The sequence below is a fragment of the Scleropages formosus genome, chromosome 25 (genome assembly GCF_900964775.1).
Source record: "Scleropages formosus chromosome 25, fSclFor1.1, whole genome shotgun sequence".
In the NCBI taxonomy this organism is placed as follows: domain Eukaryota; kingdom Metazoa; phylum Chordata; class Actinopteri; order Osteoglossiformes; family Osteoglossidae; genus Scleropages; species Scleropages formosus.
Window position 1 is genome coordinate 6,839,101 of NC_041830.1, and position 121,896 is coordinate 6,960,996.

Sequence of the window (121,896 nt, forward strand, 5' to 3'; positions counted from 1 at the left end):
GGTTGATCCTCCATAGAGCGACTGCCTTCGGACCCAAAGGTCGCAGGTTCGATTTCCACCTCCACCTGCAGTACCCTTGAGCAAGGTACTTACCCTAAATTCCTCCAATAAAATTACCCAGCTGTATAAATGGGTAAATAGATGTAAGTACCGTAATATTGTAAGTCGCTTTGGACAAAAGCATCAGATAAATGTAAATACGGAGTGAAAAACTTGCTTGAGTAAGATTCCGCCAGAGTGCGTCTCTCGTGATTGTGCAAGGGCGAAAAAATGCAAATATTGTGCCCGTATCACGGTTTACCAGCCGTAGGTGTGATGACACTTTCCAGTGGAATGTTCTAGATGGGCTGTTTTGCCTAAAGAGCCCAGATGGCCCTCTCTTTACTCATCTGTGTTTATGGATTTTGCTCTGAGGCGCTCTTCAGGTTGAAACACGTTGGGAACTCATCGTAACCAAGTTAAATGTAGTCTTCCTCTGACTATCTAGCTGTCGTCATCCTGGGGAAACCCAGAGGTTTCATGCCTTGCGCAGCAGAACCTCATCCCTTCTATGACATGTATGCATTGATATTCGGGCCGTTGTGTCACTATAGTTGTTCGGATCTGGTTAAACACACTCTTTCTGCACCCTCTTCTGCTTACTGTTCTCAAAAAGAAGGTGGGGGTTTTTTTTTCTGAGGTTGGTGAACAGTGTTTTGTTATGTCTTTGTGGTGGATTGCGTGATAAGCGTGTGTCTCGGAGGATGTGTGTGTGTGTGTGTGTGTGTGTGTGTGTGAGAGAGAGAGCCCATGCCCTCAGTATATCTGTGCGTGGCTTCATTTCTGGCCCAGGTGTTGACTCGTCTCGGTTTACTCTTCTGCCAGTGGTATTTCCACCCCCCAAATAACGCAGCGTGGCATTATGAACATTACTCCTCACATGGCGCTTTAAACACAAATTTGTGTCTCGAGGTCTCAGTGTTGGTGCCATAGAGTCATAAACCATCGACGTTCTCAAAATCATTATTAGTTGCTCGTTGGTTTTATTCCAGGCAACTTAAAATCTTTTATACACATGCTGCTTTTCCTTGGAGCAGGGCAGGTTGGGGACGTTACGCTGCTGGTGTTACAGCAGGGTTTCTCCTACAGCTTGAACCAGAAGCTTTTTGGGTAGAAGCTCAAGTCGCTACTCAGCCTCGCCTTGGCCTTGCGGTGTCTTGGTATAGAGCTCTTGCCATGCGTCGCTGAGAGCCCAAGCATGCCCTAGGGACTCCCTGCAATAGGTACGGTACTTGCATCCTGGCTTGTCTGCTCACATACCCAATGAGCGGTGACCGAAGAGCCCGTTTCCGAGACGCCTTGCTGTCCCACCACCGGTACTGTGTACTCTGCTAATGAGGCCGGGCCGCTCGCTCTTCGCATTAAATATTTAATTAAAAACATCTAGCGGTTGGATTCATGCTTGTGGATTGTCCCCATCCTTGTCCCTTCTTGTGTCCTAAAGAAAATATCCTGCAGGACACAATCAGTGAACGATTTTTAAATTCCACACTGATAAAGGGCATCAAACCGCCCGTCAGGGTTTGAAATAAATTTGAGCAAGGGAAAATGTGCCAGGTGAGCAGAAGGTAACATTTGTCGTTACGGACCCTCCCGAGATGTGAATTGATGGTGTTTTGCTCTCAAATCCATATCCTTAACAGTACGGTAGCTCCTGTCCAGTAGGTTGCATGCTTTAATTGGGAAGCATATGGAGACCTCCCATGTAGCAAGGAAGAATTCCCACTGCTGAATCCCAAGTTCTCAGTCTGGAGAAAGCATAACATACCGCTTGACTGTTGTATTATGCATCAGGTCTTTATAAAAATAACCGAAGGTGCATTTTTAGCACGATGCGTAATTACTACTATTACTGCTTTTACCGCGTAATTACTACCATTGCTGCTGCTTTCCCTTATTTGTTACCGTAAATGCAGCTCAGTTTTTATATTGATTTAAATCTACATTTATTTATTTAGCAGATGCTTTTCTCCAATGCGACTTCCAATGAACTCTATGTAGTGTTGTTTATGTAGTGATACATTTTCTGCATCCATCGTCACATATGGTGTTAGAGCTTCTGTCTAGATGGTTCAGTCTTAAGTTTCTCTTTATGACTCAAAATGACTTGCAAAACCTGAAAATCCCTTTTGTTTCAGTTTAACACAATGGTCTGATATTAAACCATCAACATAATTTGGTCTGGTACGACCACACCGTCTCCAACACGACTGTTGTCGTTCGAGCTGAAAGCCTTTGATTGTAGCTGTGATAAAAAGTTTGTCTTGCAGTGAAGTGGCCTTGTTCTTACCGAGTCACTGGTGACGTGTGTTTGCCATTCGTCATGCGAGTTCTCCTGTAAAAGCGTGTTCTCTGTCCCATTTCGAGTTCATGTGCGCTGCGCTGTCCTTTTCTCTCTCCGATACAGTGGCGTAAAGATCTTGGAATCTGTCGGGTCTGTGTTTTCTGTGACGCTTCGTACCATTTACCCCAACCCAAAGTAATCCCACAAGCGTAAATGCCTAAATAAATGTAGACGGGTAATCTCACATTTCACATTCGGCCCCTGAAACCTCAAAAGTTCGCCCTTCTTCAGCAGTAGTGCAGGGGGTAATTCTGTCTAGTTCTGCCCAGTGTGTAAACACATATTTCATATTAATCGTATTTCCATGGTTTAGCTTTCATCATGAGCGAAAAACTTATTTTTTTCCCTATCTTTTAATATTGTACTGGCCTGAACTAAGGGGGTGCGGTGGCGCAGTGGGTTGGTCCGCGTCCCTCTCTCCGGTGGGTCTGGGGTTCGAGTCCCGCTTGGGGTGCCTTGCGACGGACTGGCGTCCCGTCCTGGGTGTGTCCCCTCCCCTTCCGGCCTTATGCCCTGTGTTGCCAGGTAGGCTCCGGTTCCTCGTGACCCCATATGGGATGAGCGGTTCAGAAAATGTGTGCGTGTGCGTGTGTGTGTGGTCTGAACTCCGTATCGTGCTTATACACCGATCAGCCAAAACATTAAATCCGCTGACAGGTGAAGTGAATAAGATTGATTATCTGGTTACAATGGCACCTGTCAAGGGGTGGAATATATGAAGCAGCAAGTGAACAGTCAGTTCTTGAATTTCATGTGTTGGAAGCAGGAAAAATGGGCAAGCGTAAGGATCTGAGCGACTTTGACAAGGGCCAAATTGCGAGTATCTCCAAAGTGTGGGGTGTTCCTGGTATGCGGCGGTTAGTACCTACCAAAAGTGGTCCGAGGAAGGACAACCGGTGAACCGGCGACAGGGTCATGGGCGCCCAACGGTCATTGATGTGCTGGAAAAACGGGTCCAAACTTGCAGGACTCTTGTGGAGCCCATGCCTCGACCGGTCAGAGCTGTTTTGGCGGCGCGAGGGGGACCTACGCAATATTAGGCAGGTGGTTTTAATGTTTTGGCTGATCAGTGTGTGTGTTCGCTGTGTTCTGATGGGCTTTTACAGGTCATTGTTTCCAACAGTGAGCTGTGTCAGAAATGTTGATGCCGCCATCTTGTTTTTAAATCTTTATTTTTTTTTTTTTTTTTTTAATTTTTCCTTTAAATTTCCAGTTTGGCATCATTAATCTGTTCGCTGTTGATCAAACCTCTGCCACCGCTATGAAATGAACAAGAAGAAACTAGATGCGTAGAAAAGAGCCCTTTCACATCCTGCTTGCTCAGCCTCACAGCGACAGGCTGAGCGCCGTGAGAACACGTCAGGTACGCAGCAGCACATCTGAGGTAATTTTGAAACGCTGCCCTCTTGTTCAAGTTGCAGTGGCGATGCAAGAGCTGCGATTTTATGTTCTCCGGTGTTTGTAAGCAATCTGAAGCGATTCTAAGGGAGCAGTAATGGTGTGAACGTGGTAATGAGCGCCGGGCCGTACACTGTTAGCAGCAACGCGTCCACGGTCGGACGCTCTCGCTAGTTTCCTAATTCCCCCCAACGCTATGAATGGCTTTGCAGGAAATAACGTGGAACTGTTTGGGCTGGACACTAAAACACAAGATGAATTAAAGTAAGAGAAACTTTAAGGTTTTTTTTATTTTATTTTTTAAAAAACTCTTAAAGTAGCGTGAATACAGTTATCGGTACGTAGAAAACTTCTCAAAACGATGCTACTGAAATTCCGGGTGTTGAACGGCAGTTTTTTCCCCCCTTTTTGGTCAATATTTTAGTGTTTAGAAGTAACTAATATGAAGGCTGATCTTGATTTGATTGTGGTTTATTCATAAATGGAATGCCTGACTTTCTTGTAGTTGATGTCAAGCTAGCGACAGATTGTGTCTCTCCCGCCTGGTACGGATTACAGCTCTCTCTGTGGGTCGAGTGGGACTTTTTGCTCTGGATTTGGGTACGAATAACATTCCCTTTAATTCCCCGCTAAGTGGTTTGCAGGCTGCCGGCGCCGGCCGACTCTCATTCTTCCCCACCCGCTCGCCGTGACCGTCCCGTGGCCGTCACCGTCAGTCAGCCCCGTCTTCCCGCCGGCGCGATAAAGCCAGCGCCTCTTTGACAAACGCCCAAGGAGACGGAGACTGTCAGGAATTGCTGGCGGAACTGAAGCTTCGCGTTCTTCAGACTGACCGCGTGTCCATGGACTGTGAAGCGTTGGGAGGCGAACCACATGTTCCCTCATGGTTGTCCTTGTTAACAAACGCTTTTGTCAAGTAGACGAAAGCAAGTGACGGACAAAAGGCTCGAGTCCTCATTAAACATGAATTTGACATTGAAAACCCGAACGGATGGACACGAAACCGGGCAGAGTAGGACTGTCAGGCTTTCTTCTCTGTAACCACGGAGCGGAAAGGTCTGTCTCATTCCTTTTTTTCCCCCCCTAGGAAGCCTTTCAGCTTCCTACTTACATTTACTCATTTAGCAGATGCTTTTTATCCAAGGTGACTTACAGGGCTAGATACACTTCCTGCACTCACTCATCTATACGCCAGAGCAAAGTAACACTCTCACGAATAAATGGGCAATGCAGAGTCGCCCTTTCACCTGAAACACGTGTCTTTGGGCTGTGGGAGGAAACCAGAGCAGCCAGAGGAAACTCATGCGAACTCAACACAAACTGAACAAATTGAACCCACATCCTCTGGCACCACTGAGGCACTGAGACATGTTGCTTTTTGCTTCAACACCATTGTTTATGTTTTATCAGGCCAGTCACACACTGTTTAGATGGGTAACTCAGACCATACCATTATCTAGCAGGAAGTAGAATGCCAGCTAGTCTTCATGGGGACAGAATTCGAGTCAGTAGCAGAGGTTGTGGTAGAAGACCTTCATTGTTCTACGTTTACATGTATTCATTTAGCAAATGCTTTTCTCCAAAGCGATTACATCTCATAGAAAATACAATGTGTTTGTTACATTAACAGAAAGAGACACTTAGATGCAGACGTGTGATTCTTAAGTACAGTTAGTTTCTTTCCACCATATGAGCCAATGTACGTCACATGAGTAGCTGCATAAAACTTTATCAGAATACTGACAATTCCAGATCACCTTCCTAGAATTTTTCTTTTTTTTTTTTTTTTGAGATTCATGTAAACATTTTCGTTACATTGCAGGGTTAGCTACGTTAAGGTTTATCCGGGCATGATCTTTAAGTTATAGTGCATGAATATTTACACCTTACGTGAACTTCAGAGATCATGGGCAAAGTGAGTCTGGAAGAGGTGAGTTTTAAGACCCTTTTAAATGTGGACAGAGATTCAGCAGTTTCTGAGTGAGAGGGGGAGGTCGTTCCACCGCAACGGAGCCAAAACGTCCCGTGCACGAAAGGTAATCACAAAGGTTCTCGGTTCTCATGGAATTCACAACAGGTGTGCAGTAGCTGTGGTTCGAAACTGTGGGGACTGGAGAAGCTGGTCATACCTGGAATCAATCTGCTCTGTTGAAGATAGTGTCAGCTGAGCTGTTTGGGCTGGCTGTTGAATGAGTACCTCCTACAGGCCTGTTGACTGTCTGCAACTTTCTGGTTGACAACAGGGAGAGGTGCGTTGTTTCTTCAGTCTCAGCTTTCTTGTGAGATGCACTGCGACTTGTGGACTAAAAAAGTGCAACCAATAGGAGGGTGAATCGGATGAGTGGTGACCGGGATCCTTCTGCTTCATGGGACACACAGAGGTTTTGGGGTAACGTACAGTAACCAGTTTGGTTTGGGAAAATGGGTACAGAGTCAACCAACAGGTGTTGGGGTCTTTGAGATCATCTGTCATTCTGATCAGTTTGGAGAATGTAGATCCGGACTTGGCATATCCCATGCTTCATTTCTACAGAGGGATGAAGGTGCAGTGTGTCAACCCCCTTTTCGATCTTACCTGGAACCATAAGGAGGTTTGAGGACTCATTATTTGTGAAAGGCGTGTTTAGGACATAATATCAAACCCATGGTGCCCTTGGAACCCATAGCTCTTTAGTTAAGCAAGACCTGATGTATCTGGTTTCTGTGGATCATGATATTTACTCTGACGTGTTGGGCTTCTTTGAAATTCAATGTGTGTGATTGATGTAGATCCTCCGCACATTTATGTAATGGAAATCTGATATATTGTTAACAGATTTTGGATATAGACTATCGGGTCAGCATGACTTATTTGCGACATGTCCATTTACTCTGTGGAGCGGATTTGAGGAGAAGAACGCCTCATTAGAAATTAATGTGACTCAGAATTGATGTCACTTTCTTAAACCACCCGTCCCAATGAAGGAAGTAAAACTGCTGTACTGTGGCTTAGATCAGCATTTTTCTTCTCGTTGTCACTGTGTCTCTTCCCGTTCCCATGGTTTAGACTTACCTTCGGAGGACGGAAATGGGTTGTGGCTGAATATTGGCTGATGGGTGTGATTTCCAAAGGCAGCGCAAAATCTGTGCAAACGAAAGAGAGGAGTAAGTAGCTTCCATGCTGAAGGCTGTCAGACTGCGAAAAGCCACATCATCACGTGCGATAACTACCGTATGTTCAGTCGGAAGTTGCTGCGATCAAACCGTAAATGTCGTACTCGACGTGCGCTTTGATGAAATTCGCAGCGCAAAGAAAGAAGGGCTGGGATACTGGTTACTTATTTGTTATGTGGTTTCTTATATGTAATGCACTCCAAATTAGTGGCGTGATCTGCAATCAGTTACAGCTCTCTGCCTTGTAGACATTGTTTCTCATTGAACAGTCAATGCAGTTATTTTTACATGGCCTCCAGTAATGAAGTTGCACCGTCTTGCCAACATACTTCGCTCTCCAACACCTCCAGGAACTCGCACATCCTCCTCTCCCAAGATTAGCTCGGCGAAGGCCCTCCAGCATGTTTGTTTCCCTGCTGAATAAATGGGAGAGTTCTTTCACAGCATATTTTGAAACTGCTTGTTTTCTCACGTTTTTTTACCCATCTGTTTTATGCAGAGGAAAAGTCTTCAATTCCATTTATATGAAGGATTTTACTGTGGTGTCTTAATTTATTTCTCGGTAGGAGGCAATATCTGTTTCGTTAAAGGCTCACCCTGCAGATTTTTCTTTCTTTATTTGCTTACCAACCAGCCAGTTTGTTTCTCTGCCCAGGCAGTTACTCACTTCTGTCTCCCTGTCAAAGCACGAGACCCACGCATTTACGTTTTGTTTAGCAGACGCTTTTCTCCAAAGTGACTTCCAATGAACTCTATGTAGTGTTATCAGCCCACACAACTTATTCACCACGGCGACTTACACTGCTAGGTACAGTACTTACACTGGGTCACTCATCCATACATCAGTGGAACACACTCTCTTTGTGAACAGCATGCCTTTGGAGTGTGGGAGGAAACCAGAGCTCCCGAAGACGTACACTGCTCGATACACTACTTAGAATGGGTCACTCATCCATATGTCAGTGGAACACACTCTCTCTCTCTGTCACTCACACACTAACATGTTTTTCAAAGTCTCACCTCTTCATGTTATTCCTTTTAGTATAATAACTATGAGCCAGGTGAAAACAGTTTTAATGTCGTTCGGCTGTGTCGCTTGTACGCACCAAGGATACATTATATTATCATGCATAATGCTCGTGTCCTCAGCACACCCCAGTCTGCTCTCTTCACAGTTTCTTTTTTCACCAATGTGGCTTTTTTTTTGACTTGGGAAAGTCCTGTCGCTGTTTCTCCGTCGCAGTTTCTCCGTCTGCCACGACCACTCCTCCCAGGTGCTCGGCTCCAAATTGAAGGTGTCCAACGGCCCGGTGCTGTCCGCCGAGGTGGTGGTCAGAGCTACAGGCGCCTTGCTAGTAGAAACTAACGCTAGAAGAGTTACATTAAACAGCCATTCTCGGTACGCGTCAGCGTTACAGTTACCGAAAGACGTTTTTTTTAGTACTCTGTAGCCCTTTCGTTACTATCGATGGTAGAAGATTAAACCCCAAGTGAGCTGCTAGACATGTGATATAAGAAACATTTTCTCACGCAACTCTCTTCGTCAAACAGAGCCATTTCGGGGGCGACGCTTCACAAAAAGACAAACGGTCGTCTCCGTATCCCTCATTGGCATCTTGATGTCCATCCACCTCGACTTCGCAAGAGCTTCAGGTGTTGGAATGGAGCTGCAGACACGGGAGACGGGGACCCGCATCTCTGCCAGCGTTATGTCGGCACCTGAGCTCTCGCTGAAGAAACTCAGCCGAAGCACTAAAGCGAGCTCTTCTTGTGCGCTTCCAAACAAAATGTGGGTTTCGTTCATTTTTGTGTCTGGGGTGGGCGCACATTAAGGGCTCATCTCCATTCCCATGCTGCGGGGTGTGTGCTGTACGTCCAGGAAGTGTTTCTTTTCGGCATGGCTGACATCAAGGAGAGCGTGAAGATCTCCTGTGTTCGGGAAGCCTTTTATTTCTCAAGGGAAAAATAGCAGACCAGCACTGCCAGAGCGGGGCCTCGTTTCAGGATCATCGGCTTCGTACGGCTGTGTTTCCGTTGTCGGCGTGATGTTTCGGGTCGGTTCTTCAGACGTGGACCGGAAGACACTGACCCACACCGACCGTTGTCTTGGCTATTTTTTGTTGCTACGTCCTTTAATAGTCATGGCGGGAGCAGCAATTAAACACTAATTATCCCCACACTTCCTTCTGTTGGGCATAAAACCAGATGAGCCTCGCGCTTGACATTAACTTCTCGCATAATGGGCAGCTGTCCTATTTGATTGCCCGTCATCGCGCGACAAATTTAATTGGCTCTTTTTAATATTTATAAGGAGCTCTGGTGCCACAGAAGCCCCCCACCGTCCCGACACCCATCTCCGAGCACCAGGTGATTGTGCTCTGTGTTTACGGCCCCTGACACCTCATTGCCCACGTGCCGGTGGAGGTAATGCAGGGAAGCGTAAGGGTTTATCTGGATGAGTCAGGCCCTTGGGTTCAGTGCTCTCCGGTGTCCCTGTCATTTCTGCTCACTTCTTTCTTAAAAATGTAGCCTTTTTTTTTCTGCGTCCCAGAATGTGATCGACGGCGACCGTCCTTTATTCCGCCAGCTCTTGCTGCGTGCGGTCCCAGGCTCGAGTGCGGAAATGAGGTTACGGGGAATGGCTTCCGAAGTGACTTGCGGAGCTGTCCAAGAGGCGCACGAGGAAACGAGGGCGCAGCTGAGTACGCCAGCGTAGTACACGTGGTGTTTGTCCTCAAGAGTAGGAAAAGGGTGAGAATTAAAAACCCAGATAATCACTCGTACCTTCCTAGCTATTCTGTGTTAGATAAATGACAAGATGGGTACTTTGGGAGGATTAGTTGATGACATTTATTTATTTAACACATGCTTTTCTCTAAAGCAGCTTCCAATGAACTCTGTGTAGTGTTATCAGCCCACACACCTTATTCACCGTGGTGACTTACACTGCTGGATACACTACTTACACTGGGTCACTCATCCATACATCAGTGGAACACACACACACTCTCTCTCTCTCTCTCTCTGTCACTCACGCAATATGGGGGAACCTGAACAGCATGTCTTTGGAGTGTGGGAGGAAACCAGAGCACATGCAGACTCCGCACAGACTGAGCGGGGATCGAACCCATGTTCAGCTAGTCGCTGTGCCACCGTGCTGCCCGAGCTTGATCGCAATGATGCCACCCTTGACTGGGGGTGAAATATCAACAGAGAGCATGTCTAGTTGGACAGTTGCTTAATAAATTATTTAACATGTTTTTTGCCATTTAGATAACCGCCGGTAATGTGCTCCTTGAAAACCAATCTTGACACACAGAAAATGTCAAAATAAGCATGTATAGTCGGTGGCGGGTAAGTGCTTGGTGTTGGGAGCTGGAGGCCCCTGCCTCCCTGGGCCCTGTCCAGCGGCCGATGAGTGTGAGGAGCAGGTGCGCCGCAGGGTCAGTCGCTGCAGGCCTTGCCAGTGGCTTTTAGTTACACCGCCTGGCCGCAGATGCCGAGGCCGTCCGTTGAGTGAGAACGTTCACCCGGCCCCAGGCTGCTCCATCGCACCACTTGACCCACAGTGTATTGCTACTTCTGGGAGCGGGAAATGGAGATGGTTGGAACAGCCATGCTTTCCTCTGCATGCCACAAACCACAAAGTGTTTCCCTCCGTTGCGGTCTGGATTCGGCAAGTATGTTAACACGGCCAAGAATCACATCCGCCTAACAACTCGGGGCCGGGCGGTTTCGCGGAAACTCTTTTCACACTTTTCACGTGTTTTCAATGCTGAAGTGTGAGCGTTCCTCTCGTGGGAAGGCGAAAGCTGTAAACGGTGGTTAGTACATGCTGTCGGTGTGCTCCCTGCACAGGCCTCCCCCACGCCACCCGGTGGTGGAATGGAGCAGTCATGAATGGCGACGCCCGCCCCAGCAGCCCAGACCTCTCCTCCTGCCCGCTGCCTGACTGGAAGGAGTTCTGCGAGCTGCATGCCCGCGCCTCCGCCTCCGACTTCGCCGACAAGTTCCGCCGCTTCGTGAGCGAGAATCCCAGCTACGACGCGCCGGGTGCCGACACGTCCTTCTCGCAGCACTTTGCGCAGCACTTCTTGGAGTGTTTCGCTGCCGAGCTGAGCCGGCCCCGCACTCCTGGCTCGCCCGGGGGCCCCCGCTACAGCATCGTGCCCTTCGCGGGGCTCCAGAGCTGCCCGCTGCACTACGGCCACGACCTGTACCTGCGGCGCAGAGACGCCGGCGCCTCCAGCGAGTCGCTTGACAGCATGGACAGCGGGCCCGGCAGCCGCAGTCCTCGTGCCCGGCCGACCCCCCAGCACAAAACGCCGACGCTGGGCCAGTCACGCAGCACCGAAGACGTGTCGGCGGGACACACCAAGGCCCGATTCAAGAAGGGCTTTTCCCTGCGTAACATGAGCCTGTGTGTGGTGGACGGCGTGAAGGAGATCTGGCACCGGCGGTCCTCTCCTGAGCCCGAGGGCGGCCGGCGTGCAAATGGTGACGCCGGCGATAAGTGGAGCCAGCGCCTGCGGCTCTCCAGGGCCTCCCATGCCCGCCGTGCGGAGCAGATGGACATCCAAAGGGAGGGCGCCTTGCGCTACATGGTGGCCGATGACACCAGCTGCATGGGCAGCTCGCAGTGGCAGAAGTGCCGGCTGCTGCTCCGGAAGGCGCCGCAGAGTGTTGAAGGAGAGCGCTTCCTGCTCGAGTTCTACGTCCCACCCAAGGTAGGTCCTGGGCGCATGCTACCAGAGTAAACTGAGGAATCTAAACTGCTCTTAGTGAGTGACTGTGTAGCTGAAGGTGGCGCTCGTGCTCGCTGGTGTCCTGTTCAGGATGCACACCGCAGTGCGACTTGTCCTTCCTCCCTCATGATCATCATCAGCTGGACACACACTTACTGACAGTCCATATGGACACGTGGAGGTATACAGGTGCTCCTCAACTTATGACAGGAGTCCATTCCTATGACTTTTGTTCTAAGTTGCAAACCCCTTTATAATGTGTAATATAAATCTAAGGATATATAAACCTAGATCAATGTTACATTGTGTAATAGGGCTTCATTATAGTTTTTCCCTCTAATTTCACCCATTTGTGTCAAAGTAATAATAATATAGATACAGTACAGTATTGTAACGACCCGCATTACTGCGAGTTTCGGTGAGAAACGGGTCTAATGTTAATAGTTGGATTATGGGTAAAATGTGAAATGTAAGTGTTCAACCACTGGGTGCACTTCGAGGGAAAATAATGGGGTGACGGTGTTTCCCGGTGAGAAACGGAGAAAGTCCGGGGGCGGTAAGCAGGCCGGAAAGGCTGGCGTGAGGTGCGGGTCGTTGAGGAAAAGGGGTCCTTGGACCGAGAGCGTTATTTGCCCGTGTGCTGATGTTCCAATAAAACGTTTGTTATGATCACTGCCTGTGCATCCTCCGCACCAAGAGTGCCGTGCGCCACAATATTATAGTTATGTTTTTATGCTGTGCTATTATTTTCATTTTCACTTCTAAATTTTTCTTCTGCTTTTTCTTTTCTGCCCCACCAGAACTCACATTTTCACCAGTGTTTCTATTAAAAAACTGGGATGGGAATCTCCACATTCTGTACACAATATAGCATTTTACATTTACATTTGTTCATTTTGCGGATACTTTTCTCCAAAGCGACGTAAATGTCAGAGAAAAATACAATGAGTAAATAAAAACACAGTTGCTGGTAGGCACTGAGTCAATAAAAAAAATATGGTGCCTTGCACCAGGGAGGCTGTACAGCAGATAGAGCGGACGATGTTAGACGTTACGACCAAACGGTGGGGCTCAGAAATAATGTGATGAAGTTACGAGACAGCCGACGTAAGTCCACGTTGCGGCGAGTCGCATGCGCCATAAGTCGAGGGCTGCCTGTAATAGGTTTTGCGCATGTGAAGACGAGTGAGGGGACAAGGCAGGTCACTGGTATCAAGCAGCGGTGCTGAGAAGTAGAAACGCGCTTTCCCGTGGTGCCAGTGGTCTCGGGTCCAGCTGGAAGCAGCAGAACCCCCTGGCCGGTAGCACCTCATGATCTGGGGGACACCTGAGCCCCACGGCATTTGGAAAGGCCATTAACATGGCTCTGTCCCCACTGACCTTCACTGAGGGCATGTTGTGTGCGTGTCCGTTCAGTGACTCCTGATGACGGGCTAAATGTGTAGGGAGAAAACGCATATTGGTACTGAAATAGTATATCGGGGTTGTGTTAATTCTATAACTTTGAGATCGTAAGTGTTGAACAATGGATAAACCTTCGCGCAGCTACTTGTGTGATGTAAATGTTTAAAAAAAAAAAAAAAAAAAATTACTAGAAAGGTGATCAGGAATCGTCGATTTTTGTTTTATGCAGCTACTCGTGTGATGAACATTGGTTCATATGGTGAAAAGAAACAAACTAACTGTACATAAGAATCACACGTCTGCATCTAGGTGTCTTTCTCTTAATGTAACAAACACATTGTATTTTCTATGAGATGTATGTCGCTTTGGAGAAAAGTGCTAAACTGCTAAATGAATACATGTAAATGTATAGTGACTGCAGAGTAAAAGTACAGGAATACTGCACTGCACAGGTCTGTTTTCTCTGGGAAAGTTTCCCAACAAACTCGGCCTTGTTTCAGTTTTTAAGCACTGCGATGTCACTCTGAGACTGAGAGCACTGGAAACTAAACTAAATATCGGAGGGTGAATTGATGGGATGTTGTGATGATGCTGCAGTTCAGTCTGGGAACGAGTGTGTGTGTGTGTGTGTGTGTGTGTGTGTGTGTGTGTGTGTGTGTGTGTGTGTGTATGTACACTGGCCAAGATGACTGAGTTGATGAGACACACAATGTTGGAAAGACCAACCCTTCCACCCCGTTTCCCCAACACTGGTACCCCAGTGCACTTCGCAAAGTCTGTTTCAGTTTGGGTGATCTGGATGAGGCCGTTTTTATTCTATCATTTTTTTTATTTTTTGGTCTCTCTGTGTTCCTCACTTAATTCAGGAATTTATTGTATTTTTTGCTCCCAGTTCATTAATATGAAATTTTGTTTCTTGTTCTGCCCGCAGCGGCCTTTCTGCCTCTCCAGGTATCTCCCTCCTCCGGTGTTATTTCTGACAGGCTGGATTACTGCAGCTGTCCTCACTTGTGCGTATCCGTGTTATGAAGTGGTGCGATCTTGAGCTGGATTAGACGCCGATAGAGAAATGGCAGCGTTGTCGAAAGGACGTGCAGAAGTCTCATCTTCTCTACGATCTGTACTTGATGTATGCCTTGGGTTCCGCTTGGGGAGCCTCTGCATTCCGGAAGCGCTCCAACTCAACCTGAGGGCTCTGGGTTTGTCACTGGCTATAGAAACCTTTATAAATCGGTAATTCCTTTTTTATGGCTGCAAAAAGAGTGAAATTGGCTAAATGAATTAACCGCTCGCATCCCTGTTCCGCCGTCCTCGGTACAGTCCTCCGATTCCTGCCCGCTCGCTGTGTGGTGGAGGAGAGGTGTGCGGAATACATGGCAAAGCATGGCCACCAACAGTGATGTAAAATATTTTCCACAGGAGGAAAGAGTTTCAAAATGTAGTTTCAGTCATCAAATAACGCAGCTCTCACCTACACCGTGGGCTTAAATAATATGAGGAATCCTGTGCTCAGAATAATAACCTTTCAGTGCTTTTTTTTTTCCCCCACATTTATTCACTTAGCAGGCGCTTTTCTCCAAAGCGACTTCCAATGAGCTCTATGTAGTGTCATGAGCCCACACACCTTATTCACCAGGGTGACTTACACTGGGTCACTCATCCATACATGAGTGGAACACACTCTCTCTGTCACTCACACACTATGGGGAACCTGAACAGCATGTCTTTGGATTGTGGGAGGAAACCAGAGCACCTGGTGGAAACCCACACAGACACGGGGAGAACATGCAAACTCCACACAGTTTATTTGCTAAGGCTCTTAACATGGATTTATACACAAGTCATGGGCTTCTGGTTGAGCCAAAATCTATATAGATCGAGTGTGGTTATTATCAATGGCACCTTTACACGAATTTGGGAAAGGTTCCTGGGACCGGTCACTGCTGGTCACTTCCATGGGCCTGGACTCCTGTGTGGTCCCTGTTTATGTGGTTTCAACATCTTCGAACCCATGTTTGCGAGGGTCTTCGCTCTCTCAGAACGGGAACGCTGGCAACTTAGTTTTTTGGTGCTGCTAAGCAGGGCTGTGGAGTCGGTACACAAAACCTTGGACTCCAACTCCAGTGACCCAATAATTGCTTCTGACTACACAGCCATGCTTCTAGGAAAACGGTGTGAGGCTGTGTTTGTACTGACAATCTCCGCATGGTCTCTTTGGGGCAATTGCCTCTAAGCCTTCTGTTCTACCTCGAGATTCACGGCGCAGCTCGGCACCATATCGTGGCGAGAACATCTTTGCGCTTCTCATGCTCCGTGCTATCTAAAGCATGCGGTGTGAATCCTCACGTCGCCCCTGTCTGTTACTGTCTGTCCCCCCGCAGTCCTCAAAGCCCAAGGTGAGCGTCCCCCTCTCGGCCATCGTGGAGGTGCGCACCACCATGCCGCTGGAGATGCCAGACAAGGACAACACTTTTGTTCTCAAGGTACAGCCCCATTCCAGCAGACTCACTGGGGTTCGCTCGCAACCCTCGTGTGTGTGCGTGCGCATGTGTGCGCGCGTGTGTTTATATAACACAAAATGAAAATTACATCATCAATGTGACACATTTCAAAATGTATTAGAGAATATATGCGACATACTTATATGCTTGACGTCATGTTTTTATCTCAACACCTATATCAGAATGGAACTATCTCGATGAGCAGTTACAGCAGGACTCCTCTTAGCCTTTGAGCCTTTAGTCTTAAGCTGCAAGTCGGTGTCTTTAAGAGGACCGTACCCCACTGTAAGGCACATGAGCGGGGCATCGATTTGCTTGATTTTTGCAGCACTTTGTAGACGTGGACCAACGGCAGGCTTTCCGGGACTCGTGGAGTCAAGGCAGGGAGGCAACAAGACTCGGTGCGTGCGTCAGACTTGTCCGAATACATTAATCCTGAGCCGCTGGGGCCGCGTGTAGCGCTCGCCGAGCCCCAGAAATGAATGACCTATCTAGCGGAAAGCAGGGCTCCCGCTGTCTCTGGCTGTTCTCCCATTGCTCTTCTACTTTCAGTGCCTTTTATTCCAGTAAGCCTCTTACCGATGCAAACTCCGGGAGGCTCTGCTGCACGCGTAGCTACGGCAGACAGGACCCCCAGCCAAGAAAATGGGGAGATGGAGAGAAGTGCGGAGAAAAGGGGGATGGACACTTGGCGCTTGCATGGCGCGTACCATTTGGACAGTACGGTCGCTTCCCTTGGCGTTCGTTCAGGAACTGCAGCATGAGTTTTTGTTCATAGTGAACGATGATCAGCTTAGAAAGATCCAGCAGAAACAGAAACAAGGCTGAACGTCCACATACACACGTTGTTATGTGGCCAGCGTGTGCTCAGCGGCACCTGCAAGTTATGAAGTTCATGCCCGTTTCTACCTTTTTTCCCAGGTGGAAAACGGTGAAGAATACATCTTGGAGACCATTGACTCGCTTCAGAAACATTCTTGGGTGGCAGATATTCAGGACTGCATCGACCCTGGGTAAAGAGCTTAGTTAACGCTGGCTGCCGAAGGAAAAATTGGCATTCGCCCTGATGTCCTTTGCGAAAATGTAATTAGCAAGTGTGGACACCGCTCTATGGATTGAGGCTGTTTGAAAACACACAGAAAGTCCCGAAGAAAGAAGAAAATGCACTTTTTTTTTTTCTGTAGATGCGCACACATAGTGGGACACAATGATTTGACTAATAACTACTAAATTACTAAAATTTACTAATAATGGGGCAGCTGGTAGCATAGTGGTTAGCGCTACTGCCTCTCATCCCAAAGGTTGCAGGTTTGACTCTCACCTCCAGCAGTTGTACCCTTGAGCAAGGTACTTGCCCTAAATTGCTCCAGTAAAATTACCCAGGTGTATAAATGTCTAAATTGTAACTAGCTTAATGTTGTAAGTTGCTTTGGAGAAAAGTGTCAGCTAAATGAATAAATGTAAATATAATTAGTGATCTTAACTGTGTATTGTAGCAATTACTATATTTCAGCTGCCAGGTTCTTGTTCATCAGTTTATTTCCTCTGCCTGCTTTTGTGTGTGTGTGTGCGTGTGCGTGTATGTGCGTGTGTGTGTGCGTGCGCATGTGTACCAGGGACAGTGGAGACGACATTGAGCTGGCATCCTGTCCACACGGTCAGCCACACCGCGAGTTCCCTATGGTGTCCTCCTGCAGCTGTGAGCTGCTCTCTGAAGGTGAGTGCCGAAGCACCGAGACCCCAAAGGCACAGGCCTCACAGAGCTCATCCTCACTGCCAGCTGCTCCTTTACGCTTCACCAGCACCTCTATAAGATGCATCACCTGCATAGTCCTTCCTCTTTGGCTAAAGAAGACCTCGTTGGATTCAACGGACCAATGAAATCATGGAAGCTGATGTGAAGGTGGGACTTATAGGAGGGGCTAATAGTTGGTCCGGTCCCCCTCCCAGGTGTGCACCGGGCCCCCGAGCGCCCTTGTGCAGCGGCGGCCGATCACCACGGTGCCCCTGCTGCCCGCTGCTTACAGTCGTCTTTCTCTGAGCACCCGTCGCACATCCCACTGGAGCGCTTCCTGCAGATGACTGAGGGGGCGGGACCAGCTTCAGGTAGGACGCAGACCCTGGGGTCCGTCCCCTTCACCATGGTGCTTACACAAGGATTACGGTCATTCAAGCACATCGATCTTCTTTCTTGACAGTGAGCTTCCGAAGGCGTCATGCTGTATGTTTGCTTTTCACGCAGCGCTTGCGGTTCTGTGTCTGGCGTGATGTGAAATCCACGCGTGCGACTGGACTTTGAGTACGAGTACTGCAGTCAAAGTGCTGTCATCAATGGCACAAAAACAGGAGAACTCGAGCTTGTGGGTGAAGTGTCTTAACCAATACTCCACGGAGCTAATCATGAGAGAGCATTGACTTAATGGCTCGGGGTTAGCGAACTGATGACTGATGAAGTCGATAAACAGGTAGGGAGATTGATGTCGGATCCGAGGGGCCGGAGCTGAGAATCGTGGGAACGGGAAGAATGCGAAGAGCGCGGCTCTTGGTTATTCCGCACGCGTTGAGGGGTATTGATCCGAACGGCCCCTGCTTTCATCCGGCAGGTCAGGGCGAGGGAACGCCAGCGGCGGAAGCTGATGCCAGCCTGACGAGATACCCGTGGTTCCACGGGACGCTGTCGCGCGTGCGAGCTGCCCAGCTGGTCCTGACGGGTGGAGCGCGCAGCCACGGCCTCTTTGTGATCCGGCAAAGCGAGACGCGCCCCGGGGAGTACGTGCTCACGTTCAACTTCCAGGGCAAAGCCAAGGTGAGAGCCCAGAGGTGTGGAATGTGCCCGTAAGCCAACATCGGCATGCCTCGTTGAACAGGGTGCGCTTTCTTTGTACCGGAGGAACTGGGAAAGTGGGACCTAGAGTTGATCTATAATGACACCTGTGCAGTGATCCGAGTGTAAGGCGATCTCCGCACCGCCGCTGGGCTCCGGCCGGAAAGTTCAGAATTCCTCCTGCCTCCGGTGTCGGTCTCGGCATCCGGTGGCTTCTCTCCAAGCCCACGCATGGCCGCATCTAAGTGGCCGTCTCCATTTATGTTTCGCCCCCCTGTGGAGGCAAAAATATATCGTGGAGTGCACTATAGATCCGGCCTCACACGCAGTGTGCGTTGAAACCAGCAATCACCATAGGAAAAAGGCGGTAAATCATAAAGTAAAGGCTGTAAGTCAGAATAAATCTTTCTATAATGTAACACTTGAGCACACATCCTCAGAATAAATCGTGTATAAAATCATCATGTATCCTATATAAAAAAAAGTTTATTTACTGGTTTAGCAGCGCAATTGACGTTAATTCGTGTTTTCAGCCTTTAAGCACTTTTATTGTTCAGCAATAACAAGTACGGTTCCTTCATTGCTGTGCCCCCTGCTGTCTCTTGCTGCACATCCTGTCCCCTGCAGCACCTGCGGCTGTCAGTGAATGACAACGGCCAGTGTCACGTGCACCACCTGTGGTTCCAGACGGTTTCAGACATGCTGCGGCACTTCCACGCTCACCCCATCCCCCTGGAGTCCGGAGGCTCTGCCGACATCACGCTGCGCTGCTATGTCCAGGCCCAGCGCAGCCCCTCTGGTACGTGAAGATGGAATAATAACCCATAACTATCGGCATCAAATGTAATAGGCTCTTTTCTCATGGTTGAACCGAAGGAAAATCCATAATAATAATTTGATTTATCATGTCAAAGCAATTCATTGGGCTGAGCGTGACACGCTTTCTGGAAAATCGTTGAACCGAAAAAGGGAAGCATACAGGAACAAACCCTAAAAAGGCAGCTCTCGATTTATTACGAAATAGGAAGACGTTTAATAATGACAGCGGCTGCCGAAAAGCAGTTCCAATAAGACACGTAGGCGTCGTCATACTGGGACGGTAATAAAGATCATTTCCCAGGGGGCCAGTGGGCCAGGACGGCTCAAGGTTACCTGTCGGCTCCATGGTCAGGTTAACGCTGCCTCCCGTGTGCTCGGTGCGCAGGGACACAGACTCGCTGTGGCTGAAATGGCGAGATGAGGTACGAGGAGCCCCTTCAGTCGTAAAAACACATGGTACTGGACAAACCACACTAAAATATTTCAGTTGTGCACAATTTAACATATTAAATATATTAATTGACTAGGTCTTTTTTAATTCCTTTTTTTCGGTTTTTTCCCCATGTACACTTAATTATATTATATATAATATATTATTATATTATATTACTCTTATGTCTGTTTTGGCACGTTAATGTCAGTCACAGGTGGCGCAAACTGTTCTCAAGTGAGCGTGTGTTTCTAGGAAACGGTGCATTCCGCTAGCGATAACGTCATCGCCTTACGTCACCCAAAAACCTTTACTGGACATGGTGTACTCCTTAATACAGTACATGAGGTATTCATAAAAAAAATGCACGCTGTAGTTTCTGTGCAATACATGCATGTGAGTCTCATCTGTGTCTCAGAGTTTGATCCATCGCTCCATACTCGATTATTGCTGGCCCAATGTCGGGTCGCAGTGCTTGGGAGCCTGTCCCAGAAGCATGGGGGGACACGACCAGTGCTGGACAGTCACACGCTCATTTTTCACACACGTACACTAAGGGCAATATAGAGTCAATTCACGTGAAACACATCTTTGGACTGTGGGAGGAAACCGGAGCACTCCAAGGGAGCATGCACATTCCATATGGGCTGAGCAGGATTCAGTTAGTCTCGCATCCAAACCTGGAGCTTATGTGCTATGCTACTGTGCCACCCCATCTCAGCATGTAATCTGGCATAATATTGCTGATGTCTCAGGTACCACAGCAAAGAAGCTTTATTTGCTTTTAAATTGTATATTTGGGTGAAATGCTCAGAAAAACCCACTAAAAACCCGAAACAGTCCAATAGGAAACCCGCCCCCCCCAACCCCCCGGTTTTAAAGAATGTAGTGTTAACGGATCAGATGAAGTTAACCTGCAACCGTCCTCGACCCCACGACCCTGGTGTGCCAGTCAGGGATTGGCTCTTGGGTGCTTTCTAATGAACGTTGCTTCCAGCGGTTCTGGACGATCGCGTTTGCTTGCAGTCCAACGGAAGTTGCCTGTGTTGAAACAACATACTGCCAGTGCTCACCTCCCTAAATCGGCAGCAGCTGTGTGACCAGGTGTGAACGGATGAGGTGTTTCACAATCCATCGCCGACATTGAGACATTCGCCATGGCAACGGTTCTCCTTGAGCTCCTGGGTAAAGCTGGTGCCAAGCGATCTAGTGGTTGTTGCAGGACCACTTGCACCGCCCCACAACTCACTCTGCTTGGCTCCTCTTTTCGTACCTTTAGCAACGCTGCATGTAGCCGGATCATCTCCACCTCGTACACTCTGAAATCACTCAGCGTTCTGAGAGACAAAATTGCTTTGATGCTTAAATGCTGAGGATTTTCCCTTAAATAACAGAAAAATTATATTAACAAAAAAATTAAATTTCAAAAAGGAAAAGGTTTGTTTAAAGTGCACGCGGAGAATGCTTGATTCTTATCTGTTGTCCCTGTTAATTTTTCAGTCAGAGGTTCTTAACCTTTTGTAGGCCATGGACGATTTTACTGAAAGCTAAGCTCTGCCTACAAAAAAATGTCCATCAATAAATTCGGAGAAAATATTGGACTCAAATTATTGCACTGGAACTTGTCATGGATAGTATCAGAATAGTAATATTTTAACTTCTGTTTAGTTAGTGTGAGTTTCGAAGGCAACCTGGGCATCACGGACCTCCTGAAGCCCATCCGCGGACCCCCATGGGGTCGACGACCCTCCCCCGCAGTTAATGGTGTGGCCTCATTAGGATGTTGTGCGGGACTCTGAATGTTTCCGCAGCAAAACCCAGCCGCTCTTTCTTTGTCTCCATCCTGTCACGTTTCAGTGTGTGTTGCTGTATGTCCAACTCGCTGCTCCCGTGTTGCTTTGCAGAGCCTGGAGCGGCTCACGCCCCGGTTGCCCCTAGAGAACCCGGGTGTCAGAGCGAGCCCCGCCATTCTCCGCCTGCAGACCCGGCCCATTCCTCCAGTCCTCCCTCCTCACCCACAGCCCCGCCCCCCCTCTCCCGGACTGAGCCGGCGGGGGCCGGAGGGCTGCGGAGCCGTAGCAACAGTTCGGAGCGCTTGCTGGAGCCCCCCAGTGGGTCCGCGGAGGACTACCACGAAAGTGACTCGACGAGGAGAGCGAGAGCCGTGGAGAACCAGTACTCCTTCTACTGAGGTGCTCTCCTGGCCCGTTGTGGCCGACAGGTGACGTAGGAGTAGCCCTCACTGACGCAGTCCAAAAAAATCAAACTTTTTCCTTTTTTTTTTTTATCATCTGTAACAACACATATCAACTTCTGAAGGTGATTTCCCCTCATGGTTTACCAAGGAATCTTTGGGTGTCATTGCTGTACGGCAGTCATAAATTCTGAATTTAGCATCCATCTGGTCTCCTACGGAAAGATCAGACTTCGAGATTGAAAGATCGAAAGTTCAGAGTTTACAGGAGAAGACGGCGGTTCAGTGGTGTCACATGGCATTCATCCACTCGGCCTTTGACGTTTTCCGTTCTGACTGATGGATCGAATACAATCGAAAGGCTGTTTCATGACTTTAATGAATTCTGTAGTGGATTCTGCTGTTTCTCCAATGCTGCACACAGTTGACTGCGGACAGTCCTCCACTCCTTTGTTTTCTCCTGTGAAGAGACCTGTAGCACACCGGGCTAGAGAGAACATCAACATTGCCTTCTGATAACACACTTTTACTGTTTACTCAGACCTTGATACGTTTCAGCCAGCATCTTATAAAGCAGTTTTCCAAATCGTCAGTCAAAAAAAAAAAAAAAAACCCAAACAAAAAATCCATAAATGTGCTCTGGTGCTCAGTTGCTTTTTTTTTCCTGAGCTACTCTATTAAATCAGGAGGTAACAAATAACCTGCCCACAACTTACCGTTTGAAACGTGTTCTAGAGAGAGGGATTATAAAATCAAGCATAGCGGTGTGGTTTCTAATAGCAGTAACTGGTGCTGTCCCTCTCGAGGAAAGCGACGCCAAGGTATGGACTGCAGAGATGTTTCAGGAGACCGATTTTCTTCCCTGTCTGATTCAGGACCTGCTGCTGAGCCAGTTCTTTGTGAATCGGCCGGTTAGAAGACATATGGTGAGAAAACGTAATTTACTTACAAACACTGGTTTGAACCATAGATATACATGTCAGTCATATGTGTCTCAGCAGCATGAATGTATGTGTCATATCTATGGTTGTGGCCTTGCAATAAATAAAATTTGGCACTGTATTTTTTCTATAGAGGCATACTGCTCCTCTCCCATTTACTTTCAAAATTGTAATTCAGCTGTTCGGAAATGGCCTATAATTAATGGAAGAAACACAAGAATAAATTGACGATAAATAGGTGGAAATAATACATTTCAAGAGCACAACTGTCAACCGCTGCAGTCTCCCCTAACCCACGGTGACGAAGGGAACATGTGAAACTTGTGGGTTCCGAGACGGTGTTTTTCTGGGAAATTTGCACTTCGTATCCTCTTGAAATTTCGTGCTAAACTCCAACGAGAAGCAGAAGATGAATTGGAATTGAGAGGACAACACAGCTACCTCACAATTCCTAGTTGGAGGTCACTTCTGCACTCCAGATGTCCACTGTAGCCAATGCAGCATTATCGAGAAATGAAATGTAGCTTTTTGTATCGCCATACTGTGTTGGGGCTTTGGGAGAGAAAAGGGTCTAGTACTGTACATGTGCCAATTTTGAACATTCTAGTATATTTTCAAATAGCCTATTTCTTAGCCGTTGTGTGTCGTCTTCTCGCTGCAATTTTCATTTATGATCATTTCATAAATCCTACAAAGTATATCCTTTGAACTAAAACCCCTCTCAAGAATCTAGTCTGTATGCACAAAGGAGAAAAGGTTGTGGATAACATTTTTTAGCCTTATTAAATTGCCTCCCTTTTCCATTCAGGTGTTATTTTGTTTACTTTTTTTATTGCTGAACTAATTTTTGTTGTCTGGCTAAGTTTTGATGAGTGTGTGTACTTTTGTACAAAGTGATGTTAAGCTGACATCTTTATATTTATGTGAAATAAAAATCGGGGAACAATGTGGTCGTGTTCCTTGTTACAGAAATGCTTAAGGATACGAGTTGTTAATTCAGAGTCTTTGTAACACTTTTACGTTTTAGTGCCACCTGGCAAACACAGACACAAGTAGCGTCGAGTCTCACTGAAAAAGCCCAGAACAGAAGGCAGCCTTAGCCATTGTAAGAGCGACAACTCTTTAAAAATTGGATTCAGCATCAATCTAAAAATTGCAAGGCAGAATAAAATGTGGGCTGTAAAAGTAATTTTAAACAATTCTTGGAAACATTTTCCCGGAAAGAGATTTAGTATTATACAGTTCATTTAATTTGCTTCACCATTAATAGTCTTATAGCTAGAGATTTTTAAATTGACATATATACACACGTTCTCATGCACACTCAAAAAACAGGCATTTATGCTAAAGCATCAAACCAACAAGGAAAAAAATACCACTTTAACTTTTATTTTCTTTGCACTGCTGGATTGGGTTAGTTTATCACTCAAATATACTGCTATAAATTACAATACAGCAGTTTTGTGACAAAATGACAATGATTCAACATCTGTAATTTCCAGTGTATCAGTACATGACGTTGAAAGTTTTACTTTACTGAATCCTTGTTCAAGTGATGCTTTTGTCCAAAGCAACTTAAATTTGGCTGTACAAGCAAGTTAAATCTGTTCAAGTCTGATTATTATTAATATTTTCATATATTCTAACTCAGGAAATAACAGAACTGTACATTAGAATGCTTTATATTCGGAAACCAGGCTAAGCAGGTACATATTTTCAAAATCTGACAGATACAGGTTTACCCATATTTACAGTACTAAAATGAAAATGTTTAGAAAATGGTTGGCATAGTGGTAAGAGCATCTGCTTGCAGTCAAAGGATATAAATTTGAATCACACCCCCAACTATAGCTCCTTTAATTATTGTATTTATTCTTAATTGCTCCAGTAAAAATTACCCAGGAGGATAAATCATACTAACATTCAAGTCGCTTTGGAGGAAAGCATCAGCTAAATAAATGTAAGTGGTACACAGAATGTGCAACAATGTATACAGTTTGGAAAAACAGTTCTCACTTCAAGTATCTCTTCCAAAATTCTGATAGGTCAGCCATTCCTGGTGGATTCTTTTAAGCTTATCTAGAGGAAATGACCTCTCTAGTGATGTGGCAGAACTACTTTTACTACATTATAATTCTTAACATTGATTGTCCATTTTTAAAGGATCAACTGTGAGCACATGGCACAAGTACTAAAATAAGATATCAGTCCTGAATCATCCATCAGCATTGTGCAAATAATAAAACGGCATGAGGAGTTCTGCTTTGGTTCGGCCTACTTCGACGACTTCATATTGAACAGAATAGCTACCCCCACCACCAACAGCAACCCTACAGAGATCTCAGTCATCCGTCCTAACTCCCTGTCTTTAAACGCCACCTGCTTCTTCTGCATTTGATCCTTTCGCCAGCGAAGCTCCTTCTCCCGCTGGAGTTGCTGACCGTAGTGAGCCTGATAGAACGCGTCAAAATCGAACGTGGACTTCCCATCCGCGCCCATCGAAGGCGAGTATCGGGATGTCGTCTGTCGGTCTGCCGCGGCCGAAGCTGGCGGCTCGTTTCTCGAGGGTCGACCGGCTCCCTGCACGTCAGCTTGGCTCAGGATGCCTCGGTCGTATTTCTTCTTGAGGCTTCTGTTGCCCAGTACCATGTACGCCTCGCTGATCTCAGAGAAGCGGAGCGTGGCCTCTTCGCTGCCTGCATTTCTATCTGGGTGATACATAAAGGATTGTTTGTAGTATGCGGTCTTTATCTGGGCGTGTGTGGCACTTGGCGAAACTTGGAGGATGTCATAATAGGCCGTCTTGCTTTTGTACAGAGACGCATCGGGGAAGCTGGTCTTGCTGTAGGCTCTTACGCACGACACCGCTTCAGCTGGAGAAAGCAGGGCATCGTGACGGCGTTCCCAGACGTTCGATGGTCTTCCGATCATCGCCACGGTGCAGAACGACCTCTTCCGGAGATGACTTATTCTGTGTCCATGATTGTTAGATGGTAGGAGATCCACTTTCTTCCCAGTTGACATGATGATGATGTGTACGTATGTAGCAGGCATCTCGGAGAAAGAAGGCATGTTAGATGTGTGAAGAAAGCTCGAGTTCTCCAGCTGTTTCTCTTCCACTTCCAGCTGCCGCTGTAGCCTCTCCAGTAGGTCAGAGTGACACCAGACACCATGATCATGATGACCGACCTTCACCTTGCTCATCATGCCTTCAGTCCGACCACCACCCCCGCCCATTTGCCCAATATAGGAAAACTCTGCGCACGTCGCACCCAGCGACACTGCTGGAAAAAGAACCGTATCGCTCCGACTCCGAGCACTTGTCTCCGGCAACGACAAAGCGCGGCTTGTTTCACAGCTTTGAGCTGCTGCTTCCCGCCGCAGTTTCTTCATCAGCGCAGCCGAAGCTCCAGAACTGTGCGGAAAATCCTCAAATTGTCGTCTATACATCTCAGTCCCGTCGCAGCCAGCAGCAGACGGGTCCGCTCCCTTCTCACGCCGAGCTTCCCTTCCTCGAAGTGAGCGTTTATACGGGATTTTCAGTATTCGAAACGCTTTTTCACCACATCGGTGACCGACCTTAGACATGTTCTAAAAAGTACTGGTACGTAGGCACCACTATGTCAACTTCCGGTAATTTTACAGTAGACCAATAGAAACAACATCGCGAGTACATCGGCTTGACAGACAGGCGTGTCATCCAATCAGAGCCGTCCTTGCAACTGTACCGGCTTTCTCCGCATCCTGTCTCGATATTACGTTTCATAAAGTTACATAATGTAAATGAATACAGTTTCGCACTACAGCTTATTTAGGCAGTAAATGTCAAGAGTCAGCGAATTTAGCTCAACATTGCAACTACGAGGGTGTAAATGTTTTTTTTTTTCCCTAAAGTAATGTGAATACAATGCCGTATAAACATTTCTATCTTGCGGTAAAGTCTTATGTCAGCCTTGCCACTCAAGAACATTTTAACACGGCCACTTTTATGTCCAAAGGTCACTTTAAAAGCGGCACAAAAGTGGCGAACAAGTAACTCGTCGGCGAGCGTGTCGCAGGGATATGACGTCACCTCACGCACACACGTGTTTGTGGTCCGACGAGCTGCTGCTTCTCCTCAGTTCAGCACCTCGGCAGGAGAGATATTGAAGGTAAAAATGTCGTCGAGCTGCAGGAGACCCGAACACATGGCACCGCCAGAAGTGGTAAGTAATGTTTCTCTACATCAGGCAGTATGGATTTAGTAAAGCCACTCACTCTGTAGTGAGCATTATGTACAGTAGTTTTTCCGACGACAAATTTAGTTACTCTCTGAGTCTCTGCAGCTGCCTGCAGCTCTCTCACACACGCAGACTGACTCTCATGCCATGGCCCACCCACTGACTATATTTTTTTATTACTATATACATTTTTTATATATATTTTTAAATCGCTAAATAAAGGACGTTTTTTATCCCCACATCACAAAAAGGAGACTGAAACGGACAATTAGTTAGGGGCCAACAATAGTGAATAGGGGCCAACAGACACGTTTAGTTTACTGTGTTACTGAGTGGTCAGAACTTAGTGGCCACAGTGGCACAGGTGGCTGAGTAAGAACTGTGTTTTTGCAATATTTTATTATTTCTCTCTAATAATAACCGGCACGTGTTTTGCTTTCACTGGATTTGAGCAATAATTTGTTTTCTTTCTGCAGTTCTACAATGAAGCGGAGGCCAAGAAGTACTCTCAGAAGTTGGTGAATGTTTTGTCTGTACGCTGCACAAACAAATCACCGTATTTCTTTGAATTACTTCATTTTGCTGCTCTTACTGCTGGGTGACAACTAGATACTAATCTCAGCATGACAGTGAATCAGAGACCTCAGTGTCAAGTCCAAGTGGCTTTATTTTCGTTTCAACCATATACAGCCGGTACAGTATACAGTGAAACGAAACAACGTTCCTCCAGGACCACGGTGCTACGTAAACAATATATTGCGATACATTATGTTACAATGATGCATTACAATATATACAATTAAAAAACAACATAATAATAAATGCTGTAAAATGTAAACATAAATGCAAAAAAATTGCAAAGGAAGTGGAATGGTGTTCAGTTGAGTGTAGGTGTGTGTGTGTGTGTGTGTGTGTGTGTGTGTGTGTGTGTGTGTGTGTGTGTCAGTCAGTCAGTCCAGTCCCTGGGTACTGAGGAGTGTGATGGCTTGAGGAGAAGAAGCTGTTACGCAGTCTGGCCGTGAGGCCCAAATGCTTTGTTACCTTTTGCCAGACAGTAGGAGGGTAAAGAGTTTGTGTGAGGGGTGTGTGGGGTCATCCGTAATGCTGGTGACTTTGCGGATGCAGCATGTGGTGTAAATATCTGTGACAGAGGGAAGAGAGACCCCGATGGTCTTCTCAGCTGTCCTCACTAGTCTAGTGTTTTGTTAAACTACATTTATGGGGACTCTCTGAACTGCATGCAGGTTAATCCCTTATAATGGGCCTGCTGTATTCTATGAAAATGTTAGAAGGGGGTAAAATTACCATTTTTAATGAGATAAAAATGGGTATCCAAGGACTGACAAAGTTGCATCTAAAAATCAGAAGACACCGGAAGACACTGCAAGCAGTGAAATGATCACCTTGACATATTTTCTACATATTTGTGACAAATGTAGCATATTACGCACTTATTTGTTTCACTACATCTTATACTCTGACCTTGATGTAGTATTGCATAGGTTATAAAGTCAGTGTTTTTGCAAGTTGTTTTTACATCTTTACATATTTACATCTTTAGAAATTATTGTTCTTGACATGAGGTTTTGTATTGAATTGTTGAATGTGTTCCATATAACAACAGGAAATGAGTCTTATTGTTAACATTATATTTTACACAATTCCAGTAATGTTCCTTTGCTTTCTGTCTTTTGGAAATATTTTGTTTACTTTTTGATTTATTAGCCAGTGCTCTGCTCTCTTCAAACCTTAATTCAAAGATGCTTGATTTAGCAGTTACAGTCAGTAGCATTGAAACAAGCAGTTTATTCAAAATGATTACAGTTATCTTTCAGTGTCAACACATTTGAGGTCAATGGAGTGTCACAGTAGGTGGTTTTAAGCCTGATAAGTGAACTCATCATTTAACCTATTAAACCATTTTCTTCAATGGTAAATGGTGCAAAATGAGTTTTAAAATGATATATTGTTTGCATGAAACCTTTACTTATAAGGCCTTGTTTGCTTTGGTGACAGCTCTCGTATGATAGAGATCCAGAGTCAGATGTCCGAGAGGGCCTTGGAGCTGCTCAGCCTGCCTGAGGGCCATCCCTGTTTCCTGCTGGATGTCGGGTAGGGCACGCTTTTTCTTCCTTCTGCTGCTTTACTCAAAATGAGGCACTCAGTTGAACAGTTCTTCACAATGCAAAGTTATTTTGTACTTATGTATTTCCCACCAGTTGTCTTATAAACACTAGGTAAGGCTCTTTTTTAAATATAATTTAAACAAAGGTTGGGAAGACTGGTTTTCATGCCACGTCTGTTTGGTACAAATAGTTTATTGGTTAAAATGTGTATCGATACCTAAGCGACTCTGGGACTCTGACTGGCAGTGTGAGCCTTCATTAAACAGTCTCCTCCAGTGCACAGGAGCTTCCTTCAAAAGATCTGGTGTTTGTTGCTCAGAACCGTTAAGGTTTCAGCACCACAGTGTACAGCTGAAACTAGTCCAGGTGAAACTCCCTCAAGCATGATGTGAAAGTGGATGTGTGCGTAGGTGTGGCTCCGGGTTGAGCGGCGACCACTTGACCGAGGAAGGCCACTGCTGGGTTGGGATTGACATCAGCACCGCCATGCTGGGTTCGTGCCATTCGTGGTATTTTAAAACATAGAATGTCTTCTATAAGGTCTGTTAGAATTCAACTGATAGCATAGTGGTTAAGGCCCAAAGGCAGCAGGTTCAGATCCTCCCTCCAGCTGTAATACCCTCGAGCAAGGTACGTACCCTAAATTGCTCCAGTAAAAAAAATTACCCAGCTGTAGAAATAGGTAAATAATAAGTATCTTAACGTTGTAAGTCACTTTGGAGAAAAGCTTCAGATAAATGACTAACGTCCTCCTCCATAGTGGACGGATCTCGGGAGGTTATACATACTCTGGATTCCTGTGCAATGTTTTTCTGCAGTGTGATTCTGTTTTTTACTTGTCATTATTATGCTTATTTGAACATAAGCAGTTAGACTCAAAGATTTGTTTGGCATGCATTAGCTTCATAAGCTGCATTTTTAATTACAGTAGATAAGAAATGGTAAGCTTGCTTTGCCCTTGGTGCTGAAGTCATCTCTCCTGTGCCAGATGTTGCATTGGACAGAGAGGTTGAAGGTGACCTTGTCTTGGGGGACATGGGCCAGGGGATGCCTTTCAGGCCTGGTACCTTTGATGGCTGTATCAGGTATTTGTCACCTTACCCCTTTGTGCTGGACTTCTGAGAATTTCCCTTTGATTGTTGTCCTTTGACCTTTTTGACTTGGTTGTTTTTTTTTTCCCCTTCAGCATCTCTGCCCTGCAGTGGCTTTGTAATGCAGACAAAAAGACCCACAGCCCCCCAAAGAGGCTGTACACCTTTTTCAGCACCCTATACTCATCACTGGTAATTCATCCATTAGTTGACAGTGGATAATCATTGGTCAGAATACCATAATAAGCTTTTCATCCTGATAAATCTGTAGGGCTAGAAAGGTTGTGCTGATGAATGCTTTAGTCACTTTTATCAAAAGAACAGTTTAGGCAAAGTGCATCATAAGCTTTACTTGAATGGCTTCTTATGCTATTTAGGGCAGCAAACCATGGTAAATGAAACATGAACAATATTTGCATGGGAACTGCAGAGGTGGTCCATTCAACTCTGAAAAGTGGCTTTGTGTGTGTTTTCTTTTTTTAAGACCAGGGGTGCCCGTGCAGTATTTCAGATCTACCCAGAGAACTCAGAACAGGTAAGTTAGTTGCTGAAGAATAGTGTTCTTTAAGTGTTGAAGCTTTCAGCATCTGCTTTAACATTTCTGTGAGAAATCAGCACTAAACAGATTTATCAGCCATTTATCCAGTGTTTTTGTCATTCTGTTTTTCATTTATAGATTTTTACAGCATCTTTAGAGTTTTTTGGATATGGTGCTCTGTTCTGTGTTGCTTTGTAGATCAGTAATCACCTTAATGAAGGTAGGAGTATGATATTTTAAAATGTAAATTATTTAGTACTTTCAGTTCCACATCTTACATGATAGATATTGGAGCCAGATATAAAGTAAGTTATATTTGTGAATGCAACTACTATGTTAACAGAACTGTAACCTTGCTGCCATTTCAGACGTTACTATGTCGGTAACTCCTTGAGAACTGCAAAAAGAATTACTTGTTAGATCATTTTGTCCTTGGATCTCACACCACAGCTAGAGCTGATCACAGCCCAGGCCATGAAGGCTGGCTTCACAGGGGGGATGGTGGTGGATTACCCTAACAGCACCAAAGCCAAGAAGTGAGTACCCTCCTGTTTACATCTGCAGCAAGGCACGGAGACTGCTTTATATAATTTCTGTAACCATTTTTTTTTAAATCAAAATCTGTGAAGAGTCTGGAAGTAGAATCCAAGTGTTCGTTAAGTGATGGAATTGCATTTTGATTCCAGATTCACTATGATTACACTTTCATTCTGTGTTTACCTTCCAGATTCTTCTTGTGCCTGTTTGCTGGTGTGTCAGGAGTCTTACCCAAGGTAGCTCTTTCCCTGACTTCCTGAGTCCCGTAGGACAGCACATGCTAAAGCACTGAACTAATGTACTAGTGTGGAAGAGACTGTCTGCTGTCACCAAGTGATTCTTTGTGTTGTTCACATTTTAGGGGCTGGATTCTGATACCGCAGACCGAGGTGTTCCAAACCAAGTTCAGTTCTCTGGACAGAGGTAATAATTTGAATTCATGTTCTTATGCTTATAATGATTTAATCATACTTACATTTACATTTATTCAGTTAGCAGATGCTTTTTTCCAAAGTAACGTACATCTCAAGAGAACCATACAGAAAGTGCATTTGATGCAGACACGTGATTCTTGAGTACAATCAACGTGTCACATTCCACCGCATGAACAAGTATACATCATACGAGTAACTGCGTAAAGGCTTTTCCATCATTAAACAAATGATTAAAAATGGTTAATATAAATACACGTTTGTCATGCATTTAGCAGATTAGGAGAGAAGTGAGCCTGATAGAGAAGGGTGCGATTTAGGGTAAATACTTTGCTCAGGAGTATTACAACAGGAGGTGAGATTCAGACCCGAGTCCTCTGAGCGCTAACCACTATGCTACCTGCTGCTCCTACGTGTTATTGTTATTTGTCCTCTTATTGTAGGTTGACTTGTTCAAAACAAAATGCACATTTGATGTAATTTCATATTTGAAACCTGAGTGAGCAAAACTGGTTCATATTTCTGAAGATTTTTATTATTTATTTCTTCCAGAGGTGGCAGCACCATGCTAACATCATAGATAACGAACAACTGGATCAGTTAAGCCAAAATACACAATGTAGTTTGACCCCTGTGTTGTAATATTTAATTTTTAACCTAACTGTTCAAAGGGGTATTGAACATGGCCTAAATTTTTTTTCATCAGAATGTTTTCCAACAGATGACCCCAACACTTGTGTTCTTCCCCGTGACAAAGAAGATGAGGCATGTAGTGCTACAGGATGTAAGAAGAATGAACCTGCTCTGCTCTAACAATAAAGCTTCTTTCTCCTCATTCCGTGAAGGTCTCGCTTCAAGAACATGAAGGGGAAATCGGTGAAGAAAACCAGGGACTGGATCCTTGAGAAAAAGGAGAGAAGACGAAGGCAGGGCCGGTGTGTATCTCAGTTGTACAATATTATACAGATGATGTGATCTGTTGCAACATGGCTGCTCCTTTCAGAACGGTGACCTCATAGTTGCAAAGTAATATGAGATTAATGGACCCGAAAGTAAAGGAAAAGGCAAAAACTGTCCATAATCAGGGAAAAGAGGCTACAGAAATGAAAGTTGAAGGCTCCTTCAAATCTTGGCCACTCCAAGCAGTGAGAGCCACAAATTATACGAGCGTTCACTGTGATCCATTTTTATTTTCTTTATTAAAATTATATTTTAGATATAAAGTCTTTTCATGTTTCAGGAAATTGAAATGTGTGTTTAAACCTGTTTATCTGTGCCTCTTGGGGACTGGACTCCTCAGGCCTTGTGCTGAATTGCTCATGGCGTAAAACTCATGTCTCCCGTTTTTCTCCTGTCCAGCGAGGTTCGTGCTGACACCAAGTACACCGGCCGGCAGAGGAAACCGCGATTCTAACTTTGACTGCAGCATTTTACAAAGTGAGGAACATTTTTACCTGCGTGTGCCTGGAGGTATCAAAAGACTATTGACACTTCACTGATGTCACAACAAGGTGGTGCTATTCAGAGGGACCCCCTTGTCATTCTCACCTTTGGACTGGCTCTTGATGGACAGTACTTTCATGGTGAAGGAAGGACTGCCCCTGTGTCCTGTCCACCTCAGGACATGGCTCTTTAGAAACCCTGTAAAAGTCAAATTCTTCAACAGGCAAAAGATCTGGAACTAAAGACTGTCCAAAAGTCAGTGTTTTTGTTGACTTCTTAATGAGCTGATGTGCCTTGTACAGCGAGACTGCAGTTTCTGGACATGATTCATTCCATAAAATGAATCCTTAAGGCAGTAGTGTGGATGACAAAGTCATAATTCCCGTTATTTCTTATGAGGAAAAATAAGTGATTGAAATCTTGGTATGCTTATACACAAAATATGTGCTCTTATGCTCCTTTATTTCAGCTTTCATTGACTTTTACAGTTTTCAACCAATTCACATATTTAAAAAAAAATTAGAAGAACACTGAAGTAAATGGAAATCGGAAGAGAGCAGTACACAACAGGATGTTACTGCCAAACAAATGACTAATATATCATCCTTTCCCATCATCCTCAGTGCTGTTAGGAAACGGCAGATGTCTCGTGCACAATTTAAAATGGTCCATAAGGACTTTGCGACACCGAGAAGTCCGGGAAATCAGGGACAGTGTCTAGATAGCAAGAGGTTGGGGTAGTAATTTTTTTTTGCATTGGTTAAGAATATGCTAATATAGTCAATATTCCTATTCACTATCATCTCCTTTTATAAAATATGCCACTAGGCCTACTGCATTTTCTCTGAATGCTTATTTATTCTTTTCGGTAAGTGGTGTCAGACTCTGGTTCTTGTAATCTGCGGTCCTGTGTATAGACTATATGAGATTTACAGTTGCAACACCAAGTGAATTCACCTACTCCTCAGATATTTACTTGTCAGTTTTGACTATGCTTAAAAGAATCAAACATGGTATTTCTTATTCATAATAAATGTGCATTATAAAATATGCATTCTTTGTACAGGATTTGAACTTGTGGTTTCCGTGTTTCAAAGTAGGTAAAGTAAGGTAAAGATACACGTGTATGCTATAGCAGTTAACCATTAAACAAACTGGACATTTCAAAAGGGGAGTTTGAAGGACAGGTGATTTTTCATGGTGACTAAGAGAATGAAAATAATTGGAGGGCTAATTTTGGGTCAGGTCGCGACCCTAAAATGTGTTATTCGGGCTCCTGCCAGCAGAGGGCACCTTTGCTCAATTTTAAGACGTCGTCACTTCGGTAATTAAGGTATTAAAATCTTAAGTGATTTTAAAACAAACTTTTAAGGTGTCGCCTATCCCTTTAGTCTACGTCATTTCCAGTATATACACTTAATTATTTCCCTCTCCATTTATGTAGGCGATGCTACTGTACTAATGCTGTTTCCATCAAGAACAGGTTACTGGCCTGATTTATGCCTTTTAATTGCGGAGCACGGAGATGTTTAAACTAAGATGAGTCGTTACTCGTCTCCACAGGCGTAGTTTAACACTTTAAAAAAATCCAGTTTTTTTTTTTTTACCTAGCGGAGCGCGGTGACGCGCGCTCCCGCTAGTAGAACATCCCGTGCGCGTCACCGCGCCTTACCGCTCTGTCTGTGGGGGAAAAAAAGGGAAATAAGGAGTGAAGGCGAGTGGAGATTACAGAGGCGTCGTCTCTCTCTCTCTGACACACACACACGCACAGAGGCACGCGAGACAGGAGGAGGCGAAGCGGTGTACGGCTCGCGCGCGCACGCACGCACACACACCCACCCACCATGAAGGACCGCACGCAGGAGCTCCGCAGTGTAAGTAGCGGCTCTTTGTTTGTTTGTTCCGTATTAAGCCTGAGGAGCGGAAGCAAACGGTGGTTTCGCTGCTCCAGTCCGGGCGCGAGCGGAACGCGCCGGAATCACCTGTGCCTCGTGCGAAGAAGGGCGAGGCTCGCGCCGCCGCCGCCGCGAGGTGTCCGCTCACTCAGCCGCTTCAGGAAAAGGGGGTGAAAAGGCGGGCTTTTCTGCCGCTGTTCGTCCGCGCGGAAAGACGCGGTTGTGGCCTCGCGCTGTCCCCTTCTCCTCGTCCTCACCACACTTCTCTCATCCTACTCGCAACGACGGCGCTCACTGCGCTTTTCTTTCTCCTCTACTTTCTCAAATGTCTTCACCTCCTCTCCTCCTGCCTTCCCAACTGTCCACAACACACCTTCCGGACCTTTGGCGCCTCTTCTCAAAGAAGTGCTCCTCTTCCCTACGCTCCTCACCTTTCTCTTCTTCATAATCCTCACCTTCCTCTTCTCGCTCTCCAACATGTCCTTACTTTCTCACTGTCTCCATATGCCTCATGTTCCTCTCAGTCCAAAATGTCCACACCTTTCTCATCCTCTCTGCAAATCCCTGCCATTTCCTCCGTCCCCCGTTGTTCTCGTCTTCCTCGCAGTCCAAAGTGTCCCCCCACCTTTCTCCCCGTCCCGCTGTCCTCACCTTCCATCTCGTCCTCATCCTCCTCACCATGTGAGGATGGAGTCGCCAAGTGTCTCCATGAGGCGGCGACTTCTTCCTGGTTTTGACAGAGACCGTCTGAGAGAGTCTCGCTGGGGACGCTGTTGAACCCCCCGTTCACGGACTGCTGTGCGACCGAGAGATGGATGGGCTGGTCTTTAAGGTGTTGCTCTTGTTGAGTGCTGTGGAGTCATGGTGCTTTAGAAGGTCTGAAGGAGCCTCTTCACCCATGAAATGAGCCCTTCGGTCCAATGGGGACCTTCTTCGCTGTCGGTGCGATTTCCGTTCAGCCTGCAGGCTTTGCCAGATGTGATTATGTGCCTTTTATTTGTTTTCATACAATATTGCTTAATAGATGCGCACATTAGTGGTGCTCAAGATCTCTTTATGACCTTTACTACTGATGCTTTTCTCCAAAGCAACTTACAGTGATTTACCCATTTAAACAGCTGGGTAATTTTTACTGAAGCAGTTTAGGGTAAGTACCTAGCTCAAGGGTACTGGGAGTCAAACCTGTTACCTTTGCGTCCAAAGGCAGCAGCACCAACCACTATGCCACCCGTTGGCCATGATGATGATGATGATAAGTAGAAAAATATCATTTCTCACACATTTTCAGAACCGCTTGTCCCATACGGGGTCACGGGGGAACCGGAGCCTACCCGGTAACACAGGGCGTAAGGCCAGAGGGGGAGGGGACACACCCAGGACGGGACGCCAGTCCATCGCAGGGCACCCCAAGCGGGACTTGAACCCCAGATCCACCGGAGAGCAGGACCGATCAAACTTTGTTATTGTCATTTCTTTATCTGATGCAAATAACTGGTGTCCTGCAGTGTTTGATCTGCAGCTTTACAATAATTTACCTTTTTGCACAGGATGGTGTTCTTACTCCTTCATTCAGGGTAAGTACCTTCATCAAGGGTACAACAGCAGGAGTGGGCTTCGAACCCAGTAACCTCAGAGTGTAAGGGCGCAGCGAAAGGAGCCAGTGCTGCTGTCACCGGCCTTCACCGATACAGTTTGCCCGGTGTTTGTTTCTCGGGATCACCGCAATGCACGCGTGCTGGGCATTTGTGGCCAGCGAGCAGCGGTCCTGCAGGCAAATCGCCGTTCTTCTTCCCTCTCCCCAACTGTGAAATCGTGACTCGTGTTTAATAATTACACTTTAAAAGGATGATATTTGAGTCCATTTGAGATAAATATGTTGGAAGTAGTGTACTTTTCAGCCTGTGGACCTTTTTTAGTCTTGTTCCTGATGCCTTTGGCCAAAGAACTACTCTGTTGTTGTCGCTACTGTTGGTTAAAAAAGAAAAAAGTAAAGCATCAGATTTATTGAGTTATTACTTTTTATACTTGTATTCATTTTCCTTTTTTAGTGCCCACTTGCTCCACGCTGCTGTACATTTTGTGCTCCACAATCTAATGACTGTTTGAAAGGGGCCTCTTAGTGCTCGGATGCCCTCGGATGGTGGGGGGCTACGCTGGGACCCCCCGTCGGGTGTTGAGCTCGTATGCTGTTCACACACACCAAGGTACTTTGTTGCTCCTCTGAGACCAGCCTCATCGGCACACACACTGGAGCTTACGCTTCAGGGCTTCAGTTGGATCAGTGAAGCCGGAATATTTCTCCAGCTTTATTGTTAACGTTGCTTCTTCTGTAAAGCACCATGATGGAATTAAATGCATTTGTAACACTTACGGCTGGAAGTAACTGGAGAGATGGAGAGATGATTGGTGGCAAACCAGCTTAGTTCAGTGTTTGTCTGGGAATAGGAGGTAAATCTTCTCCCTGAATAATTGCTTGCCAGAATTTTCAAAGTAATCAGAGTTGAGTTTGTGAGATCTGCGCTGTTACATTCTGTACAGAGTCCCGCTCTGATTTAGTGTGGAGACAGTGAACACATTTCAGAAACTCGACACAGGACTCTGTTACAAAACAGAAAGCAGCTCAGAGGCAGGAACATCAGCAACTTATTCCCTTTGGGTGTGTGGTGTAAAATCCGAGGACTTACCCTACTGTTATATCTCTAAATGAGTGTTTTCTGCAGAGTAAAATTTTGTTATGGCACAGCGAGTAGCGCTGCTGTCTCGCAGTGCCTGGGTGGTGCGAGAGGACGTGGGTTCGACCCCTACTTGGTCTGTGTGGAGTTTTCATGTTCTCCCGTGTCTGTGTGGGTTTCCTCCGGGTGCTCTGGTTTCCTCCCACACTCCAGACATGCTGTTCAGCTTGACCCAGTGTGTGTGTGTGTGTGTGTGTGTGTGTTCCCCTGATGTATGGATGAGTGACCCATTGTAAGTAGTGTATCTAGCAGTGTAAGTCACCTTGGTGAAAAAGGTGTGTGGGCTGATAACACCTTATTGGAAGTCTCTTTGAAGAAAAGCATCAGCTAAATAAATAAATTTATTATTTTTTGTGTGTGCAACTTCAGCCACAACTTGGAAGTGTGCCAAACAAGAGATAATATTAAGTAATCACTTTTAGACTCATACACTGTTTTTTGTTTTGACTGTTTATATAACTGCCAGAGAATATCCAAGTTGCTATTCAACACCACACCTGCGACTTAAACTGACAACCTTCTGGTTACAAATGCGCACCACTTTGCTGAATTCTTAAATACGTACGTCTGTCGTGTTTCAACTAAAAAGATGTAAATGAGGTTTAACTAGGCAAGTGGAAATACGGAGTGCCGAGTTGAATGATGCAGCTATGAGACATGTTTGTATTTCAGTGAAGAACTGAAGTACGGGAGGAGAAGCTAATTTAGTTAATACGTCAGCTAAATGTTGACACCTTTTGAAAGCTGAGTCGACACATGACGGGGCCTCCATCTTTTCCAAGTCTTTATTTCCCGTTCCGTTTCTTTGTCATTGTTGGACTTGCTACTCTTTACGGCTAAATTCAAAACCAACTGTGTCAGTGTTGTTTTGACCCTTTCTAAGTGTCTGTGAACAAATGGGTGCGAGATTTCAGAAGGGGAATGGAAAAAAATTTTGAGGAACTGAGTCATTTGTTGCCTGACCAGAATAAGACCGTGGATATTTTGACCCCCCCCCCCCGAAGAGCATCATTGTCAAAAGGCCCTGCGTTATGGTCACGCTACCTGCTGAATATGCATGTTGACCCAAAGGGTGACCTATCATGCTAATAAGTTTACATAAGAGGAGTCCCCTGCCGTGTGCCGACAGTCCTCTCCAGAACAATGGGCTGTTTGATTGTTGATCTTGCAGCAGTGTGGATTATAAATTGAAACCACAAAACACTCCAGGCATCTGTCTATAGAAGCTTTTTATTGAAACATTTATGTTGTGCCACAGACCTGTCAACTTGAAGGATTGAAAGCCCCCTAAAGAGCCGTTCCATATTTATTGCTTTTACATGGTGACTTGTCTGCTCTTGCTCACATTTACCCAGAATGCATTTGCTCCATCTCACACAGAGGTGTTTGTCTGTAACGGCGAATTTTAGGCATCCTAAAGGTAATGGACCATGCTGTACTCTTGTTTGGGGGAAAACACATTGCGTGTGTGGGTCTCCAGCTTTGACTACGTCAACTCCTTCCTCACTCTTCACCGTCAGAAGGGTCCATATAGCAGACAAACACTCGCAGGCCGAAGTCAAAGCTTTTACTCAAAGTGGTTGACAATTTATAGCCATTTATGCAGCTGGATATTGTAATGCTTAAGACTGCAGTGGTTGCTCCCCTACTGGGACTAGAGCTGTTGACCTTCATGTCCTTAACGCTGCTGTGTCTTCTGGTCCTGCATGCAGCGTTGACTAATAAGCCATATAATAAGCTGAGACCTTTGGTTTTCTATATATATAAAATATATGTATATATGTATATATATATGTAAAGGAACAGGTGTGCTTTTTCTCTTGCTCAGATAAGTCTAATTTCCCTGACGTTTCCTATTACAGAGAGAGGGTAGGGTTGCAGTTGCCGTTCACAGGAATCCCTCCGTGGCAAAGCTAACCCGATTGATTTGCCCCTTTGACACATACTGTGCCACTGAACTTTAAATACCTTACCTACAGTAGCTAGCGCAGGAGTATTGTGTATTGTGACACCTTTAAGGCACCGCTCACAATTTTCATCCTCTGTGCAAGTAAAATCATGTTGAGGAATATTGCTGCTGTGTTTTAGCAAAGAGGAAATAACTTCACTAAGTCCTTTTTTTTGGTAAAGTTTCAAAGGGGCAGAGAAGTGTGGTTTTTTTTTTTTTTAAAATGTGCATCTACATGTGTTCATTTAGCAGCTTTCTTTTCCCACCAAGCCTATGTAGAATTATTAACATTGAACTATTTTGTTGACACCTTTGTCTGGGGTTACTTATAATGCTAAATAAACTGCTCTAAACTTTTTACATCACAGCCATGTAACACACGAAGGGCAATTTAGAGTCACCGGTTCATCTGAAACACATCTTGCCCTTTGGGAGGAAACCAGGACACTTGGAAGAAATCCACTGAAACATGGAGAGAAGATGCAAACTCCATGCAGACTGAGCAGAGACGTCTTGGGCTACTGCTCTTAATTGCTACATGGAAGCTGTTACGTAAGGTAGTCATGTATTGTCTGAAACTTGCAAGGTCTCGGAGGACTGGAGTTGGGCACCCTTGGCAAACATCTTTGTTTTCTCAATGTAATTTATTCTGTATCATGGTTCTGACATGTAAAGGTTAAGGTGCAAGGCAACAGTAAGATAACTGCTGGCAATAACCTGAAACTGATCTGTTAAATCCCATCACTATTTGAACGGTCACATATATGCCAAGATGCCGTTCTTGTTTCTGTGCTGCAACATCCCATGTTTACCATGGAAATACTGTGGTAGCTAGCATCAGTGACATGATGTGCCAGCTTCTGCTGGGCTCTAATTCTGTCATAAATGTGAATATAAATTAATTTTGGACTTGAATGTTAGATAACCTTGGGTTTTATTACAGTCTTGGATCTTTATATAGATTTTGAAGTACTTATCTTGCATTTTTTTTCTTTTAAAGATACCACCTATGGGGGTCGGGGTGGCGCAGCAGGTTTGGCTGGGGCCTGCTCTGTGGTGGGTCTGGGGTTTGAGTCCTTCTTGGGGTGCCTTGCAATGGACTGGCGTCCTGTCCTGGGTGTGTCTCCTCCCCCTCCAGCCTTGCGCTCCGTGTTGCTGGGTTTGTCTCTGGTTTGCCACGACCTCACTTGGGATAAGCGGTTGAAGTGTGTGTGTGTGTGTGTGTGTGTGTGTGTGTGTGTGTGTGTGTGTGAGAGAGAGAGAGAGAGGTATCACCCATATTTGGAATGCCAGGTAGGTTAGTGAAAGACTACAGCTTTTATAAGAAAATAAATGCATTACATTACTAGTAGGAGTATAAAGGCAATCTCTGATTATTATTGCTGTGGGTTTATGCTCATATTCTTACAGGCATTATGAATGGAGGGATGGTGGTGGTGGTGATATATTGCCTTGGGTTTTGCCTGTTCACTCAGCAACAAGTTGGGGGACTGCTGTTCCGCTGGCTGCAGAGCGCTAATGAACACGAACATTCCCGTCCTCCTTCGCTCACACCTTCAGAACTGTCCCATAATAGATCGGAATTTTCTTTCCCACTTGCGTGAACAGGCAGACAAGGTGTCAAGACGGTAAATACCTCACAAACACAACCTATAGTTAGAAATGTCAAGTCAGGCATTTTAGCTGATCTTTTTGGACAAAAAGTGGCTGTGTGACAGATTAACATCTCCAGTAGGCGGTAACACTTTATGTGCGTTAACTGAACTTTTGTTATGCTTTCTGTAATGTTTTTTAATTTCTTGCTTGTAAGTGTTTTTACGCCAAATCAACTGGGAAAATGGTGTGAGCAATTTTGCCTGGTGTATCGGGGGGCAAGTAATTTCTTAACATTATTTGGAAAAAACCTTAAGGTTGCACTCGATGCGGTGTTCACCGTTTGGCGGCTCGGCCTCGCGTTTCTACCTCAGTATCAACAAAAAGAACAAAGTATTGTTAAGATTTCTCTTTCTGAGCTCTGAAAATAAATAGAATGGAGGGAAAATAGTTAATGTGAAGAAAAGTGGTATTCTGGCAGCATGTTTCTAAACGGTAGTCATACTGAGGGTTGGGTGTTTGTTTACTGGGTTTGTGAGGACATTTCTCTTGAGCTTCTGTCATTGAGCACCATTCTGTCACTGCAGTGGATTTTTCAGATGAACGGCTTGTGTTTTCCTAGGTGCTGAGCTGTACTCCTACCACAACTCGAGCAGCTTTCCACCTCGAACTTGTGTCCATACAGTCCAGAAAGTTGGCACCATCCTTTTGCTTTTTCTGCTTAACAAGGTGGCCAGGGGATTTTTTTTTTCCCCCCCTCGCTGTTAAGAGTAAAGATGGAAAATGCAGTGGAATTGTCATAAAATCAATTACACTGCATACATTTACATCTGTTCATTTAGCTGATGCTTTTCTGTAAAGCAACTTAGTGTTAAGGTTACAGTTATTTACCCATTTATAGAGCTGGGTAATTTTATTGTAGCAATTTAGGGTAAGTACCTTGCTCAAGGGTGCTACAGCCAGAGGTGGGGATTGAACCTGTGACTTTTGGATCCAAAGACAGTAGCTCTAACCACTACACTACCAGCTGTATAGTTGCAGGGGAAAGTATCAGACATCAGGTTTGTCCTAGTATGGTAGAGACGTCTTGCTGTTGGAGAAAGCATTAGAAGTGGCATGAGGTGTGATCTAAGTGATTTTTAATGTATTGCGATTGTGGGTGCCAGACGTGGTCCTTGAAGCATCTTGGAAAGTCCTGGGATTTTGGCGCGCTTCATAGCCTCGATTTTGCAGAGAATGGTGCTGTAATATGAAAACATGCACTGATGTGGACTAGTGTGGGTCAAAATGTCTTGTTGGTGAAAGAGGTCAGAGGAGAGGGAGAATTCTTCTTAAAGCTATCAGGAAGGCCAGAAGTGCAAGAATATTAGATTGGTAGTACAGTGACATTCAGGAAGGCATCTCTTAACACACAACTCTTTGAAACTTGAAGCAGATGGGCAACAGCTGCAGAAGACCATGCCAGGTTCATTCCTGTCCATTAAGAATAAGAAGCTGAGGCTACAGTGAACATGCAAAAATTGGACAAGAGAAGAGCAGAAATACTATACATCTTCTGGTCTGGCAAATCTAGATTTCTGTTGCAACATGCTGTTGGTAGGGTTAGAATTTGGTATCAGAAGCCTGACTCCAAGAATCAACCCTGCTTAGTGTCAAAGGTGAAGATGAGTGGTTTAATGGTAGGGAGATTTGGAGGGGGGAACAAATTAGGTCCTTTTATACCGATTTGAGAAATCGCAGCATCCCTACGCATCATTGCTGTCAATGTGCATTCCTTCATGGTCACAGTGTACCTTTTTTCTAGTGGATACCTCCAGTGGGATAATGTCCCATATCACAAGACATTCATCATTTTCAAGGTGATTCCATAAAATGGAGTCGTTTCACTTTACTCCCGTGGACTGCATAGTGGGCAGATCCCAACTCAGCCATGGATGAGGTACAGCAGCAGGTTTGTAGTGTGAATCTGTGGCTGAAAAATATACAGTAACTACATGATGCTCTACATTTGGCATGGATCCACAGGTTAATATCCATAAGTTACTTCTAGCACCTTGTTGTATTCATGTGTCAAAGATCTTGGGCAGTTCTGGAGGCCAGTGTGGGCCATACCCAGTACTAGGTGGGTGTACTTCATAAAGTGGCCACGGAGTGCGCTCAATATTAAAGTAGAAAAACAGAAATGCAACAGGGGAAGCTGTATGCATTGCTTTTCTGTAATTGGCGTGAGAACCAGCTACATTGTCACCCCTTGAAAAGTAAGGTTCCATAGCACTTTGCCTGGTACATTATCATCATGACTTTTGTTTCTCTTGCCGTACTATGTATATTTTTAACACTTCCATTTGAACTCTTTTATTTAGCTTACACCTTTGTCCAAGGTGATTTACAGTTTTGGTGCGCTAGCTAGTAGGGTTCCAACAGGGAACCTTCAGATCCGGATAACAGCCTTAAGCAAACGGAAGAAATTTTCTTAGTGGATTTTTGGTCTTTGCCTATACATTTTTATATTTTCTTTGGACCTATAATGAATCCAAAGTAAATGCAAAGCACCAAAGGCAGTGAAAACAAAGAAGCACATACAACCACAATTCCAAGAAAGTTAGGAGGGTATGGAAAATGCTAATAAAAATGAGTGATTTTGTAAATGTACTTTTATTTGTATTCAAACAAAAACAGTATAAAGACGAGGTGTTTCATGTTTTATCTAATCAACTGCATTGTTTTTTTTGAAGATTTACAATACATTTTTTACAGATTTACGTTGTTTTTTGGAAATTGTTTATTCCGAAATTGTAAATTTACAAATAGCCTCTTATTGTTTTCATTGGTATTTTCCATGCTGTCCTAATGTTTTTTGGAATTGGGGTTGCAATAAAACAGAATAGTTTCATGTAAACATGACCAAAGTCTGTCTGTCTTCTCAGCATCTTTCACCCTTCTTCATTACTGTGTATAGTTGCTGTTCAGAGTGGGACCAGAAAGTTTGTATAACCAAGGACAGAGTCCTCACACATAAGCAGTGGTGTGTATTCTTAATATCTGAACAGGGAATGTTAGTATTACCAGTGTCTAGATATGAGGGGAAGGATGTAAACTGTTTGAGCTAGAAGTCAGATTTTTTTCAGTTGTTGAATAACTGAGGTTAGTGCACTTCAATTTTACATATAACTGGCAAAGTGTGAAAATTGTGGACATTTTCATAATTTGCACTAATGAAAACTGTAGCCTACCCTTTAATTACTTCACATGAGCCTATTTAGCCAGGCAAGAAATCCAAGTTGGTCCCAAGCCATTTGCAGACGAAAGTCAATGTGGTGTTGCATATGTCCAGTGGCTGGGTTTAAACCACGTCAAGGGAAAGTGCTCGTACAGCAGAATGAGTGACGGAGCGAGTCCTCGCAACACTTTGGGAAGTGGTGGGTGTTTTAGCAGTTCCAGCCCTTGTGGTTGGATCCTTTCTCCACTAGGGTCGCAGCAGTTCTCTTAGAGGGAATTCAGTCAAATTATTGGAGGGAAATGACATCCAGAGGTTGGATGTGCGTGAAGACTAAACAGGCAAAGAAGTTATGGCTGTTTTGGCTGGATTGGAAAGAGTGGTATGTAAAGTAAATGGTTAACTGTCAAGGCAACATGTAGTAAAAGCATTAGAAAACAGTTTTGGGAAGTTTCCTTGTGTGGGGTAAATGTGTTCACCCATAAAAAAATGTTTTAAACAATTTCCATACATTTACATTTATTCATTTAGCTAACCCTTTCCTTCAGAATGACTTGGTGTTAAGCGGCGTACAATTATTTACCCCTCTATACAGCTGGGTAATTAAACAAATAGAACGGATAACAATAGAGCTGCAACACTCACCTGAATTTTTGTGATTGTATAACTGCGCCTCTTTGAAGTTCACATAAGTCATAAAGTGGCTTTAAAGTTCTGTTCTGGGTTACTGAGAAGCTGATGGGTTGCAGTTCCTAAGATGAACTGTATTAAGTATACAGATGTGCCTTGTTGGCGGTGGCAGAACAATGTTTTTTGTCCCCATGTCTGCAGCTTGACTTTGTGGGCCAGTCAGTGCCCTTCTCCTATGGAAAAGCAACAAAATGGAACAGCAGTGTTGCCTGATGCCCAGGTTGTCCATATACCAGTTCCCTGGTGGGTTCCATTTCAGTGGCTGTGACTTGCCTTGGGGGGGAGAGAGGTCATGCATTATTAATTCCCTGCACAATGCATACGTCAGGTGACTTTTACAAATCATGTGCTGCAGCCCCAGTCAAAACTCCAGGGTTCTGAATAGAGATCGACTGTTACATGTAGCTCTAATTTAGGAATTTTAAATATAGGAATTTAAAAGGCCATAATGAGAGCTTCAGGTAGCAAGTTTACTCTTACAGCAGCTTCTCCAGCCTGGCATCAGTGTTCTTCTGCTTGAACCTGGGTAACAGGTAGCCCTTTAATTTATGTTTTCGCTGCTTGGTATGTAAAATAAATAGCAGAATGGGATGAAACTTTGGCCCTGTAATCTATAACTTACCACCTTTTGTTTTCAATCTCTCTGTGAACTTTTTTACAACTGTATCAGGTGAGAGCTCTTGCTCAGCAAAACCTCTTAAAGACCATGGAGTAAAATTCCCTCTGGGGGCCAGTTCATGTATCCCTTCCTAGGATGTTTCCATGCGGAAGGAGATGCATGTTTAGGGTAGAGCTGGTGACAGCCACCGTCAGCAAGCACTGGAGCAGGAGGCAAGTGGTTGCAGGTAATTGAGTTCATGTTGTGTGGGCTGCCTGCTGTAATGAGATTTGTGCACCCGCTCTTGGTTCACAAGCACGTCTCACTCACCACGTCTACCACCCGCAGCTCTCCCACACGCACAAACAAATGTACATATGCGTTTGTTTCCTTATTGGTATTTCATGTTGATTCTCATTCTTTATGGCATAAATTATTCCGACCCATATCCCAGTGAATGTTGGAAACAACTAAAAACTGCAGTTTTTTTCTTGGGGATGTCCCAACAAGGTCTTTTTCTCAGCTTTAACAATACTTTTCTGGATATTTTCCAAAGCGAAACATGGGCTGCTCACTGATCATGTGTGAAGGACCAGTGCTGGAGACAAAAACGGGTGAGTTAATTATCACTTCTGCTGGGGAGACCCTAGGCCTCCCGTTCCTCCTCCGCCCCCAGTCTCCGGGGCTCTGCTGCTAGGCTTGTATGGTTCCCCGCCCACTTAATGAGACCATTTCATGCTGCACCTGCAGCTGAATTGGTTTATACAGCGAGATTCTTCTTTCCAAAGTGTTCACTATACTGCACTGGGCCTCACCAAAAGCTGTGGCAATCCTTTTTTCGTTTGACAACTTTTTAGCAGTGCTGTCGAGTTGGAGTCGTGGAGTCGGTAGCAATTATTTGGTTACTGGAGTCGGTAAAAATGTTCCGACTAAATGTACCATATGTGCTGGCATCCAAGTCGACCCCCAAGAATTAGAGGCCTAATATAGGTTCAGGCCTATATTCGCCGGGTAAGTCAACCCCCCTAAAATAATGTGCAGCTTTCGGACAGTGCTGTGGAGTCGGAGTTGCGGAGTCGGAAGCAATTATTGGATCACTGAAGTCGGGGTTGAAGGTTTTGTGTGCCGACTCCACAGCCCTGCTTTTTAGTACAAATGCTGTTCAGGTCATATAGTAGCAGCAAAAGGCTCAGTGTCTCCATATAGATGAAAGAAAGAAGAACAGTAGCCATAGCAATAATGTGCCTCATTTCCAGCAGATATCTCCAACAGGTTCTAAACTCATTGCTCCTGGTTTCCGGTTTAACTTGAGGCCTCATGCAGCCATTCAGCATCCCTGTGAATAAATGATGAAACCATGGTAGAGATAGTGGAATGACAAGGTGAGAGACTGAATGAGGAAACGGGCCTTAAACCATTTTGACCGACTGAAAAGAAGATGCTGGAGATGTGTTTAGGATACAAGTAATCGAGAGTATGGCTTGACATAATTTTTTTTGTCTTTGGTTGTCTACACAGCACATTCTTTTCTTTCCCATGGACTTTCTTTAATGTCATGTACTGCACTCATCCATTTGTGGAGAGGCAATGTTCATGTCTACGTTTAGAACCTCTTTAATGGGCAGGAACTCAACATATGTGGTGTTCACTCTTTTATAAATTGTTTTTTTTTTTGTGAGACACAAAAACTTGATTCTTTGTCAGCCGATTCAGGTGCACTTCTACATGTGGTAACATGTCAGACCACTTTCTTGGTCTTCCAGGCCAGGAAATAGTTGTCTTCCTGAAGGTATGCATGTACTTCTACATTTTAATTTGTCATTTTCTTTGCTTTCTCTTTTCTCATGTTTTGTCTGCTAGACACCCTTGGCAAATTTGTAGAATGCTTCTTCTCCTTGTGTTTTGGTTATGTAGTACTACTTATTGCATTTTGTTAAAAGAAACTGCCCAAAATGACAAGATGCAGGGGCCGTTTTGCTTCATTGCTTCATTTTTGGTAAAACCGGGTACTCTTTTCTACGATGGCGCTTTCCATATATGACACATTAAATTTCTTAATGTTTTACCTTAATTCATTATCTCCTTTTTTAACTAGAAAAATTGAAGTAAATTACTTGTCCCAGATACTCAGACATTAATGTCAAACCTTGGAGGTGTAGGACAGGTATAAATGAGGGAGGAAGAGAGCAATCCATCGCTATAAACTCTATATTCAATCATTCATATTCATTCTTTTCCTTTAATTTACCCTTGTCAGTGCTACTTGGAGACTGGGTGATTTTGTCATTATGAAATGGTCTTCCTGCAACGATATTCTGATTCCAGTTCTGCAATCATACAGTTATGAGTTGTCTCATCCATAATTGTCTGGCATCGTCGTCCTGCAGTGTTTTCCGCCTTCCTGACGAGGAAAAGACAGGATTATTTCCCACCCTTCGGTGAATTTAGTGGCAAGACATGCCTTTTACCTTGCGCTTCTCTTTGTGACATCACACTAAGTAGCTAGAACTGAGCGCCCACCGTTCTGTGGCCCATTGAGGACCGGATTTGCACACATCAGATAGTTATCAAAAAAATAATTGCCCAGTTGCACCAGGAGAGTTGTGTAATTTACTAATTTAATTGTACCTAATAATTTCTGATTACATTTATGGTACTCCATTGTGACAGCGATTAACAGGGCCAGATTAATAGGCCACCGACAATATTTGTGATGGTGCCACGTACTCCACTGACTTTTTCTAAAATGCACATAAGATTGTTTTCTGCAAGGGTGAAATCTGACATTTTGATCCATTTCCTTTTCCACTGTCATGACTTTCCATGCATGGCTGCTCCCCCCGCCACAGTGTGAAAGCAAAGTGGATCCCCCTTCCCAAACCCTTTCTCAGTGTGGTGTGGTCCCCCTCACCATTAGTTGCTTTGGCTGCCCAGAGGGACATTCCATTAGCGGCATGGCCCCGGTGGAGTCCCCGGGATGGGGGGCACGCTTGAGCAAGCATGTGTAACAGATCCAAAGCAGCCTTGCACTCCCTTCCCAGCTGGTATTCCAGAAGGGCCTGAAGGCTTGGCACCTGTACACCAACAACACATGTGCTTTAAAGCAATGTTTAATTTTGCTATTTTTGCTGCCGTAAAGCCCCCAGTTCTCCTACACCCCCTTACTCTTCTTCCATGTCATGCAGGAGCTTTAGATTAAGTAATTTAGGTTAAAACGGAACAATTTCCTAGGACCAGAATGCCCTTTAATTGGGGGCCTCTCATTCATACACTGTCTGTGTTCCTAGCAGTTGGAGCAATGCTAAGCGCCTTACTCAGAGTAGCAAACTAATGGTATCAATTCTTCATTGCATCTCTTTGCCTGGTTGTGACAACAAACTCTGCACAGATACAGATAACTATCTAAAGCCTTGTAAGGCGCACCCTAAATTGCGAAGCTGTGGAGTCCTGTTCGTTCCTCATAAATGCTCTTAGAATTTAGAGAAGGTTGCTGTACAGCCTGATATTCCCAGCCTTAAATAACAGCTAAGCTGGCAAGTTTAGGTTTTAGCTAAAGTTAAAAAGAAAAAAAAAAAAAAAAAAAATGTCTATTGAGATCACTAATACCTGCTCCGAATACCGGAGTTTTGAGTTAAGCGATGACTAATAGTGATGGCTGAGCAATGGCTGTCCCTTTGAAAGGTTCTTGCTGAAGTGCCCGCTCTGATGCGTTGAGTGGGGAGCGCTGACTACTCTGCATTGAACTGACTGTTGTCTGCAAAGTAATCAACCTCAGTTTAAAAAAAAAAAAAACTAAGGTTTTGCAGCAGAATTATAATGGGGATGGTGGCGGAACCATGGTAAAGTAGAGGTTCCTAGGTGAACAATGATGTCATCTGCACTACAGATCATCACCAGTATTAATTTGAATGAGTGACTTAGAGGTACGTGACTCTGCACTAACATCAAATGTGGAATGAGTTTGTGGCATGGTCAACAAGAACCGTTAATGACTGAAGGTCCACCACGCTAAGATGAAATGCTTGCTGGTGCAGCATGCATCTCCATGTACAGGTATCATCACTCATAGTTCGGAGGCAGAGAGGTTCAACATGAAGGAAAGGGAAGTCAACTTGCGATATACAGAAAGGAAGCTTTGAGGACCCAGAGCATAAAGCAAGAGCTCAAAGCATTATGACAACAGTTTAGGGAAGCAAGTAACAGGTAAAGAACAGCAATGACCACTGGTTGGGGTCCATTCTAGGAAAAAAAACTCATATCCCTGCAGCGGACAGAGCGGCGCAGGAGAAGGGAACAAAGTGTCAGAGAGCAGGAAGTAAAAAAACTCTTTGGGTTCGCTGGATGACATCTGGTGCAAGAAGTGTGATGGGAGTTTATCTGCTCAAAGGAGAAAAATATGTAAATGCGCCAGAAATCAGGAACTGGAGCCTTAATTGAGCTACAAATGCCGACAGACTTGAAAATGAATATAGTGATATTTTGGTGCAGAAAGAAAGAATCTCAAGGATACCATGGTGCTTGAAATATGCTGGTCAAGTGACTCAGTTGATTAATGAAGCAAAGAACAAGAGAGATCAGCAGGGTTGTGGTTATTTCTCAGAAACACCTGTGCCTTGATTCCACAAATACCGGTAGACATGACTTTACCACAGTTAGACTTCCTGAGGGTCTTGATTAAAATAGGACATTTGGTATGAGGGTCAGATCGGGAGACAGTGACCGAGTAGTGCAGGTTGGATAAGTGAATGACACCGGTTCCTACCTCTGGGATCTTCTCTGGAGTGGTTATGAATATGCTTATGAAGTCTGCAGAAGGAGAACATAGAGATCCACACACACTATGCGAGGTGTCAGGACGCCACCCCTTAGAGCCCTTAAGGATGACTTTACAGTGATATTATTCCAGGATGCAGATGACTTTAACAGGTGCTGGAAAGGGGTACCCTGCTCTCCGCCCTTCCGGTATCAGAGCTTTTGCTGTAACGCCTTTTAAAAACGAACACCCTTCTTTGCGATCTGCTTTAATCCCTACTGCTATAACGCCTGTTTTGTCAAAGCATCTCTGGGAAAAAAATGTAAAAATAAACCTCTAGGAACATGTTTTCTTACATTTTCTTGCTGAAACTGACAAAAACTGCTAAAACTATATTGAAGCAGCACTGCCGCTGTGGAGGTAAGTAGTTGTTGGGCAATCATTGTGGGGGGCGACTGGGGATTAATGACTCAGATGTTGTTTTGCTGTTCGAGAGCTTTTGACACGGTGTGTGCGCTCTGTGAGCGCAGCTGTCTAATGATGCGGAGACGCATCACAGCTCACGAACTGCTTGCTGAGCATGGGTTCGAGTCCAGCTCAGGGTGTGCAGAGTTTGCATGTTTGTACCCTTCATAAACGCATGGAAGATGGCAACAGCGAATCACTTCTCTTCCTCTCTTGCCTAGAAAACCACGTGAGTTGTCGCTGGGTCTGCCGCTTCCACGCACACACGTGCTGTATGGCTGCGTGAAGTTTGTTCATCTTGAAACTCTCGCTGAAGACTTTGCTATAAAACAAGTCAGCGCTGCTCACAATTCCATTTAGACCCAGCAGACTTTTCTGCTACGCTCTTTAATGAACAATTAGAACAGCGGGGTCATAATTCATAATTAGCGGTTGTGCTAAGCAGTTGACAGAAAGAGAAGGCTCTGGCCATGTGTTTCTCGTGCTTGAGAGGCTCTATAGAGCAGACGTGAGCGTTCGACCTAAGTGCCTTTATAATAGCTGTAGGTTTTTGCGGTGCTCTTTATGTAAAGTCTGTTGTTTCTCTGTAAAGGCTGTTGGCCTCCGCTGTCCATTCATGACTGTCAATGGCTTCATTCTTCCCTCATAACGATAATCTAGAGGCCTTATGTGGACACCCTGTGATTCTGCTTCTATTAAAGAGTGCCTGGTCTGTGGCTTGAGGCTTGTTGATTTGTTGTCATAGCTGGATGTTCAATTCTGAATGTTTCTTTCTCCCCCAGGGAAAGGAAAGTGATGAAGATGATGAAGTGGCTGTCAGCTTGGAGAAGGATCGCTTCATGGATGAGTTCTTTGAGCAGGTAAAGCTGTCTTCTGTGAGTTTGCTCAGGCCACCTTGTACCGTGGCTGTGTTGTCGTTGTTTTACATGCATCCTGAAATCCTCCCTCCTCCTCTAGAGTCTCAGAAGGCCTCAATGATCCCTGCTGCTGTGCTCCTATTTACTGTAGAAATTGCTTGTGAAAGCTGTAGGTTAACCGTGTGTGAGAACCATCAGCCTCCGGGCTCCCGTGAAAGATGGCAGGAGGAAGTACTTTGCTAGGTCATCCTTATCTTCGTTATTTTTTTTTCTGCCTTTCAGTAAGCGATGACCTTGTGTAAAGGACTGTTGTGGGCAAACCACAATTTCTTTGAGGACGAATGTGTACATCCAAGATATGGCTGCGTGGACAGATTTTTCCAAAAGCTTCATGTCCTTGTGGGTTTAAATGGAGCGGCTGTGGTGCCAGCAGCCACAACCGTGCAGCAGGCGGTTCCTTCTGACACACATATGGCAGGAGACATTGCTGTGTGAACGGGGTTGCGGAATGTACCCAGTTGAGGTATGGCCTAGACGCTCGAGACGGCGGACAGAAGGAAAATCGACGCTTTCGAACTATGGTGTTGGAGGCGAATGCTGCGCATGCCATGGACATCCAAGGTCACAAACAAGACAATCCTAGAGCGAGTCAAAATAAAGATGTCGCTGGAGGGCAAAATCACCAAGCAGCGGCTCCTATACTTCGGTCATATCATGCAAGCTAATTCCTTGGAAACAACATTAATGCTTGGCATAGTCAGTGGGATGAGAAGAAGAGGACGTCCAAGAACACGTTGGCTGGACACCGTTAAGGCCGACACAAATACGCCCTTGAAAGAATTAAGACGTGGTCAAAAATCGTAAAGCATGGAGAATGATGATCCATAAAGTGACCGAAAGTCAGCCTCGACTGAACGGTTAAATCATCATCATCACCTCACTCAAGGGTACTATAGCCGGAGGTGGGATTCAAACCGGTAACCTTACAAGTATGCTATCAGCTGCCCCATGTGGCTTGCTTTGAAATTCTGTTGTTGATCTGCAGTCTGGTCTTCAAATGGGTCTGCTGTGTGAGTCAGTAATAAACTGAAAGCCCAGTTTTACATTCAGCATCCCAGTTCAGCACTGGTTCTGTAGTCCCACCTTACCTATATGAATACAGTTTAAATGTATCCAGTGACCCACATCTGGTTCAATGTCTTGTCCTTTCATTCCCTCCACCCTTGTTGGTTTCTTTAGATATTCATATTACCATTCCTCTAGATCTACTCTAATGGAAGCACCTCATTATGACAAATTGCTGTCCCAGAAAGGAGACTCTCACTCATTCCAGTGAGCTGATATGGTGGGCAGTGTGAGGCTGGACTTTAAGGAAGCATCACCGTGGACAACGCATGTACTCGCCACTTCATCGTCTCTGCTGCATCTTGCATTATCCCACTTGCTCCCTGTGATCCTAGTTTCCCTGTCTGGCCACAGTCTTACCCAGGCTCATCTCAAGATACACATCTTTGCAGCCTTTCGAATTCACGCACATGCATGTGTTCGCTTATGCTGAGACACATAGGTAAAAGCGTGTGTAGATGCTAAGGTTCACACATCAGGCATGCGACTCTGCCGCTTCCATGTTGCTGTAAGTGGAAAGGCTTGATACGGGGGGTGGGGGTTCTCACTTCCAGCTGAACATCACAATGAATGGTGAGTACTACCTCCCAGAAACCCCTTTGAGTTCCAACAGGCTAGAACAAGTGGAGACACAAATCGAAGTGAACTCTTATTAAGAGTGTTTTGTAGCTCACAGCAGGCGAACCGGCTAGCAGAGATCGTAATGTTGTTATTCAGGATGGTATTAGCTCATATCCTGCGGCAAACCCTGGCCATCCCCTGGACAGCTGCAGTATCACCGTTGTTCTGACGGACAAACAGTTGCACGCATTGTAAGTCTAAATTAATAACGAAGTGGAATGGAAAATGTTTGCTCACATGTATTAATGACAGTAAGGGACTCGGGGACATGCGTGGATGTGATGAAGCAGAGCAGTGCTCTGATTTAATAAGTAACGGGTATGACAAAACCCTACCCTCAACCTGATTATGGCCAAGTAACCTTCCTTCATGTGATGTCACGTTGAAAAATAGTCAGGTAACCCTGACGTATTGGGTAAGCATAGACCGTGTACTTTTTATTCTCAAATGTATTTGTCACGTTTTCGATTTTTGTTTCCATTAATATTTAGACTATTTACCCATTGCCTATTATGATTTTGCTTCTTTTTAAGTTCCACTGCAATTTTCTAAAAGTAATGCTGTTAATCTGTTGTTTGAAGTCATGAAATCAAACGTTTTTCATTCGTTTTATTTATGAAGTGAAATAAGTGGAGTTTTAGCGGTGTTATTGATTTATGTCTGCATGTTTTCCACATATTGGAAAAACAGGAGATGCCCTCAGAAGAAGAATCAATATATAAAACTAAAATAAAGATTAGAGAGCTCTCCCGTCTTTGCTTTAATTGCGTGCTTTACACATTCATTGACAATGCAGATCATTACATTCATGGGCTCAAGTAATTTAATGTATGCGAAGAGTACAGGGGGCTATACGGTATATGTGATGTGGATGTTCTGTCGCAAGCATCCTATTTGTGGACTGGAGAAGGAATGGGGTTTTGCACGCTGTGAGCTGGACTCAAACAGGTGTTTTTCCTTCCAGGTGCCCAGGCTTGGCAGTGCTTCAGAGCCCCGACGTATTAGACATGACAGGGTGGGATGCAAGGGGGTCAGTAGCTAGAAGGACAGGGTGGCTAAGGAGCCTTGAAACTTACACCCCATAGATGTGCCAGGAATTCAGATGAGACTCTGCTGTGTGGGAGTGCAGTTCTGTGCAGGTCACAGCAGCTGGGTATACAGATCGAGAGATGGGGGTAGAAAAAGAGACAACACCACACAGAACTGAAAAATGCGTCGGTCATCTCCATCCTCACCACCTTAGCATTGCATCCATCCGAGTTCTTCCCCTTAGCATCCCTGAAGGTTCGCCCTCCAACCTGGCTCCCTTAAGTGACCCCTGCTGCGGTTCCAAAGGGCTCTGTTTATATCAGCTTATATCGTTCATCAAGATGCTGAAACCTGAGTGCTGGAAAAGCAGCGCTGTCATACAATAACGAGGTGATTGGAGAAGAGCCAGTTATGACTTTATGAGAGGAATTTGGATCCAATCAGGAGACAACTGAGGACGTGATGAGTGATTAAGATGGTAGGCTGGAAGACGTGATTGGCAGTCCTTATGGGCAAGATTGCGAGGGAAAAACGCACACTTAAATTGCGTGCCGTTTTGTAACGGTGCATCTCGTGTTTCTTGATAGTTTTTTTTTTTTTTTTTTCCTTCTTTTGCACTGTCACGTGCAGACATCAGTTGTCTCAAAACATGCTGCCTTCGGAAAACCTTCAAAAGAGCATGAATCTATAACCTCTCTCTTATCCTGTATTGTGTATCAGGTTTCTGTTGGCAAGCGAGACTAACCCACGCAGCTCCCACATTCCGTGTTAGTGGATTTTTATCTTTTTATTCCCCCCCCCCCCCCCCGTTTATCCCAGCCTTTTTGGCTTTCTTTGTTGTTTTCATCGAGGTCGTAATGAGCTGCGCTTGTGCTGTAGAGCTGTCCATATCTTTCTCGATAGGTCACCAAGTCACCTTTTTAATGGATTGTGACAGTGTCTGAGGCATCAGCCACATGAATGCCAAAACAGCAAGCTGCTCTTTGCTGAAACACCACTTTTGCGTGAGAACCAACGTATCATCATCAATCACCGGCATCCATCAGTCTAGAAAGACCATGGAATTGCGCCTTGGTTTTGTCCACTTCACGGTGGTTTGCATAGCCGGCCATGACTGTGAAGGCCCAAACGAGAATGACAATCCTTGCCGCAGTTGCAACAGATGTGCTGGGTGCTGTTCATATGTTCCACTTGAAGCCTGACCTTCCTGCGTCTTCGCCTCTCCTCAGCCTGTAGTCGCAGCTTTTGTTCGCCACGTCCCAGACCTTGATGAAGTTCCCGCCTCCAGCTGCAACGATCAGTTGCCAGCTCCTCCCAGCCATTCACATTAATGTCAAGCTCTCTCAAATCCTTTTTGCACACATCCTTGAAGCGCAAATGAGGCCGTCCGGTTGGTCGTACACCAGAGGCCAGTTCCCCATACAGGATGTCTTTCGGGATCCTTCCATCATCCATCCAACGTATCACTACCAGCATTTGAAAGAGAAATGCAAACCAAGTCATGTACATTGAAATAGGACTTGATGTACATGGCTGTAATTCCAGCAAATTGAAGACTGCACCTCCTATTTGGACAATTATCAGATACCGCTGAGCAGAATACACCTATGGCCTATGGGTGACCCCTGTCCGTTCACTTTTCTTCTTTGTGATAGCTTCTCACTTTCTTGTAGGTGGAGGAGATCCGGGGGTACATCGAGGCCCTCTCCGAGAAGGTGGAGGATGTGAAGAGGAAGCACAGTGCCATCCTCGCCGCACCCAATCCTGATGAAAGTAAGATCCTACATTTTTTGTGCGGATGTTCTTCTCACTTTGTGCTCTGTGTGCAAAGTGGTTCAGTTACTTCTAAAATCCTTCAGAGCAAAGGCTGGCTCACAAGTCCCAGAATCCGTCCGCTCTAAAGAGTGCTTGCCAGTCGCTTGTTCCTAATGGTGGGAGATTGTGTCACTCAGTAGGCACGTGCTTGAACTGTCCAACTTATTGACACAATCATATTGCACTAACTGTATATTCGGCCCTCATCAGTGAGCCTTAGCAGACTTTCTACCACTTTTGTGGACATAGACGTGAGTGTTGACTGACAATCTTTATCTGGTGCTAAAATGCAGTGGTATCTGTCTAAAAAGACCTCGATCTTGGAAGCTATTTTCTCCCATGCTTGGCATGCGATAACTAAGATCTGCACTATTAGAGGAGATTGTGTGCAAAATGCAGGGTAAAGTTGATGGTCACCAATTACCTGTCTCGGAGGCTTGTTGAAGCCTGTCTGCAAGGCTTAGGCAATAAGCAACATTAATCAGAGGCACATAAAGGTTACAAAGGGGCAATGATTCACCCTTGCACTCTTTTACCGGACAGTTGCTTATTGATCCAGGCACTCATTTTTCTGTAGGCGAAGCAATTTGCCCCATTGTCACCCTCATCCAAGGGCAGCTGAACCTGTCTGCCACTGTCCCCCTTGTTCAGGATCACATTTGGTCCTTTGCTCCATCTTGCTGTTTTATTGCATCTTGAAAAGAGATTTGGGAGAATCATTTAAAAGCATTACTTTCTGAGGAATTCTTACTGTTGGCCATTATCAGTATCAGGGTTATGGATAGAAACTGCATTACTGACACATCTATGTAAAATGATTTATGGGGAAGCTTTATTCAAGGCTTATGCTTCTGGGTGGCTAGTTCAATAAATCTATAATTTGCTTATGATTCTTAAAATTTTGTTAAGACTAGTTGTCTTTTTCTCTATAGGTTGACTGCTTTTCCAACCATTGCCAATTAGTATTCAGAGTTAAATATAAACTATACATCTTTTGGGGTAATTTTGGCTTAATTCAGACTGTTTGTTGAGATTACCGTCTACAGTAGAAGATTAGCAAGTTGAGCAGATTCTGTAGCAGACTTATGGCCAGTTCTGGTAGTTTTTTAATTCATGCATGTTTTAGTGTGTGTGTGTGTGAGAGAGAGTGAATGAGTGATTGCAAAAAAATAACATTTGTAAAGGTAGATATTGATTTTAACCCAAGTTTGTCACCACTCACCTGACCATAAACTTTATATTTAAGTGCTGTTATAATGGCAGAATGACAAATGCATTAATTAACGATGTACAAAAATACGAAGAAGATTTGAGCTTGGTGGTGACCTGCTAATTATTAGTGTTGTGTGTTTAGTACTAAGTAGGATTCTTTTTACAGTAATCCAAAGTTATGAATATAACTGATTAAATAAAGCCTAGATTAGATGGGTTAATAAATTTTATCTGTATAGTTTGATGCCTTTGTCTCAGAGATGCTTTATATTTTTTGCTGATGCCTTTATTCAATATGTCTTACAAATCAAGAAAAAAAACAGTGTTAGTGAGACTACAATGTGTCAGTCACAATACCAATGTACAGTGCACCAGTCAACCTATTAACCAAATAAAAACAAAAACCGAAAAAACAAATAAAAAAAGGTTACTAGTGCAATCAACCTATTAAAAACCAGTCTACTCACAAGAAAAATCTGTGTGTCAGAGCAGTGCTCATGTTAAGCTGTCTAAAGATGTCAGTTGAAGTGAAATGCCTTCAAGTGGCACCTGAAAGTCAGGAGACTGGGAGCAGACCTATTGTTGAGTGGAAACTCATCCACAGCTTGGTGAGTTGCAATGAGGTTTTCAGAGTAGATAGTGAGAGAGTAGATAGCCTGGGGTAGAGAAGATTTTTAACAGTAGGAAGAGATGGGAGACTAGAAGTGACGAGCAGAGCAATAAAGAAAGATCAGGACCAGTAATTTTAATGTCTTGAAATGGATCCTGGAAAAAAAAAAGGTAACCGGTGGAGAGAGAGCAGATGCGTTGCACTCTGCCAGTGGGTTGTTTAATATTCAAGCCTAGAGAGTACAACAGTCTGAACAAGAAGTTCAGTGGATGAAACCTGGTGAGAAAGTGTTGGGTTTCATAGACGTTTCTTGCAACAGAAGTGACAGTGACGATGTGTGCAGGATAGTCGTCAAAGGGCATGGTAAGGTTATTTGGAGAAACGAGCCATTGATCAAAAAAAAATCTTTAAGGAAAACCAGAAGGGGGTGTACAGGATATCATATTTTGGAAGTATGAGTGTAAGGGCTTGGTCATTTATCCAGAAGGAGAAGGTTGAGCAACTCTGAAACATAAGGAGTGAAGAAAGGAAACTAACTGGATAAACAGGATTGTTTGAATTGGTAATGAGAAGCTATAAATGAACCTCAGGGAGAAATATAAAATGCGAATAGAAGAGGTCTCGGCACCAATCCCTGAGGCACACCAGTGGAGTTTGTGAGGAAAGGGCATAGACCTGTCCCATTAGATGCAGAAAATCCTGTAAAAAGGCAGAATTTTAAGTCACTCTTGTATACTGTCTGCTCTTCAGCTTCAATGAGATGAGAGGAATAGAGAGTAGCTAACTATCAAAAGCTAATGAGATGTCAAGAAGGAGGATGACGGACGAAAAGAAAGCCGCTTGAGCTGAAGCAAGCATCTCGTAACCTCATTTAGTTTACCAAAATCTTGCCCTGTAACAACACTGGCAAGCTAGGTTGCTTGTAGGTATCTATGAACACCTCATGATGAATCAGCCTTAAATGCTGAAGGACATTTTGATTAGGGTTCGCTAACTGAAGTATACAGTATATCCTTGCAATTTTGGGTCTCTCTCTTTTGGATATCAGTCAGTTCTGTAAGGGTAAATCCAAAAGTATCTGCAATAGTCCTTATGTAATTGAGCTGAAGTTACTGAGGATACTTTCGGACTGAGCCTTGTATATTACTGCACTGTAAGTGCTGATATCCATTTTAAGAATAGTTAAATGTTTTTAGTTTATCACTATACAGGGAAAAAAAACATTGTTTTTGCTTTATATAACTTTGCTATGGTTTTGCAGTATAGGCACATTTTGGCTTCCCACCCAATAGTCTGTAATTGCAAGAATAAAAAGAGGTCTTGGGGGGTGACACCATAAGTTACCACACTGGATGACACCTTATTTGAAGCTGGAATATGCTTGTTATTGTTAGCTTATTGTCCAAGGCATCCCTGGGGTGCAGGAAATCCATCCTCTGTGTACAGTGGGATTGGAATGGCCAACAGATGTATTACTGAGATGAAAAGTGTGCTACCGGTTTCTAGCAGGAGGCGGGCAGGTACGCTCCCTTAGAGGTACGAGTAAGACCCTACCATTCTCCTTTTTTCAATCCATTGCTGTCCTCAGGGATCACTCAGTCCAAGCTCCCAGCTTTTGTTATGGCACTAACATAAATCGAGGCTATTATCCATAAAATGGAGCACTGGAATGACAGCAAGGGGGGGGCGATATTTTATTTGAACATCAATCCTACTTCCAGCTGGGCTGGACTGATGGGCAGCGGCGCCGTGTGTGGTTCGGCAAAAGTAGGCCGAGATCCTCGGTGTGAGCCTACCGTAAATGAGGTGTCATTTGTAACAGCGAAACACTAACTCCATCCCCCTAGATCCGTTGGAGGTCTCGGACCTGCTGACTTTGCGTGGTCCATGACCCTTCAGTTGAAAACGATAGTATCGTGAGGAAGCCAACACCAGTGAGCCTTTACAACGTCTCACTTACAACATGCACTCTGCCAGGGCCTTATTTAGCATTGGTTATTAAAACATAATTTTCTGAGTGGTAACACCCCCCCCCCCCCTCCATGGTTTGCAGTTAACAAGTTTTATAATCATATTACATTTGGTAGGAGCGTGCCCATCCCCCGTCCCTCCTCTCTTCTGTGTCCTCCGTGTGTGTGTGTGTGTGTGTGTGGCTGTGATTTTTTTTTTTTTTTTTTTCTCTCTCTCTCTCTCTCTCTCTCTCTCCCCCACGTTTTCCAATTACTCTTCTGCCTCCCACACACCCCAGCCGAAAAAATGCCTGGGCCCTTTCTCCTGCCACCCCCTAACACGTCTATATTTACTTGTCCGAACGTTGATTGCTGCTGATAATAATAATAATAACAAAAGAGGCGAGTGTTTCATATCCAGTCTGGTCAAGATTTCTAAAATGGTTGATGGAACATGCCTCTAAGAACATATGAAGATTGTCTGTAAATGGCTAATTAAAACATATCTAGGCTATAATGAATGTTTCTTGCAGATGGTTTAAACTATGCCATCTTTGTTTTTGTAACAGTTTGTTGCACAACAAATGGAGGTGGTGCTGCGCTGCCTGAGCGAATTCTGCAGGCAGGGAGGTAGATGCTCTCTCTGTGGGTGTTTGAAAGGCTCCATGTGGGATGCGCTTTGACACTCCGAACAGGCCCGTTTTACCTTCGTTCCTGGCGTGACATTTGTCGGCTTTGTGTGGGGGTGAGTGCTGGGGCTGCCCTGGAATTTGAGTTGCTTTTCGAGCCGATTCGACGTAAGCGGAATTAAGAGGTCCTGTTTAATTCTGCCGACACCCGTGACTATGGCAGGAGATGCGTAGCAGACAGTCTATTGAATGGCGCCGTAAGGGCAGGCCACCCTCTCTGGCAGCTAACACCTACACAACCTCCTCATCCCAACACACTATTCTTCCAATCAGGAGTGGAGTCGCTGGGGGGTGCAGGGGGTGCGGACCGCACCGTGTGACACCATCAGAAGGGGTGACACCAAAATGACTCTCTCTAAAATTTTTGTGCAGTGTTTCAGCAGAAATGTTTTTTTTTTTTTTTTTTTTTTTTTTTTTTTTTAAATAAAAATATCTATGTAGTTAGTTGTAAGAACAAAAACATTTTTCCTAAGCCCTCCTGACATGTATCAATATAGCTATAAGCCGAAAGCTCTATGCTAATTTCCTTTTTGAACCTTCCGACACGCTCCGTTGAGAGCTCTCGTTATTACCCAATTACAGCGACGTGTCGAATCATGTGGTTTCGTCTCCGCGCGCTACAAGCTCGCGCTCTTGTTTTCGTCGCCGCTGCTGCTGTTTTTATAGTCGCTGAATTCGTCACGTTTTCTGGTGTTTTAGCTACAGTATTGTGGTAATTAGTATTTCTGAACCTATATCAATAACGTTAAACAATTTTGACGTAGTTTTTAAACGTTTTTCTTCAGATGCTGTTTTCTTACCGAATTTTCACTTTAACCACATTTAGGATGTGTGTATGATATTGTAATTTAAAAGTGTAATTTTAATTTTGCTAGTTGTACTACGATTTACGAGTAACATTAGTACAAAAAACATTACTAAGGATTCTGTCTGGTCTGGTACGAGAGGAGGTCCGGGGTTCGGGGTTAAGGTTGGATGACGCCAACCTTAGTGACGCCACTGCCGATGAGCCTTTGGTACTGTAAAGACGGGGTTCCCAAACACATCACTGAGATTTTGCAGATATAGCCACACAGATGCAACAAGCGCAAAAGGCCTAAAGGTTCACACATATGGTCACATAGTACTATTTAAGAACTTTCAGAAATATGTCAAGACAGTCCAGGATTTGTCTGAATTGTCATTCTGATAAAATGTTCATTTTACTTTTCTTAGTGAAGAAAAGTTAAACACTCCACATATGACCATTCACAGAGGGAACTTCAGGTGTGAGCCGTAACTGTGAAATACGTTTCCTTGCCAAATATTTCAGAGTGAACAGGCCATGTTCCATAACTTTAAGAAAGAATTCAGGTCCTGGTTTAGTAAGAAAATAGATAGCAAAATCAAACTTTTTGCAAAATTTTTTTTTTTTTTTTATGGTATCGTGAGCCAGTGAGCTCAAAGGCGTTTAACTGGATGGAATAGAAAACAAATTTGGAAGGAAATGAGTTCATTACACGATCAAAGATGTTCTCGGCGACTACCGTGGTGCAGCTTTATTTTGCACGTGAGCTCTCCGAGTTTGGTTTTTTTTTAATGGACAGAGCGCACTGCAATTTGTGCTTTAATAGTCCTTTTTGCTTGGCCAGCGAAGTAGTCACCTTATAACCCTACTATTTCTTTCCCTGATCCTGTCCCTTGAGACCTGCTTATCCTTATTTGGGTCACAAACATTGGTTTGGTATCCATTGCTTTAATGGGTCTAATCCCAGTTTGGATACCTCTTGCCAAGACCGCTAAAGGGGTGGAGTCAGAAGGATCTTGGCGGAACCACTTATGGTACTGTTGCTGTCATTTGGTGTCAAGACTGCTGAGGCTGTATGTGTAATGATCTTGTCTGGAATTAATTTGCTTGCACTTCAGGAGCTTGTAGTATCCCATCATGCAAAACAGTCTATGACACAAAAACATGTTGAAAGTTACATGTGTGACTTGAGTATGACTTGAGTAATTGTGTAAAGATGAGATAAGGCTACTACTCTGCAACGCGATTCACTGACTGAAAGAAAGTCATCTTTGCTGTTTCATATGAGGTACTCAAGGCTTGGAGACCTGCAGAGAAAGAAAAAGCTGAAGGCCCCCCATGATGGCATCATGATGGCATCAAGTGATTTGTTATTAATTCATTGCTGACCACTCCTACTGCCTCTGCTTCCATCTTCTCCATGGCAGTCTACTTTGTCTCCTCTGAAGCTGCTGATCTAAAATTCTGAATATACCGATGAGCAGCAGGATCGGAGGAAACGATAGTAGTGTTTTTACATCAAGCATTTTGACCCTTTGATCAAAATATTATTCATTTTCAGAGAACAAAGTATTACCCTCCGAAGATTACGGTATGGTTTTGAAATCCCTAGTACGCCGTATAATATTTCAACTTGGATATTAAACTGCGTAGCTCGGTTCCTTCTTTATTCTTCAGTGCTTCGTGTAATACAGGTGATGGCCTTGATTGCTCACCCACGGAGCTGAAACGGACCCGTAGTTTTATGCTTCATTAGAGGGAATTGGCAGCGGCGGAGTGTGAGGGGGTGGTCCGCACGGGGTCCGTTCTTTTCAGGTGGGCTCATTTTGGGCGAGCCATTCAAGAAATTTCCGTCATTCACCTTCACAATGGAAGGGAGCGAGTGAGCCGCCCGTGGCTCGACGGAGAGGAATTAGTGTCAGCCGGCTGCGCTCCGCTGACAGACAGAAAGGCATACTGCTGCTCTTTCATCACTCATTAACCAGGAAGCCGGCGCTCCACGCTTTATGGAGCCTGTCACAATACCCTAATAAAGGGGGAGGGGGCTGGCAGGTGGCGGGGGGAGCCGGGGAATTAAACAGAGTGATTGTTCCAGAAGCCACGGCACAACAGAAGCTGGGGTGGGGACAGGCTGACAAAGGTCAGGTCCTCGAACCGCTTCCTGATACACTCCGATTGGCTCCTTTTTTTTCCCCCCTCCATGCACATATGTACAGCTGTTGTTTTGTGCATGCTTTGTTTTTTTTTAAAAAAAAAAAAAAAAAATTTATTTCTTCCTTTTTCAAAGGTGCGAGCGCTGTGCTTTTCAAGTTCAGCCAGCTGAGCGAGTTGTTGCTCACACCTGTCAGCCTTCGTGCACCTGTAGTGTAATGATTCCCTTCGCACATTCGCAGCTGTGAGAGTCCCATATTGAGGGAACAACTGGGCCTGCAGTGGTTTGGCTCCTTCACACCTTTCTTACAGGTGTGCTTCTGATGGGGAGTTATGCGTCTTCCACGTTCTCAAAAAATTTTTTAACCCTTGCATTTTTACACACGTACTATTTACATCGCGACTTATACCTATGTTACTGTATGTCCTAGTGCAAACAACTGAGATGAGATACTTTGCCATTGGGGGGGTGCAGTGGCACAGTGTGTTTGACCTGTGCCTGCTCTCCGGTGGGTCTGGGGTTCGAGTCCCCCTTGGGGTGCCTTGCGACGGACAGGCGTCCCGTCCTGGGTGCGTCCCCCTGGGGTGCCTTGCGTCCTGTGTTGCTAGGTTACGCTTCGGCTTGCTGGGACCCGCTCAGGACAAGTGGTTTCAGGCTGTGTGTGTGTGTGTGTGTGTGTGTGTGTACACAACAGGTGTGTTGCATAAAGGTGGCAGCAGATTGCTGCCACTGTGTTCGGTACAACTCAGAGAGGTATAAGGATATTCTTATACCCTGTGTAGTCACATCCTCTGAGGGATCCCTGTGAGTTTAGGTAAATGCCATATGGAAAGCTTTACTCACCCCTTAACCTGAGGAATTGCCTGTGTTGGAGGTAAGGAACTCCACAAGGAATAGGGCCAGTGCAACATAACACGGGCGTGATTAGTACAGTCCATGCAGCTGGGAGCCGGAGCCTAACCTGGCAACACAGGGCGGAAGGCCGGAGGGGGAGGGGAAACACCCAGGATGGGACGCCAGTCCGTCGCAAGGCACCCCAAGCGGGACTCGAACCCCACACTCACCGGAGAGCAGGACCTGGTCCAACTCACTGTGCCACCCCACCCCCCTACACCTGTTTTAAAAGATAGTAAAAGCACAAAACAGCTCTTCATGGTATAATGTGGCTGTTAATGGTTATGTTCTGCCTAACCTGGTTATGGGGTCTTTGCCTGTGTAAGCAGAGCCTTGGATGGTACATTCGTGCAGCATATTGAGGCCATTATCGGTTTCTGCGTGTGATGTACAGAGAAATATCTGCCCTCTTCAAACGGTGTGTGACCTCGCTTGTGTTCCATCCTCCAACAGCCGGCTTACAGCAGTCTTGGAGTGTCTTTCGTAGCTGTTAGGCTACTCAAAAGCTGCTTCTGCGATGCACTCCGTGTCATGCCTTCCTGTGACAGAATTAATATTTCATAGCTGCTATTAATATTTCTATTACATTCTTTCATAAAGCATGAAAATGAGTGTGATTTAGTTTGAAATTGGTATGTGTGGTTGTAATGAACCATGATTTATTTAAATGCCGTTCATCAATGGTAATCACACACACCTTATTGCTGCTGACGGTTTGCCAAGCTGATCAGATTAAAACGTATGTCACCACGGTATCTAGGTAGTCTTCCATCAGTTTGCTTTAGTGTAAGTGGAAGTATGGCATCGACATGTGTCTTCTGTTGGCACTCGGCACCTAGACCTAGTGGCTCATGTTTCATATCGCATTCCACCTTTGTCCATCTTCTGGCGGTTTCACTTTGTAAGCTACGTGCCCTTATCGCCCATACTGATGTATTAATTTTAAATAATGAGCTTCATTGTCCGAATGTAGCGAGGAAGTTCATGTCCCCCCTTAGAAAAAAAACAGAGCACTCATTTTCCCCCCCATTCCTCTCTTATTGTCGACTGAACACAGCGTCTACTTATGGGTACCAGGTCACCGTGGTCACGGTACACCACACAAGGTATGATGTGGACCATCAGTAATGAGTATAGGTGTATAATTAAACGATTTACACTGCTTTTATAAATATGTGCCTAGTCAGAATTAGTCACGCAACTTTTCTTTTTAAATGGTGTACATAAGGTGCACATAACAGCTGCATAAGGGCTATATGAGCTGAAATAACTAGTAAATTTTGATAAATGTTTATTCCAGCTCAATGCCATCCCTTGCCTTTTTCTCTTGATGTCATGCAGTGTAGGACCTTTAAGATGAATGTGTTAAAGTTTTCTGTTTGGGACAACATCTGATCAAAGACATCTGATCCGAGCAAGACGAAGATGTTTTTGACCCGAGAGTTGACTTTTAGGACTGTTTGGGAATGTAGATGCTACTTCCGAGTTCTTGTATTGAATCTGGAGAAACACAGTCTCAATGGAACCAGAAATAAATGGAGCCCTTAGTCTCCTTTGAGAAGGGTCCAGTGGCCATGGTGCTCTGTGAGGTGTTTGACCGTGGGGTGTAGCTCGAACCTTCTTGTGCCCAAGGGTCATTATGCTAAACATTTTCTTCATTGTGTTGATAAATGTTTGAACATCTTGCCTTGTTTGTGGCCAGTGTTATAAAAACTCGTCCGTCCATTTGACTCCAACACTGAATCATATTGCAACATGCCCAGACATTTCCAGTTACCGACCTAAAATGAACTAAATTCCGTTTCTTGTTCAGGTAATTACTATAACAATTAAACTATTTAGGCCATACCTTTCTTCAAGGCATCGTGTGTCTACTGTATTACAGTAACGAAATCATAACATTGATAGGGTGTAGGGAAAAGAGCATCTTGTTACACTGACTTCAGTACAACTATTGCCATAAATATCTCCAAGAATTTCATTTATACCACATAGGCTGGTCTGACATAAGCATGAAGTCAACTAGTCCCAAAAGGCCTAGTTATAGATGAGAATAATTTCATCCTAAAGTTGCAGTCAGATGAGGTTGGTCTTGAATTTGGTCCTGCTATAATATGGGTTGGGAAGTTTTTCTGCTTGGGACCTAGAGACGAAAGGTGAATGGGTGGTAATAGTTCAAAGTATAGTTCAACCCCATATGGGATTGCCAAACACTGAGGGCAACAATGGGCTGAAAAGTGGAGGTGATAGGTTCCAGTTTTTGCAATGTTTCTGCTGCTTCTCTTCTTCCATGGATTAGCTACTGAGAATGACCACAGTTTCACATACCTCAGTATCCAAAGCCTTCCCTTTCTCCCTTCATTGTGTAGGCACGCACCAGCTGGGTATTGCAACCAGCCGTGCTCTGACACATTGGGCTAAATGAGTTCTTGGGCTCACGATCAAATGTCACACGCCTGCGAATCAAAAGTACAGATGCAAGCGCCCTGCATCCTCCATCCTTCAGATGGCCTTTAGAACTGCATGCTATGTTTTTTGCAGTCAGGCCTTTGTTTGATCTGAAGCCCTAGTCCTGTGCAGGTCTGGATGTCTTTATAACGCTCGGCCCACGGAGAAAGCCAAGCAGTTTCTCATAACTGCTGACCCAAAGAGACCTCGGTGCTGAAATGGTACACCAGGTCGGTGGAGAAGCGGCGTGACCTTCCCGTAGGACTCCGCTCCTGAGGTGACAGCTACACACACCACATGCCTTGCTGCTGTTAAGATGGGTTTTTTCAACATGGGAAAGATCTCATCATCCCTCCCTTCCACTACTAACTTATAATAATTACTGAAGTTCTTTTCCATCTATCACATGTCACGTGTTAAGCTGCTATGTACGAATTTCCCAGTTGGGATTCATAAAGTATCATCCTATCTATCTTTATGATGTCATTGATGTATAACGATATTAGCTGCATTTTTATTACATCTCATTAGCTATGTCTGCCAGTGACAGTTTTGTATATTTTATCACTTATGTTCAGTTGTCTGCAGTTCATCTATGAGGACAATTAGAAATATTTTTTTTTCTGTGTGCTTGTGAGAGAAGTTGAAAGTTGAAATTCCGTTTTGTAAGCATATTGATATGCCCTGTAAATATCAGCCATTGGTACCATCTGCCTCTGACACAAAGGTATTGCACTGATTGATTTTTGTTAGGACATTTTGTATGCTGTATATTGGACGATCAGTGTTTGCAGTCAGTCTGCTTCTCAGTATGTTTAGTTAAGCTCTACCAGTTCTCTGGGCAAGTCTTAGTATAAAGCTAACCTACCAAGGAAAGATATATCATGTGCAGTGGGAATTAATGTGTGTCTTTGAAATAGAAGAACTGATGGTGAGAAAAAGAAAAGATCAAATGCTATAAGAAAGGAAAAATAAGTTGTGGTCTTGGCTGCTGAGTTGAGATGATGACCATGGCCTTTAGTGAGCTCTCAATGAGAGCAAAGTGGGAAGCGGCTCTATAGCTGCGGCACTTACCATTTCCTGCCAGCACAGTGTACAGTTTCCCATTAGAGACCTGAATTGAATTATTTTTTTTTCCCCAGTTGTGTTTTTATGAGGCATGAAAATGTCAGGTAAGAGCACCCCTGCGGAAATAAACAAGGGTATATTTTTGCTATTATATCAGTGTACCAATTTAGCAGTCTGAATTCAGTAGTTGTCAGATGTACAATATACTGTATACTTTTTCAGTATTCAAAGGTGTTTAGTAAATTATATTGCTGAAACTTAATTCAATGCATTCATCTCTCCCATCCATCCATTATCGGCATCCTCTTGTTCATTGTCTAATGTTGTCATCTCAAGCGTTTCTCAGAAGCACAGGACACAAGGTAGGGTATACCCTGAATGTACACATTGTCATTCTGTCTTACACACACACACATATATATATATATATATATATATATATATATATATATATATATATATATATATATATATATATATATATATATATACAGGACAGTTTATGGTTGCCAGTTTGCTTGAAGCACATATTTGCACTGTGACACATTGAAACAGCACACAGACTGAGTCAGATTCGTACCCACGACCGAACACAGCCCAGGAGAGGCTGCTAGGGTGCCCTTTTATTGAATACTGCATGAATTACATGAAAATCATGAAGTACAGACACCCCTCTACTTGTATAAATTTGACTAATGAAAATCTGGATTTACGTAAAAAATTCCCTACGTACACGTTATTTGCAGATAGTGCTTTTATTTTGCGCAAAACGTCAAATACGTTAAGCCAGGCAAGGAAAGAAGCTGCATCTCCCCAGTTCCCACGTTTTGAGCCGTGAACACATCTCCTCTCCTTAGCGTAGTGCTTTATTCCCCCACCCCCCCTTTTTATTTTTTTAAACCCATTTCATTATTCACAATGCCTGGTGGTAAACAAGGAAGGAAAACGAGAACCTTCTCGCAAGCGTACAGCAATCGATTTGGAGATGAAATTGAAAATAATAAGGAAGTGTGAAGGTGGGCAAAGATGATCATCTATAGCACGGGAACCCGGTTTTGCCATATCGACTATAAATACGATAGTGAAGGATGCTGCACGTATAAAGGAGCACGTGAAAGGAACAGCTAGCATGAAAACAATAATAATATGACAGACTTTTAATATGTCTGACATTTACTAGAGAATTATATGTATGCAAATACAAATGCCTAGGGTTAGGGTGGGGTAGGAAGGGGAATCTGACATATGTAACTTTTGACTTACGTAAGCGGTTGAAGAACGGTCTGTTTCCATAAATCAAGAGATGTCTACATCAAAATGAGATTTACAGCATTTGGAATTTCAGTGTAAACCATCACAGCTCTGGAGTGGTTCACATATAACCTCAAGTCTTGGTCTGAACAGCTAATGAGAATGAAAATATCTGCATTCTTTGTTTTTCTGAATCTGCACGTTTTTTTGCTCACTGTAGAGTTAATACCTTGTAGTCTCTTGGTTCTTGAATGAACAAAGATCAGAAACGCAAAGTTGTATAATTAGGGAAAGGGAGCTCTGACAAGTGAGCAATAAAAGAGAAGAATAATGTTGTCCTAGAGAGCAGAGGCAAGCGGAAAGAAGTGGAGAAAGCAGCGTGACGTGAGGATGTTTGCTTGAAGGCCGCCTTTAATATGCTAATCACCTGGGTGCAGTCGCTGTTGTTGCCAAGTTCTTTTCGTCCAATTATTTTTTTATTCATTTTTTTTCCCCCAGTTTTCCTCATTTTTGCTGTATGTTTTCCATTTTCGTTTACAGTTTAAATTGTATTTTCAGTTTTTGTCCTTAAATAGTGAGATGTTGTAAATGTTTTTGTGTAGGACTTGACAAGATCTTGACAGCTAAGGAAATAAGTGCAGTTTGGTAAAGGGGAATTATAAAAAGACTGTTCTTTTTAACGGAGAAGGTGTACTGATGGAAAAAGCTTTAGGGCTGCTCGGTGCGTCTTCATTATGATCATCATCACGGAAGCTGCGTTGCTTAATTTGGTGCCGTCTCTAATTTTGTTGAGCAGTTCATGGTCGGCGTGGTGGAAGAATCTATAACTTGGCCCTTAAACAAAGGCCAAAACTTTGGGATGCGACGGCCCAGAGGGTCTCGTTGCGTTTCGTCTGCTGTTGAGATGTATCCTCGTCAAGTTCGTAATGTGGAAGGAGGGTTCGAGGAAGCAGAAGCGGGTACTGGCGCACGAGCGATCTCGGTACTGCTTCACAGCATGCGTTCAACAGCCCAGTTCCACTATGGAAGCACGTCGTCGGAGGCGTCTGGTACCGCGTTGCACTGTGTTGCACCATGCAATGCTAGTTACTTCACCCCAGAGCTTTGGAAGTTCCTTTTATTAGTATCAGACGCTTCTGGTGTACTTTCCCTTGTCTCTGCAACACCATGTAAACACACATGCATGCGGTGCACTCGGTTTCATAAGTAAATTATGAGGCTGTTAAACATCTTTTGTGGTCACTTGCCTCCCGTTAGCTAAACGTGATTAAATCTTCATGGGAAGTTGTGTAGTGTTCAGGTATTCTGACATTTTTAAAGAGTGGATTAAAAAGTCCGTTGTCCAAAACCCACGGGCGGTACGGTGGCACAGTGTTTAGCGCTGCTGCTGTCTAACAGCACCTGGGTGGTGCAAGAGGACGTGGGTTCGATCCCCACTCAGTCTATGTGGAGTTTGCATGCTCTCCCCGTGTCTTTGTGGGTTTCCTCCGGGTGCTCTGGTTTCCTCCCACTCTCCAAAGACATGCTGTTCAGGTTCACACAGAGTGTGTGTTCCACTGATGTATGGATGAGTGACCTAGTGTAAATAGTGTATGTAGCAGTGTAAGTCACTGCGGTGAATAAGGTGTGTGGGCTCATGACACTACATAGAGTTCATTGGAAGTTGCTTTGGAGAAGAGCGTCTGCTAAATAAATATAAAAATCACTTATTCTTGTAGACTGCAATTATTGGCGTAAGTTATTGTAAAGCTTATCAGCTTTTACATTTTTGCATCTCCACTATTGCTAGAACATTGCTTCTAGCAGTTTTTATTACACTGTATAACAGCTAAATATTTACCAACATTGCATAGAAAAACTCTTGTGTGCCTCAAACAGATTTTTGTTTTTGCAGGTGTTTCTCGTGCTTTTTAAATCCATATGTATTGAACTGCTCCTTTTGGGATAATTTTTCATATTGCTTTTTTTCAGGGTTTACTTGTTCTTAGACTGTGTGTGTGTGTGTGTGTGTGTGTGTGTGTGTGCGCACTCAACTTTTCCAGGCTTACTTTGCAATACAAGTCTGTGTGCAAATGAAATCGTGAGGGCAGTGAGGCGAGTCAGTCACAGGGCACTTTAAGAGGACAATGATTGGATTTGTAACTCCTCTTACAGTTATCTGTTTATGGATGTGAGGACCGTACGTTCAAACCTCATTAAATCATGATATTACACTAATTCTCTCTTTCATACTTTATCGGTATGTTATCAACTTAAAACAAGGGTGAGTCAGCAGCTAATGTGGTATCTTTATGGTTGTGCGTGTGATAGGGGAGGAGGGGGCTATAAGGGGGTGCAGTGGGTTGGACACCGGGTCCTGCTCTCCAGTGGGTCTGGGGTTTGAGTCCCGCTTGGGGTACCTTGCGATGGACTGGCGTCCCGTCCTGGGTGTCTCCCCTCCCCCTCCGGCCTTGCGCTGTGTTGCCAGGTTAGGCTTCAGCTCCCCGCGACCCCGAATGGGGGATACGGTTCAGACAATGTGTGTGGGGCTATAAGAGACACGTTTGCTGGAGGTGGGCATCATCTGATCTCCCATCCTTTAGCTCTTTCAGTGGCATGAATGATTTTAGAAGACTGCTCTGCCTTTGTAAATGAAGGGATTGCGTACGTTGGGGGACTCTTTACCTGGACCAGGTACGTGTCACGTAGTAATGGACTGTAAAACCCTTCAGCTCTTTTCTTTGAAAACATTCTTATTTCAGTTTTAGCTCTTCCCCATTACACAATGCTTATGCACCCCCGAGTATGACGCCACTTCAAGCACAGGAACACTTGACACAGGTACACATCGCCACTGCTGCATGCTTTCAGCCACCTGCTCCACTTCTCTTTACAGGCTGAAGGCATCATCTTTATTTATTTATTTATTTATTTATTTATTTATTTATTTATTTATTTTTTTAAACTGATACTTTTCTCTGAAGAATTGTACAGTGTTTGCAATAGTTTACCCATTTATATGGCTGTTTTTTTATTTTTTATTTTTTAAACGTCAATTTTTAAGTTAGGTCCCTTGCTCTAAGGTACTACCCCAGGAGGCAGGAATCAAGTTTGGGTCCTTCGAGTGTAATACGGCAACTCCAATCACTACACCCCCTGCTGCCCTGTGTCTTCAGCAGCATCATGTGCTTGGAGGACAGTGCTGTTTGACCAACTGCGCTACAGCCCTCTAGACGTTCCCGTCTGACCCTCGGCGTTACTGTGAGCAATGACGTGGAAAGCACCCGTTTATCTGAGCCACTCGGCAGAACACGGGCTGTTTTGTGTTCGCCGAGCGCCCTTCCCACCGCTGGCTGCCGTGACACGGTACGGTTCTGAAGAGGACGGCACTCAAACCTGGGCTGGGCATATTGGGGAGGCTCGGAGTTCATTTTTCATAGAGAGAATGGAAAATAAGTGCTGTGGCTCTCGTGCAGTGTCTGACAACCAGTACATTTATAGCAGTTTAAAAAAAAAAAAAAAAGTGTAAATTCGTTAGCGGTTTCCTTCATCCACTGTGACATGTAATTTACCCAGCTTTATCTCTGGATAATAATTGTAAGGTGTGTACATTACGATGAATGAAAGAACCGGCATGTAGAAATGTGAAGTCGATGTAATGAATGTCATTTGACGTTAACAAGCCAGCGCAAAGTTTCAACTAATGGGAGTTTTGTTCATTTATATGTTAGCAAATCCCTAGAATGATTTGCATAAAATCCCTTTTCACCCATTCCAGTCCTTCAGTACAGCTGATGGAAATGGTGTTGGGCTCAAAAGAAAATTATTTGCTGTCACTTCTTGACCTTTATAGCTGTGGAATTTGCTCATTCGGAGTGCTTGTTAACATATGTAAATGCAGCCTCAATGGGCTCCAGGGAAAAGGACAGTTTAACAAGGATTGCACTGGATTGCTGGGCTGCCCTTCTTTCATGGCTCTTTGGCCTAAAAGTGGTTCCCAAACCTTTTTGATGAAAACAGTCTTGGTGGCCTGGTGACTCTCCTGGTACATGCTATCTTAATAGCCAATCCTTTCAAAGAGTTTTTAATGGGATGAAACAAAAAAAAAAAAAAAAAACTATTGAAATTTGACTTTTTGACACACAGATTCCCGCTTTATTTTGTCGGTAAGCTCCTACATTCATTCAAGGTACACAGGACAAGATGTTACTGGGTGGGAGTGCTAGCCACATGCCCAATCCTGCTCCTTTTATACCCAGGGTTCTACCTGTAGAAGAAGAGATCAAGAGAAGAATATAGGGTCGGATTGGGCAAGTACTCCAAAAGCCGATGAGTAACATAACCAGGCAGGGACTGAGATGAACCCCCAAGGCAAGAGGAGGAAGTGCCAGTCGAACAGCACCCGGCAAAATGACATTGAGACGTCCGCAATCAAATTAGGCTCCATGTGGCACAAAATACAGATAATACCATGGCATAGAAATCTCCGGCACACTATTGTTGGTGGCCGTGGTGATGGGCAAAACAATTAACTCTGTGCATCCTATATTATCCGCAACTCTTTTATTTTAATTACTGTTTCAGTAATCTCATATTGTGTCAGTGACGTAATCCCTTTATAGAACTAAAACTTTTTTTGAGATAGTCCAGTCCACTGTGGAATACCCTCGAGACCCTGATTTGAGTCATAACCTTGGTTCTGGGAACCACTGGCCTAAGGTAACATGGAAAGGGCACAATGACACTGAAACGTATCCTCTATAATGGACATCCAGAGCCTCCAAGCAAAGATGTGTACTTTAATGTATCTACTGTTTAGATCAGACAGTGTCGTCTTGTAGGACGTGTTTCTGCTCCTGTGTTCATTGCTTTCGTATCCCGCACCGAACAGGGAGAGCTGGGCCTTTTGTGAAAAGACCGCATGTTCTCAGCATGGTGGAGCTCGGAGACGTGGTTGAGAGCAAGGTCACCGTGGAAGTATGTCCTGCTGAGAGGGAAGCCAGTCTGTGTTATCTCCTCACATTTTTCATACTCTTTTGTATTGCAGAAGCACAACCCTCTGTGTCAGTGCTATGTTATGAACAAGGTGTAATCTTCAGTCTACAGCTCACTTCCTACTCAAATTGCCCAAAACCTGATAAGGAGATCCACAGTTCTCCACAAAAGAAAAAGCCCCAGCGCGGGACTTCCAATATTTCAAATATAGACACCGGGTATACTTTGAGCTACATTTCAGATGGATGAGAAGAGGGGAAAGAGTCTCCCAGTGCTCAAAGAGATATGGAAAACATAGAGTGAAATTACCATAGCAGCGTGGCAGGGGGTGGGTGTGCTGCTGGGAGACTGGGAGCAGAGATTTGATGGCAAGGAGCTGCCTGTCTGCATCACAGCAATGGGAGGAAATGGGTCACCTGAATTGTTCAACTCGGCCCACTCGCACCAGGTGGTCCCAACAACTGTGACTGGGCGTTGCCTCTTATTATGATCTCATGCTCATTGTATAACCTTCAGCTCTGAAAATGAAGCGCTGTGTGGATGCCTTTTTCTCTTTATGCCCTGTAGTAGGAGGACGCTTAATTGTTTATTTTTTCATGGTGACTTACAGGGCTTACGGGAGACTTGTGCTATGAAACACATTTTCAGAGCTAAATTTCTGGCACAGCTGGTCAAGCAAAGGCACTTTGCCAGGGGGAGTCTTACATTGTTGTTTTGTGGCCTTCCACTTTGGTCCAGAGGCTCAACCTCTGTGTGACATCAGCATGTCCTGGGATAAAGCAGAGAAATTGAGTCATCCTAGTGTGGAGCGATGGGATGGTTCCTAAGGGTAAAACAGACCCGGTCATCTTCTGTGTACTTCCCCAGGTGATGTAAGAGCTGTGTGTCATAACCTTTTCGTATAATTAAAATGTTTCTGTAAGCCACAGATATTGACCTGTGGTTTACAGAAGCAGAAGTTAATGAAAAATAAGACATGCTGCACTAAAGCTTTAGTCATCATAACATGAAGGCTCTTATTTTTGTATTTTATGTACACCTGTTTCTTAAATGTGATTAGATTTTTCTCTTGACATTGTGTTTGCTGGGTATGAAAAACAGGAGCGGCGTAGCAGACCCTCGGTAGCGAAGGCAACGTTTGCAGCACTTTCGGGACCTCAGCTGGTTATCATCATAAAAATCAGTGCACACCACTCTATGAGGCTGAGGGTCCCTCAGCACATCACCTTCCTTCTGAGGTGGCTCACAAGAACAGTCCTCCTGAGGCCCCCCCCTTGGCCTTCTGCCTTGCCCACCTCTCTATAGCCACACTAAATGCAAAAATTCAGATTAAAAAGTAAATAAATAAATAAAACTTGAAGTGGAGTGAGAATGTCAGTGTCGGTATCAGTCTCATTTCCAGGCAGCCAATGTCTTAAAAAGGATTTAGTCACAGTCTGCTGTGGACTCTTGTGGAGTATCGCTGGGCAGGAACATTCAGCCAAGGCTTGTATCATTATGTTCATCACCGCTATAGTCGTCATGTTGAGCTCATAACCTCTTTAGCCACAGCACAGGGTACAGACTGTCAGTAAACGCAACATAGGGTTCACAGCACATGGTACAGAATATCATTGGGTTTAGATCCTCTATCAGATCCTTCCGTAGCCAACCATAGACTTCAGAACCTTTTGTAGTCGCAGCCAGAGGTGTGTAGTAATTAGTTCCTTTTACTCTGTTACTTGTACTCACGTACATTTTTTGAAGAAACTAAAGATGTACTTTGACTCTTACATTTAATACCCTCTCTTCATTACTTCTTTACTGTAGTTAGCAATAATGTAGTTTTCATTTGATGTGAAAAATCCAAAGAGAATTTTTTCTCCTTAGATCTAATCGAGTCAGCGTTAGGGTGAACCGCAAGCTATTGGCGGCTGTCAGTCACATTCATGGTGAACCATTAAAACTATGACCTCTGTCATCTGACTTGTTGATTTGATTGGCCGAGTTGGCTAGAAGTGGGGCCAATCAGATTTTAGCGTTGACCAATCGGAGCTCGACTTGAGTTTCGTCTCACCTTGATTGACAGCCGGTTTATTGCTTCCGAAGAAGAAAACTCGGGAAAAGAAATGAGTTTCAATATGTCACCCTGAACAAAGGGGGCAGTTAAATCATGGTTAATGATAATACCTATCAGGCTGTGGTCTTTTAGTGTTTTTAATTTGTGTAACGGATAATATATAATTTTTATTTCCACTGTGCATTTAATTCATAGAAGAACCAATCTTGCATTTTGATGATGTTAAAATTGTTGTTAGTTCATTAAATTAAAAAGGTTCTAATCAAAATAACTTCATTGCTTGAGTAGTTCCCCCCCCCCAGTGTTTGGCTACTTTCCCTGCTTCTGGTTACTGGATTCAGATCCTGTGTACTTTCCATCCGCCTTCCACCACCTTTCACCACCTTCTTCCACACCAAACGGCCATCTGCAGCAATCCACACAGACTCTTTTCCAATTTCTCATCCTTACTCTGCCCTTCTCCTCCTAATGCCTCTCCTCTGACAATTTTGTAATGATGGAAAAGTCCATATGCAGCTGATTGTGTAATGTATACTGGTTCATATGGTGGTATGTGACAAATTTACTGTAAAGAATCTCATGTCTGCTTCTCCTTCTGTTGGTGTAACGTACTTTTTGTGTCATTCTCTGTGGTACGCTGCTTTGGAGAAAAGCGACTGCTAAATGGGGCGGCATGGTGGCACAGCGAGTAGCGCTGCTGTCTCTCAGCGCCTGGGTGGTGCGAGAAGACATGGGTTTGATCCCCCTCAGTCCGTGTGGTGTTTGAATGTTCCCCGTGTCTGCATGGGTTTCCTCTGGGTGCTCTGGTTTCCTCTCACAGTCCAAAGACATGCTGTTCAGGTTTCCCCCATAGTGTGTGTGTTCCACTGATGTATGGATGAGTGACCGAGTGTAAGTAGTGTATCTAGCAGTGTTAAGTCACCTTGGTGAATAAGGTGTGTGGGCTGATAAAACTACATAGAGTTCATTGGAAGTCGCTTTGGAGAAAAGTGTCTGCTAAATAAATAAATGTAAATGTGGTGACAGCATAGGGTTCAGAGTCTTGTCACAGCACAGGGTATGGAATTTCTGTTTACAGCACTGAATTCAGATCGTCTTTATTCACAGCATTGGGCTCAACTTCTGTAGTCAGTAGCTGAAGGTTCAGAACCTCTTGTACACTTGAACAGTCCAAGAGCTTTGTTTTTGTCATTGTGTGGGGGTTCAAGACAAGGGATGGGCAGGATGTGTGACCATGGCCACAGATTTGTGTTTTCCAAGGTCCAGCAGGTAGAGCGCTAGAGTTGCTGCTCCGATCATCCAGTAATACTTTCATGTCAGAACCAGTTTCGCTCTCCATCTACTTTCCTGGTGACAGAAAAGGACGCAGGTGATGTCTAAACCCTCGGCAAGTCTAGCTTTGTGATGGTTTTGTTATGTTGGTGCCGTCATCTTATTCTTTCACTCTGCCATTTAGGCAGCCCAGTGTTCATCAGTGTTAAACTGCCAGCAATTAGTCCAAATCAAATTAGTGTGTCTGCTCATCTGCTCATTACTGGAGATCTGATCAACGGCAGCGTGGTACCCGCTTCATTCACACATCGATTTACAGCGAAAATCCAAGGAATTACAAAAATGAGACCGAAACAGATATCTTTTCTAAACATTTGGCTTGCCAAATTCTTGGTCTCGAACATATATGTTACTGTTGCGTAGCTCTTCAGTGTCTTCATCAGTTTGTGTTCTGTTACAACATGACTTCAACATTACTGAACTGATTTATGCATATGGTTTCTTGTAGGAGTTTGCATGTTCTCCCTGTGTCTGCGTGGATTTCCTCCTCGTGCTCTGGTTTCCTCCCACAGTCCCAGGACATGGTGTTCAGGTCCCCCATAGTGTGTGAGTGACAGAGAGAGTGTGTGTGTGTTCCACTGATGTATGGATGAATGACCCAGTGTAAGTAGTGTATCTAGCAGTGTAAGTCACCTTGGTGAATAAGGTTAAAGTTTAAGTTGTTTTATTGTCATTCCCCTATATAGCTTGTATACGGTGGAATGAAATGTCGTTTCTCCGAAGACCGTGGTGCAACACAGAGCAGAGTACAAGACAGTAAGTAAATACACAGGACAGGACGTGGACGTGGACATGGGCTGTGAACTATAGGCAGTTTGTAGGTGTATGGAGTCATGCTGGGTTAGTTGTTCTGCTGTGCCATGTGAGCGTTGGGAGGCAGCAGGGTGTTGAGTAATCCTACTCCTTCAGGGAAGAAACTGTTGCGGCATCTGCTGGTGGTGGCATGGATGCTCCTGTACCTTCTGCCAGGTGGCAACAGGGTGAAGGCTCCATGAGAGGGGTGAGAAGGGTCGTCCACAATGCTTGTAGCTTACCAGATGCAGCGGTTTTTGTATGAGTTGCCGATGGTGGGTAGAGGGACTCCAATGATCTTTTCAGCTGTTTCTACAACTCACTATTGGGTCTTGTGGTCAGAGACTGCAGTTCCCGTACTACACTGTGAGATGGTGTGTGGGCTGATAATGCTACGTACATAGAGTTCATTGGAAGTAGCTTTGGAGAAAAGCGTCTGCTAAATAAATCAGTGTAATGTAAATTTCAGTTGTATAGGCGTATAGTCATATAGTGTTCCCTACCAGGTGAAAAGGTCACTATTTTTAGTTGTTTTAATCCATCGTTTACAGTTACACATATTGCACTGAAATGTTTTTTATTTCTCTCTATGATACACAACACAGAAGGATTAGTAAGGAACAAGTGCTGGTAAGGGTCTGATCTGGCAGTATTGATGATCAGTGTTCCTTGCTGTCAATTCTGATGTGCTTTTTACACGTAAACAAATACACAGCATTTTTTTTGTGTTTGACTCATGATCCAAGGCTCAACGTGGTTTAACTGAGAGCAGGTGCCCAGCTGCTCTGTAGTGGATCGTTGGCGGGTTTTATCTGAGCATTAAATCGACGTGGTCCCCGCTGCCAGATTGCATCTTTGAACATGCCGATTATGAAGACTGACGTCGTCCCGGTCCCCCGTCACTGGGTTTTTCTTCCTTATCCGCTAGACGGGACCCATTGATCAATGCATGGCATGAAGGTCTGATACGGTATGTAGTCACCTTTCATCTTCACAGCTAATTCGACAAGTCACATGAACCAGGAAAAGTTCACACAGAATTAATTAGTCTCGGTGTCACCCTCTCTTCAGCTTCCTACCTGAGAAAATCTGTATTTCTCTAAAACGTTTTTTCCTCTGTGTCTGTGGCCATTGCTGAAATGCCTAGTGCTCTTTATTCATTGTTGGTTCAGATGGATGGGAAATGGAAATGAAGTAACAAGTATTACCATGCCTTCAAAGATCCTAAAAAAGTTGTTGCCGTTTTCATGCTTATTGTCAAAGGTCATCTTTACAATGGAATCAATATTCTTGTTTTTCAGAAAAGCTAAAATTTCACTGTTTGTCAAAGAGAAATGCATAATTTGTGAAGCCTTTATGGAGATCCTTGTTAATTTTTTTTTTCCTTCATTTTTGAGTCAAGGGAATGTTTAATAAAAGCAAACTTTAATATATATTTATTTAACTAATGCTTTCCTGCAAAGCCACTTACAATGTTTACTTAATTTTAGAGCTACAATTAATCATCAATTTATGAAACAGTATTTAATTAGTGGAACAGTTCAGCAGTGGGTATCTTGCTCAAGGGTCCTACAGTAGCGTTTGCGGTTTAAACCTGCGACTTATCACTCCATAACTAAAGGCTCTAGCCACTACACCACCTTCTGCCACAGGGGATATGAATATGGCCTGTCAACAAAGCCAGAAAACAGTTTAAAATTTCAGTTAAAAACATTCAGAACCAAAGAATGACCATTACATCGTGATTTTGCAGTTCATCTTTGCTGGAGAGTAGCGCTGGTTGAGTCTGCTTCTTTATTCTCATGCAGTATTTCATCTTTACTCTCTTAGCTCACCTGGTGGGTCTTGTTACACAAGAACTGCTTTGCCCCCATTTATCCCTTTAGCGGAAACGTCACAAAGAAGGAACTCGCTCTTTAGTGAGCGGAGGTCCGCCGCCATGTGTTACTTTCGACAGCCTCAGGGATTTCAGCCAGCGAGTGATTCGGAAGAGTGCCGAAGCTGAAATTTGATTGTATACTGAAAGAAAGAGCTGTTGACACAGGACCATGGAGAACATGATGGAGGGAAGAAGTGTGAAGACTCCTCCGAAATGTTGTCTCCTTTTCAATATAAGACTGCAGTCCAGACAAGTTTGCAGTGGGGATTGAGGCAGAAACCGTTAGGTGGAACCAGCCAAGGTTTTGTAAACCACCTTTGCTCTGTAGCCACTTTTTCCTCTTCTCTGTTTTGCCGTTTGTGTTGCTTTGCAAATGTATTATGATCATATTTGATCATTAATTGGATTGTCGTGGCACACAGTGTCCATCTCTGCTTGGTGTTTTTCCCTCTTTTGTTCTATGGAGGTGATGCACTGAGACAACCTTTCGCCTTATTTAGGAAGCTGTCAGGGGCTGGACAAACATCTCTGAAAGCCAACTACTGTTTTAATGTACCACTGGAAAGTATGAAAAATCCTCCCTGCTGTTTCCCCTTGTTTCCTCACTCGATATACAGCTTTGGTCTCCTGCCCATTGCTCCTGCACAATCTAGCAACTTGGTTCCCCCCCGTTTCCCCCCCGCCCATTTCCTCATTTTATTTCCATGCGTTTCCCCACCTTCTCCCCCACTCTGACCTATAATTTTTTTTTTTTTTAAATGTAATTAGCCCACAGCAGCAACACTGGGTCCCGGCAACATAGAAACAGGGACACAGATGAAGAATTCATACACAGATATAGAGCAAGAATTGCAAAAGAAAAAACAATGGCAACGTTTCAAAAGTGTGATCAAGTATAATTGTCTAAGAAGACTACTGTTAAGACTATTAACTTCTGAAAATGATCACTTGGGTCATTCTTATACTGTTTTTACACACATAGGCCATAACAATAAAATAATACAGCAGAATCTGACCAAGAATTCCCATAATTCCTGCAAGCACTCAATTTCTTGTTCCGCACGCTGCCACGGCAACGGGATGCCAGGGTAGAAAAATTAAACGAAGTGACGCTGCAATAGGGACTTTGCCAGATGGCCCCTAAATCTACGCTGTCCCATTCCAGTGAGAGTGCATCTGGACACGGGAGAACCTGTTTCCTGCGACCGCAATCCTATACTCGTTCTGGGCGGCAAAGTTTGTACCACTCGGTGCCGCTCAACCCAAGGACAAGGACCGGGTTTGCAGAAGGTTGCTGGGTTGGGAACAGCCTGCACATCATGTTCTCTTCTCCTCTGCCGTTTCTCCACTCATCAACTCAAACCCCAATGGGCTGTGGTTCCCATCAGGCTATGGTTATATAGCTGTTTGTCTGTTTACCCCAGTACCTTGTAACAGCCAGGTCACCGCGCACATCATGTGTGCATCACTGTCTCCCTACCCTGCCCCACTCCCCGTATGTGTCTGCCGCTCTTTCAAGGAGTAGGCCACCTTTTCCCCACCACACCTTCAGACCCTACATGTTGGCTCACATGAGAAGACTTGCTGTAAGCACACAGGCAGTGGAAGATCCCGCCTCTGATCCATTGCATGCAGGCGCCACAGGGGAGCATGCAGCACAGTGTGTGTTTGTGCGTGCATGCATGCGTGCATGTGTATGGAAGAGACTGTCTGGTGATGATTGCTCTGCAGAGTCACGTGATCCCTGTCTCATGGTGACGGAAGGTACTGAAATTGCTCTTCTGCGGTTTCCTTTCCACAGAAACGAAGGCAGATCTGGAACAGCTGATGACCGACATCAAGAAGCTGGCCAATAAAGTCCGCTCCAAGTTAAAGAGTACGTTATCCCCATAAACTGTATTAAAATTTGTGCTTCGCCGTGTTTTCTCCCTTGCTGCGGGTCTCCATAAACCACCAATTGGCTCAGTTTACACACAAAGACTTTGAAATTAAAAGGACTTTGTGCCGTTCTTCACGTCAGGAGTTGGACGCCATGAATTATAATCGTATACTTCACATTAAAACCCCTTAACGGGCCCTGGCGGATGCAGCCGTATCAGGCAGCGGGAGACGGAGAATAAGCGATTGGTCATGCCTGAAGATGTCAGGGAAAAGCAAACAGTGTGACTGAGAGTTTTACGGACAAACAATTCATTGCCAAGTAACGGCAGCACGTCGGCAACATGGCTGCGTTTTTATGAGACAAGACCAGATTACCGCTTCTTTTTTAGCCATGACTGACAGTTGGTTGCGGCGCAGTTAACCAAGTGGCTCGTCTGCCTGCGGCGGACACAATACGGCGTCTTCGCTTTCCTCACGGGCACACGAGACCCCAAAGGGCAGCGTAGCGTTGTCGTGGAGACCGGGTCTCTCGCTATCCTGCCGGCAAAGCGTCTGGATCACCGCGATACGTTCGTAGCGCAGCGCCCCGCGCACTTCCGTCACCGCGCCCTCACCTCATTTGGCGTACACGCGGTGCATTCAGAGGATTTGGTTCCTTCATTCATGCTAATCGTCTCAGGCTGTGGTCCCTTCTTGAGGTGTGTGAGGAGTTTGATCACCGTCCCTTAAATCCAGACCTACTGCAGCTTTAAAATTGTTTTACTTTTTTTAAAAATTTTTATTTTTATTAATTTACATTCATATTGCCTGGGGGAGCAGATTACATAGCTCATAGAGCTACCACCTTTCTCTGAAAGGTCCGGTGTTTGAGCCGCCACGTCCTGCTGTAGTTCCTTCGATCAAGGTTCTTGATCAGCTGTATAAATGGGCAGCTCTTTCTCAGCAGCCAAACATTATAAACAGGTTTGGAGAAAGGTGTCGGATAATTAATTTTAAGCAGCGTCTATGTGATCGCGGATATGTATTTTCCCTCAGAATTTCAGTATGAAATGCCCTTTAGAGGCGTTTGCAGTTTAATCTGTCATTTTAGCGCCGTAGCTACCCAGACCCAGAGAAGTGACAACAAACATGGCTGCCACGACCTTGAATTTAGCAGAAGAAAACATCGATTGAGGCGGCAGGGTTCACTCACACATACGCTATGCGCGATGGTGAAACCGCGCACCGCTAGCAGATCGTCATCGGTGGTCACCTCCTCTGTTATCGGTGCATTTTCCTTTTCCCGTGTCTCCTGTCTTTTAGCGGCCATTTGTAGAACTGCATTCATTTCAGAGGCAGCGAAAAACATTAGAACCTGCACTGCTTGGAGTCCGTGCCGAGTTTATTAAATCGAGTCTACTTTAGGCGATGTTCACCGTGCTCTAAATTTGACAACGGTTCCAGGCCTAGTTTGGACCAGCAACGGATGCGGTGCGTCGCGGCCGAGGGATGACCCTGTGAACTCTGCCATCACCAGCGCAATCATGGACGTGCATGTCATGGGGAAGCTTGTGGCAGAACCATCTGGCCATGGGCAACAGATGGGGGGTGACCTTCAGAAAGCACAAGGCAGGAGGTGAAGAAAGCCTGGGAGATGGTCACGGCCACCTTTTTTCCAGCCGCTGGAGAGCCTGAGAACAGTTGGCTCAGAGTTTTCACGGAAATGCTGCACAGCTTCTAATAAGAATCAATCATCTACTGAAGAAGTTCATTGCTTTGGTCTTCAAGGAACGCCTTCACCGAGTTTCAATCGTATTCTGGCAACAGTCCCCTCTAAAAAAAATTCAAATGCCTCCAGGTGGTGTGTGTTTTATTTCTCGTGTGTATGTTTTTTAATGAACTCGATACAGACCTGCAGTTATGAAGTTCCACTGCAATTAGTTTAAGGGGGCCAAGCGTTTGATTATGCGGTGCGTTCCGTGATTTTAACGCGGAGGGAAGTCCTTGCTTGTGAAGGACGAGAGCTGCTCAAAGCAAGATGTCAGGGAATGTAAACGCACTGAAAGCAGTTGATACATACTGGCAAAAGATTTGAATCTCATTTAAAAAGAAAAATATTTAAAAATCTCCCTGTATCTCATTGAAATGGTATAAGGAGTTTAATATATTAAGATTGTTTCTCAGATATATGTTTTGCTTCGGAGGGGGGCGTGGGGGCGCAGTGGGTTGGACCGAGTCCTGCTCTCTGGTGGATCTGGGGTTCGAGTCCCGCTTGGGGTGCCTTGCTATGGACTGACGTCCCGTCCTGGGTGTGTCCCCTCCCCCTCCAGCCTTACGCCCTGTGTTTCTGGGTTCAGCTCCGGTTTGCCGCAACCCTGTGTGGGACAAGCGGTTTCGGACAGTGTGTGTGTGTGTGTGTGTGTTTTGCTTCATCCATTGTTTTTGTTCATAGATCTTTACTGTTACACGTGTTGCATGTCCTGGAGGTACTGCTGACTGCGTGTTGAAGATAACCACTAGTACCCAGTAGGGACAGCTGGTAGTGTAGTAGTTAGAGCTGCTGCCTTTGGACCGAAAGGTCACAGGTTTGAATCTGACCTCCAGCTGTGCTACCTTTGAGCACGGTACTTTCCGTAAATTGCTCCAGTAAAATTACCCAGCTGTATACATGGGTACATAATTGTCCGTACCTTAGTAGTCTAAGTAGTGTTGGAGAAAAGTGTCAGCTGAATGAATAAGTGTAGGAGTACTTACCAGCTGAAGGTTTGACTGCGCTTTGGTCAAAGCCATAATGTTGAACATTTTGGGGCTCATCAATGAAGGCTGAGATGCTGAAGCAGGCAACACTCGCTAACTGAAACTGTTAAAGCTAGGAGTGCTCACCACCTGAGGCTATGAGCACAAACTGGTCAAAGGAGAGATGCTGAAGCCTTCACCACTGGGACATTTTTATTGCAGTTCGCTGACAGTACACCCAACCCATGATTGCATATTTTTCTGAACAGTTTTCTTCAGTTTGTTCCTGGTACATAATTTAAAGAAGAAATAATTTAATTTTTTATGCAGTTGATTTTTTTTTTTTTTTTATTTGGAAAAATCACACATCAGCTCACCCTGCACCATTGATGTCTTTTCTTTATCTGCAAACCCAAAAGTTCATTATGGCAATCAGGTCTGCTCATTTTACCCAGCTTATCAATAGAAGGAGAAGGAAGGAAAGTTGCGATAGTTTGCAAGGTGAAACTGATTTTTTCAGTATACATTTGGAAAAGAAAGACTTTCTTGTTTCACTATATTTTATATTTAACCTCCTTTTCCTTCTACCTGATGAAAATTTGAAGGTTTTTTAAATTTTTTAATACTTTAAAAAGTTTTAGTAAATACTTCAACAGCTAGTGAGGTAAAGGTCCACACCAGTATTGCTGTTCATTCATATCCAGCAAGTCTGCTAGTTTTTATGTAATCTGAAAGGACTTTCAGTTAATACTGCGCCGTGCACATGGGTGGTGCAGTCAGGTGCTGATGGTGATGGTCATGACTGATGATGGACACCCCTCTCTCTAATACCTTCACACACAAGAGCATCAGACAGCCCTGATTGACTGACCTTGTCCTCCGTCCCCCATAGGCATTGAGCATTCCATTGAGCACGAAGAGGGTCTCAACAGGTCGTCGGCAGATCTGAGGATACGCAAGACTCAGGTAAGGTGGGGAGGTGTGAACAAAAGCATCACATACTGCCCATAGCATGTGTCCCCATCACACTACTGAGAGCATTGCTGGGATACTAATGTCACTGGTGTCTGTCTGTGCTGCCTTAGCACAAAATACTGTTCAGCACATACCTTACAGGCTGAATATTTTAAAATATTCCAAGCATTGGACAGTAGCTAGTATTAATGATGTTTACACATCAGCTTTTTTTTGATACATCAGTATTTTTTTCTTGTAAATCCAAAATAAGTGCTTTAAAATTGGCTTTCGAGATTTAGTGAATTAAATCTTCTTGACGATAAGTTTGCGTTTCTAGTATCTGCATCTTAATGGATACAGAGGCATAACTAAAACTGCCCACCGAGTCATTCCCTCTCTCCACCCACCTCCCAGCATTCAACTCTGTCCCGTAAGTTTGTGGAGGTGATGACGGAGTACAACGCCACCCAGTCGGACTACCGAGAGCGGTGCAAGGGGCGTATCCAGCGACAGCTAGAGATCAGTAAGTATTGTGTAAAGGTGGAGGAGCTGTCAGTAAAGACAGGACAGTGGCCTCTTCCAAGCTCCCATCTTGGAGCTCACGAAGCAGGGAGTGGGTTCGAAGGTCTCCCTACCATTGTTTAATTGCAACCGCAGCAAACACACGAGCGAGCTGTCATTAACTAATGCAGGGGTGAATATTTCACATGCAAGGAAGAGCGAAATGTTTGCAGTTTTGGTTATATTTTAAAATGGCTAGATCCCATTGCGCGGAATTCATCCAACTTAATCACTGCTCTTCGCATGACATTCTGTCTTATTAGATCTAATAAACTATTATAGATATTAGGTAGGAACTAACAGATGTTTAAGTAATATATGTCTAATAATAAATATATATCTAAAATCGAAAAGTAATACTTTTCTATAATAGTTTTTTATTGCACTAAGAATGTCATTCTATCTGATCTGTGACATTTGTAGTGTAACAGTTGGAACTGATCTTTTTCAGGCAATCTGTGGTTCTTTGGAGTCTAGTGAGACACAAAAAAGCTTACAGAAATGGTTTATTACTGCTCTGCAAGATTTCACGAGGTGTTGCCTATTGGCAGCACGCACACTTGGAAAGAGCGTACGCACGTGCTGCATCGTGCTTCTTGTGCACGCCTGTACATCTCTGCTCCATCCTTCAATACAACCTATGAACTTGTTCCTAAGACAAAAAGCGTCCAAGGTCTTTAAGCCTGCCTTCCCCTGCTAGCGGAATTTTGTCGTGTTACAGCGGCGCTACAGCATGCAGTTTGCACTAATATGTGTAATAATAAAAAAGGAAAAGAATGCAAAAGATACAACGGTAGATGAAATGAAAGAAGTAATGAATAATGGAAAAACTGCATATACTAAATAGGAAATGACAGGAATAATAGAGTAAAATAGTACTCTCCATCATACCGCACAGAAATTTGGCTGCGTGCTTCAGTGGCTTTGCTCATAAGTCACTTGTTTGACAAGAGCTGCAAGTCTTTGCATTGCTGAGAAGGTTGTGTGGGTTTCTCCACAAATAGCAGGACAGAGTAGTCAGCGTAGAGCAGTGTGCTTGCGGTACACCATCAATTCTGAACAGCGTGTTCTGTAAAATGACACTATAAATACAAGCACTGGAGAAATTAAACCTGGGCTCTCACTACTGCCCAAAGGATATTTATGCATTGGCCTGCATGGCCAGAAAGCATTTCTCGCAGTCCCTCGTGGGCTGTGGTGGTCCAGCTCTCTGGCCAGGCATCACACCTCTTGGTGGGCTGGAAAATAAGCTTCAACTGGGAAGGCAACGACCCCTCCGTGACCTCCCTGTCAGCATCCGCCTATCAGGTTCACATTTACATTTAGTCATTTAGCAGGAGCTTTTCTCCAATGTAACACACCGCTCGGAGTAAACGAAAGGGCTTTTCATCAACAGATGGAAAGATATATAAACGCGTGATTCTCGAAGTACAATCTTTTAGTCCCGTACCACTATTTCGCCAGAATACATCACTTGAATAGTTGTATATAGAATTGATAGGGTGATTTTTAAATCAGTAATGCAGTAGAAGTCTACGGAGCAGACAGGAGATCGTGGGAGAATTGATTCCAAAAGGGGTGTTTTTTGAGAGCCTTCCTGAACATTGAGAGGTATTCAGCAGTGCTGAGTGAGAGAGGTAGGTCATTACGCCACCTTGGGGCCAGAACCGAGAACCTTCCTGCTTTTGATTTTGAGTTTGCAGAGCAGCCAGAGATAGAGGAGCATTGCAGTGTGGTTGATACTTGGGGAACAGAGCCATTGATGGACTTCAAGGCCATAGTGAGAGTTTTGAACTTGATGTGGAGAGCTAGAGGAAGCCAATGGAGAGAAACAAAGAGGGGAGATACACAGGAACGTTTTGGCAAGTTGAACAGGTACTATGTCTCCTTTTTCCATTCAGGCAGTCTGGTCCTAGACAGAGCGTTTAGAGAGCCCGATTCACTTCCTGCAAAGGAATTTCCTATGCAGTCTCAGACTGAATTTCCTATGCAGTGGTTTGGAAGATGAACAGCGTTAAGCTTTTCTGCTGAGCTACAGTGATCATACAAAAAAATTGACCCATCCCACTCTGCTGCAACTTACTGTGCCTCTTATACCTGAACCATCTCCTCCTGAGCTAAACAAACTGAAGGCGAACCGAAATTTGGTGGTTTTAATGTGAACATTTCATCAGGTTTGAGACCATCATTGATGGATCCACAAATATGTTTGTACCCACTTCAGTTCCAGTGAGAGTAAACTGACAAATCTCTGGGTTGTAGGAGTGCTGTCATTTGCTCGTTGTAAGGTGCTTTAGTCTTTTACAGCGTATCTGTACCATCATCGTTACTATATGGCGAGAGTTGAAAACCACAGACTGAACGGTGGACTTAATATGACACAGTGTGTGTACGGTGGTGCAACAAATAGTGATGTTGCCTCGTAGTACCTGGTCACTGCGGGAGGATGTGGGTTCAATCCCCGCTCTGTGTGGAGTTTGCATGTTCTTTTGGGTTTCCTCTGGGTACTCTGGTTTCGTCCCACGGTCCAAGCACATGTTTCAAGTGAATTGTTGGCTCTAAATTGCCTTTAATGAGAGTGTGTTACGTTGCTCTGGTGTGTGGATCAGTGTGCCTCTACAGTGCACAACCTACAGTCCACCTCGTACTTGGGTTAAAATGTGCCAACTACGTACTACAGTGTGTTTCTTGTAAGTCACTTCGGAGAAAAGTCTCTGCTAAAAGAATACCGTATTAAAGGAAACTGCTGTCCCCCCCCCCCCCCCCCCCCCCCCGCCATCACATGTAGAGCTTTTGGGTTTTTTCTCTGTGTTCATGCCCATGTCCATTGTTCCTTCACAAGAGAGTCTTGTACGTGAGCCACACTCAGTCCAGCTCTGGTCAGATCTTTTTGGGTTGATGTGGACTGTCGGGCGCTGCCTTGTCCTCAGGTCCTGGCTCTGGAGGATGGGCAAGGCTGGAGCCAGCTGGCAAACTCCCACGTGCCAGCTGCCCTACCTAGCAGTGGGCTCCAAGACCTGTGGGCCACGGACAGGGACTCGTTTCCGCCGGCCATCTGTCTCTCAGTGGGATCTCTCAGCTAAACAGGACCCCTGAGGTGTGCCGGGACCCGCCCCTTTGCACACTCTTCGTCCCCTTACTTCCCCCTTCATCCACCTGCAGTTCTGGTGAACAGAGTACCCAGTGCAAAGCATCCACAAACCGGGGAAGCATTCATTCAAAACATTTGTACAGAACCCACATCAGTGTATTCTGCTGGGTGATGTCACAATTCATCTTCTCTTGCTGGGACTAGATTGCCGCTGTATTCATATTCAGACGTTGATGTCGGCATCTCTGTAGAAGAAAGGAAGCTGTAGCAGTGTGAAAGGCAGCGTCACGTCGAATGCCTTTTTTCCCCCTCTTCTCATTAGTATTTGTCTATGGCCTGATTTGGAGGATGAGGTTTACAGATGAATGATGGGAGACACTACCTACTGGCAAGGGATGACAGCCAATAATTAGCCAGTCGTCTTCTAGAGGAGGAGGGACCTTCATGCATATGATCCTGAGAGACACACCCACTATCCCTGCCTCGGCTGCGTGCGTCTTTAACTGCTCTAGTTACCATGTTGCCACAGTTCTGTTATGGATCATACAGAACCTGCTGGTACTACAGGGTGTGTTAGCAGTAATATTCCACTGGTTGGTTAATAACAGCAATTCCACAACCTAATGAGTTTTAATGAACTTTATCAAACAGGAGCTCAAGCTCTGACATTTCCCCTTCCGCGTCTCTCTCCTTCACCGTCACCATCACCCTTTTCCGTTGCCTTGATCTCACTAGTTTGCTTAACTGACTTTTGCCGTCAGTCCCCGATGAGACTGAGGGAGGGTGGCTGCTTCCCTGGGGCTGCACACAGTGACCATGTGAGGCTCACGCCCGTGTGCACCTCTTGCCAGAGCAAGGGCACCAGCTCGGATCCCCCCCCGCTCCACGGTGGAGCTGTCGGTGGCTTCGTGGCTGCTTTTGCCTGTCAGCTGCTCTCATTTTCAAATGCATTATTGATCGTGTACAAATTGTGTTTAAGTACTAGAGCCTGAGTTCTCTTTTTTTTTTTTCTTTTTTTTTTCTTTTTTTTAAGTACTAAAGTGTATAATGCAGTGTCTTACTATTTTTTTTGTGCCTCCTGCTCTTGACATCTTTGCTATATTTTAATGTAACCTAGTCAAGGGTATAAGTCACTGCTGTCAGTCACTGTAGGGGTGCAGTTTACTTGTGAAATGCGGCAAGGTTTTGATAGAGACCTCATTCAGGTTGGAAGAGCATGTACAGGTGTATCCCTGCCCGGTTTTATGCCCTTACTTACATAATATCTGGGTTAGCCATATAATACTGAAAGGTTTGTACTGGGCTCGGTACATGAGTGCTGTGTGCTCTGAGCTCCAGCGTGATCGTTGTGTGTTTCTATAATAGCTGTCAGCTTCTGTGGTCAACCTTGTGAACCGGGCCGGAACCATGCCGCGCTCCTCTAGCACAGAGTTTGATTTGAATGGATCCTATCAGCCATCTCAGTCTAGCGATAAAGGGCAGCCTCCCGCCGGGAGCAGCGATGTGAGGGTATTGGTCAGGGCGACATCCGGCCACACCAGCAGCTGCCAGAGCTATTAGCATCCGGCTCGCAGACGCACTGCTATTCCCTTAGCATCTGTCTGTCTCGAGCCGTCTCCCCACGTCTCCATTAGCCCCTGCTCCCCCGCGCAGCCTGTCTCAGTCGTCAAACGCTTGTCGCAAATGACTACGGCCCCCCTACACACACAGCGTACACATGCACCATCCCTGATTCCAGTACTCTTACACACACACACACACACACACACACACACACACACACACACACCCCCTTCCATAGAACCTATACGTATCATCCTTACTCCATCTCTCAGCATGCAGGCAAACTCACCTGTCCCTCCCATCCCTCACCATACAGCGATCGCATATAGCAGTTTCTCGCACACATACACACCTGTCCCTTTTCCACATAGTACGCATGCTGTGTGACTCTCTTACACACACCGCTCGTCACACCTGTATATGTCCTTGTACACACGTACAGTACACATACTTGCTGCCCCTCACTGCCGCACCATCGTGCCCAGGTACATAAGCATACACACCTGCGGTTTCATACATGCACGTACCCATGCCCTACCTTAGGTCACTGATATGAAGATCTGCATAGTCATACAGTGCTACAGATATTCCTAACTTTCCCCACTTAGGCAGACCATCCTTCCTCACACCATTTCACAAACACGCACACTCTGGCAAGCACAGTTTGCAGGCAGTTGGCACGAATCCACCTCTTTGCCATCGTCCCCACAAGCAGCGTCCTTCAGTCCAACTCGAGGACGTTTGTGGGTTTGACGTCGCTGGCAGTAAGCCCCTCCCTGCACACCTGCTAGCTTCTGTGGAACAAGGAGTGCTGCCGGGTTATTGTTTTGGAGAAAAGAGTCCCCCCCCCAGCCACTCATCCTGCGAGCAGCCTTCTGCTTCTCGTTCTGCTCTCTCAAAGTACCCCCATTGCACACCGTCAGTGGCTGGATTCCAGTGTTGCCTTGTTTGGGAGACCTGGCACTACACCCAGAGGGACTGTGTTTGGAAACAGGCTTGGAAAAATTGTGCTTGGGTGCTGTGTGACAGCCTGCCACATCCGAGCATGGTTTGGATCCAGGGCGGTAATGGAGAAGGTCTTTAAGATCTTCGATGGCTGCCCTATACGTGTCCCTTCTGTAAGGCAGTAGAAAGTACACACTAGTGGCATAGAATAACCACGGTATCGAGACACACGCATTACTGAGTAAATATCAATGCAGAATTGCACTATACTGATCAAAATGCAAAGTCTGAGGATTTTTTTTTAGTGATACTCTTAGAGGTATGTATTCTAGTTGGATAGGTATCTAGGTAGATGGCATAAAATTGTACATATAATAAACACTTTAATACAAATATATTGCAGTTATTAATAAAATTCTGTGCTAGATACAGTGCTATTTCATTGTAGGCTACTATCGATCGGCTGGTTATCTTAGAACCTTGTAAGCACTGCTTTGGCTTGTATAAGCCGATCACGGTTGCTTCGGACAAAGACAGCTAAGTAGGCAATAATAGTGATAAAATAAGTCGCTATTTAAAATGGTTAAGAAATACCACAGTTCTGATATGTTAATGGATGAGAGATCATGCAAGAAATGAGAGAGAGCAAGGTACAAAGAGTATCTTGGGGTTATCAGAAGTCACCGGAAGAGAGGTCATGTAGCTCACCATCTTGCACAGCTGGACAGAAGTGCATTCAGAGGCATTGTTCACAAGTAGAAATGTACTGTATACAGACGGTCCCCGAGTTACGACGGGGTTACGTTCTGCGAAACCCATCGTAAGTGGAAAATATCGTAAGTCGAAAATGCATTTAATACAGCTAACCTACCGAACATCATAGCCTAGCATACGTACGATGACCATTAGAGGCTTACTGCCTTCATGCTGGGCAGTTACCTCCAGTTTCTCCTCAACAGTAATTTCTCTCCTCTTTTTCTTCCCACCAGGAGCAGGAGAAACAGATTGGCATTTCTGTGACGTTATGGATGCACAAAACACAACACAGATACAGGGGGAGAATCTGTATAGTGACCGCGTGACCGCTGCACATATCGCTTCCCCGGGAAAATATCAAAATTCAAAGTAGGGTTTCTACTCAACGCGTATTGCTATCGCACCATCATGAAGTTGAAAAACCGTAAGTCGGGCCATCGTAACTCGGGGGCCGTCTATGTTTGAATTTGCACTTCCTGGGGGGAAAAAGAACATAAGTCACATAAAGCTGAGACAACATAAGTTAAATAAATGTACAATGCGATAGCACTGCATACTCTTCGACTATACTCTCAACCAGTAGACCCTACTGCTTGTTACAGGGCATATTTTCTTAAGTGCAGGTTGTTACCGGAAAATGAAGCTCAGAATTTGTATTCACCAAAGCCCTCCCTGTCTATCAAATTATATGCTGTTGCTGTGAATATTCAATTAGGAAGGGTCAGATCAGGGCCCAGACACTTATAATACTTGCAATACAATTCTGTGTCATTTTGAAATGAGGGCTTGGATTCTATGCATCCTCTGAAAAACCCAGATCTGTTCTGTAGAGGTATGGGGACTGAAACCGTTTAGTAAATCTCCACTGGTGCATATCAATGCCCTTGGATATGTCTGCATTTGTTCTGTAATGTCTTTGAGAACAGGTAACGAATGTGAGCTTCTCCTCTCGAGTCACTTGTCTGAACACATTTGCTGATGCTGTTAGTTTTACGACACTTTTAAGTCTCGAGTGTCGTTCTACCTCTATTTGTTTCTATGCCGCATTGTCGTTTCCATGAATGCATTAATTGCAGTTCGTACTCTGAGGATGGGGAAAGGGCTGCAGTCCAAAGGTTGCTCCCCATTCTCTGATCTCCTGATAGTATCCCTGAATAAGCAGCTGAAATGTGACAAGGGGCTCAGTGTTCATTAACTAGGTGAGTAGGTGACAATAACTAAGTCCGTCAGTGGTCACTGGGTCGCTTTCGTCACCTCCCGGACCAATCGCACCATGTTTCATTAAGAGTTGCTCTTAGGATAAACATGACAACTCAGGTCTTTAGTGGGCAAGAGATGTCGAAGACACAGTGAATACTCAAAACAAGTCCACTGTGTGTGACAGACACACTTACGGAATGTATGCATTCAATATAGAGCATATACAATACAGTAGAGTGCTGCTTGAAAGTGTTAGAACCCCTTGTGTCCCTTAGTTTTACCACAAAATGGTTATTTAATGAGAACCAGCACTCCATTGTGGCATAATAATGTGTAATTAACAATTCCATAAATTGCTTTATAGGACATCATGCACGTAGTATTTATTTGCCTTTGTATTTTTCTGCAGGATGTGTATTGCTTTGGAGAAACACACACACACACAGTCTGAAACTGCTTGTCCCGAGTGGGGTCGCGGCGAATCGGAGCCTAACCCAGCAACACAGGGCGCAAGGATGGAGGGGGAGGGACTCACGTCCATCTCAAGGCACCCCAAGCGGGAGTCAAACCCCAGACCCCCCAGAGAACAGGACCCGGTCAACCCCCCCCCGCTTTGGCGAAAAGCATCTGCTAAATGAATACATGGAAATGTAGTATTAAAACAGAAGTAGTGCAGGTGCAGAAATTAGCGAACCCCAAGCTGCATTGGTTGAATCAAATGGGTTAATACAATCAGGTGTATATGTCATAATCACTTATTCGTTTTACAAGTTTATTTTAAGATTTAAATTTTATAAGTTTAATATTTTATACAAGAATAATGATCACCCCTATAGGGTTTGCATATTTTCAAGCACCACTGTATATTTATTGCTGTCATGTTATTCATAAAAGTCCCATAAAATTTTACTTACTGAATTTTTAAAGATATATTCAGCTGCGTGCTTTGCGCCATACCATTCTGAGCGATATATTGAATATTCCAAAAGATTTATTCGCTCCTTCGCTAGAGTTTCATCGTTCTATAGTTCTCCATACACTGGGTTGTTATTGATCCGTTTTCTCTGTAATCATTTTAAATGGAAGATGATGAGGTGATGAGGGAGAAACATACTGATCTGTGGCTCTGGTCCACCATGGCAACCGGTCAGCCTCCCTGGGGGAGCCCTGCACTGTTGTGCTCATCACGCTACTGTCAAAGGTCATTGTAAAGGCTGCATGACACGGGCAGACATGACATGTACAAAATGTGGTGAAATGCCAAGTAATGGCAGAGGTTACCTTCCCTGAATTGCATAGTGGTTTTACATTATGGGAAAAGTCCTGCATGTTTAAACTCTACTTTTTGTGTCTGTGATTTCATTTTGTAAACCCTTCACCCCGAACTTCACGGAGTTTGCACGTTAACTGATCCAACATCAGACGTGACTCTCTAGGCCCATAACTCAAACATGTATGATGCATGGTGAAACTTCAGAAATCCTGCTGAACATGTTTCTGTATGGATGCATGCATAAATGCATGCATAAATACTGTGGTGTTGTAGGGGTGGACTGTACCGAAAGACACACTCCATTTAGTGACCTGTGAACCCTTTGTTGCATTGCCGTAGATGTGTCCTGTGGCTATGAGCACTACCGCTGATGCAGTTGTGTGTCTAGCTTTAGTCCCCTTCATGGAAGCCCAAGAGAAGGAAGCCTTATTTGAATGGTTAACAGCGGCACATCTGTCTTCAAATGAAGGACCAGCCATGGTAGCCAGACCTTTGTCTGCTATTGGGCGGCACGGTGGTACAGCGAGTAGCTCTGGCGTCTCACAGCGCCTGGGTGGTGCAAGAGGACGTGGGTTTGATCCCCGCTCAGCCTGTGTGGAGTTTGCATGGTCTCCTTGTGTCTGCGTGGGTTTCCTTCGGGTGCTCTGGTTTCCTCCCACACTCCAAAGACATGCTGTTTTGGTTCACCTATAGTGTGTGTGTTCCACTCATGTATGGATGAGTGACCCAGTGTAAGTAGTGTGTCTAGCAGTGTAAGTCACCATGGTGAATAAGGCGTGTGGGCTGATAACACTACATAGAGTTCACAGGAAATCACTTTGGAGAAAAGCATCTGCTAAATAAATAAGCATAGCAGTACATGCACCCACAGTGGCGGGGGTCAATATTTATTTGCATAGAATGTGATTGTCTAAATATGTATTAAAATACCCCAGTATATGTTACAGAATCAGCGTTGGCATTATTCTGTCAGTGTTTTAAACACATACAAGACTTTCAGTTCAGAGTTGTTTGCAGCACTTAAAAAAAAAAAAAAAAAAATCAGTATAAACATTTACCAAAGTGTACAGAACAATTTTTGTTCCAGCAAACTATAAGTGAAGGTGGAAGCAGGTGGCGCATGCAGAAGCGTAGAGCTGCCAATAGCACGAGCCACGCAGGCCAGCAATTCACCCGCCCAGGTGTTCTTTGCTTGTACGGAGGACCTTCGGGGGCAGAGCACGCAGTAGAACCCGGGCTCTCCACCCAGAAGTAAGCCACACTGCCAACTCTGCTCCCTGACTAATGAAACACACAAGCACTTTGTTCACCCCTGTCCATTTGGCGTTTGTTCAAGCCACTCCCGTTTACATTGATTGCACATTTTATGGCCCGGACGCCCTTCTTGTATGGGTTTCTCCAGAATTAATTGTTTTAATAGCAGTTTAAGGAGTGTTATAAAGCCACTCATTTCTCCACCTCTGCACCGGTTCTGCTTGTATAATCATCATTCTCTCCCCTCCTGCCTGTTTTTTTTTTTTTCTTTCTTTCTAAAATAATGACAGCTTGTCACATTTAATAATGCTCTCGAGCCCATTCATGGGCTGACAGGTTTCATTGCTGTTGTAACTTCTGCTGTTCTATATTGCGTACGTGTGTAGACATTATGCACACAATGTTTATTAAGTGAATTAAACGTACGACGGTTCCGAGACATCCTTTGGATACACTCTGGAGTACATTTAGCTGACTCTTTTCTCCAAAGCGACTTACGTGTTAAGCTACCTACCACTATTTACCCATTTGTACAGCTGGGTGATTTTACCGGATCAATTTAGGGTAAGTACCTTGCTCGAGAGTACAACAGCAGCGGGTGAGATTCGAAACAAGAACCTTTGGATCCGAAGGCAGAAGCTCTAACTGTCGGCTGCCCCTGTTGTGGTGTTTCACTTCAACGTCATTAACAATTCTAACGATTGCCGAGATGACAGACCAGCTTCCCAGGAGTCTGAACGTGTTACTGAAGCCAGTGTGGAGTTCGAGTCGCACTGGGTTTGTATTCACGTGAGAATCGCCAGCATGGGCGAAATGAACTGGCTTCCCTGCTGCAGGAGGCACTGGAAGGAGGCCCAACACATCGCAAGAGCACGTTGAGGGTCGCTGTTCTCGACACAACAAGCAAGGCCACGCGGTCGTTTTAGGCTGAAGGGAATTCCAGGAATCGGCGCTCCGAGGCGCGAGGTCCGCTTTTGTAGCCCCCTACGCCTGTCGGTCCTGATGCAGGGATGACGATGTATGCAAATAGAGCTCATGTTTGTGAAATGCTTTTCACGAGCAGCTCAGGGATCACGCTGAGATTCCGTACAGCTCGCAGCTCGCGGCGGTTTGACTTTGTGCCGTGCCAAAGGCACCGGACGGCATCGAGCGCTCGGTCTGCTTCTGTCCCTGATGACACCCAGAGCTGATGCACAGGTCTTTTCTCCACATTTTACCAGTGTGAATTAATTGTATAGTACAGCGGCTTGGTGTGCTTCGATACGGTGGTGGGGTGACATGGCTGAAGTGCTTCCATCAGCCCACATCCACCGGCAAGCAGACGCGACAGCGCTGGGATTCATCGCTCGGTGCCTTAGTTGGCTAATTGGCGCAAACATCAGATGCGCATAACCATAACACAATTACTCAGAGCGATGGTTTGCGAATGGAGCAGCTTCCTCGTACACATGGCAAAATGACACGTTTGAAAATCGTGCATCCGAATCAGTGGCAAGCATCCTGTTTGTATGTACTGTATTTATGAGATGTTCTGGGTTTATTGTTGTTTGCCAATCCTGTTATTTTCCGGTGGAAGTTGTTTAGTGTCTTCCGGATGTTTGAATAATATTATGTAACATCCATTCGTTCTGAGTGGTTGCTTATTGAATTTGGGTCTCGCTGGTCTGAGGCCAGGCCCAGAAAGCACAGGGTGTAAGACAGGGTAAATCCTGCATGGGACAGCAGTCTGTTGCAGAGAACAATTTTATTCTCTCGCGCTGAAAACAAATTGTACGTAACTTAATAATGAGTATGACTATATTTGTTTACGGGACAATGTTGCACAAAGCGTAGATGATTTCCTGCACATTGCAAGCACTTGTTTTGTTCAAACAGATGTAATAATGGTGAGGGCTTTTTGTTTTCTGTGGCACAGCTGCCCAGGAAAGAGAGGGTTGTGTTGGTGGCCACTTTCAGAAGGTGCTGTCTTCCTACCGCTGTTGTGTCTCCCGGGGGGGCCTTCTGGCTCCATTCTCTATAACCCCCCCATCTCCCCACACCCACAGCTGAATTGCAGGTGCGGAGCGTGCAGGAGATGAGAGCTTGCTCTGTCAATATTGAACCAGCCTGCCGCTCACAAAGCCAGACTGCAGCAGGAAAACCACCGCAGACCAGAGTAACCCCACCCCACGGTACTCTTCTGGGGCGAGCGAGGGAGGGGGGGTTGAACAGCTTCCACTGGCCAGATACCCCTTAGCTGAGCTGTAACCCTGGTAAAGTCGTCATCACATTTATTCTAAGCAGCCCTTGAGGATGTACGCCTCTTTTATTTCGGTCACTCCTCCTGATACTTCTTTTACTATTAATAATAATAATAATAATAATAATAACAACTGGTATTTGACCACCGCATAAGAGCGCTATGCTAATCTACTTAGTTGTCTACCTGTCCACATAAGAGAGCGATATAACCCACACAGTTGCTCACTGCAGGGAATTTAGTCACCATTCTACCTGAAACTTGCTTTTGTGCGGTGGGAGGAAAGCCATGCAAACACAGGCAGAACATGCAAGCTCCACACAGACTGAGAGGGGATCAAACCCACGTCTGCTGTCTAAGCCAAGGCACTATGACGCAACCACGCTGCCCACTGCGTCACTGTGCTACCTGCTCTAGTGTTCGTCTCATACGGAATGTTAGACCCTTAAATCTAGTCCATAATGGGCAGAATAAAACGAAGGACCTTTTGACAAATAGACTTTTGTGAAGTGACATCCAGAATCAATTGTGGGAACATTTCTTGAGAAATATATAGTAAAATTAATCTTTTTTCTTTTTTTGAAAACTGTAACATTAGAGCGGCTATTTGTTTGCATGCGTCATGGCACTGATGAGATTCGCATTTCAGAAAGGATACGAGGCAGAGTGCAGCAATGAGAGCGTATCTGCCATGTCCCTGCTGACCCCGATCTCCATCCCAGCTCCTGAGGTCAGTCCGCTGGCCGTGTCCTTCACCCACCCGCACTCCCCCACACCCCCTGGCCTCCTCTGCCAATCAATATGACCCACAGAGCTCCTTCGTCAGGCTACCGGAGCAGCTACCCTTCCCATGAGGCTCGGATTTCAAGCGGTCCACAGCTCCCTGCTACGTACGCCATGAATCACCTCCGTCTCCCCTTGGCGGTCGGCTCAGAGCTTGAGGGACGTTTTACTGTCATGTCAGAGAGCTGCCAGACGTTGCTGCCCTTTATCATCTACGAGCAAATTTTGGCTTCCTTTATTGGGATCTAAAGACATTTACGAGGAAGCTGTAATCCATTATGTGCTGGCCTGGCGCAGTGGCTGGTTGGGTCAACCTTTTCCGCAGCAGAACTTTATAGTGTTATAGTTATTCAGAACCATTCGCACTGGCATTTATTAATTTATCACACCATCTTCAAAGGGGCATCCAACTCTTTTACACATTTGTTTAAATGCAGTTTTTATCACAAGGTATTCTTTCCATGTTTTCTAATGTCTTGGAAGACATGGTGGCCAAGGGCTCTGCTTTTGTCTTATTAAAAACAAAAAGGCCCCAAACAAGAGAAGGATGAAGGCTGGCTGCAGTGTTTATGCCCTGCTGTCACAGCAGATGTTGCTCAGTCTTTGAAGGAATCACTGCCTCCTGTTTGTCGTAATGAAGGAGAGGTGTCCACCGGGGGTGGTGGTGGGGGTAACTGACCCACAGCCCTAGACTAGAAATTAAGTTCTAGAGACTAACCACTGTATAATGCATGTACGCCTATCCCTCTCTTCACAGGTTTAATTTATTCCACAAAATAACCCCATTAGCAAAAGTCCTGTTGAGGGGATTAAATTACCATTATTTTGTATGGAAAAAATAGCATTGGTTTCTGAGCAAAACATATGTCTGTTAAAATTAGAAAATTTAAACAATTGGTATGTTTATTTATGACAGTAACACCAACATATTTTATAATGCCAGTAGCAAAATTACTCAGTTATATTTTAACATGGGTCCCATGAATTGTGCAGGGAGTGACGAATTTTTGCACCCTCACTGGCACCTTCGACTTTGACTTGTAAACCACATGAGAAACACTTTTTTTGCGATAGTGTAAGGGTGTTCCTGCTATAAAAGCTGTGTATATCATTTAAATGGCTAAGCTAATGTTGAGGTTTGTACATTTTATTTCTAAAAGTTACTATCAAATCTGCTACTGCATTTGTCAACTGGGCTCTTTATAGTAGATGTCGCGATTACTTATGATTTTCAGTGTGACAGGAAGTAGAAAGTAAGAAGGATATGCAGTAGTTGCGTAGCTTTTGTGCTTTGCACGGTGAAACACTTAGTTGGTGATGAATTACATTTATTAATTTAGCAGACGCTTTTCTCGAAAACGACTTCCAGTGAACTTATGTTATGAGCCCACACACCTTATTCACCGTGGTGACTTACACTGCTAGATACACTACTTACACTGGGTCACTCATCCATACATCAGTGGAACACACCCTCTCTGTGTGAACCTGAACAGCATGTCTTTGGAGTGTGGGAGGAAACCAGAGCGCCTGAAGACGTACACTGCTAGATACACTGCTTACACTGGGTCACTCATCCATACATCAGTGGAACATGCATACACTCTCTCTGTCACTCACACACTATGGGTGAACAGCATGTTTTTTGACTGTGGGAGGAAACCAGAGCACCTGGAAGAAACCCATACAAAGACAGGGAGAACATGCAAATTCCATGCAGACTGAGTGGGGATCGAACCCACATCCCTTGCACCACCCAGGCACTGTGTGAGACAGCAGTGCTATTCACTGTGCCACTGTACTGCCCACGGGGACACATTAAATACCTGTTTTGGGCATATAATTTTAATGTTATCTGGCGAAAAAAAACTGCAGTGTTACTTAATAAGCCCATTGTAGTTTTAAAAAAAAAAAAAAAGGGTAAATATATTCACAAGCCATTGAATTTTATATTTTTTAAATTTTATTTTAAATACGGGACACCAGTATATGCATGGAGGGTGTTCTCCCCCCCTCCCCCCCCCCCCAGTTATTTTGAGGGGGAGGAACAAATATGTGCTCAGTGTCTGATAGATGGATTAACAAAGGACATGATGAAATGTAAGGAAGTAGATAAGAGGTCACTTTTAAGTAACCCGCAAACCAGGACGTGGACATATGAGATGGTCCTGGTCTTTCCTGCTTACCTGGAGGTGTTGTGGGTCAGAAAGGAGAAGTTGTTAATGGCATCTGCTGTGTTTTTTTGTAATGGCAGATGATTGCATCGCACAGACTATGGTCCACGGGACCTTGGTGCCGCCTGCTTCACACGCAGCTTCACGCACAGGCCCTGTGTCGAAGGGTGGGGTTGTCAAACTGCAGCAAAGTCGTGATGTCAATGATGAACTGAAACATTTCAGGTGGGACATTAAAAAAAAGAGTAATAAAAAGTGCTGTTTTTATATTATCAGTTACTCATCTATTTATTTTGGTCCAGAAGACTCGACAGACCGTAGAACGCAGAAATCCTGCGAGAGCCGGCGGAGCAGTTTAAACACCGGTGAGCTGTTGAGTTTGTCTTTTTTGACAGATTGTACCAACGCTTGCTCAACAAGGTGGTGCTCCGCTGTCATTGCAGCACCGTTCGCTTCTGGCAGCACGTAGATGCAGGCGCGAGTCGCAGAGCGGGGCATGGCCTCGCGATCCGGAGCACCCGCCTGCACGTGTGGACCGAAAACCAACCCAAAAAACTAATGTGTGTCAGTCCAAGTCCTTTGGCACTTGGGGTTATGTAAAAGGTCTTGGTAAAACTTTATGAGGCTGTACTGTGTGAAACACTGATGTTTATGATATTTGCCCGACGGACGGACGGACGGACAAATTTCTAAAATTTATCCCAGATGAAGTTGCACCTTGCATATTGTATTATAGCCGTATGTTACTCGGTTACTCAAAAAGATTATTACTGATGACAGCTTGAGACTCGATTTCCACATTCAATCTCAAGCACTTGCATTGTAAGTTGTTGTACTATGGTAAATTATTATGTGAAGTGGCCCTACTGTTTCCAGCAAGCTGGAAAGCATTCGGAAAAATATCTGGAAGTCATGTACTGTGCTGGTCCAGGAGTCCTGTTAAGTCCAGCATGTTGTTCCACCCCCCCCCCCAAAAAAAAAAAAAAAAACCAATTTTCAGTGATCGGCCACACCAGGCGGACACAGACTGGATCGTAATTAATTCTGCACGGATTCCGTCTTGAGCCTGATGTGCAATTTAATTGACCGGACGGCGATGTGGGCGAGCTTTGAGCCTTCCTCTTCTGCCATGCGATGCAGGAACGCCTGAGCAGCATCCGTCCGAGTGCATCCCAGGGATATTCATTTAACGTGTCACCATAATAGCCACCCCCTCCCCGTTCATCTTCAGCTAAAGGAAGTGAAACCTTCACCGGAAGGCGGGTGCTATGTAATTGAGCAGTTGACAGAAGGGTTGCGTGGGGGGGGAGCAATTTCTTTTTCTGGTGGGGGTTTTTTTTTTTTTTTGGAGTGCCTCATTTAGGAGATTATTGTTACAGATTTGGAAAGCGTTCCACATTCACTGAGTGCAACCTAAGCAACAAGATCACTAGGTTATTATTCAGTAATGATGTGTTCGGAAGTTTGCTGGCATGTACGGTGGTCTTTTGGTACGTTTGACGGTTTTCCTAGTATGTTTAGGGATTTGTTCGGAGGTTTCGTCGGGTGGTAGGTGACTGGCTGAGCCCGACGTGACAGGGAGCATAATAGTGAATCTACATCCAAAAAGTATTGTGCAGGCATTGGAAAAAAAATTGAATTTACCATTATTAATCCATTATATGAAAATGAATATGAAAAATATATGAAACTGCTTAAAATGTAACCATTTGTACAGAAGGGTAATTTTTACTGTATTTATTCAATTGAATGTATTACTTGATTAAAAGTAATACAGCAGAAGGTATGATTCGAATCTGTGTCCTTTGAGCGTAGATATAAAATGCTGCTCCTTTAAAGCTTTAAATTTAAACACACTGCTTAATATGTAATGGATACATTAGGCAGGTCATGTATAGATTTGAACACCTGGTTTCATGTGTGAATCAGCACAGGACAAAGACATCCTGGTCAAAATTTTGCATAAATGAGCAGCTTTGGGAGTGGTAAATTTGCATTTGTATTCACACTTAGATTTATTCATTTGGCAGACGCTTTTCTCCAAAGCGGTGTACTGCTCAGATTAAACAAATGTGCATCTCACCAACAGATGGAAAGGTAGGGACGCAGACATGATTCATGAAGCACAGTCACTTAATCCAGTACCACAGTTTTCTTTATTTATTTATTTATTTCTTTATTTTTTAAATAGATAAGTAGTGAAGCTTTATGGAGCAGACAGGAGATCAAGAGAGAAGAGGTCTGTTTTGAGACCTTTCTTGAAGGTAGAGAGAGATTTGGCGGTTCTGAGTGAGAGAGGGAGCTCATTTCACTACACTGGGGCCAAGAACCAGAAACTTGAGGGTTTTGATCGGAGAAATGGGCAAGCGTAAGGATCTGAGCGACTTTGACAAGGACCGAATTGTGATGGCTACACGACCGGGTACCAAAAGTGCTCCGAGGAAGGACAGCCGGTGAACCGGCGACCGGATCATGGGCGCCCAAGGTTCACTGATGTGCGTGGGGAGGGAAAGTTAGTCCCTCTGGTCCAATCCCACAGAAGATCTACTGTAGCACACGTTGCTGAGAACCTTAATGCAGGCCATAATAGAAAGGTGTCCGAACACAGTGCATTGCAGCTTGCTGTGTGTTGGGTTCATAGCCACAGACTGGTCGGAGTGTCCATGCTGACCCCGTCCACCGCCAGAAGCACCTACAATGGGCACGTGAGTATCAGAACTGGACCATGGAGCAATGGAAGAAGGTGGCCTGGTCTGATGAATCACATTTTCTCTTAGATCATGTGGACGGCCGGATGTGTGTGTCCTTCACCTGGGGAAGAGATGGCAGCAGGATGCACTATGGGAAGAAGGCAAGCCGGCGGAGGCAGTGTGATGCTCTGGCCAATGTTCTGCTGGGAAACCTTGGGTCCTGGCATTCATGTGGATGTTACTTTGACATGTACCACCTACCTAAAGGTTGTTGCAGACCACGTACACCCTTTCATGGCAACGGTATTCCGTGATGGTAGGGCCCTGCCAAAGTGTAAAAATTGTTCAGGAAGGGTTTGAGGAGCGTGATAAAGAGTTCAAGGTGTTGACTTGGCCTCCAAATTCCCCAGATCTCAATCCAATCGAGCATCTGTGGGATGTGCTGGGGGGAAAAAGTCTGATTCATGGAGGCCCCACCTCACAACTTAAAGGATCTGCTGCTAACGTCTTGGTGCCAGATACTACAGGACACCTTCAGAGGTCTTGTGGACTCCATGCCTCGACCAGTCGGAGTTGTTTTAGCATCACAAGGGGGGACCTACACAGTATCATGCATGTCGTTTTAATGTTGTGGCTGATCAGTGTAACTAGATCTTTTAACTGCATGCAGGCAGCTACAGGCAGCCAATGGAGAAAGACCTTGAGGAGAGATGCATGGGAACACTTTACAAAGAGTTCACAGCAGCTTTGTTTGCGTGTGCTGGATGCTCACCAGGTTATTCAGGCCTGAACTTCTGTTTATTTTTGTGCCACTTCAGCCGGCAGGAACACCACAAATGAGGAGCTAGAAAGCATGCTGGAGAGCGACAACCCTGCCATCTTCACCTCGGGGGTGAGTACATGCCACACCACAGTCCTGCCCCCACCCCCCCAGTGGCATGGCCTTTATTCACAGCACCAAATCATGTCGGGTCACACATTTCAGTGCAGCAGTCATCCTCTCGCACGTCACTTTGTGCTCTAGGCCACTGGCAGTCTGGTCACGGTGCTGCTGCCCCAAGTGGTATATAGAAGGGGAACCGCAGAAGGCCACTTTGTGACATTGGGGGGGATGGACAGTCTACCGCAAGGGTGTGATTCTTCACAAGAAGCCTGCAGTCCCAGCAAGAGTGTGTTCGCTAGACGGCAGAAATAACCTCTTGTAATGATTTTTCCTCCCTTGGTTCAGTGGCCGTCTCCGGGATGAAAACTGTACGTGGAGTCACTGAGCTCTGCGTGCTGTGAGCTCTGTTGTGACCTCAGCAAACATGGCGTTAAATTACTGTCAGTAACCTGTGAAAAGATTTACTCTCTGAGTGCATTCTGTTCTCAGTCCACCACGGCAGCAAGCCGCTCGACAGTTTCAATCAGTTTCGTAACCTCAATTGCTGATGTTAAATATGAAATTGGGAAAATCTGTAAATGGTAACTTATTCTTCGATAGGGGAACTCAGTAGGGCTAAAACCCTCCACCTAAGTGGTACCTGTCGTCTGTTGTTCTGTCTCTGAGAGTAAACTTACCCCATCATCATCTCAGTGACACCGTCACCTAACATGCCTCAGAGTAAGAGGAGTATGATTTTTAAAGAAAAAAGAAACGGCGAAATCCATCTCATTCCACTGACGTGGAACCTGCTAACTTTCCCTTTTCTCTTGTCCGTGCAGATCATCATGGACTCCAACATCACCCAGCAGGCCATGAACGAAATCGAGACACGGCACAATGAGATCATCAAGCTGGAGAACAGCATCCGCGAGCTGCACGACATGTTCATGGATATGGCCATGCTGGTGGAGAGCCAGGTGAGAAGACCTGCCGCATTCATGCCACACCCAGGCCACCAGCTCGGTCCTGCCTACCCTGGATTACATCATCTACATGAAACGCAGAGACCACGTACAGCATCCCATTTAAAAGAGGAAGCCCACGTATCTTCTTGGCCTAATTTAAGCAAGACATCCCTCAAATGTGTTTGGTTTCATATCCTGCTATGAACAAATTTCATACATGTGATGTGACCACCACATGTTGAATGAAATGCCTTTTTGTAATGTACTTATCGTCAGTGATGCACTTAGACATCATCATACCCCAAACAAAATGTTCATTAGTGTCTATAAAACTGCCAGTGGAATAACAGAAGTCATTTTATAACTCAGTTGCAGCCAGTAGCAGCTCTCTGAGAACTCTCCAAGGGGGCAGTGCAGGAGAAAATAGTGTGGTACACAGTACTCTTTCTACAGCCAGGTGTGACACGCTTGTGAAGAATGGGTGTACCGATCGAGATCCCAGGGTCTCCATGGTTTGACCACCTCTCCGTGCCTACCTCGAGATCCAGGGACTGAAGTGTCTCAGTCAAGAGTGGAGTTTTTTCCTCCATAAATTTCCGCCGCGTGTATTCAATAAGGTTCCGAAGCACAGAAGACAAAAATCAGCAGTGGCACAGATGTGTATACTGTGATAACTAATCGACTTTGCCTTGTGTTTGTACAAGGCTGTCTCTGTTGCGTCGGCGCAGTCCTCCTTCCCCGATTCCCCTCTCTCTTCCTCTTTCCCTTGACTATTTTTTTTCTGCCTGCTCATTCCTCACTCACTGTAATAGGCTTTTCTTTCTCTACAGCCCTGCTGATCAGGGATTGCCATATATTTCTCAGCATAATTCAATTTACAGGTTCTCCTTTGTAATATCGCCTTTGTGTCTGCACACGTATTGGTCTTCGGATGTCTTCTGCGTCCATGCATTAAGGGTGACTCAGCTTACCTGGTTGTTTGGTCTCTTTCATATCTTTACATTAATATCGTGTGCTTTATTTGATTCGTGGCCATTGACTTTGCTTTGAGTTACCGTCACTGTGACCTGTAAATGAACTCCACCAGTGCGCTGTCTCTGTGCGACAAAACCATGTATTCCTGCAGTAAAGCACCATGGCCACGCTTTCTGGCCACGTCCACCGTGAGCACAGCATTGTGTAATGGGACCGCGTTCTGCTGAAGACGTTTCCAGCAGCTGTAAGTCTATTAATTGGTATAATAAAGCCGTGACTTGGTCAGACAGCGAATGACACGAGAAAGGTGTGGCTGCAGCACGACACCTGCGGTGCTCCGGTGTCCAGGTTTGCAAAGATCTGCAGAGCACTGCTGAGAGTATTGTCCTCAAAATGAAATGCGCAGCTTTAAATCCATTTTGCTGATCTTCAAATGACGAATTTTATCTACTTTGTGGTTGTGTCTCTGCACAGACAGTGTTGTCGTTTTGATTCGGGTTGTTCTGGTAACTTCCGAGACAGGGGATTTTATAAACCCCATTCACTGCTGAATTAACTCAGTTTTTTTCTCTGATCCTCTCCATGGTGTATGACTGTACCTTTTGGAATCAATGAACGGAGGACAGAGTTTGAGGGATGAAAACCTTACATTCGGGGGATAAATACCAAGCAAGAGAATATAGGTGTTTTAACTTAATTGTGCTCTTATACTGCTACCCATGACCTCCGCACCCACCTGCAGGACTGGCCCTGTCAGACACTATAACACACGATCGACATCCAACCTAAATAGTGTTCGGACTAAAATGTATGGCACGTGCAAAAATTCATACATGTTTCTGCTTCTTGTTTCAGCCCAAATCATTATGTTCTCAGGATTTAGCTTTTTTTTTTTTTTTTTTAAAAAAAAAAAAAAAAAACCTTAATTTACTCATCAAAGCAAATAATACAGGATACAGGACTGGAATTGTGAACTAACAGGCACCTTTTTTAATTGTGATCTGCGTCCTTGAAGGGAAGACTGATGATCTTTGTCTTGTTAGTAACCAACGATGTGGCCTCATTAACATTTCTGTTTCTTCCTTTTGGCCTGCCCTTTGTCCCCGGGCCGTGTCCCCGGGCCCTGTCCCCCCGTTCCCATGTGCGCTCGGGCTTAGGGGGAGATGATCGACCGCATTGAGTACAACGTAGAGCATTCCGTGGACTACGTGGAGCGGGCCGTGTCCGACACCAAGAAGGCGGTCAGGTACCAGAGCAAAGCACGGCGGGTGAGTGGCAATAGCGAGACATTGCACAGCATGGCATGGCACTGCATGGCTCTCTCCCTGCAAACCCTGTCTCTGGATTCGGTAGCCAGCATGTGTAGCGTGTACCAGACCCCCCCAGCTGTGCATTAGTCCTAGCAACTGGACAGTTTCATTTTTAGGTTTTTTTTATTCATTTTTTTTGTTTTTTTTTTTTTTTTTTAAAATCCTGGTTCCAGCTCCCGGTCTCCACAGTCAGGACCTGCGTCAGAGTCACTGGCACATCAGTTTGCACAGAGGTGGTGGCCTGACCATGATCTGCAGTAAAACAGAGTCACTGCAGATAGAAAAATGTTCCTAAAACCTTCAGCAAAACAATTGGCTTTCTGTAAAGATGTTCCTGTGAGGCGCTCCTGCTCCAGTAGATAGCACTTAACCAGTGTTTTGATAGAGGCCCTGGGGTTTCCAGTATTAGCCCACAACAGTGTACAATAATAGAAAGGATTTGCCAATGACTTCATCTGTCTCGTGGGTAGTATTAATTATTGAAGATGGCAACTATTTTTCCCCACTCCTCCCTTTCACTGAATTTTTTTTTTAAAGTCTTTAGGCAATGCCTCCACCCTCTGGTTGAGTAGTGTAATGCTCTCTGTCACACCACCATCTTTTAGGGCATTTCATTACTAAAAACTAGATATGATACGGGGGCTTTGGCCGGGTCTTGCTCTCCGGTGGGTCTGGGGTTCGAGTCCCACTTGGGGTGCCTTGCGGCATACTGGTGTCCTGTCCTGGGGGTGTCCCCTCCCCCTCCAGCCTTATTCCCTGTGTTGCTGGGTTAGGCTTCGGTTCGCCGTGACCCCACTTGGGACAACTGGTTTCAGACAGTGTGTGTGTATAGATATAATATTTGATATGGTGATGTAGTAGCAGCATCCCTGATACTGTGTGTGAAAATAGTTATCGTCAGTTGATGAATATCGTACCCTTTGGAAATCATTATAAATATCACTTACCTTTTGAAAGATGAACTAAACGTTCTTTGTGTGCCTGACATCTTAATCCTTTCGGCGTGACTTTGTGTCCAGAGTCCAGCTGTCCAGATTTAAGGGTTTATCAGTCATCTGAGAGGTGTGAGAGGGAGGAAGAAGAAAGGCCAGCAATCACGGTAACCTGAGTAGACCACCGTAGTCACAGTCAGGCTGATTTTCTGCTCTGTGAGCCTGGCTAAGATCCAGAGAGACATGTGTCTCTGCCGTGGCAAAGAATACAACCAAGGGTCAGTCGGCAGGAAAGTGCAGCGGCAGCAAATCCGCACACCACTGTTAGTGCTCTTCCTGGAAAAGAGGTGGTAACTGATGACCTCTTGTAGTCTTTTCTTGTCATTTTGAGTTTAGTGGGCTGCATTCAGGCCATCTGATGGATACAGACTCAGACTTGTCACCCGCAGGTTCCTGGTTCAAGTCCCAGGAGAAGTGCAGCTCTGAGCAACCTAGACTAAAACATTTCCTCTGTAGAGCTTCTATTAAAATTCAGGACTACCAAAGTGTTTCGTTCATGAATTGGTAAAATTAGCATTTGCTAAGGAATTACGTTACAGCTGTGAAACACCACAGTATCGTAAAATTTTGACCAAGTCTCCTACTTGGCTGTAACTGAGAGGATCACGTTTCGAACTGTGCTCAAATCCCTCTACATCCATGTGGGTGGTTATTTGACTTGACTTTGGAGATGTCTGCAGCATCCCTTTTCTCTCTGACATGGCCGTCTCAGGTGTGCAGTGTGAATGACCCCACCGTCTAGATAATGTGACACAGATAATATTTTTGGGATTCTTCATTCTAGGACTCGCACTCCTCTTGTCTCAGATGCATTGATTTTAATTAAGAAAAAAATCCCGGAGGAGATTGCGCTCAATTAGTCTGGCAGAGCAAGACGCGTCCTATCAAACGCCCACGTCAAACAGGAGCGCCTTCTCCATCATAATCTATTATGGACTTCAGAGATCATCAGAGGTCAGGAGGAGGCTCAGTTAAATGTCTGGCTGAATCCAGAGACAGCAGCTTCGTGGAGACATTTCATCTCTGTCTTCCAGTGCTTTCACAGATGGAGCTGAGGCACAGTTTTTCTATATTCAGTCTTTCAGCATTTCATTTGCTTTCGATTGGAATAGGCATGTTGGTGTTTGCATGGTGCCATGTGTCTATCTGTGAATGGCTTATGGTCATGACGCTTACCGTTCTCTTTTGCCAAGCAGGGTGACTTCTAACTTTTATGTGCATCCAAACTAATCGCTACATCAACTGTCAAAGTCCAATAGCAGGGCATCAGTCCCAAAGTACGTAATAAAAACTGCAGTGACTACCCTATCCATCCCATTCCATAAAGATACTATGATTTAGAATAATTCATGAGGAACCATTATTTTAGATTTTAGGGTAGTATATAATATTATTCTGTAATAATTGAGAACCAACCTTTATAAAACTAATTTCCTGGATTTTCTGTTGCGACTGGCAGCTGCCCCGCTCCTTCTGTTTCTAGGTTGGGCCCAGTGCTTAGCATATTACTCAGGTGAAGTGCAGGTTTTAGTTAGCTCGGGTACTGTGGATCATTATCGACACTTTGTAGATTTTTCCCAGTGTTTCCCAGTACCGGGTGCCAACGTTGAGGGACGTGCCTCTCCTCCAGCAAGCGCCGGTCCCTCTCGTGGGAGTTGGTACAGAGCGTCACTTGTGAAGAGAGCCGAGAGCTCTGCCCTGAAAACTGGGGAGAAGAGCACTTTTGCAGGAGTTGCCAAACTTTGGTAGTTGAAGTTGAGTAACTGTACACAACCTTAAAAATTACAGCCCTCAATGTGTCTGCTGGTGTCAGCTAGCTTTCGTCCACCTGTAGGAAAGTAGGAGATCTCGTGATCAAAATTCATGAAGAAAGGGGCAGTAATGTTTCCTGGAAACAATTATTTACCAAGGTGCCTTATTTAGTTTGTCTAACGGGAAACATGCCTGCTTCTTCCTTCACTCCTGCCCATTGATTTGACAAATGTTTATATAATAAACATTGTCCGTGTTTGCTGAGAGTGCTGAATATAATAAGCTATTTCTTGAGATAACATTTTAATCCATGTTTTCCTTTCCATGCTGCCCTGGGATCCTTCTCTGTCTGAAATGTTTATGTATTGCTGCTGTTTTCAATGGTTCTGCAGAAGAAAATCATGATCATTATATGCTGCGTTGTCCTAGGAATTATAATTGCTTCCACTGTTGGAGGAACACTGGCTTAGAACAGAGACGGAGCACCACCAGCTTAAAACATCATTCATACGTAACACATATCTCACAAAATCCCACACGAACACACACGCACACACACACACACATACACACGCAGACCTTGAAATATATTTTAGTGGCAGTGAATTGCGTACTGAGGATCTGACAAATGGTACAAAAAGGTATCGATGGGAGATGTATTTCTTATGCATGAGCTCTTTTTGTAAATGTGTGGTTCTGCGGTGTGTTTTTGAGTGTTGAATGTTATATGACAAAAATCTACAAATGTTTTTGAGGTCTAGTTTTAAAGAGGGGGGAACAAGGACGAAATTGGAAATGTTACACACACATTCCAACTATAACATTTTATAATTATTTTTTTATTATATCAGAATAAGTATCCTTTACGCTCTCATATTTGTTAACTTCCAAATTAATTGTGGAGTTTGTCCGCAGTGCAAACAGTACGAGATACGAGATCAACACTGGTCATTGTATATAACAAGAATCAGACTATGTTTAGTGTACTGTTGTGCAACTTTTAATTGATAAAGGCATATCAATATTCCCGGCCGCCTGAGTCTCAAGAACTTGACGTTCCGTTCAGTATGTCCGAGACCGAACTTTTGCATGATGTCTCAGAAGATATGACATTGTTCTGTGCATCAAAACGTAGTGAGATATCTTGTGTTTTCATAATTTACTTTTCAAATGGATCCAAAAGCTGCCTCAAAGAGGGGGTGTCTCAGTCAGTATTATTTTTGCCGTCAAAGTCCCCCCCCCACTTAGCCTGTAACCCAGATGCTTAGCTAGCTTTACCAACAGTTGTTGTGCCTCCTCCTATATTCTGCCTTAGTTTTGAGATGTTATGATATGTATGTGTGCTCATGAATGCCTGTATCTTGCCAAGTGTGTCTTTGTCCTATAAAAAAAGCATTCCCTCCGTCTGTTTCAGGTCATGACACTGCCTAGACGTTTTTAATCGTAATTCGGCTACAAAACTGGCGTAGCTGTCGATTACATATTTGGGTAATGAAATCTTGGGATGTAGTCCCTGCTAAATCACATAACTTACTTTCAAGGTTAATAACCCTCATATTGTAGCCCAGCGCTATGGGGGAAAACGCCTCTTCTTTAAATTAGATCTGACTTCTCAAAGTGCTTTTCTGTCCTCTTCGGCCATGATGCGGACAGGCTATACCACCGCAGGCGCCAGGTCGCCTAAATTGGCCATCTGACTTGAATACATTCCAACAACTTGCTGGATTTAATAGAGGATACAAGCAAAGCAAAGAGCCATGTTGCCTAAGCAAGCCGTTGCCTTTGTTCCAATGCTGTCGTTATTTACTTTTTAATAAAGCGGAGCCTGCCTAAAATACAGCCGAGGACGCGGCAGGTGCCACGCCTACCAGACGTGCCACGCCCCTTTGTGGGGGGTGTTCATTTACGGACCAATAGCTCCTTCAGACTGGGGTGAGACCACACCCATCTCGTACCGGTCCCGCTCTGTCCTTAACAGGAGGTTGTTCAGGGGAGAGTGCCAGCACGTCAACGTAGGGCTAAGATGGGATGGGTTGGGCCTCTTCCCTCTTGTCTCCTGTGACGCTCTACATCTAAGTGTCACCGGCTCCCAACCCTCAACCTTCTGCACCTCACGTTCACGTCCTCTTCGAAAACAGGTCACCTACTGAGCCAGTTTCTCGCATAGGAGCTGTATGACTGAACAAACAGACAAACGAAAAGGAGAAAAGCGCATGTGCTGCCGTTTTGGAGTGAAGATGTGTCGTCCTTGCTTTCGTACAGTGCCGTTACTGAGAAGTGTGTGTTCCGCCCACCTGTCTCTTGGGCTCTTTCCTTTCTCTTCGTACTCAGTTGTTGTCGTGGAAATCAAAGAGTGCTTTCTGATGACCCCTTTTATTCGTGTTAGTTTGTTTTCATCGTGTGCGTAAAGGTGCAAGTTGTACCCCGGTACCGTACCTCAGCGTTCATTCCCAGCTTCTTTGAGTTCTTAAAGAATCGGCCATCAGCCAGTTCTGATTCTCATAGGAGGTTCTGGATATAAACAGACATCAATCTTTGTCAGTACGCAAGAGCCAGACTTGTCATGTGTGTCTGTGCCGGCTCTTTCTCCCTCCAGTTCCCTGTCCTTAGCAATACAGCTGAGTACAGGCGCTCAGTGATGCATACCCAAACTGCGTGACCTTCGTGTATTTGTGCTTCCACACGCCCCTCACTTGCTGAATCCACTCGGATCTTGTGGTTTTCTGGACTGTGTTGCTTCCTCTGCAAGTTTCGGAAGTTGAGAACTTGTAAATGCCATCGGGGTTTCCTCGCCAGCTTTTTTGCAGACTACAGTTAAGATGAAAAGCCCTGAATAGAAATATTAGGTATGCTGTATATAGAGATGAATCCCTGAAGGTGATTCATGTTGCCCGAGATGCCCTCTGCCCTGGCTCATGTAAGATAAGCTATTCTTTTCAAACAGTCAAGGGAAAGCGATGAACTTGAAATGCTCCGGTTGAAAGCTGACGCTGTTACTGAGTTCCTGTGCTCCAAGCCTCGCTCTATACTTTTAGCATTTGATTGAAAGCCTCCCCTCCTACAGTAGCATGGAGAAAGCATAGCTCTTAAATCGGTGTGAGTGGCTGTAAGACTGGTCGTTCGAAAAATGAAAGTAAAAAAATTACTGTGGATTGCTGGTACTGATTCAGACATCTACTATCGCCACTATTGTAGTGAAAATAAAATTGAGGCAGACAGCCGATGCCGAAGTTGACAGCTTGAGAGTATTGTGTAACCCACTGGAACCGTAACTTGTCTCCCAGGCCTATGTGGTACTAGAATTTCTTGTACGCCTTCCCACGATGCAGGCTTAAGCCCAGGGTTTTGTCCCTGGAATAGAATAGAGTGCCACTGCAATGGTTAGGGTAGAATGGCTTTGCCAGTTTTTGCTCTTTTCACTGCTTGAGTAGAGACCTGTACAACATGCAAATGGAAAGTGGACAAAATTCAGCCTTTCATGGTTCCTTGAAACATCGAAAAACCGGGAGTTAACTAATTTCTTGTTTCACCAGAGGGGTGGCATATAATGTGTCAATAGGATTAAACTGACAGCTGTGAGCCTGTGGCAGGTTAGTTTCGGCCTTTGCCAGTTTACTCACAAAGCTTTCATAGTACGAAAGAATGGAAAGAGGAGAGATGAGTGCAAATATGGACTATTGTCATGTTTAGTGACATTCAGGCCCTTTAACTTACATAACATTCCTTGTTTTATCCTGCATTAACTATATTAAGCTGCATTTTCCTCCTAAGTGTATGTTGCTTACATATAAGCCACTTGTTTTTCTAGTAAATATTGTCCCATACTACTGTATTACAGTGGGTCAGTGAAAGAACATCACTATACACTCGTCACACTATGAATATTAATAGTGAATCGTACTCCTGCATTATCCAAAAGTCTGTTCATTTTAGTCATGTTGTCTATGGTTTTCTATGTTGTCTTTGGATTAAAAATTGGACTTCTTCCAGAGTCTCAAAAAATTGCCCCCGAGTTACCAGACTCACCCGTAACCATTTATTGGCCGTTGGATGGTATATGAAATTCTGGCCAAAACCAAAGAGGTGTCAAGGCGCTGTTCTACGTATTTCCACTTTGGAAAACTTGCTTGTGGAGAACATTCAATGTCACTCTTCGAAGCTGTGAAGGATTCACAAAAACTGTCTTTTCAACTTAACAGCCCTGTACGAGAAGTACACTCCATTTTCTTGTCCTGTACTCGATATATAAAGATAGTTATATGTTTTAACCTGCTGTGGGATATGCCAAACCACTACAGTTCACATTTAATTTTGAAGAATATTGTACCTTAATAGTTTTCTGCAAATACAATGTAATATCTATGTTCTACTTTTTTATTTTTAATAATGGCTGAGTATTAAATTTAAAAAAAAAAGCTTATGCAATTTTAAACAGTGAAGTGTGTGTAAAAATGAAATGTTGTTGACAATAAATTCAAATGTTTAAGTCTTTTCTTTGCACGTGACTCTGAATATCTACTTTAGAATTTTGATACAATGATCTGTCTTACACAGGAAAAAATACTTATTTCACACAGTTCAAACAAATGTCTGGCTGGTTAGTTGTGCTGTTTGGCATTATCTTCCGTTAGAATTAGTGATGCATCTTATTTGTGTTTCATTTAATTTGAGTGAAGCGCACAATGTGTCCTATGGTCAGAAACACTTCAACATATGCAAACTTTCCAGCTGTCTTTAACCTGGTGGTAATATGCTTTCTGAATGAGTTCAGATAGGTTAACAGTTAGTTGATGTGAGTGCATGAGTGTTCAGGCAGACTGAGGACCTGCACACACTCCAGTCCACCAGGACTACAGAACTGAGCATTTCTATCTAGGGCTTCCAAAGGAGACATTTCTCAGTATTTTGATCCCAATTCTATTTATATTGTAATGACCTGCGTTACTGCGAGTTTGAGCGGGAAAACAGTGTTATTGTAAATAGTTGGATTGTGGGTAAAATATAAACGTGTTCAACCACTGGGGGGATTTACGGGGAAAATAATAGGGTAGCTGTGTTTGCCAGTTGGAAGAAAAAGCCTAGGAGGTGCTAAGCAGGCTGGAAAGGCTGGCTTGAGGTGCAGGTCCTTGAGGAAAAGGGGTACTCGGACTGAGAGCGTTATTTCCCAGTGTGATGATGTTCTAATAAAATGTTTGTTATGAATGCTCCCTGTGTGTCCTCCTTCGCCCCATCTGAACCCAGAGCCCTGTTTGCCACAGTATAAATATGGAGTTGGTATACAGTCTGCAGGGGGGCACGGCAGCCCAGTGGGTCCTACTCCCTGGCAGGTCTGGGGTTCAAGTCCCGCTTGGGGTGCCTTGCGACGGACTGGTGTCCTGTCCTGGGTGTGTCCCCTTCAGCCTTGCACCATTTTGTTGGGTTAGGCTCCGGTTCAAAGCAACCCCACTTGGGACAAGCGGTTTCAGACAGTGTGTTTGTGTGTACAGTCTGCAACATGTGATATGCACATGTTCTTTGTACTTTTTTCTGTCCGTACATTGTCATTATTCTATATGTATGAGTGGCTTTTTCATCAACTCTTAAAACTTGTTACTGATTATGCCCCCCACATACTATATGTGTTTGATAGCGGTAACAGCAAAGACAAAGGACATTGTGCTTGTTTTTATTTGAGTTAAAACTCATTCTTATACTCAGTACATGATTTTTTTATCAAAAGGGTTAAAAAGTCTTGAATACATGGACAAATTAGAAAATTCAAGTGTGCTGAAAATTCAGATCCAGTTAACTGATGTTAAAATGTTGCAGTTACAAAATTTACAGTGATCAGTAAACAATCATTCATGAGCTGAAAAAAATCCTGAGAGAGGTGAAGACCCCAAGGCTGGTTTGGATTTACCCTTGCAGAATATGGTTCAAAAACCTTCCAGAAACACCAGGAACGGTACAGATACATTTCATGTGAATGTGACATATCAAAACTACCTGGACTATGTCTATGCATCTATCTTCCTTCCTTCCTTCTAGGATGAACATCCATTCATAAGATTGTATACACTTAAATCCTTAATGCATGGTATAGCAATGACACTTTCTCAAACATTTCCCGGTGATTGACAACCATGCCCTCCAAAGGATTTATGGGCTTGCAGTTTTAAGTTCATTGTCCAAGAGAACACATATTGACATTGCTGGAGGCTGAGACTAGGAGTCAAGGTCCAGGTCTTTGAAGAGCACGGGGTCTCGCTCTTTAAGTCGTTTGATCATCGTGTTGCTGGCTGCGTCGCCCTTTTTTCGCACCATGTCCATCAGGGAACGAGCCTTTTCTGCTCTCATACTGGCCCCTTCCTTGATGTGCTCAACCTCCCCATCATTGAGAACCTGGTCCTCCAGAAGGTCATCAAGCAGCTGGTGAATAACTTCCTTTGACACACTGTTTACAAATTTGGAGCGGATGTTTTTTAGTGCATCTGTTCAGGAATACGGAGGGAGAAGGAAAAACTATAGTTGTTTTTACTTGACATTTCTCATAATGAACACAAAAATGAAATAAACAGACAAATATTAGTCTTTATTTTGCTGACGTCTTAATCCAAGGCAACTTGCAAAAAAAGCCCTAATCACTGTGAAAGCCCCCAGTTCAAAGGCAAGTAAGATATGTAATATGTTTAGTTTTAATTAGGACTCTTGAGGTTTGCATCAAATGCATTAATCTCCACAATAAACTATATACTTGAAAGCTGAATCACTTTTTTTGCTGGAAATTGAGTAAAGCAGACATAATATTCAGAAATTATGGTATTGTTTCTGATCATAAAATAAGAGACAGTGCATATTTTTAGTGAATACATTTAACTTGTATATGTATGTATTTATAATTTTGTAGTGACAACACACACACACACACACACACACACATTTTCTGAACCGCTCGTCCCATACGGGGTCACGGGTAACCGGAGCCTAACCCGGCAACACAGGGCGTAAGGCCGGAGGGGGAGGGGACACACCCAGGACGGGACGCCAGTCCGTCGCAAGGCACCCCAAGCGGGACTCGAACCCCAGACCCACCGGAGAGCAGGACTGTGGTTCAACCCACTGCGCCACCGCACCCCCTCTAGTGACAACACTTTTGTGACAATTATTGTGACTCGTATTTTTCTGCATACACTCGGTACTTGTTACCAGGGTTAATGTGTCCGTTAGGCGAGTTCCTGTTATGAGGAGATTGAATTAATATTATTGCTTATGAAATAAAAGATTTTTAGACAATATCACCTAAAACGAATTTAAAATGAAAGGTATTGTATGCATGGCAATGACAATGCTAACATTTTATACTACTTCTAAAAAAAATGTATTATTTCTAATTCGTCTTTTATGCTACACGTTTAATTTTTTTTCCATTTATTGTCAATAACTGCTTGTAATTCCTAGGGTCACAGTAGTCTGGGGTCTATCTCAAGTACAGTGTGTGAGGCATGTTACACTAGACGGAGACATTTCGATAACTGGGCTCATTAATCTTTATAATATTAATAAATATCTAAGGCATGGCCGGACAATACTTTCTCTGTCGCTTTGCAAAGCACACAAAGTTTGCTGTTAGAGGTGCTCTGCAGTGTTACAACCAACTATTATCTGTGCTAGATCATCTTCACTTGATTGCAAGATTAAGACTTTATTTACACAAGTGTAAGAGTTTTCATGTGATTGAAGGTGTTTCTATCATTGTGGCGCACATGGTTGCGTGCACTTGACTAAGGTAGCACATTTCACATGCACCCTGACTCCATCCTCAGCCCTGCTGCTGGAAGGAACACAGTGATGTAAGTAAGTTAATATTTAAAGGTTTACAGTTTACTTTCATAAGGACTCAAAAAAACTGGGTTAGAATCCCACCTCCTGCTCCAGGGCCTTTTACTGTATCCATTCAGGGCAAGGTGCTTACCCTGAATGGATACAGTAAAAATTACTCAGCTGTATAAATGGGTAAATCAGTGTAAAGAGCCTAACACCACAAGTTAGTTGCTTTGGAGAAAAAGCCTCAGCTAAATGAACTGATGATGATGAATTTACATTAAATGATAGGTGTGATTGGTTGAGATCGTTACTATGATAGGACATTGTTCTCCCAATGAACTGATGAATTTATATTCTTCCCTTATTTTCTTAGATCTTCCACTGAGTATTTATCCCATGTTCACTTTGTTGCTGTTGTGATGAATGACTACATTGAACCTAGAACCACGGAGTGGGCTTGTGTGTATGGGGTTTACCACATAGGTTTGTGGTGTATTCTGTTGCCTGTCTGTCAGCATCACGCAAAACACATTTATGGAAGTAACATAGGGCAGCACGGCGGCACAGCGAGTAGCGCTGTTGTGTCACAGCCCCTGGGTGGTGCGAGAGAACATGGGTTCGATCCCCGCTCAGTCTGTGTGGAGTTTGCATGTTCTCTCCGTGTCTGCATGGGTTTCCACCCACAGTCCAAAGAGATACTGTTTCAGGTTCACCCATGGTGTGTAAGTGACAAAGAGTGTGTGTGTGTATTCCACTGATGTATGGATGAGGGACCCAGTGTAAGTAGTGTATCTAGCAGTGTAAGTCTTTGGGTGCTCTGGTTTCCTCCCACACTTCAAAGATATGCTGTTGAGGTTCACACAGAGAGAGTATGTTCCACTGATGTATGGATGAGTGACCCAGTGTAAGTAGTGTATCTAGCAGTGTAAGTCACTGTGGTGAATAAGGTGTGTGGGCTGGTAACACTACACAGAGTTCATTGGAAGTTGCTTTGGAGAAAAGTGTCTGCTAAATAAATGTAATGTAACATATGCAAAAATGTAGAAGCCCGTTGTATTGACAAAGGTTAAGTATATTTCAACAAGCTGTTACAGAGAGTTTTTCATATAATTTATACGAGAACCCCTTGTGTGAGGGATGAGTAATTAATTAAACACATGTATATTAAACTAGCGGTGCACTAGTTACTAAGACAGTACTTATTTAAGTCTCTGAAGTGTTAAACAGGTATAACTACTAGTCTACTGTACACTTTGCAGCTTTTTTGCTCCCGACCCGGTTGCTTCGTTTCGTCGATCAGGTTCTGCACTTCCTGCTCTGTTGTTTCGCAGCCTTCAGTAACTAGATGACACAAATTACACTCTTAACTACAGTAATACAGGAATTAAATTAACGTTTCGAGACTGAGAGCTTTATCTTCTTAGCTTTAGGGATGATGATACGTATTTTGTGTGTGTTTTCAGTTCGACTGAGTGAACCGGACACAAATGTTTAGACTGATACGGCACAACCTGAGTTGAACTTCGCCTCTATCTATCTATGTGCCCGGCGTCTGCGTGTTCCCTTCATTGATTTAGCTGATGTCCAGGTACTACCTGGAAAGTTGTGTAAAGGAAAACAGAATAAGATGAACTCTGGAATATCTAAATGAATAAGAAATATCAGACTTCTGCTCATTTGATTTGTCACTCAGCACGGCACTGCGAAAACGAAACTGAAAGTAGACTTTGACCGAATGCTGGGGAACTGAACTGAAATTGTTCCACTGGAAATAAATCCACAAAATTTCTCATCTTTCAAATTAAGGGGGGGGGGGGGGGAATCGCAACAGATTTGCTTACCTGCCATAATGGAATGCTGTTTGTGTGTGTATCTCTGTTCGTAGAGGGCGTCTCCTGCTTACAATCCAATATTTTATCTAATCGATACGTCATTGATAGCGTCGAGTATTTGAAGCGCTTATTGGACAACTTATCGCTCAATCAAGAGCTCGTAACTTTTACATCCAATAAAAAGATCTGTGGGTGTGGCTTTAATTGGTATTTTCTAACCCTTTGAAGCGCTGGTGGGGTTTTTTTTTTTCCTTTCTATATTAACAGTATTAACAAAGTGCAAAAAGAAACGTAGTGAAATAAAAAAAAGTAATGGCAACATATACTATTCAAAAAGCCTGAAGTAAGTGCACATCCCAGTGGTCTTCAGGGCTTTACAGATACTGGAGGTCAAGACAGTACCGTTAGAACTACTTGGAGGAAATAAGAGGTGTGTAATAAAATAATAGAAGAATCTTAGAATGATGATCCCAAAAACATGAAAACAGACGTTTCTGAAAGCATTGCTCACTTTAAACTTCATGAGAAGTTGCCCTGCTGGTTTTTTTGTCCAGATTCATGTAATTTGTAGTCTGTTCTCACCTATGAACATGTGATAGAAGAACAGTGGTGAGTTCAAATAAGCCTGGTGTGTGTGTGCCCCCCCCATACATGTGTGTGACTTCACAAAATAATATTGATCTTATTTTAGGGTCCCCAATGCACAAC

The 121,896-nt window shown here is 44.5% G+C and overlaps 5 protein-coding genes across 9 annotated transcripts in view; 3 read left to right on the forward strand and 2 right to left on the reverse strand.

Moving 5' to 3' along the window:
• The window catches only part of LOC108928101 (SH2B adapter protein 2-like), a 23,406-nt gene extending 1,467 nt beyond the window's left edge, over positions 1-21,939 (forward strand). Inside the window, exons 2-9 of one of the 2 annotated variants that reach the window (XM_029249312.1) lie at positions 10,793-11,661; positions 15,465-15,566; positions 16,506-16,597; positions 17,201-17,301; positions 17,535-17,690; positions 18,188-18,390; positions 19,036-19,207; positions 21,562-21,939. In XM_029249312.1, coding sequence (XP_029105145.1) covers positions 10,831-11,661; positions 15,465-15,566; positions 16,506-16,597; positions 17,201-17,301; positions 17,535-17,690; positions 18,188-18,390; positions 19,036-19,207; positions 21,562-21,848 — 1,944 coding nt within the window. In that variant the 5' untranslated portion in view covers positions 10,793-10,830 and the 3' untranslated portion in view covers positions 21,849-21,939. The remainder of the gene's footprint in view (positions 1-10,792; positions 11,662-15,464; positions 15,567-16,505; positions 16,598-17,200; positions 17,302-17,534; positions 17,691-18,187; positions 18,391-19,035; positions 19,208-21,561) is intronic. The other variant, XM_029249313.1, reaches the window with a different exon arrangement.
• Positions 21,940-24,455: 2,516 nt separating this feature from the next.
• dnajc30a (DnaJ (Hsp40) homolog, subfamily C, member 30a) lies at positions 24,456-26,402 on the reverse strand. The gene has a single exon (XM_018741941.2). It carries the CDS (start codon positions 26,378-26,380, stop codon positions 25,067-25,069), a length of 1,314 nt encoding a protein of 437 aa, XP_018597457.2. The 5' UTR covers positions 26,381-26,402; the 3' UTR covers positions 24,456-25,066.
• Positions 26,403-26,844: 442 nt separating this feature from the next.
• bud23 (BUD23 rRNA methyltransferase and ribosome maturation factor) lies at positions 26,845-35,018 on the forward strand. 3 transcript variants are annotated; one of them, XM_018742033.2, is made up of 13 exons: positions 26,845-26,997; positions 27,489-27,526; positions 29,029-29,124; positions 29,549-29,631; positions 30,127-30,223; positions 30,325-30,421; positions 30,714-30,764; positions 31,218-31,303; positions 31,495-31,540; positions 31,666-31,727; positions 32,581-32,670; positions 33,095-33,172; positions 34,950-35,018. In XM_018742033.2, the coding sequence occupies exons 1-12, from the start codon at positions 26,950-26,952 to the stop codon at positions 33,147-33,149; spliced, it is 849 nt and encodes a 282-aa protein (XP_018597549.1). In that variant the 5' UTR covers positions 26,845-26,949; the 3' UTR covers positions 33,150-33,172; positions 34,950-35,018. The 3 variants fall into 3 exon arrangements, with proteins under 3 accessions (XP_018597549.1, XP_018597551.1, XP_018597550.1); XM_018742035.2 differs by lacking the exon at positions 34,950-35,018 and having other exon boundaries at positions 33,095-34,293; XM_018742034.1 differs by lacking the exon at positions 34,950-35,018 and having other exon boundaries at positions 26,919-26,997; positions 27,489-27,530; positions 33,095-34,293.
• On the forward strand, positions 34,636-114,075 carry LOC108928205 (syntaxin-1A). Of its 2 annotated transcripts, XM_018742032.2 has the most exons (10): positions 34,636-35,052; positions 51,852-51,929; positions 56,375-56,474; positions 82,414-82,488; positions 86,101-86,174; positions 86,580-86,688; positions 105,513-105,586; positions 106,399-106,536; positions 108,657-108,767; positions 111,946-114,075. In XM_018742032.2, exons 1-10 carry the CDS (start codon positions 35,023-35,025, stop codon positions 112,021-112,023), a joined length of 867 nt encoding a protein of 288 aa, XP_018597548.1. In that variant the 5' UTR covers positions 34,636-35,022; the 3' UTR covers positions 112,024-114,075. The 2 variants fall into 2 exon arrangements, with proteins under 2 accessions (XP_018597548.1, XP_018597547.1); XM_018742031.2 differs by lacking the exons at positions 108,657-108,767; positions 111,946-114,075 and having other exon boundaries at positions 106,399-108,650.
• Positions 114,076-117,202: 3,127 nt separating this feature from the next.
• On the reverse strand, positions 117,203-121,267 carry LOC114909508 (caspase-1-A-like). The gene is made up of 2 exons (XM_029249412.1): positions 121,198-121,267; positions 117,203-118,023 (listed from the first exon to the last, which is right to left on the reverse strand). The coding sequence occupies exons 1-2, from the start codon at positions 121,202-121,204 to the stop codon at positions 117,758-117,760; spliced, it is 273 nt and encodes a 90-aa protein (XP_029105245.1). The 5' UTR covers positions 121,205-121,267; the 3' UTR covers positions 117,203-117,757.
• Positions 121,268-121,896: the final 629 nt, after the last annotated feature.

Bases quoted from the DNA above. Each gene is read 5' to 3' on its own strand.
- dnajc30a (XM_018741941.2), bottom strand. From the start codon at position 26,380: ATGTCTAAGGTCGGTCACCGATGTGGTGAAAAAGCGTTTCGAATACTG.
- bud23 (XM_018742033.2), top strand. From the start codon at position 26,950: ATGTCGTCGAGCTGCAGGAGACCCGAACACATGGCACCGCCAGAAGTG. The intron at 29,125-29,548 runs GTAGGGCACGCT...ATGTGTGCGTAG, and splicing joins TGTTTCCTGCTGGATGTCGG to GTGTGGCTCCGGGTTGAGCG. The intron at 29,632-30,126 runs GTTCGTGCCATT...CTCCTGTGCCAG, and splicing joins CATCAGCACCGCCATGCTGG to ATGTTGCATTGGACAGAGAG.
- LOC108928205 (XM_018742031.2), top strand. From the start codon at position 35,023: ATGAAGGACCGCACGCAGGAGCTCCGCAGT. The intron at 56,475-82,413 runs GTAAGATCCTAC...TCCTTTCCACAG, and splicing joins CGCACCCAATCCTGATGAAA to AAACGAAGGCAGATCTGGAA. The intron at 86,689-105,512 runs GTAAGTATTGTG...GTGCCACTTCAG, and splicing joins CCAGCGACAGCTAGAGATCA to CCGGCAGGAACACCACAAAT.